The following is a 144,179-nucleotide window of genomic DNA, read 5'->3' as shown; positions in this document are numbered from 1 at the left end:
AACAAATGTGAGACATCCATGGAAATGGATGGCTGTTGTGTTTTCATTCAAAGCTGGGCTACCTTTCACCTGTCTTATTGGAGTTAGGATCATTAAGAACACCATCTTGTTCTCGTAGCTTCTTCTCTGCCTTTGGTCTTGCTAGGAATTTGGCTTTGGTTGTGAGCCAACATGAGTTAGAAGTGGAAAATGGAAGAACGTTTGCAGCTGTTCTTGAGTCAGAGAATGTTTTAATATTTTAGATCAGTTAGTGAAAAGGCATCTTCAAAAAAAAAAGAGAAAAGGAGAATCTCACAAGGGCTAGTTTGTGAATTAAATAGGCTCATTTGCAAATCATAAAGTTTATTCAGAAATAATGTATTATTACAAAATACGTGCCAGCCCTGGAAAGCTCCATGGACTCCTGAACCTTATTTGGCCACACAAGGTGGCAAATTTCTTATACAGCAATGGATCAGGGTTAAAGCTTCCTGCCTTCAAATAGGACAAAATAAACTAGGCTGCCTGGATTTCTGAAATAATTAGGAATAATTGCAAATAATTTCTGAATCATTAAGACAGACAGGCAGGATTTGCAGAGTAAAAGATTCATGGCAAGGCTGTGACTTTTTGGAACATTTAGAAGGGATAGTTTAATTATACAATCTACTCATCCTATACTGGATGGTTATAAGAAATCCCTTGGAAGGGACCTTGGAGGTCTTCTAGTCCAACCCCCTTCTTAGGCAGGAAACCCTACACCACTTCAGACAAATGGTTATTCAACTTTTTAAAAAACTTCCAGTGTTAGAACATTCACAACTTCTGAAGACAGTTTTTCTAATTGTCAGGAAATTTCTCCTTAGTTGTAAGTTGCTTCTCTCCTTGATTAGTTTCCACCCTTTGCTTCTTGTCCCCTGAAATCTTACTGCCCAGGTGGTTCAAATAATAGGTGTGAAGCCGGTTTAAGAAGTTAAAACCCACCCTTCTCCTAGAAAAATGAAATATCCTGAGAAATATTGAAAAGGCAGAATATAATATTTCCCTGGATAAGAAATGGAGAAAGATTTTTTTAGGCAGGAAACAGTTATTAGCCAGTGTAAAGTCCTCGACTTGTGACTGGTCAGAAAGTCTTCAACTTACAACAAGCCGCAGGTCCTCGAGCTTGACATGGCACAAGCCTACCAGCAGCTCCCGGTGGATGACTAGTCTGCGGAAGTGCAGACTATCGTCACCTGCTGGGGCACTTTCCGCTGTAGGCGACTCCAATTTGGGTCTCTGTGGCCCCTGGCATCTTTCAGAGCCTTACGGAGCGGCTGCTCCATGGGCTCCCGGGGGTCGTTCCTTATTTCAATGATGTTCTGATCGCTGCTGGCAGCTGATCAGAATTCATCGAAATGTTACGAACTGTCCTCTCTCTTTTCTGAGAGGCTGGCCTCAAATTAAAAAAGAGTAAGTGCCACATTGGGGTACCTCAGGTGGAGTTCTTGGGCTATCTAGTAGATGCCCAAGGGCTTCACCCCACCCCCTTCAAGATAGCAGCCGTCAGGAATGCCCCACTTCGTCAAACAAGATAGAGCTGCAGGCGTTCCTGGGCCTGCTTAATTTTTACGCCTCCTTCCCCACAAGGCCTCGCTAGCCAAGCCCTTGAATAGATTGCTTGACAACTCAGCAATCTGGCATTGTGGCAGCCGTGAAGCGCATGAGTCGACGGATGTCAAATCCATGCTGACGTCAGTGGCCATGCTGGTTCAATATAGTGTCCAGCTGCCACTGACCCTAGCATGCGACACCTCCCCTTTTGGCATTGGGGTGGTCCTCAAGGCCCCCACTGCCTTTTTCTCCCACACTCCAAGCCCGAAAGAAACTACAGCCAGATTGACAAGGAGGCTCTGGCTGTAGTTTCTGGTGTGAAGCGTTTCCACGACTTCCTGTACAGGAGACCCTTCACCCTTATAACCAACCATAAGCCTCTCCTTGGGCTTATGGACGGCGACAGTCCAATGTTGCGGTGGACTGAATTCCTGGCTGCCTACAATTACCACCTGATCTACAGGCCAGGAAAACAGCTTGGGCATGTGGACATGCTAAGCCATTGTCCATTGCCCACCTGACCCCGCCCCCTCCTTCCCTGTCCTCGCCATCGAGGAACTCCACTTTCCCACATCTGCTATTGATATTGCCCAACACTCGAGGACTGACCCTGTCATCGCCCAAGTCTTGGACTGGGTGTGCAATGGGTGGCCACTAGGCAGAGTGGCTGCCAAGTTCCAGCCATATAAGCAGAGACAGCTTGAACTGTCAGTCCTGCAGGGCTGCCTATTCTGGGGAGACCAGGTGATGATACCCCCCATTCTTTGTACCCAGATCCTTGACTTACTGCACATGGGCCACCCAAGCATAACTCGGATGAAGGCACTTGCCCGCATCTATGTCTGGTGCCCAAGCTGGACAATGCAGTTGCCTCCTGGGTAGGAAATTGCAACCCATGCTAGGAGTCCCCTCCAGCGCCTCCAGCCACCCCTGGCAGGGACTGGAAGTTACCCCATGGGTCGTGGACGAGAGTCCATGTGGACTTCGCCGGTCCCTTCCATGGCCAAATATTCCTGGTGATGGTGGATGCCTTCTCTAGGTGGGTGGAATTAATGATCATGGCTTTCACCACCACCGAGGCCACTATCCAGGGGTTGCAAAAGATTTTTGCAACCCATGGCCTTCCGGACACACTCAGGTCTGATAACTAGCTGTAGTTCATGGCGGCCGGATTCCAGGCCTTCCTGGCCAGTGAGGGAATCTGCCACATGTTAACTGTACCATATCACCCTTCACCTTCCAGCAGAATGGGTAGTCCGCTCGGCCAAGGAAGCCCTGGGTAGGAAGGGTTAGGGTAGCTGGCATGACAAGGTAGCCAGCTACTTGCTTGCTCAACACGCTACACCTTGCCCAATCTCAAATAAAAGCCCAGTGGAGCTGCTGATGGGTAGGCAGCTCTGTACAATTTTAGACAGGCTGCATCCCAATTATGCAGCCGAACTATCCATCAGAGGAGGGACAGACACAGAACAATTCAAAGTAGAGGACCGGATCTACGCACAAAATTATTCCAGGGAGCTGAGGTGTGTGCCCACCAGAATAACAATCACTGCTGTCCAACTGCTCTTACAGGGTCCTCCTTCAAGATGGCCAACAATGGTTGCGCCATATAAGCCAGCTACGGTGCCATGAAGCAAGTGTCATTGACCACCAGTCAGGTCTCGTCTTCTCGACTCTCCAGCCAGACGCCACCTACTGGCTGTCCAGCCTACTGACTCAACCTGCAGCGATCTCATCGGAGGCCTTACCTGATGAGCTGGGACTGCCTCCGAGGGTGAAGCTCAGTGACGGAGTCCAGCCCCCTCTCCAGACTGGGAAGGAACAAGGGCTGGTGAGTCCTATCTCTCCGGCTGCCCCTGGACTGAGATGCTCGGGGCAGAGCCGACGTCGCCCTGCCTATCTCACCGACTACACCTGTGCCATCTGAGAGGAGAAGATGGGTCAGAAAGTCATCAACTTACAACTGGCCACAAGTCCTCGGCTTATGACCAGGTGGCCAGCAACAGTTGGACAGCAGCAATTGGCTAAGGGGCACCTGGTTTAAAGTGGAACTTTTGCAGTTTGCCTATTGGTTGCTCTGCTTGACAGCTCCTGTATAAATAACTGTCAAACAGAGTGTGGTGCTGAAGTTGTTGTTCTGTTCTTAGCATTGCTGTTAGTTAATAAAAGTTGGTTTTTGCGGTTACCTCATGGAGTCCTCACTTCTGTTGACCAGATTATAATAGCCCCCAAGATTGTCAATGGGCCATTAAAATGCTTGACTCAATCTATTTTACATAACACCCCCCTTCAGCTTCAGGGTGATGGGATTAAGGCATAATAGTATTAGCCCTTTACCCATCTCACAACAGGGCACCTAGGAAGAAGCAATGCTCAACCAAACTTGGACTCAAAACACAGTCTAGAGCAGTGATGGCGAACCTGTCGCACGCGGAGCCATTTGTCAAGGCATACGAGGCGCTGCCGTGTCAGCTGGCCAGCGCGCATGCACGCTCTGGCCAGCTGAGTTTACCCTTTTTAAAAGCCATTTTTCACCCTCCCCAGGCTCCAGAGGCTTTATAGGAGCCTGGAGAGGGCGAAAAGAGCCCCCCATCCCCCCTGAGGCCCTCCGAAGGCTTCATGAGCTTCCCTGAAACCTCCGGAGCGCAAAAAGAAGGGCAAACCAGAAGTTTGAGTGACTTCCGGTTTGCTTGGAGGGTTGTTTTGAGCGCTCTGAAGGCTTCAGGGACCTTCAATCGGCTTCCCTGAAGCCTTCAGAGCGCTCAAAACGACCCTCCGAGCAAACAGGAAGTGACTTCCGGTTTGCTTGGAGGGTCTTTTTGAGCGCTCCGAAGGCTTCAGGGAAGCCTCCTGAAGGTCCCTGAAGCCTCCGGAGGGCTTCTGGGGGGGCAGGGGAGGCTGTTTCCACCCTCCCCATGCTCCTATAAAGCCTCTGGAGCCTGGGGAGGGCGAAAAAAGCATGCAAAAATGGGGGGGTCACACCTGTAGTGCGTGCATAATGCGCATTCCATTATGGGTGTGGCATGCCTGCACACGACTCCCCTGCGCTCCCTCCACTTATGGCATGCGAGCCAAAAAAGGTTTGCCATCACTGGCCTAGAGAGTTGCCTCTGCATGGCCCCATGGGAGTCTGACAACCAATCAGAATACAAGATCAAGATCAAAGGCGAGAGAGGGCATAAAGCCAGGGACTTTCAGCATCTCTGCCCTTTTTCTCCTTCACCCACCATCTTGAAGCATGGGATCACTTTTTCCCCCAGGATCTCAAACCATGTGGTCCTGTTCCCCATTAACCATCTTTCCAAGCAGCCTCCAAATTTCCAGTGTCTCTTTTTCCTCACTTGGAACTGAACGCAGAAGGACATTTCTTCCAACACCAGTTAACATTTCATAGCCAAATCCATCTCGCAGGATGGAGGAGGTTGGAAGGGCATGTAAAATGTGCTTCCGTGTTTTGTTGGGATTACAGAAGAATATAAATAACCTATACTTCTAGATTATGGCCAATTGTCCCAGTGAAATTCAAGGTGAAAAATCTATGAAACTGTCTTCTGCTTGTCCCTAGTACACTGCCAAGACAAACTCTAACCATCTTTTCCTTCTACATATCAAATGTTACATTACAACTGTTGTGGCAGTTGAAATACCGATGTTGGGTTCACCTGGTATGTTACAGAAAGGCAAACATTTCTACTCCAGATGATTATTAGATGCTGTGGCTGTGTGCCTCCTTCTTAAAAATTACTGATCATTTGCCCTCCAGAGCCGTTTCTTTCCTCCTTTTTTCAGGTTCACCAATAAAACAGCAAAATGTTGATCTTATTAAAACAACCCACAAGTTAACTTGTTTTAATGTACCTGTCTTTCAGTTATTAAAAGCTTGTTGTTGAAACCATTGGGCAGTGTGGTGGTCTACTGGTCTTGCCTCCTACTTGGAAGGTTGAGAGTTCAATGCTAGATAATGGGAGATGTTTCTCTCCAAAGAAAAAAAATCTGCAAACTCCAAGTGGCATCAGGAAGGGCATCTGACCAATAACATTCAGCTCCATCTAGTTGCCCCAATTCTACTCTGGATTAAGGGATTACAGGGTCATAAAAGGGGAATTAAAAAGGAAAGGAAGGACATATATATATGTATTTTTATTTAACCAACTAAAATTGGCCAGAGTTCTGCCATTCCCATTTTAGCCCAAATGGTAGGAAAATCGGTAAAACATCTATTTTTCTTTTTATAGTTCAGGAGCCATGGTAAAAAAAAAAAAAGAAAGCAGCAGAAAACATGTAGAACAGAACAGAACAGAAATACAGATTTGAAGGAACCTTGGAGATCTCCTAGTCTAACTCCCTGCGCAGGCAGGAAACTCTACCATTTCTCTTCTTAAAACTTGGAGCATTCACAACTTCTAGACGTAAGTTGTTCCACTGATTAAATGTTCTAGTGGGAAAACTCCATCTAGACAGTCCATTAGGTCATCACCATGGCCAAAGCAGAGAAGGGGACTGAAAAAGATGGTTATGCAAAATATGGGAAATCTCTATAGCTTTTAACAATGTTTGCTAATCAATTACCTACTCACTGATTACCAGGCAAGCCTCCATAGCAGCCAGTGATATCTGCGGTCTCAATCTGTTAAATAGCAGATGTCCCATGCCCTCCCCCCACCCCATCTCAGACTCCTTGGGAAGTTGAGGACTTCTCAGGGCCTCTACCCAGGACCACACAGAAATTCTGCTCCTGCTATACTTCCAAATCATATTTCCCATATATATGTGAGGCATCATCTATTAACTGCCTGCCCAAATGGTAGCCAGTGTGGCTGCTGCTCTGGGATAGCCTAAGTTCTTCATACACTGACTTGGAGAGCTTAGACAGAAATAACAGTGGTTGCAAGTTGCAGAAAGTTTTACTTGTTCTCTGTACAGGAAGGAAGAGGTAAGAAAGCAGCAATAACTCCCCGTATTAGGATGATCAAGGTGACTTCTGCAAGACATCTTGCTAAGGACTTCCACCCCCAATCTTGCACCTGCCTCTACAATCTGGTATTTATGCACCTGTGTCCCTCTCTGTGAAATTTATTTAGGGCTTGTAGTATTTAAATTATGAGTGTTAATTTAACTGAAATCCTTAGTAGTAAAGCTGAGAGCTGAAGGAGGGGTCACAATTTCATGGAGGGCTACTTTAATTTTGTGGCTTATGAATATTACTCATCATGTTCATGATAGCTTGGTTGTATATTTCTTCCAAACTTCCAAATTGTTGTACGTAAAATAATCATTTCATAGGCAAAGGTAAAGGTTCCCCTCGCACATATGTGCTAGTTGTTCCCAACTCTAGGGAATGGTGCTCATCTCCCTTTCAAAGCCGAAGAGCCAGCACTGTCCGAAGACGTCGCCTTGGTCATGTGGCTGGCATGACTAAACGCCGAAGGCACACAGAATGCTGTTACCTTCCCACCAAAAGTGGTGCCTATTTTTCTACTTGTATTTTTACATGCTTTCAAACTGCTAGGATGGCAGTAGCTGGGAAAAAAAACGGGAGCTCACTCTTATGTGGCACTAGAGATTCAAACCACCAACCTTTCTGATCGACAAGCTCAGCTTCTTAGCCACTGAGCTACCACATCCCATTCCTCTCATTTCATATTATCCATTATATTTCTGTTTCATCCCTCCTCTAAGCAGTTCAGAAACCAGTCATGTATTCAAACAGCAATCCTATTGATAGGGCAAGAAAAGGAAATGGCTAGAATAGTGTTTCCAGACCTTGACAGTTTTCATATGTGTGGACTCCAATTCCCAGAATTCCCCAGCAGGCCCTGCAATAGAATCCACCTATCTGAAACCTGCCAAGCTGCCAGGGCTGAGAAATACTGTGACAGAGTAAGATAAATTAGGTAATAAAAGATAGATTTTTAAATTAAGCTCATTGGTTCTCAATGATTCTCAAAGTTAAGAATGTGAAACTGATTAATAGAGAGGAAATGAGGTGACACTTGCATTCTAAACATAGAACTATGAAACAGTTCTTCCTGGTTCCATTTCTAGATGAAAGAATACATTACAGAGCTGAATATCAACTACAGGTGAAACTCGAAAAATTAGAATATCGTGCAAAAGTTCATTTATTTCAGTAATGCAACTTAAAAGATGAAACTAATATATGAGATAAGACTCATTACATGCAAAGCAAGATAGTTCAAGCCGTGGTTTGTCATAATTGTGATGATTATGGCTTACAGCTCATAAAAACCCCAAATCCACCATCTCACAAAATTAGAATATTACATGCAATCAATAAAACAAGGATTGTACATAGAACAATATCAGACCTCTGAAAAGTATAAGCATGCATATATGTACTCAGTACTTGGTTTGGGCCCCTTTTGCAGCAATTACTGCCTCAATGCGGCGTGGCATGGAAGCTATCAGCCTGTGGCACTGCTGAGGTGTTATGGAAGACCAGGATGCTTCAATAGCGGCCTTCAACTCTTCTGCATTGTTCGGTCTCATGTCTCTCAACTTTCTCTTGGCAATGCCCCATAGATTCTCTATGGGGTTCAAGTCAGACAAGTTTGCTGGCCAATCAAGCACAGTAATCTCACAGTCATTGAACCAGGTTTTGGTGCTTTTGGCAGTGTGGGCAGCTGGAAAATGAAGTCAGCATCCCCATAAATCTCATCTGCAGAAGGAAGCATGAAGTGCTCCAAAATCTCCTGGTAGACGGCTGCGTTGACCCTGGTCTTAATGAAGCACAGTGGTCCAAAGTCCTCTTTTCTGATGAGAGCAACTTTTGCATCTCATTTGGAAACCAAGGACCCAGAGTATGGAGGAAGAATGGAGAGGCCAATCAAGCACAGTCATCCTATGGTCATTGAATGAGTTTTTGGTGCTTTTGGCAAAAGTTGCTCTCATTACAGGTTAAGAAGAAACTTTTCTAATTTTCAAGAAGCTTTAAGACTTTTGAGTAGATCACTATCTGTAAAACATTTAAGTAACCAGTTAGAGCAGTGGTTCTCAACCTTCCCAATGCCACGACCCTTTAATACAGTTCCTCATGTTGTGGTGACTCCTAACCATAAAATTGGTGTCTCGGTTCCTAACACCATCGAAAATATGTGTTTTCCGATGGTCTTAGGTGACCCCTGTGAAAGGGTTGTTCGACTCCCAAAGGAGTCCCGACCCACAGGTTGAGAACCACTGAGTTAAGAGTAATTAATTAAAATTTTTAAATATTTTAAAATAGCATTTGGCCTTTCTCAATCTTCTATCTTCTATATCAGGGGTCCTTAATTCCTGGTTTGTGGATTGGTACCTGGCCGCGGCCTATTGGGAACCTGACAGCGCAAGCAGCAGGCAAGCCCGTGAAGCTCCACTTATGGGATTAGGTTGGGTACCAGAAGTGGGTTTCACATAAGTTTATTTCCAGCTTGCTGCACACTGACAATGTGTGAGTGCACATGTGAACACTCGCTTCATGAGCATGTGTACCTTCCGTGCATGTGCATGGCCTACTGCACATTTGTTTTTCTCATGTACACGGCTTGCACATATGCACAACGCTTAGAAAATGTGGCTAAATAGGACAGCATAGAGTCGGGGCAGGTGGGCATGGCTGGCGCACCCACAGGTTGCCACTATCAGTTCACCCAAACCGGTCCGAACCGTCGGAATACCACCATTTTGGGTACATAAAACCATCTCATCCCTCTACTGCCGATCAACCGAGCTGGAAAGTTTGAAGGCTGTTGTTCCATACAATGAACAAAATTTCCTGCAGCTTCCATTCACCATGTCCATTGTGTTAACTATTGACAAGTAACTATTTCTTCTTTCTCTGTTTATAAATAAGAACAGTGGGTGATAATAATTAACTACAACAATGGAGTCAATACATTCCTTGTAGAATTCTCAATCTGTAGCTTTGCAGCAGATTTGAAAGGAATAAAAAGTCTTCAAGTCAACCTCTGATGTCTTCAGGTACGTCTGAGAGCAGTGGATTAATTTGGCATAAGGCAGCGTTCTGTGTTGCTAACTCACAGAATGACTTATCCATTTTTGAGAAAAAATATATAAAATAATAAATTGCATTTGTCTGAATGGTATTCAAAAAACAAATTTCACTCTACATCAGAAGTAGGAAGTCTGTGCTGAGCAATGCCCAATGCCAAGGGATGCTAAGAGGTGAAATTAAGCAACATCTGGAAAAGCATAAATTGTTCACTTTTGTTTTACCTACTAGCATTTTATTAACCTTTCTGGAATTTAGAGGATGTGTCTCCTAACCTTTTATGGATTTCATTTTATGCAAAGACAGGTGCCCCTTGATAAAGATTCATTCTTGATTAATAATCTCAACCATTATATGCAGTGGTGGGATTTGCTTACCTTCCCTACTGCAAATGCGAGCGCATCCGCACACATGCTCCCTTCAGTGGCACACACCACCTTCTGCGCATGCGCACTGCCTTCTGCACATGCGCAGAAGGTTGCACATTATGTCGGGGCAGGTGGGTGGAGCCTTCCGCAGCCGCCGCTAATGGTTCACCTGAACTGAGAGGACCAGCTGAATACCAACTCTGATTATATGGAAAAACACTTTTCTATAGGTTCCAGCCTGGCACTTTCCAGTGTATTGTATTGTATTGTATTGTATTGTATTGTATTGTATTGTGTGGAATTTGTATTGTATTGTATTGTATTGTGTAGTATGGTATGGTATGGTATGGTATAACTGTAGTGTAGTGTAGTGTAGTGTAGTGTAGTGTAGTGTAGTGTAGTGTAGTGTAGTATAGTATAGTATAGTATAGTATAGTATAGTATAGTATAGTATAGTATAGTATAGTATAGTGTTCTGACTCCCCTCCGTCCAGTAATGAATGCCAACACAGGCTTAGCTGAATGCCACACTTTAATAACAGGAATCTTGGTGGCTGAAAGCCCAAACACGAACTCACAGATAAGAACATGTTTTCTTTCCTGACAATATTTATGCAATGAGGGTATTCGTGATACTTCTATGTAAAATTAATCAAATGCAAAGTTAGAATTGTATGCAAATAGGAGTTTGCACGAGAAAAGCTCATTGCCATTTGGTGTGAAATCTGCCTTGTCTATGGTATCTTGTTTCTACTTGTTATTTTTTTTAGATCTGTTTGTTATCTTGCTTATGTTACTGTTGTTTATTCAGAATCAATCATAAAGGATAGAACTCGTCATCAAGATTGGAAGTCCACAATATATTTCCTTGAAACGAATCAGGACACCATTTGTTTCCCTTATCTCAATCCACATTGATAATAAACAACACCAGTTCGATTGGAAAGGAACAAAAATCATTCAACATGCTAAGAAGACATGGGTCCTCCAGGGTAGCTGGGTGTCTGGAAAAAGCATGAGGAACGTGAGGAACGAACTGAAAATGCAGCCGATGGGAGGAGGCGCCCGGAGAAGCCGCAGAGAGGCCGTCTGCGTTTGGAGCCGATTGAAGGAGAGGCAGACGGCCTCGAAATGGCGGACGGAGTGTGCGGAGGCGTACCGATACCAGCGACGCCGAATTTGGACTTTAGGTTGGAGGCTGGCGACCTAGGACCATCTGGGTCCGTGGATTGAGGTGGCGAAGGCTGGAAGCGCCGGACGCCAAATCCCTCGGCTTGCAGCTTGCTGTGAGAGGTAGCTGTGGGAGCTATGGGAGGTTTGAAAAGGCTTAAAAACCATGTTGGCCGAATTTGCGAGGATTGGAGACCGGCCGGGACCTTTGAGGCCGGCAAAGACTGGATGGGTAGGCCGAGAAGGAAGCTGGAGGCCGATGGGAGGCCGGTGGGAGCTGCGTTGGGGCCTGGAATGGGGGTTTGGGGGCCAAATTCGGAGCTGCAGGCCAAGGCAGGATTAAAAGCCTAGGACCTGGTAGGAATAGGACTACGACTATGATTCAGGAGGCTGTATAGAGACTGGGGGGGGGGAGCTTTGTTGGTGGATTGCCAGGAGGCCCTTGTCATCGTGCACTTGACTGCACCCCCCCTACCCCCCCTTGCTGACTATTTATTAACAACTGCCCCGGATTCCATCTGCGTGAGCCCTAGAGGACTTCTTCCTACCCTATATGATTCACTGCTGATTGACCATCTGCCCCCTGCCTATTCCAACTACAGTCCAACTACCCCTTGCCATTTGCCACCTACCACCCACCGCCCCCACCTCTTGATTGTCATCTAACCAACCTATTACCATCACCCCCCCATCTAAGTCTAATGACTGGACTATTCTGTTTTGCTGCAACCATGCTCTTCAAATTTTTACTGGATTATGACATCTTCAGCACAGACCCTAAGCCCCGACGACGAACTCTTTTAACACTTTATGTATTTAAGGTCAGACCTGATCCTACTGCGAGAGTCCCCCCTCTCGCAGGTGTGGCCCTCCGCCCTTTCGAGGGCCCACCTTGATGACGGATTTATTAATCCCGAGAGGTGGAGGAAGCGGAGACTCAGGGGGTTTTTAGTTAGTTGTTTTTTAAAAATTTGTAGGGGTGGGGTCTCAGGGGTTGTGGGGCGGGTGGGTCAGATCAGGAGCGATGTGAGAGCCGGGCCCCCAGGTGTGGTCGCGAGCAGAAGGGGCGGAAGGGAGGAGGAGGGGGAGGACACCATTCCTATACAAGGCTCTTTAATTCCAACGGTCGCAGGGAGGGGCAGATACGAGGACAGTTTAAGAACTTATAGTCGGTTGGGAGACCGTGGTTGCTGGTTACACCCGGTCGCTTGTACCAACCCCCGCGTTCTAGGTGGTCAAGAGTTACAGACCCAAGGCCTGAGGCTGTTGTTATGCAATGCGAGGTCCGTTGTTAACAAGGCCCCCCTCATTCACGATCTAATTTTAGAGGGGGAGCCGGACCTCGCGGGAATAACGGAGACCTGGTTGGGCCACGAGGGAGGTCTTCCCCTCGTGGAAATGTGCCCAGCAGGCTACCGAGCATTTCACCAGCCCCGGGCCCAGGGAAGGGGCGGCGGGGTGGCAGCAATTATTCGGGAGGACTTAGAGCCGAGGGAGTCTACTGTGCCACAGACGTCCGGATGTGAATCCCTTGTTGTGAAATGGGGGCCTGGGAGACAGTTGGGCCTGCTGATAGTATACCTGGCTCCTCGCTATACATCAGCGGCCCTGCCCGAACTCCTCGAGCTGATCGCATCGGTGGCGGTTGAGACCCCCAAACTTTTAGTGATGGGGGATTTTAACCTGCCATCGATGGGAGAAGCATCAGAGGGGGTTCGGGAGTTCATGGCTTCCATGACAGCCATGGACCTGACTCAAATGATTCAGGGCCCAACACACGAGGGAGGATACACTCTGGACCTTGTTTTTGTCTCTGGCCAGTGGCTGAGTGATCTGGGAGGAGGGGACTTAACCATCACTCCCCTGTCATGGTCAGATCACTCACTCCTTCGTCTTGACTTCCCTGGTGCTACCTCCCGCTGCGGGGAGGCGGAACCGGAAAGTTCCAGATGGTTCCGCCCCAGGCGCCTGATGGAACCTGATAGGTTCCAGACGGAGCTTGGGCCACCTCCTGTAACCTTGACCCGCCCCCGGGTAGAGGACCTGGTAGTTGCGTGGAATAATGCAACTACCGGGGCCTTGAACCGGGTGGCGCCTTTGCGGCCTCTCCGGCGGCAACGATCCACCCTAGCCCCTTGGTTTACCGAGGGGCTAAGGGTGATGAAATGCCGCAAGAGACGTCTAGAGAGTCGTTGGAGATCCTCTCGCTCCGAATTTGATCAAACACAGGCACGAGCCCATTTAAGGACGTACCTTGTGGCATTGAGAGTGGCCAAACGCCAATATTGTGCCACTCTCATTGCATCCGCGGAGAACCGCCCTGCTGCCCTGTTTCGGGTGTCCCGCTCCCTCTTGTTTCAGAGGCCGTGGGAGGCCCCTCTACAGGGCAGGGCAGAGGAATTTGGTAAATATCTGCAGGATAAAATCGCTCAAATCCGGAGAGATTGGGTTCCTGTCAGTGATCCAATGGAGACGTCCATGGCGAGTCTTGAGGAATCGATCTGGGAGGAGTTTGACTTGGTTGCCATCGAGGATTTGGACAGATTGCATGGACGACTGCGACCCACCACTTGTTTATTGGACCCGTGCCCCTCCTGGCTTGTACTGGCATCCTGGGAGGTTACACGAGACTGGCTCCTGGGCCTAGTGAATGCTTCGCTGAGCGAGGGGTCTCTCCCGGCCGCCTTGAAAGAGGCGGTGGTGAGACCCTTGCTCAAGAAGCCTTCCCTGGACCCTTTGGAGCTGGCCAATTATCGTCCTGTCTCCAACCTTCCCTTTTTGGCGAAGGTTGTAGAGAGTGTGGTGGCCTACCAGTTTCCACGACATCTGGAGGAAAATGATTATCTAGACCGTCTTGGAGGGGTTGAAACTGAGATGGCAATACTAATAGCACTTAGATGTATATACCGCTTTACAGTGCTTTTACAGCCCTCTCTAAGTGGTTTACAGAGTCAGCATATTGCCCCCAACAAATTGGGTCCTCATTTTACCACCTTGGAAGGATGATAGGCTGGGTCAACCTTGAGCCTGGTGAGATTTGAAGTGCCTGATTGCAGTCACCCAGCAGTCAGCAGAAGTAGCCTGCACTACTGCACTAATCACTGTGCCACCGTGACTCATGATGTAAAATATAAGACTTTAGGCATTTCTAACCTTGGTCCAAACTCTATGTACATCTTAGGCAATTTTCCTCCAGGAGAGCTGCCTGAGTGTTGTGGAATAATACACCCTAAGTTCTGTCTACAGACTCATGACAGGTAGAGGGTTCACCTGTTTGAGAATTCCATTTGAGAATTCAGTCTTGTAAACTTCAATATACATTGCTCCAGAGGTGGGTTCCTACCGATTTGGACTGGTTTGGCCGAAGCGGTAGTAATTTGGTGACCTGAGTCGCTGGAACCAGCAGCGAGCCAGGCCTGCCACGCCCGCGAACCGGTTCTACAATGGCGTCATCTTGATTTTCAATTCTGCACATGCGCAGAACAATTTTCATTGCAGAAATGTATTTTATTTCCTTTTTAAATGTTTTGCGCATGCACAGACCTTTCTAGGTGCAAATGCGAATGCACGAGGAGTGTGCATTTGTCGTGTACGTGCAAAAGTTTTTGCACGACGAATCGGCAGTAATACCGGCAACAACCCACTCTTGCATTGCTCCCATCTCAACCCTCGTTCCCACCTAAAATTACATTAAATTTGCATAAACATGTTTATTAAAAGAGATGCATATTTATATATAGCATATTTTAATCGTGAAACATTTCACCTTTATTGGGAACCTAATGTCTTTGTCTGCCTTCTTAATGTACAGGTCAGTATAAACTGTGAATCAGAATCAGGCCTGTAAAGATAAGAATCGCATCATCTCTTTTCCCCTGGTGCTTCCACTTTTAAACAGGCTAGTATGGCTAACTGTTCTAATAAAGGATAATGTCAAAGAAAAAGAATGCCTCTTGATATCATCTCATATAGAGGACATGACCAGGTTTTCCTGGTCTGGCTTCTTCCGTATGATTTTAAAGCACTCTGATTTGTAATTGTTCTGAAGATTTTAACGTTCAAGGTTTTGAGACCCTTCTGTGGATGCCAAGGACTGAATGTGTGATCTTGTGAATTGAAAGCGTAATCTTTGCCACTGGGGCTGAACTTATAACTTATAAGCTCTTCCAGCCCTCTGCAAAGTGTCCTGGTTTTCAAAATAATATTCGGTGTCATTTCTGTTATCCTTAAGGCCCAGGAAAGCAATCTGACCTCTAGACGCCCCTTCCAGTTTTTTATAATTGCCAGTAGTAAGGGGATATGAGACTTGTACACAAGTGGGACAGAGGTGTGTTCCTACCAGTTCGGACTGGTTTGGCCAAACCAGTTCGGACTAGTTACCGGTAGTAACTTGGTAGCTTGGGTCGCTGGAACTGGCAGTGACCCAGGCCTGCCACTCCCCCAAACCGGTTTTCTCGGCGGCATCATAGGCGGCACCATCTTGTTTTTCCCTTCTGTGCTTGCGCAGAGCAATTTTTGTTGCACTGTGCATGCATGCGGAGTGTGTCCCTGAGCAAACTGGCAGTAGCGGCAGCCAGAACCCACCCCTGAAGTGGGATACCACCGCAGTGAGGCTTTGTTAAACTAGATCAGTGGTTCTCAACCTGTGGGTCGGGACCCCTTTGGGGGTCGAATGACCCTTTCACAGGGGTCTCCTAAGACCATCAGAAAACACATATTTTTGATGGTCTTAGGAACCGAGACACCAATTTTATGGTTGGGGGTCACCACAACATGAGGAACTGTATTAAAGGGTCGTGGCATTGGGAAAGTTGAGAACCACCGAACTAGATAATAACAGCAGGAGTCATAGTGCAGGAATTTCACTATTACTATTCTGACCAGAAGTAGATTTCTTTTATTCCTAAACTAATACTTTCACTTCATATGTTGAACAAAAAATCTCAAGCATCTCTCCACTTGTGAAATTACTTGGCCTATTTGTGGCCATGTCAGCAGAAATCTATCCAGTTTTCTGTGAGAGCCAAGGATCTGGCAAAGAGGAGAGGAGAATCTTATTTTAAAAGCTTATTATAACTTTTATAGAAATATCTAATTAGGGGAGAGCAGTACAGTGTATGTTCTCTGAATAATGGACATGCTTTTAAAATTATTATTTCAAGGAGTGAAGCCCATGCAAATGTCCTATCTTACCAGGCTCAATTTTCATATTTTATGTGTGATTTTGACAGCTTTATTTTGACAGCCTTCCACAAGCATAAGATTTCACCTGATGAAATTACAAGGAGGATCAAGAACACATTCTCCATACATTCTTAGTCCAGCTCTGTGCTAATTTTTTCCAGCAAATTTCCCCTTGAAGATTTTCATGGATAACAGCTGATGTTTTAGCTGTCATATCTTCTACAAAACAATGTGATTTCAGTTTTAAAAGTTTTGAATGGTAACAAATAGTAGTGGTGACTTTTACTAGTTAAAAGCAACTACCTAGCCCTTCTAAACTGACAGGACAAGCTACTATATATAAATAAGCAGCAAAACACACACTCCTTCGTACTGATGTTACCCCGTTAGGTAATGAAAAGTCTGCAAGCAAACAATCAGTATGCCTTCCATTGATTTTTCTGATCCCCAGAAAAATAATTTTCCTGGCCCATATACTTATCAAGGGGTTGATAGTCTCAGTATTTAACTTTTAGAATATAGAATAATAGAGTTGGAAGGGACCCTGGAGGTTTTCTAGTCCAACACCCTGCTTAGGCAGGAAACCCTATACCACTTCAGACAAATGGTTATTCAATCTCTTTTTAAAAACTTCCAGTGTTGGAGTATTCACAACTTCTGGAGGCAAGTTATTTCAGTGATTAATTGCTTTTCTCCTTGATTAGTTTCCACCAGGGGTGGGATTCAAATATTTAACAATCGGTTCTCTGCTCTAACGACCAGCTGGGTAGGCGTGGCTCAATGGTCATGTGACTGGGTGGGCGTGGCCAACTGAACATCACTCAGGTTGATGGGTGCTTCGCCTTAGCTGTTACAATGTCATAAGGGTTAACTGGAGAGTTTCAATAAGCAGGGGAATAAAGATGAGGCTAGAAACAACACCAGAATGTTTCCTTCCTGCCTTCCTTACAGGATTAGCCCTGTAAAGTGGAAAAAAACAAAAGGAGATTTCTTCCAACAACCAGTTCTCTGAACTGCTTAGAAAGTTAACAACCGGTTCTCCCGAATAGATGCGAGCTGGCTGAATCCCACCACTGGTTTCCACCCATTGCTTCTTGTTTCAACCTCAGGTGCTTTGGAGAATAGCTTGACTCCCTCTTCTTTGTGGCAACCCCTGAGATATTGGAACACTGCTATCATGTCTCCCCTAGTCCTTCTTTTCATTAAACTAGACATACCCAATTCCTGCAACCGTTCTTTATATGTTTTAGCCTCCAGGCCCCTAATCATCTTTGTTGCTCTTCTCTACTCTTTGTAATCACATCTTCTGTCATCTAATCACTAAGCCATTTGTCATCAGCAAAATTGTACCATTAACATTTTATAGATGTTATTATTTCTGCCCCCAAAGTCTTTCCTCTCCTTTTTACTTTACAACTTCAAGCTCTCTCTATAGTTTACAAACTCTCTGAAGACATATGGGGAAATAACACTATTCCCCAGAAGTGGGACATTTCTAACTCTAGAACAGCCTTGTGATGAACAAAGTTGTGCAATGTGCAACAGATGCGATCAAGATAAATAGCTGTCTGAGATATTTAATTTTTATTCATAGCAAGGCGACATAATAATTTGTGATCCACAAAACCTATTCAGAATTAAGGCAAATGTGATGTAGGTGCTCCTGACTTTTATTAAAACAGAACAGTTTTAGTTTATTTGCACTGTGGAAAGTAATAGATTCAGTACTTAGCATCGCTTGGGAACAGGAGCCTTCAATCATGCAGTTGCGGGCAACATCTTGACTTTTTTCAACCCACCCTTATGGGTTCCCCTGCTTGGATCAATGGGTTAATCGTTTTGTATTTCTGAAGAACTAAGACAGTACTAAATGAACGAACTGTATGATACTGAATTAGGCAGTTACTTATATTCACAGCTGTGCATTCTTTTCTATACATCCAGGTTTCCATAAATCCATTTGGCAAAGAACTAAAAATTAATGCCTTAGATCCTGTAACAAGATTATATCCTCTTTTTCCTTTAAACATCTCATGAGAAGTAGAATCTGTAGCAATTTAAATATTTTGCTTTCATTCTCCTCTTTATCTCCTGAAATCCCCATGCAGGGCAGGCCAGGCCAGTAGATTATCATACAGTACAGTATGGTATACCCTAGTATAGGTAATCCTTGAGCCTGCCAATTATAGTTGTAAATTGTGATGGTTGTAAATTAGGGAACCCACATGACTGACCCAAATTTGTGACTTTTATCGTAGCAGTCATTAAGCAAATGTTGCTGTTGTAAAATGTTGGTGACGTAGAAAAGCAGACGCAGACAGGAGTAAGGTTGATGGGAAAAGGCACCCAGAGCATTGTTCGGGGCTCCCTTTTATTGTAAAAGCTCTGAATAACTTGTACTGTTGGCAGAAGCTAATTGGATTACAAAGGCATGGTATCCTTGTGATATGCTCGTGGACAGCTCATGCTATAGATCTGCTAGTTAATCTTCTGCTGCATGCAATGTGTCTATGTGTAAATTCCATCGTACCTTCTTGTAAGCAAAGGATTAAGAGGAAGAAATGTGGACTTTGATTGATCCTAAGTGTGGTTTGCCAGCTACTGAGTAACCAATTAACTCCACATAAAATGAGCCAATTTTTTGTTATTGGGGTGTTTTTGCCAAAAACCATAAGTAAAGATCAGTTTTTGACAAAAGCACCGTAAATTGCACTTACATGACAACAGGATACTGCAAACAGTTGTAAATCTGGGCTGTTTGCTGAGTGACCAAAATATGTTCATGTGCCCATGGGAGGACAGCTATTGGAGCTTTAGAATAGGTTGTCCTGGGGATCTCTGTCGTAACTTCAAACCATCACTAAGCAACCAGTCATAAGTCAAGGACTACCTATATGTAAGATTGATTATGGTTATAAGCCAGCAGCAGCACCTGCAGAGGGATAAAACCAAATCAACTCGGTGACTGTGATTACATGATTGAAGCCCCTCCCCCCTTTTAAATGTTCATCTTGATTATGTAACACACATTAAAAAGGGACAGGTCCTAGTTTGCCTGTGGTCCAGTGGTGGGTTCCTACTGGTTCGGACTGGTTAGGCTGAACTGATAGTGATTTGGCGGCCTGGGTCGCTGGAACTAGCAGCGACCAGGCCTGCCATGCCCCTGAATTGGTTCTCCAGGTGGCGCCATAGGTGTCCCCATCTTGTTTTTCGCTTCTGTGAATGCGCAGAACAATGTTTATTGTACTGTGCATGCGCCCGCCCACAGAGTGCCCACAAACAAATCAGCAGTAGTGGCTGCCGGACCCCACCTATGCTGTGATCATAATCCCCATCTTGATTTTCTTTTACAACCCCTCCTTTGATATTTTGTATCATACTGTAAAATGAAAATAGAATGCAATGTACAAAAATTCACAACTAAAGGCTAACCGATACACCACTTCATAAACATATGGCACAGTATAGGAGAACAAACTCATCAAGACAAGTTTCAGAGGTCCACCTGAATTTGAAAGACAAAGGCCACTCTTTTGAGGACTGCAAAGTCCACATTTTGGACAGAGAGAACCTCTGGTTTGAAAGAGGGGTCAAAAAAAGGCCATGTATGTCAAACCTGAACAGACCTCTCTCTCAACAGAGGGGGAGGGGATACAACTTCATCTGTCTCCAATCTATAACACAGTCCTTTCAATAGTTCCAAGAATGCTCCACACCCATCTGTATCCTCAGGTGACCCTGAGGATACAGATAAACCTCTAGATGGCCTTAATGTCTCGCTAAAAGGATGCAAAAGACCTGCTGTCTGCAATATAAATGGAATATAAATCCTTCCATTCCCCAACACCCAGTCAGAGCTGAAGAAGCTCCTTGGATGAGAAATGAGATGTCTTCAAAGAAAAGCCAGAAAGTCCACTTGAAAAAGCACCTTTGGGGACAACCATAACCTGGATGACTGAGAATCTCCATAGAAATTTAACAGATAGAGCTTTTCGAAGGAACAGAAGGAGTTCATATTTAATTGGCAAAGGTGATGATTCAAAATTGTCAATTCTCATACTGTGAAAGCAATAGCACAGAACGCAGTTACCTTTCTGGATGGCTCTGTGTGTTTGTATGCCAAAAGGAATAGCACTCTCTTTTGACCTGAATTGCCAAGCAGTTTAATAGATGGGGGAGGGGGGGTATTAGATCAGAAGGCTGGCCTGTGCAGATAGGGAAGTGAAATAAAACAAATCATAACCATCTCAGTATCTCTTTGCTACCAGGAGCATGTTCAGTCCTGATCTGGGATGCCATACCTCCCTTTCAATAACCTGGAAGATGAGGTATTTAATGTGGCCAATAGGTCTATGTATTTCATTTATTTATTTTATTACATTTATATGCCATCTATCTTGCTATTTGGGGAAATTCTGGATGGCTTAGAAAATAATAAAAGCCATTAGAAATATGAAAATATTAAAAATACAAAAAAACGCATCACCTTTCATCAGTAAATGGAATGATATCTTGAAGCATCCTAGGATTTCAACTTTGTTGAGGCAAAATACAAAGAAAGACTTTTGCAAATAGATAACATTATAATGTTTCAGTTCCATGTTTGATCCAGGAATTGGAGAAAGAGAAAAAGCAAGGCTAACGATTGTAACAGCAGGGTGGGTTGCCATGGAAGGGAAGGAAAAGAAGGGGAAGGGGAAGGGGAAGGGGAAGAGGAAGAAGAAGGGGAAGGGGAAAGGAAAGAGAAACACTGATGAGAGCAGGTAAGTTGGTCAGATATACCAATCCAAGTACAGTAATAGGTAAGATGCTAGAAACATTAATGAACAAGCTGGTCCAGAGATCCTGAAGAGGAAGAGGAGAAGAGGTGAGGTGAGTTGTATCAGCTTTGACTTACTTGCCAATAAAATCATTCTTGATTTTTGTCTTCGTTAAAATGTCCTTCATTTTCTTTTGGGATCAAATCCTGGAACAGTCTGGCCAAACCTCCAAGCGACAATGTGTTTGTTTCATGCACGAAACAAAACATGTTTACCAGCTCATGTGCACCTAATTTAAATGTTAACCTTAGTTTCAATCACTTAATAAAATAGCCTAATGAAAAAGTTAAAGTATCCTTAAACCTGATCATCCAGGAAGAATTTTTGCCTACTTTAGGAGTAACCATACAATAGTCCCATAACTAAAGATATCCAGTACCATTAAATAATTAAATGTAATTAAATACTTGTTCTGGACCATATATTGAAAATGTAGCAGTTGAATTTCTTTTATGTGTTTGCTGAATAGGTAGAGTTGCTGACAATTAGGATTATATTTCCTGGGTGTTAACAAATACTTGAAAATATTCCTAATCAGAAGACTGAACATAACACTGCTTGGGCCATGGACACAGATCCACCACATATGCAAATACATTTAATAACTGTATAAAAAGGTAAGGGTTCCCCTCATACATATGTGCTAGTTGTTCCCGACTTTAGGGGGAGGTGCTCATCTCCGTTTCAACACCAAAGAGCCAGCTCTGTCCAAAGACATCTCCATGGTCATGTGGCCAGCATGACTAAATGTTGTAAATGTTGTAAATGTACAAAGTGCTGTTATCTTCCCACTAAGGTGGTCCCTATTATTCTACTTGCTGTTTTACATGCTTTCAAACTGCTAGGTTGGCAGAAGCTGGGACAAGTAACAGGAACTCACTCCATTACACAGCACTAGGGATTCGAACTGATGAATTGCCGACCTTTCTGATTGATAAGCTCAGCGTCCCTTTAATAACTGTATATCTAATGGTAAATAGAAACATTCTAGGTTAGGTTAAGTTTTTGTTACAAAAGCTCCAGGAATAAGATTGATATATTTGAAATCTATCTTTTATTTTCCTGTTTAAAACTGCTTTCCTCTTAAACAAAAAGCAAAGATGGCTTTAAAAAATGGAAAAGAATATAAAATTTCCTCACCACATTCATTTTTAACAGGTATTCTGAAGTGATGTCATCATCAGTAAATATTTTCCCCAGGATTTCATTTTAATAAGAAAATTGCTGTGGCAATTACCGCATTTCAAGGCTTCACATTGCTATACAATCTTCATTGTGAATTCAAAATGCCTCTTATTTAATTACATTAGTTGAAAATGGTACAAACAATTAAAAATGTCATTTCTATACAACATTTTCAGCTATGTTAATTATGTGGGAGAAAGGAAAGGTAAATAAGAATTTAAAGATAGGGAAGAATAATGTCAAGAAAAGAACAGGTATAAAATACATTAACATCTTGGCACTTTAAAAATGGACTTACTCAAAATATTATGATCGGAGATTTGCCATCCTGTGAAGCTGATTTTTAAAAATTAATGTGTTTATGGAATTTGTTTCACAATATGTTTTATATTATGAATGGAGTGCTACAAATGAATATGGATAAATTTGTGCAGGACAATTGTTCAAGGATTACTGGTCTTTAAAATTCAGTGTTATTTCTGGTTGGAAGTATGTGCAGTTTAGCAGGAAGACATAAAATGATTCGGACAGAGGGCAAGCAGTGGGATGAATATAGGATGACCCAATAGGAAGATCTAGCAAAATTAGGAAATGCTATGAAATGAGGGGTTTTTGTCTTAGGCAAATAATATTCCTGACCTCACCTTATTAGCGATTGTGAGAATTCATTCTTGACTAGAATGGATCTTGGCCTAATGCAATGGAACTATTCCTTTTCTTCTTCTTATAAATTCTACCCTAGGAATATTTGTATGTATTTTATTTGGAAACATGGCCTGGCTCAATTCAGTTTTGCTGGCTTAGGTAGAACAAAGTTAAGATGTATTCATACAAAGTGCTTACCCTGGTATACAAAATTATTCCCGGTTTCTAAGATTAATTGATTAAACTTGAACTATAAACCTTACATGGAATCATGATCGAGTGAAGTAGGTTTGTACCACAGACTAAACCATAAAAAAACTAACCAAAGTTAAGTGTTAGTAAACTTTATTTAAGCATATTGTGTGAACAAGAATTTATGCCAATGTGTCTCCATCGCATGGTGAACTGAGCCACCTGAGCCATGGCTATCATTTCCAATGCACATATTTCTGTCATAGGTATTCAAAGGGAGATATCGAGAAAAGTAAGAATGGTACTTTTCAAGCCATCTCTCTTTTTACATACATTGCCCATAGGACACACTTTGAAAAGGAATTGAATTTTAACCATTTATGTCAAGCTCCAAAATCCAAGAAAGACACATAGAGATTCTTCTAAGCAGTTTTCTTAATTTTTTCTCTCCTATAGACAGAAATCTTGCCAAACTAAAGCAAACTACTTGCACCATAAAATAGACACACTGGGAACTATTAGGGATGAGCTGTCTTCATCCTCTAACTCTTAAACAAAATATCTAAACTGCATTGTCTCTTATTGCTTTGGAACACATTATCTCCTCTAAACAAATAATTCCCTCACCACTAAGGGAATTCACTAAGGCTGCACTACTATTACTATCAGTCTTCTCATCGTTCCTATCACCCATCTATGACTGCATGACTGTGACTTTGTTGCTTGTATCCTTACAATTTACATTGATATTGATTGTTTCCTGATTGCTTGTTTGTACCCTATGACTATCATTAAGTGTTGTGCCTTATGATTATTGATGAATGTATTTTGTATATTTATGTACATTGAGAAAATATGCACCAAAAACAAATTTCTTGTATTTCCCATCACACTTTGCCAATAAAGAATTCTATTCTATTCTATTCTATTATATTTTTCGTGGAAATCTGGACAACGTTGATTCAGAATTAGTTTCATATCTAACTTCCTTTTTAAAAATAGCTGACATCCCAGAATAACTTGAGTTTCAGGATTATATTTGTTGCAAACTTTAACTATCTCATACTAGGGGAGTTGTTTCTGGAGCTAAAGAAAGTTTTAGATGGATTTATGTTTTGTTTTAGAACAAGCACATTTAGCTGTATTTTTAAGAAATAAACCATTGTAACACTAATTGCAGTAATCTTATTGCAATTTGATAAACTTAAGGTTACAGCATGAATCTCGTGTTTGCCAACTATTCTTTAATAATGTTACTGGCCTTATTATATTTTAAAGTACAACAATTCTCCTAAGAACATTCTGTATTTAAACTATTGTTTTAGAGTTTTTTAATTTAAGGACAGTTTTCTGTCAACACTCCCATAGGACCGTTGCTGGCTTTTTTCAATACTGTGACATCCATAGTTCGCTTTTCTTTTCCAAAGATGGAATAAAGAGGCTGTTGGTGTTTGGTGTGTGGATGGATCATCAACAAATGGTGGGAACCCTGAGATGGGATGATGAAGCAGGAGGTTCTACCTATTCTACTCTGCTACATGAACTTTCTGGAATGACCAGATCTCCATGGCTGAAGAATTCATTCATTGATAAAATTTATGCTCGCCCAACTCATTCTCAATGTCTCTGAATAACTCCAGGCATGCAATGGGTTGAAATAGATTCATTTTATGTGGGCTTTGAAAGGGGTCTTAGAACTGTCAGGTGGATTATAACATGTTTTAATGAGTCCTTGTAGCTACTCCCTCCAGGAGTATTATTTATTTATTTAACCAATTTATGTGGCAGGTCAACTCACAAATTGCTGCATGACTAATATAGGATTGAAGCCAATACGAGAATAGTTCCTAGAACAAAAACATGACACATTCAAGGCCAGCCCATAATCATGCCTCATAAAATAATTTTCAGATGTTTTAGCAAGATTTTTAGTAATAGTGATGCTGCTTTATGACTCTCCTTCCTTACCATTTTTTTTCCAGGGAGGCCCTCTGATGAATTTATGGAAAATTCTGACTATCCAGCATTAAAAAATGCTGGCATTATTTCCCTCTTACTTTCTGCAAAAACCTCTTTGGAATTCAGAGCATTATGACTGCATCCATAGAAAAGGAAGCTTAGGTTTTTCTTCCTACGCACTTAATTTTATAATGGAAGAATTAGATTATCTCAGAATATGATAATGCTGGCAGGTGAGGGTTGTTTTTTTTCTGTTCATCTTAAATTCAGCCTTTCAAATGAATGCACTATTGGATGGAACATACATACAAATGAATTCTTGTATATTTTGAATGCAAGTCTAATTTAATGCTAAGGCCTGATGTTCAGTACTCAATATATCAATTTTAGAAATGACTGGTAATTGAGCGAACTAATATTTTGCTTTGAAATCCACATAAGCAATTCATGATCCACTGGTTTGATATCATATGTAATAATATAAATAAATGTCATTCAGTATAACTTTAATCTTTCTGTGGCATTTTAGAAATAGACCAGTTTAAATACAGAACCGATCAGGGATTTGCAATTTAGCCTATCACTACCTTTATTTGATATTCTAAATCAAAAATTCCTCACCTATATTTGTTTTAAGCAATATATTCTGTGGAAAGAAAGTTTTTTTTAAAAAAAAATGCAGGGATGAACTGCTACTGTTTGTCCTTATTAATATGAAGAACTTGCATGAAGGGTTACAATCATCATTCCAAATGTTTTTAGGGTCTTTGATATTTTTATTAGAGTATTTGCATTATTTTGATAATTCTGTATTTTGCAGAAAAGTAGAAGGTTCTGGTGTACTTTCCATCTGAAAACAAAGCTTTGCACTTGGTTTTCAGAAATTTTTGTGATGCCAGCTAATTTAGAATTTGTAGGAAAGATACCAAAGTAGCAAGATACACACACACACACACACACACACATTTCCCTCCTTTATTATTTTTATAAATAATTCAACTGAACATAGCTAATATTCCTAACTTGTCCTATTTTCTCCACAACAGTTCTGTGAAATGAATTGGACGGAGAAAGGGGGAATGGCCAAAAGTCAGACAGGTTTCATCTTTAAGCTGGGACTAGAACTCATTGTCTACTGGTTTCTAGGCCACTATCTTAACCACTACACCAAACTGGATCTTTAGAGAACAGGTGACACTCTTGACCAGGGCTGTTTTCGAGATACAATTTAAGGTGCTGGCTATACATTTAAAGCTCTACATTGTACAGGGCCAGATTTCCTGCACTTCTCCCAAAGGGCATCTGCCTATCTTATTAGGATAGATAAGGTGACTCTGCTCCAGGTCTCTCTACTATCCCACCCTCCTGCGAATGCTGCCAATTGATGGGACTTTGGAGATGAGCCTTCTCAGTGTTTTGGAAAAACTTTCCACCTGAAATCAGTACTTTTGTACGCTACCAAAGGGCTGTGAAGACCTAGCATTAGGCTAGGATGGAGGATAAGCTAAGAGGATGTTTAGTCTGGTGCCTGAGGAAGAGATACTTTTGTCTTTGGTTATTTTTATGAATTGTTGTGAATCACCTAGACTAGGGGTGTCCAAACTTGGGAACTTTAAGACTTGTGGACATGCTGGCTGGGGAATTCTGGGAGTTGAAGCCCACAAGTCTTAAAGTTCCCAAGTTTGGACACCCCTGGTCTAGGTGATTCACAACAATTCATAAAAATAACCAAAGACATGCTGGCTGGGGAATTCTGGGAGTTGAAGTCCACAAGTCTTAAAGTTCCCAAGTTTGGACACCCCTGGTCTAGGTGATTCACAACAATTCATAAAAATAATCAAAGGCATGCTGGCTGGGGAATTCTGGGAGTTGAAGTCCACAAGTCTTAAAGTTCCCAAGTTTGGACACCCCTGACCTAGACTCACAATATATGAATTGTGTCCAATGGGCGGCCATATAAGTCCTGTAAATACATAAAATAAGGGAAGTACCAGGACTGAAATAAACTGGATGATATTTATTAAAATCGCATCCACTCTTACAGCACCAGAGGTCTTTTCCAAGTCCTCTGGAACTGTCCTCTGGAAATTCAATTTGCAAAGAAGTTGCTTTTGTTGGGCAAGCCATGCAACATCTCGCCCCCACTCCAACTTGATTAGCAAGGGGGTTACATATTGTTGAGGATTAGATGTCCAGCAGATATTGGGTACCTGCTGAGACAAAACAAGGAAATAATTGCCTACTTGGAGTTAGAGCAGAAAGTTTGTTATTTCACAGCTTGCAATAGTAAACAGGAAGATGTAGCTTGGCTAAGCAGTCTCTCTTCAAGGTGTTAATTAAAAAATACGAGTCAATCATAGACATCACTGAATTCTGATTTGGTTTTGCTGATGGTATCATTTTGTAATGTAATAATAATCACAACTTTCCGAAAAAGAAATCTCAGGTAAAACTATAAGCAACTTACTCCGTTAGATAAAATATTTGAAGAACATATTTATGGGATACTAAAATCGCACAACAGTCAAAATTGCAGTTTTGTGTGTGTCAGGATAACAGAATTTGAAGGGACCAAGCAAAAAATTCTATAATATTTTAATGTCCAATTTCTTAAGCGTTGGAACATCCACAACTTCTGGAATCAAGTTATTCCACTGAATAATTGTTCCAACTGTTAGGAAATTTCTCCTTAGGTCTAGGTTGGTTCTCTCCTTGATTAGTTTCCATCCATTGCTTCTTGTCCTGCCTTCAGGTGATTTGTTTAATAGATTGATCACCCTCTTCTTTGTGGCAATATCTGAGATATTGGAACACTGCTCTCATGTCACCCCTAGTCCTTCTTTTCATTAAACTACAATCTGGGTGGGTTTTTTGGGGCAGCTGTGCTTCTTCTGCTTTTTGGTAAAACTACAAGAGACCAGCATGAGTTAACTTTTTACATTTATAGAATTTATACCTTTCCAAATATACACTTTTTCTCATTCTACTTTATTACCAACACAGAGAATGAACTATATAGATGACAAGAGAGTGAACTCCAGTTCTTTCTATATTCTAAAACATCAGAAAAGATTAGGCCAGAATATTTCCTATTCTTGTAAGTAAATGAATTGCTCCTTTAAGGAAATTCTGCTTTTTTCAGGACTGATCATATACTGCATTTTCTACAGCCTATTGGAGGAACACGAGCAGTCTATAATTTACCATTGTCTCTTACTGTTCATGAAATGAGTTGTTTCATCTCAGTAGTTGAACTATAGCAACAGTTTCCAAATAAAAGAATTAGCAGGTCTGCAGTATTGTTTTCAAGGTTTTTGTACCATTTGCATAAAAAGCTTTTTTGCTGGAGGAATTATTGGGGCTTAGTATTTGTGTAAGCTGAATGAACACATCTCTGGGTAATATTATTTATGGGTTAATGTATAGAGTTAATGTCTACTCCCCATTAAAGTAGGAAGGAAGCAAAAATATAATTTAGCCTATGGAAAAATATTAACTTTTATCATTTCTTGAAATTACTGCAGTGTAAAAATTAATCTCATTCTTATTGTAAATTATTTTTACTTCCTGCCTTCTTAGGAAGAGAAAGAAAACTGGCAGTGAAAATATGAGAAGAAAGTTTCAAAGTCTATCAGTTTGCAAGAAATAACATTGTATTAATAATAAAGGCAAAGATAAAGGGTCCCCCTACCCACTCTCGGGGGAAGTGTTCATCTCTGTTTCTTAGCCAAGGAAACTGGTGTTGTCCAAAGTCATTTCTGTGGTCATGTGGCCAATATGACCAAGGTACACAGAATATTGTTACTTTCCCCTGAAGCGGTACCTATTTGTCCAGTCATATTTGCATGCTTTCAAACTGCTAGGTTGGGAAAAGCTGGAACAGGAACTCACCCCATCACATAGCGCTTGGTTTTGAACCTGGACTGTCAGATTGCCAGCTGACAAATTCAATGTCTTTAACCGCTGACCCATTCCATCCCCCTCTAATATTCTACTAATAATATCCTGCAAGATGATCAAACCGGTCAGTCCTAGAGGAAATCAATCCTGGCTGTTCTTTAGAAGGCCAGATTCTGAAGATGAAACTCAAATATTTTGGCCACCTAATGAGAAGGAAGGACTCACTGGAGAAGAACCTAATGCTGGGAAAGATTGAGAGCAAAAGCAAAAGGGGACAATAGGGAATGAGGTGACTGGATGGAGTCACCAAAGCAATAGGCGTGAGCTTAAATAGACTCCAAAAGATGGTAGAGGACAGGAATGCCTGGAGCAACATTGTCCATGGGGTTGCGATGGGTCAGACACAACTTTGCAGCTAACAGAAACAAATAATACCCACCTGACTTTAAATCCAAACCTACCATGACTTTAAACAGATTATTTTAATTGTTTGATATCAATGTTGACTTTTACCAATTCTGTAGAATTTTTCCAGGATGTTCTCTCCCCATTCTGATCCTTTAAGTCAGGGGTGTCCAAAGTTGGGAACTTTAAGACTTGTGGACTTCAACTCCCAGAATTCCCCAGCCAGCCATGCTGGCTGGGGAATTCTGGGAGTTGAAGTCCACAAGTCTTAAAGTTCCCAACTTTGGACACCCCTGACTTAAGTCTTCCAATGGTGCACCCATTGCCTCTGTATTCTGAACTGACATTATTTTAGTTTGTATTTATTTTGGTCTTTGAACATTTTAAAAACCTTTCTTATACAAAAAAGAATAAATTTATAAATACATTTAAACCCTTTAAATAAAGGATTTATTGTAATTGTAAATTCTTCTGAGGGCTAGTTATCTGTGGATTGCCATCATAGTGTTTATTACTTTATTTGTATATCTGTTTGGCTTCCCTTATGATTCAACTTCAGCCAAAGTTGCTCCTCTTGAAACTGATGATAGTTGGCTCCCTTCCTATAGAATATCCATAAATAGAATAGATAACTCCAATACATACAAAAATATGCAAGATATATTTATTTATTTCTGGAAAAAAATTATATAGCTGCTCATTTTAAGCAACTCTAGGCGGCACACAACAGTAACAATTATAAGCTACATGATATTGATATCTTTCTCTGATTTGTTAAATGACTTAGAATAACTTTATTGTCACTTTGAATGTACACTAATCGGCATAGATTGAAATGAAATTTCATTGCATACAACTCTTAAAGGGTCACCACTTCCAATATATACTACAGAATCCCCACAAAACTATAAATTAACAAGCAAATAAAAAATAAATACAAAATTATGCATATAGTCACATATACTATATGACACAGAGAAAAAACACAGTCTAGTCCAGTTGTATACACATACATGGCAAGAAAACTGAATCTTGCAAGTTTTCCAGAGGGATAGCATAGGGAACAAATCTGTTACAGAAATGTTGTAGTCCTTACCTTAACTTTGATCGCTCCATAGGATCATTAAACACATTTCAAATGGATAAAGCTATTAACAGCCATTAGTTATTATGCTATCTTTAACGATGCTATTATTCCTGGAAATATAATGGAAGAGAACCATTGTATTCATACCCTATTTCTCATCGGCATCTGGTTAGTCACCAAGAGTAACGGGATGCTGGAATTCGGCAAGCATTTCATTTGACCTGGCATGCTGCCCATATTTTAGAATTCCATTGTATTAAATTACTTCCTGGGAATATTTTCCTTTTCCTTCATTTTGGATTGTCTACAGCTTTATGACAATGCAAATCTAAGTCAACTCTGATTCCATTTATTTTATGTTTTAATTTTAGCCTTCTGAATTTCTCTTTTATTGCACCTAGACTATTTGAATTTATTTGATAAATGCATATATAATGCATATATAATATGGCACACCTATCAGAAATCAGGACAATCTTAAATTACATACACGAGGAAAATAGATGAGTGTTGGCTGATCCATATAAGGAATGTGCTTTAATGATTAGCAATAGGTTTTTTTTTGGCCAACTATTCCATTTCACACCATCAGTTGATGTTTTATAACAGTTTTTTTGTTTCTTAACAATATTAAGAGATCATCCTCAAATGGCAGATATTACCAAGAACTTGATTTGTTTTTCTTAGTTTTTAATAGTATCTCATTATATCCTTGGTGTGTTGCTAGGTGATGCTCTTTTCAGACTTAACTGAGATTTGTTTCCTTTAATTTTAACGTATCCATAGTTTTAAAGCAACCTTCCCAAGAATCTCTGATTGAAAAGTCAAATAGGAAGTGTGTTAATTGTGTGGTGTTGCTCTGTCCCCCCCCCCCCGCAATAGATTTTAGAAGATAAATTCAAAGAGAAATGTTGACCTTACTTGGTTGCATTATGCCTACATATGTTTTGGCATTCAGGTACCCCAAATAACCACCCTCATTATTGTAAAACCCCATTTAATGCCATATCATTGGGAGGGAAAACCATTGGATACAACCAAAGGTGGGTTGCTGCTGGTTTGCCCAGATTGGGCAAACCAATAGTGGCAGTGGCAGGAGGCTCCGCCTACCCACTCAGATGCTTCTGTGCATGCACAGAAGCATCATGTGAGCGTGCGCACATGAGCAAACCAGTAGTAAAATAAATAGGAACCCACCACTGGATACAACCTTTTTGAATAAATAAACTTAAAGGAGAAATGTCTTGAAATGGAATAAAAGAGATTGGTATATAGCAAGGGTGTCAGGTTGTCATGGCGGATCATGTGACATATTGGTACTTTTCTCCCCTTCATTAAACTCGGCATGGGCATGGCCGGCGTGTGACACATCCAGCCTGTGCGCCGGGATTTTGGCAGTATATGGTGTCTTAGAAATAACATCTTAGACTCTCCTTCTATAATACTGGATCTCTCAGGATACATGGTGGTAGACATAATAATCCAGTAACTTTTGCTATACAATGCCTGCCAGGCAATTCTCTGGGTCAGCAAGATTTATGTATCTATGAATTATAAGATATCTTGGAGAACAAGCAATGGAAAGCAGAAGATTGCAAGATGTTATGGTGCCAAATGCCAATTAGAGATATCTGTATTTGCCAAAAAAGTACTCTAACTACATTGCTGTTGGTTCAACCGCTGTACTGCTGCTTGCAATATTTTAAAACAAACTGAGCAAAACAGCAGTTTTTCTTTTAAAATATTGTGCATGATTAATGTATTTATTCCAATTTAATCTAGAGGAAGGGGAAAAAATCAGAATGTCTGATTTTGGAAACATAGTAAAACATTTTAAGGAAATCCAAGGTTTCTCAGAACACTTTGTTTTGAATACCTTCTGGTTTAAATGACCCCTAAGGACTTTGTGCATTAAAAGTATATGCTACAATTGTGGGAACATTAAAAAAACTACTTAGACAAATAACAACTGTTAGAGACATTTTGTCTAATTTATTTATTTATTGGATTTATCTCAAATGCAACTGGAATCCTGTCAGTGGTATAGAGCACATCCAGAAACGTACAATAAAATGTCCCACAGTATAAAAATAAATGAGTAATAAAAATAAAACAAGTAAACCAATCTGTAATACACAAATCTATAACCAATGGCTTTAATTCATATTTGGAAGTCTCTCCAAAGTAGTTTTTGAAAGTTAACAATATGAGAGTTGATGAAACTTGGCATTGGAATAAGGAAGTCATTCTCAGATAGAAACCTGGTACAGAAAAAAGTAATTTCAGACCTTTAACTTCTCACTTCACATAAATTTAGAATGCCCAAATTGGTGGGGGTGCATATGTATTTTGGATTTATTAGTTTGTCTAACATGTACATAACAGGTATAAATATAAACTTGGATATGAACTAAAGAAATGAATGGGAACAGTAGGACAGGGACATTAGGCACGCTGGTGCGCTTATGCACACCCTCTTTACGGACCTCTTAGGAGTCGGGTGAGGTCCACGGAAGACAGTTCAAGTTTGAGGATGTGACAATGGAGTTAGGTAGAGCATTCCAGGCGTTGACCACTCTGTTGCTGAAGTGGTATTTTCTGAAATCGAGTTTGGAGCGATTTACTTTGAGTTTGTATTTATTGTTTAGATTTAGATTGGTAGGTGGGAGGTTGTCAAAACTGATTAGAGAACCAGTCCTACAAGTCCCAAAGGTGCTTTTCAAAAGGCAACTGAGCTTTCTTGGATTTTTTGTTTGAAAACATTTCACCTCATCCAATAAGCTGTTTCAGTTCTGATGAAAAGTTGGGGAATGGAACCCATTCCAAGCTCCACCATCAATTAGAACTTCCATTCCGCATCATTCGCTGAAGAACTGAAGAAGCAAGAAAGTCCAGTCACCTTCTGAAAAACACCTTTGGGACAGAGGTGGTATTCAGCAGGTTCTGACCAGTTTTGGAGAACCGGTAGTGGAAATTTTGAATAGTTCAAAGAACTGGTAAATACTACTGACTGGCTTCGCCTCTATCTATTCTCTGCTTCCTGAGTCCCAGCTGATCAGGAGGAAATGGGGATTTTGCAGTAGCCTTCCCCTGCCATGCCCACCAAGTGATGTCACGCCCACCAACCATGCCAGGCCCACCATGACACGCCCACAGAACCGGTAATATTTTTTTTAATCCCATCACTCACTGCTTTGGGACAACCACGACCTGGATAGTTGAGCATCTCCATGAACAGTCCTGGAAGTCATTTTCTGATGGTAGCTTTATTTAGTCACCTGTTCTATCAATCATTGCATTTAGTAAAAAAAACTTATTTAAAATAATTTTTACTGATACCAACTTCCTTGGTCTTAATAGAGCTGGTACAGGAAGAGTTTTGAAAATGAGTTTGTTAGATTGGGTAATGGATAGGGACACAGGCTTAACGGTAACAACAGCTCTTTATTAAGTACAAGTGAAAACAATCCAGCGAAGGTTGAGTCTGACAGCAGCCCTTTTATAGGGAGCTGTCAGACCCTTCGACCAATAGGATCAAAACTCTGTTCCCGCCGGAACAGAGGACCTTGGTGGAAACCACTGTAGTTAGAACAAGTATCTAACACCCCTTCCCTCTTGGATGGAACAATCCTACTTGTTACGTAGTTACGCAGGTAGGCGGGCTTTTGGGTAGCTCTGCCTGACCTGCGCAGTTCAGTAGAAGGGGTTTCCTTGGACAGGTCGGACGGAGCTGTTTGCTCTGCAGCTCTGCTTGGTGGAAGCTCCTGGAACCTTTCACAGGCCGTGGCTGTAGCTTCTAGAGCTGGTTTGCTCAGAGCTCGCTGCAGGCCTGCAACAAAAACCGGTAAGTTTCCCGGTACACTTGGGCTTGAGTTGGCCAGGGAAGGAGTGAGTGTTTGCTCCATTTGGGTAGGGCTTTGGCTAACTCGTGCAGGAGTTACCTCTGGTTGTCTAAGAGTGGAGTTGGAGAGGCGGCCACTGGTCAATATGCCTTCTCCAATTCCTACTGTCCTTGAGCTCTAGGAGATAAGAGCGAGGGCCAGTGATGCCTATCACTGTGGCAGGAATCCACAGAGTTCCCCGTGTAGTTGTGGGCGTATACCGAATCCCCTACGCTAAATGTCCAAATCTTGCTTGTGGAGTCTGGGGGTGATGAGGTAGAATAATTGGGGGTGTAGCCGGTCTAGGTGGGACCTTAGCCGGTGACCCCTGAGAAGCTCGGAGGGGCTTCTCCCTGTAGTGGCACTGGGTGTGATGTGCTGAATTAGCAAATAGTGGTCAACCCGTGTTTGCCAATCCCCCGGGCCCATCCTAGAGAGGGCCTCTTTTGCAGATCTCACCATTCTCTCTGCCTGACCATTGGAGGCCGGATGGAATGGCATGACCAGGCCATGCCTGATTCCCTGAGCTGCTAGGAAGGTCTCAAATTGCATGGCTGTGAATAGGGGCCCATTGTCCGAGACCAAGACATCGGGCAGGCCGTGCATGGAGAAAAGTCTCCATAGCAACTTGATGACCACTTCTGCCATAGTGGAGGTCATCAGGACTACCTTTAACCATTTTGAGTAGGCATCCACAACTACGAGAAATGTCTGGCAATGAAATGGGCCAGGAAAGTCAATGTGCACTCTAGACCATGGTGCTTGAGGTTGCTCCCACTCCTTAGCGGGTGCCTCTGAGGGAGCTAGTCTGGACTCCTGGCATGGTGTGCAGGTAGCCACCCATTCTTCGATCTCCCTGTCCATGTTAGGCCACCACACGTAACTCCTAGCCAAAGACTTCATCCTGACAATTCCAGGATGCCCTACGTGTAAAGCCTCTAATACTGTAATGCACAGTTTGGGTGGAACAACAACCTGGTCCTCCCACAGTAAACAGCCATTTACAACCGATAACTCATCGCGTTTGGCAAAATACATTTTGAAATCAGCCTCAACAGGCCCCTTGGGCCACCCACTCCACACCCAGTTCAAAATTTGTTTGATGGTGGAGTCCTTTGCAACGTGATGGCAACATCACTGGATGAGACAGGCCCAGTCTCAAGGCAGTCAATGAGGAGGACTGGTGTCTCGGGGGTAGGGTCAGTGAGAAGTTCAGGCAGCGGGCAGCGGCTGAGAGCATCAGTGTGCCCCAAAGTGGACCCTGGTCAGTGGATGAGATGGTAGGAGTAGACAGCTAGGAAGATGGTCCATCTGATCATGCGGGGTGATAATGACACTGGGGTAGGTTGGTCCCCAGACAGTAAGCCCAACAATGGCTTATGGTCCGTAACCAGTTCGAAGTCCCGGCCATATAGATACTCATGGAACCTCTTTACTCCGGCCACTGCAGCCAAAGCCTCACGGTCCAGCTGGCTGTAGGTCCGCTCTGCGGCAGACAAGGTCCTGGAGTAAAATGAAATAGGGGCTTTGGTTCCATTGGGCATGCGGTGGCTGAGGACTGTGCCGATGCAGAACGAGGAAGCACCAACGGCAGGGTCTGGCTGTACTGTACCAGGAAGGAATCCGCTGACAGGAGTCATTTTACCACAGCAAATGCGGCTGCCTCGGCTTTTCCCCAGGACCGCTTTGCATTCTTAGCCAGGAGACGGTGTAAGGGCTCGACAACGGTGGCTTTCTGTTTAAGAAAGATGCTGTAGAAATTAAGGAGCCCAAGGAATGCCTGCAGCTCGGTTTGATTGTGATGTGTGGGGGAGTAATGAATTGCTTTGATTTTTTGTGTGGTCGGGTGAATCCCAGAGCCATTGATTAAGTACCCTAAGAATTCAACCCTTGGCATGTTAATTTGGCATTTCTCTTTTTTTAGATGGAGGCCTTTGTCTCTAATTCGAGCCAAAACTGTTTGTACACGTTTTAAAAGTTGCGCCTAATTTGAAGCCGATACCAAGATGTCGTCAAAATAGGGGATGACTCCTGGAATCCCCTGCAAAAACCATTCCATGACGCTTTGGAACTGTCCAGGGGCGATACTAATGCCGAATTGCAGGCGGTGACATATGAATGCACCCCTGCATTCAAATTCAAACCACAATGGTTTGGGCGTCTGCCATAGTGCCATCTACAGGCAATTGTTGGTATGCCTGCACCATGTCCAATTTAGCGAAAAATTTTCCGGAGCCTAATGAATGAAAGAGGTGCTGTACAATGGGTACAGGGTAGGCGCTTTGTTGTAGCACTTCATTTATTGTGCACTTGTAGTCCACGCAGATGTGGACAGACCCATCAGATTTGACAGGTGTCACTATAGGAGTCTCCCAGAGTGTGTGTTAGACCGGCTCTAGGATTCGCTGGCCTACGAGCCTGTCAATTTCCCTGTCAATTTTGGGGCGGAGAGCAAAAGGTACTCTCCTGGGTTTTAGCCTTATTGGGGCTATGTTAGGGTCCAAACTAAAGGAAATTGGAGTCCCCACATACTTACCGAGACTGGTGCCAAAGATGTCCTCGAACTCCTTAAAGATGGCTTCAGCGCCGTCGTCTTTCAAGGCTTTGATACCGGTCACCTCTAGGCCCAGGGCTTGGAGGTTTCACCTAGTTGCCTTCCAATCCCATCCTCGTCACCAGTGTTAGATTGGGTAATGGATAGGCACACACAGGCTTAACAGTAACAACAGTTCTTTATTAAGTACAACAAGTGAGAACAATCCAGCGAAGGTTGAGTCTGACAGCAGCCCTTTTATAGAGCTGTCAGACCCTTCGACCAATAGGATTAAACCTCTGTTCCCGTCAGAACAGAGGACCTTGATGGAAACCACTATAGTTAGAGCAAGTATCTAACAGAGTTCTTGGACCATTTCTACAGAAGAATGCAATTTGTTCTTTCTAAGAGTCCACCAGCCACAAGTGGCAGAGGGCATAGTTCCTCTTCCATAAAAGCAGAATATATCCATGTAATAAAGTCAGCAGAACACAGGCACTGTTACCACACATACACAGAGCCTAAAGCATTTTCACCAAGACCAAACAGAAATAAAAACAGGATGTGGGAGACACGTCTTATTTAGTTCAAACATTGCTGCCCCTTGGAGTAGTTTTTTAACTTCCAGGAAAGAGGTCTGGGAAGCATCTCTTGCACATATGGGGACATTTTGTGACATCTGTTTTGCAAGTCTAGGATAATAAATTTTCCATTTAAAGGTGCTGGGCTAGCTAACATTAAATATCACACACACACGCACACACACACGCACGCACACGCCAATATGGAGACTACTATTGCCAATGTCTAAGAGGATATTCTTCCTCTTTGAAGAATAGGCCTTTGTTGGACCTTAGTGTAGACTGTAGTAATGAACTCTGCCATACCCACATCTGCCCCATTTGCAAGTTATCTCTGACAATTTGACATCCAGTCTATGATTCCCCACATCATTTGCAAATCTCCAACACAATTGAGATGTGGAGCAAACTAGTAAAGCTGCATTTGAAGACTTTTCCTAGAGCTGGGTTAAATTAAAAGGACCTTTGGAGGTCCATGGTTTGGTGTGGTGGCAAACCATCTTGTCAGAGCATGCCCTATTTATAGGATAACACTTAGACTTATATACCACTTTAGAATGCTTCACAGCCCTCTCTAAGTGTTTTACAGAGTCAACCTATTGCCCCCAACAATCTGGCTCCTCATTTTATCCACCTCAGTAGGATGGACGACTGAGCCTGATGAGATTTGAACTGCCAAATTGCAGGCAGCTGGCAGTGAGCAGAAGTAGCTTGCAGTACTGCACTCTAGCCACTGCGCCACCACAGCTCAGAACAAACACCATGGATATTATTTTCTGTTTATTACAACCATAATAAAAAAGTGGGATGCAAAGAATTTTGTAAAAATAAAAACAACTAATATCATAGTGATTATTGACAATACTATTTTAAATTTAATTCTATAATGGATCTTTTCCCTTAACCACTCCAAAAAAGCTTATAGCAAAGTAATTATATACCATAAACTTCATTTCCCACACATAATGAATAGAGTTTTTTATAGATCACAACTAACTCCTTTTTTATGATCTTTATTATGTTTTGAATGAACTATTTTGAGATCTTTTTAACTATCAAGACTTTTTTATTGGTTTGCTCATTTACACGGCCCAGAAATGGGCAGATTAGAGCAATCTGTAAAAGCTGTGAAAATAGTAATGGCCAATTGTAGTAGGGATGATAGGTAGGCATGAAGTTACAGGTTCATATGTAGCTTGGATGGTGCTACATCTAAGATATAAAATGGTTGGTGCTGTCTCAGTTACTGCAAATTTCTATTTATTCTGTTGCTAATTTGTTTAAAATGCTATATTAAAATCTATGTTCTTACATTGGTTGCATCGTCATATGTAATATTTTTTCTAGTTTTTACTAGCTATTCAACAAATTGTAATGATGCTGAGCTTGTCGATTAGAAAGGTTGGTGGTCCGAATCCCTAGTGCCGCGTAATGGCGTGATCTCCTATTACTTGTCCCAGATTCTGCCAACCTAGCAGTTTGAAAGCATTTAAAAATGCAAAAAGAAAAAATAGGAAGCACCCTTGGTGGGACGGTAACAGCGTTCCGTTCACCTTTGGCATTTAGTCATGCCAGCCACATGGCCACAGAAACATCTTCGGACAGCGCTGGCTCTTCGGCTTTGAAACGGGGATGAGCACCACCCCCTAGAGTCAGGAACAACTAGCACATATGTGCGAGGGGAACCTTAACCTTTTACCTTTTTTTAAAAAACAAAGTTTTATTGGTTTTTAAAAAATAATAGGGAAAAAGGTAGAGGAATGGTTACAAATTTTGGCAGTTGCGATGTGCGGTAGGTGCCCGCTCCCTCCATACACATAAAATACATTTACACAAAATTCATTACTAAATAGTAATATATAGTCAGCATATGAGTTCAATTAATAATTTCGAACCATTTATGTCAAACAGATTTTCTTATTCATTTTTGTGATCTGAGTTTTCTCGGTATTGCCCCATCTCCCGCCGCCGCCAGAGCTCCGGCCCCTCCCGTGTCCTGTATGTCTGTTGTAGAATCATCTGGTTTTTCTAGGAAGGCTTTATTTTTTTCCATAAAGGCCTGTGCCTCTATGGGTGTATTAATTCTAATTCTTGTGTCCTCCCAGAATATTAGCATACCTTCAGGCATCAGCCATCTGAACCAGACCCCCTTCTGGTATAGTTTCTTTGCCAATTGCGAATAGCTTTTTCTTTTCTCCCTCACTTTCTTGGGGATCTGTTTCAGGATGGTTATTTCCCTATCTTGGTATTTCAAAGCTTGCCCCCTTTGTGCACTCAGAATTTCATCTCTTGTACTTTTTCTGAGAAATTTGATGTGTACTTCCCTGGGTACGTTGTGTGTTCTAGCATAAGCTGAGTTCACTCTATAAACCAGATCTAGTTCCCACCTCATCTGTTGTTTCTCTTTCTGAATGTATTCAGCCAAAATACTTGTCATAATGTCCCTTATATCTTCATCATCTGTCTCCACCACATTTTGAAATCTAAGGTAAAAGGACATTCTCTCAAATTCTATTTTCATTTGTTGGGTGTCAAGTTCTTTGTTCCCCTTCTGCATCTTTTCCATCCCCTCCCTCATCTCAGCCGTCCCACCCTCCAAAAGATCCAGTCTCTGTGAGTTTTTGTTAATTTGGGCCTGGTTCTCTTTAATTTCTTCTTTCATCTCTTTTAATTGTCTTTTTATTTCCTCTTGTCCCTGTAGAAGTTGTTGGAACATTTGTTGAAATTCAGTCTCTGTGGTTCTAGGTTGCATCAAAGCTGTTATCGTTGATTGTGTACTAGGACTGGATGTTGTAGATGTTGGGGCAGAGGCAGCAAAGCCAGGCTTCCCAGAAGGTAACTTTTTACTTACTTTTTTACTTTTATTTAGATTTTTATACCGCCGCCTCTCCCCAAAGGGACCTTAACCTTTTACCTTTAATGATGTGGCCTAATCAAACATTCAAAGTGTTGGTACTTCTTGACTTACAAAAGTTTGTTTAATGATCTTTTGAAGTTAAACGACACTGAAAAAAGAGACTATTTTTCACATTCATAACTGTTGCAGTTTCCTCATAGTCATATGATAAAAATTGGAATGCTTGGTAGTTGACTCATATTTAGGAGGGTTCCCTTGTCCTGTGGTCATGTGATCATCTTTTGCCAATTTCTGATAAGCAAAGTCAATGGGGATACCAGATTCACTTAACAACTCTGCTGCTAACATAACAATTGCAGTGGTTCACTTCACTACTGTGGAAAGAAGGATCATAAAATGGAGCAAAAATAACATAACTATAGAACATTAATTTCTGGCTCAGTTATGATCATAATCAAAGACTATTTGCATAATAATGAAAGAGCAGTTTTAGGAGATGTTTCTATCAAAACCAAAAGAATTTAGAATTCTTTGAATGTTTTCCATCTTCACCCCAACCATTCCTTCACTCGGACCAACATTTAGCTTCTGTACAGCCTCTAAATATTTTAAAAAAAATTCTAGCCAACTGCAGAATCCAGGAAAAGTCCTTTCAAGATAAATGATTAACAATAAACAAGAGCTTCTAACCAATTTAAATAAATTGTTGCAGTTCAGATCAAGATTTAAGATGCCAAGTCAAATATAAACTGAAAGACATTAAAAAGTATATTCCATTCAATGGCTAGATTTTGCACCTGTAATACTCTCAAGAATATTTAATCTTTGAAGAAGAAGCCAATCTGATTTTCAAATAATGAATATCTGTTTTGTTACATAAAAAAACTTTTCAGGAATATCGTATCCGTAATATACTTTTCAACAAATCAGATATTCTTGTGTATATCTCATTATATTATTCCTGTTGAGCGATGGCAGTGGAATAACTGAATAATCTTGTTAATTTAGCCATTAAATTTCAGTTTGGTAGAAATTGAGACAAGAAATCGGGAATCTGTTAGCATCTTTGCTGATTAATGCATTTTATTGAAATGCCCATAAGCTAATGAAAATAATAATATATTTTTTTAAATTGATAAAAGTTATTACTTGGAAAATATACTACCAGAATCTGTATTTTTGTCCCTATAGTCCCAAAATGTACTCTCTTCCTACAAAGTTACATGGGAACTAAGATATTTTTTCTTCTACATTACTTGTAATTACATTACATTTATTAAAGTAAAAACAATAATATTGTCTTATGAAAATCCACATGTATTTCTAAGGAAAAGGAGTTGAAGTTAAAAAGCAATTCACCAATTACTTAGCAGCACTCCAGCTTCACTGAACAGGATAGACAAAAGATGTAAAAGTAAAATTCTTAGTTAACATTGCAGGTGACTCTTTATGAATACCCTGATAAAATTTCTTGAGAAGCAAGCTTAGTCATATATATTTCATCATATAAACTCTTTTATTTGCATGTGATTAAAAAGTCAAATGGTAATGCCTATCTCTCTTTTAAAATATTATTTACTATATAGTAGTACTTTTATTATCCAATGGTATTACGTCCAAGGAATGCCCTTTGTGAAAGGCAAAGGGCACTAACCTTGCTAGAAGGGAGACAAATACTGCAACTGCATTAAAGCAACTAAATGAAAACTTCTATGTGTAATGGTAGCCTCAATGTTGTGATGTGTACTTGGTAAAAACTGGACAATAAAGGATGTCTCATAAACTGTATGTTTCTGATATAAGGCAGAATGTATAATGCTTTATACAGTCAATTCAAGTTCTGTGCTATTATTCAGCAGTGGCATTATTGAAGTGAATTGTAACTTTAATAATGTATTTATTGTTGTCTGTATCTTCTTTCATTTCCCTCTGATACCATCATCTCCCCCCACAATTGTTCAGTTAGGGGATGTAATATACTGTGCCTCTAACAAAACATTGTTGATAATCATAAGCTCTTATAACCTAATTATTGTGTTAGTTTTTAACATGCCACAGTTTTTATTGAACATCTTTTGATTTCTCCTGCACAGCTCAAGAATAAACTAGCATTTGATCTTTGCTGTTAGTGTACTTGGATATTATCTTGATAGATATTGAAAAGCCTTTGGCTCTGTCAATCATGCTAAAATATTTTGACCTTAAGAGAACTTCCAAACTCACTGCGGATTTGAACAAAATTCAGTGACTAAGAAAGCTCTTAAATTCACACCTCATTTTTATTAGGTTTTCTCTTGAAAAGGTAATTCTATGCATTTCAGAACCACACACTGTCAGAATTCCAAATATCATCCAAAATTAAATAAAGAGTTCAAGGCAGAACTTTCCTTAAAGTTCCAATTTATTAAGAGAGACATGTTGGCACATCTGAGGAAAACCTGAATCTGAAAGCTTCCTGGGTTTTCTCACCCAGTTGAAAGTTCATGATCTTGCCCCGTACCCACAAGTCCATCACCTGGTCCAATCTTCCACTGCGACGCTGGCAGTTCCACCCATCCAGTTCCGGTCAGGCTCAGAGGTGCAGAGACAAAAGATGACCTTGGGCTTCTAGAAAGGATTTTTTTTTTATTTCGACAACAACACATTCTACTCCTTACGATTCCCTCTCCCAATTCCCTACTAATGAAACAGACTAGTATAAAAGAATATTAGTGTGGCAGGCCAAAGATCCTAAAAAGCCTGACACACAGATTATTTTGGCTGTCCTTGGTTATCTTGCTGGGAGAGCATGGATAAAAATCTGGGTATATGAATGAATGCAATTCTCTGGCCATATCTTCTAATATGAAAAAACTATAAGAAAAAAATATGAAAAGCTCATGAAAAGCACAATTATTCTTTTTCCGATTAGCAACTGCTGAACTAAATTTTGTATCAAAACTGCCAAGTGAAAATGACATAATTCATGAAATAATTAAATACACAGAAATATATTTAAATAACATTAAGAGCTTAGCTCAAAGTAAACCTAGGAAATCAAGTAAAGCCAAGAAACCAAAAGCAATATTGATTCTCCATTTTCAAATAAAATTATAGAAATAGCACTTAGGCTTATATACTTTTTACAGTGCTTTACAACCCTCTCTAAGTAGTTTACAGAGTCAGCATATTGCCCCTCCCCCAACAACCTGGATCCTCATTTTACCCACTTCGGAGGGATGGAAGGCTGAGTCAGCCTTGAGCCTGGTGAGATTTGAACTGCCAAATTGCAGTCAGACAGCAGTCAGCAGAAGTAGCCTGCAGTACTGCACTCAAACCACTGCGCCACCGTGGCTCATTATTCTGGCTGCAAATATGAACCTCACGTTTAATGGTTTCCCCTCCTTTTCCCCCTCTTTGTCCCTTCCCAGGATTCCTGTGGTTTTTAATAACTATGTGAAAGTAGAAATTAAAAACAGACAGACATTCTTACTCTAGAAATGGGTTTCCTCCAGATATTTGGACAACTCCCATTGGACTATTTAATATGGCCATAGCAACAAACTGTGGAAATTATACACCAAAATATCTGGATCAAATGTATCCCTGATGTACATTTTCAAAAATAAAAAAGGCACATAGGTTTATAAAAATACATACAAAGTCTTTGAAAACAAAATTATCTAGAAATATAGCATCATCCAGTTGTCTGTGATTTCCTGTTTTGTCCACAATAACCAGTTGTGGTTTACTTGTCATATTTGAAAGAAAATGTGGTAAAGTTTTCAATGAAGTCCACCAATATTTTTTCCTTAGAGAAGCGCTTGAGCCTTTTAAGTTAACATCAGTAAAAATTTCAGCAAATTTTCCTGTTATGGTCTACACAGATTTGAAAAAAAGCTTTACCTGCTGAATGTATTTATCATGTAACTTGATATTTCCTGACGTAATACTGTGTTTCCCTGAAAAAAAGACAGGGTCTTATTTTTTTTGACCCCTGAAATAAGCACTTGGCCTTATTTTCGGGAGGACTTATTATTTTTCAGGTGCAGGAGGCGGTGAGTGTGGTCACCTCATGGCTACTGCTGTTTTGCAATATTTTTGGGAGGGCTTATTTTTTTGGGAGGACTTATTTTAGTGCATGCACTCAAAAGTCCGATTGGGCTTATTATCCGGGGAGGGCTTATTTTCAGGGAAATAGGGTAGTTATTAGATGTGTTAGATTTCAATTGAGCCAACATTGGATAAAGTCTGAGTTAGCAAACTCACACTGCCTCTGGTGAAAACTTTATTTATTAAATTTATATGCCACTGCAATTAAGTACAACCCATGACAATTTATAAGAGATATAACCAAAATATCCATGGTAAACCTGATTTAGAATCATTGAAATCAATACAATATCCAGGCTAACATAATGGACCCAAAACATGTGCTATTATCTTGAATATATGTACCAATGTCTGTCTGTGTATGTGTTTTTGTGTACACACTATACACAGAGAATTAATTCTAGTTCATAAACATTGCATGAAAGAGGTCAGCTTTAACATTTCCTTAAATGGAATTGAGGAGGGCAGTGAGATTCCCTTGTATATTCAGAAGTTGAAGAGCTTGACTAGACTGAGACTCAGCTGGAGGAGAGAAATCTGAGGAGGCACAGGTACAGGCTGGGTTAGCTGACCTAGAGACTAGGCAAGGTCCCAGGATCCAGAAACATATGGCAAATTTACAAAGGAAAGAGCAAAACAAGCCAAGCCATCTACTTGAAAGAAAAAAAATGTGACTCAGTCAATTAATCAAGCTCTATAAGAGATGGTCCATTTTTGTTCTTCCTAGCATTTCCCCACAAGTGCAGGGTTCATCCCCCCACCATCAACTGGTATTGTCGATTGGTTGCAACAGGAAAGGAATGACTAGCTGGCTGCCTGATGTTGTAACTGAAAGAAAATGGCTGACCCAGCCACCCAGTTGGCTTTCATGATTAGGATGGTAGCACAACTCATGGTTCCTAGCCTGATGCCTTCACTGCTAGACCAAAGTTTGTCTGTCTGTCTCCCCTTTCCCTCCCTCTCTCCACCTCTCCCTCCCTCCCTCCCCCCCTCTCTCTCTCTTCAGAAAATCTTGGCAGCACCAAAATGTTCAACTGTAATTTTGCAGCTTATTCCCAAACTCCATATTAAGCTTGTAACAGGATGCAAATTCCCTGGCTTTTTTAAACAACAGCCAACATATTTTTAAATTAGTATTTCTTTATCATCCTGCCTGATGAAGTTAAAACCTGGCATGCTTACAGTATTGTCTGACCTCTGAGTTGGCTTAATAAACATTTTGCCTAAATATGGCATTTTTGAATTATTCTTATTGTCAATAAAGGCTTATTGCTTTTTGGATTGATCCGACTCCTGATATTCCTTTTTCTTTTTTCCAGTGGGAAAAATGTATAACTCTGGTGGGTTTATTTAGTGTGCCTTGCTCACCTGCAATCTCTGTTTTCAACTGTTCTATATGGCAATGTAAGTCCACTAGTTTTCGATGGCAAAAACATAAAAGCATACCGAGAGCATAAACAGGAAACTTGTGTTTAGGTGGGAGTTCCCAGGAATTCTGTTCTGCTGACCACAAAGGCCATGGGAGAAAGGAAGTAGGAAAAACACTGTAAATACCTGGGTGACTAATAACTTTGTGCTGCTCATCTGGCCTTTTTGGGACATGTAACTCTCTGCTCTTTCTGAACAAAAGGAGGGCAGCAGCTCTCTATTACCACCAAGACTGTTCAAATTATTACAAGTTTTACTTCTCTGCAATGGTGGATTTAGTTATTAGATTTTTCCCCCCTCTCTGCTCAACTGTTGGATGCTTAGTTTTTTTTCTTAAAGTACAAACCTATTGCAATTGGCTCAGAAATATAAACTCTTCTCTATTCAAGAAGTTTTAACTGCAGAAGACTCTATAAACCATTGCAAGCATAATCAAGAACGTAATGTATTCTTGATATAGAGTTAAAGCTATAATGTAAGACTTTCTCCATTATCCATTTAAAGCAGGATCTTTGCAAGTTTCAATGTGCTGCATTGGGTGACTTGGGAGTGCTTACTTATTTGTTCATGCTATACTCTATTCCTCCTCCAAGAGCTAAGGAGGCTTCCCTTCATTTTATGCCTATAACAGCAATCCAGATTGGGTTGAGAGAAACTGACTAGCCCACTGCTAGCAATAAATTTCTGTGGCTAAGGGTGGATTGCTTGCACCACCTTATCATTGCCAGAATAAGGGAAAAACAACTCTAGTTGCGGGAAAGTCCATGGTTACTCTATGTAAGAAATATAACATCTTAAAGTAGATGAAGCTCCTTAAGCAGAAGTCTACTTTTGCAGTGTAACTAGTAAACGGGGACACTAGCTTTGTTAGCATTGGCATCAGCATTTAAATCTGTACATGTGAAACCATTTGAAAGGTTAGGATCATAATTTCTATGTGTACCACTTTAGTATGAGTTGCAGAGCAAATTAGAAGGAGAAGGAGGAGAAAAGCAGAACCATTGTTTCTGGGAAGGACTGGATACCTTTTCCATCATGCTTCCTGAGTTGAGTTCATCCCAGCAAGTTGTAATAAATGTGGTTTTAAGTAGTAGTTCATGAACCTATTTATTATTTAAAATATTTATATAATCAATTCAAGATGGTGTATGTTTTGGTCTAATTCAGTGTTTTCCAACTTTTTTTTGGCCCTGCTACACCTAAGCATCTCTAAAATCCTGATAACCCCCCCCCCCCCATATAATTCTTACTTTACTCAAAAAGTGAACTCTACTCACGCGGAGGAAGCCTAAAAGGCCATTAACTTGGTTTAAACAAGGTTCAAATTGCCCCCATTAAAAATCAAATTGCTCCCCTGTGGTCCATGGGCCCCATGTTGGGAACCTCTGGTCTAATTGTAGTTGTATTGGTGTCAATTTTTAATCTGGTTTTATATATAAATCATATTTTAAATACATCAACTTTCCTTCTTCTCCCCTTTCAAATTATAAGTCTCGGGGTAGGAGCAGTCTTGCAAGTTACTCTGCAAACTTTTTGGTTTTACAAAATAGAACAGAGAGGACCTTTAATCTACAATACATAATAAATGGATTGTTCTTGAAAGAAATACTGAACATAATATCTAAAGGAAAAAAATAAAGAAATATGTCAATTTTGTTTTTTTTAAATGGGTCATGAAGGTCTATCAATGCCTCCCTAAATGAAAATTTAAAACTTTTGCAAATATTATAAAAACAAAGAAGAATGAAATAAAATTATCAGACTTATTCAAATAGGACAAGGACTTTAAGTACATAAAGACTCTAAACACTCTTAGAATCTTTTTGCATTTCATCACTTTTGGGCTGCTGAGTGAGAGTGAGGTCATGCCATTTCTTCTGGCATCTTCTTTAATTGCTCTATGCCAGACAAATGCTCCATGCTGAAATTTGCTATATCCCAATGAATTTGTCCAGTGCAGTTAGAGGAGATTTTGGCTTGCTTTGATGAACATTCACGTATTTGTAAATTAAAGGAATGAAAAAAATGTGAAACAGAGAAAAGGAGTCTGAGAACACAAGGCTTACTGCTTAATTAATCTATACGTGGGTAGAGAGAGGTCTGGTTGATCTGTTGAATGTAAACCCAAGAGCTAAAACTGGAGACATATGCTGATGTCTGAAGACCATAGAATGCAAGATAGAAGAATCATCATTTTGAATCAACATTCGGCAACATTTGTTTTCTTCTATTAATCAAGCAGATTTTACAGGGTTCAGAATGCAGACTGCCAAAGCCCTGTTCAATATCATGAAAGGGAAAAATGCCTTTAGCTCTCTCTCGGCACTTAGAAAATCTGAAGAGGGCCATCCCATTTGTTAGTTGTTATTATTATGGTTCATCGCACAGTCAGCCAGATGTTTGAACTGGATTTGGAATTTTTTAGCCATCTATCAAATCCTTCCCAAGGACATGGGATAGGCGGACGTTGCTTGATGGTGATAAAAATTTTGCTGAAGGATGTAAGCTATTCAGAGTATAGCTGCCTTTTTAAATTGACTAATGGTGGTTTTATCAATGCCAATGATGCTCAAGTGCTGCTCCAGTTGTTTTGGGATAGCACCCGAGGCACCTTTTAATATTGGTATCATGTCTGCTTTCTTATGCCAACAGTTGTTCTGTTTATATTTGCAGGTTTTTTGCATTTTTAAAAAAAAATTCTCCAGTTTTTTTTCCTCTTTTCGTCTCCTATTTCCAGATAATGGCACAGGGCACCATCCATGCTTTTTTTTTCTTTTTTCTTGCTCAACAATTGTTAAATCTGGGGTATTATGTGCTTGTCTGTTTGAATTCTAAAGTCCTAGAGCATTTTATCTTCTACATTTTCTATGACTTTGTCTCCTTTTTGGTCACCTCAATTCTTGCCTGCAAGCAAATGTCATTTATAGCTGATATTATTATTACATTTATGCATGAATTTTAATCTATGTTTTAAAGTGTAGACTGAATCTGCCTTGAATCTTTGCTTAATAGGAAGGAGGAATCTTGATCGAATAACTAAAGAGGACAAACAACAATGCCAACTCTTGCACAGTACGGTCAGATCTGGTAGAAACGGAGAGAGAGCCAGAGAGAGAGAGAGAGAGAGAGAGAGATGGCAGGCTTTTTGACCAATGAAAATTATTTATATTTATGGATTATATACCCCTGCAATAAGTTGTTTCCAACACAGTCATCAAAGGAGTTATAGCATTTCTGAAACATGGAGTGAGTGTCCAAAAAACAACAACCAGATCTTCACCCCCTTGCCTTGTGCTGAAACAGCAGCTGGAGATGGGAGTCGTGTATCTCTTTCTAAGAGGTTTCCTCATTAGATTCCCCCAAGGATTTCCATTATTACTGAAAAAGGGGCCTTCAGGGGAAAGGTTTTTCTTTCATTATTCTCTGGCTACAAGCACAGCTTGGAAGATGTTTTGTCTTTTAAACTGATCAGCAGCCACTTTCCTTTTTGGGGTGGGGGTGGGGAGGCTGATCTGCATCTTGCTTGTGTTAAGGTGGGGAAGGACTAGGTTTCAAATGGAGAGCCATCTGTGCTGACCTAACCTGGCAGATCCAGGCTGGGGTGGTTTTCCTACGAATCTAGAGGTCTGCCTGGCTGAAACAAATACATCTGGCCAACTTAATTTTGCATGCAAGGTCTAATTGCACTGGAAAACCTAGGCCATTTGCTGCCTAGATAAAGTCCAGATTGGCAACACTGGTCTTATTGTTACAGAACTGCATTTCACTAATGAGGAAATTTGCCTCCCTTGGGATATCACATCAACACTGAAGTCATAGCACAGATCGTCTTAAAAACAGGAGAAGAGGAGGAGGAGGTTCTCTTCCATTTTCTGAACAAGCAATGATAGTGCCATCCACTACATTTTTTACCCATCCAGGAAAGGGAAGTATAGACTCAGGGAAATTAGCTTCCTGTCGCTACCTAGCTGGTGCTCATAACAGATGCTCTTCATTTACTTTTGTGCGTGTGCCTGACAACTAGTAGCTGGTCTTAACAAATTTATAGTTGCAGTTCAGTTGAAACATTGCAGCCTATTCTTTCTGGGCTTATTATTTGGAAGTATGACTCTTATATTATTGGGTCTTTATTGATGTACACTTTCCAAGCATGGTTCAAACTGCCAGTGGTCTCTTCTGAACAATTTAAGGCCAACGTATTAAGCTTACCTTTGTACAGGTGACTCTTCCAATTTTGTCCTTTGTGAATTAGTGCTAGTTAAATCACATTTGACAGGAAAATGAACAGGGCCTTTCTTGTAGAACCTCCATGTTAAATGTTTAATTCTTTTAACTAATATTCTGCTGTGCCAAAAATATAATTTACCTTATGGCACTTTGAGTGGGATCTGATGGGTTGGTAAATTCATTCTCAAGTTGTGCTAGAGTTTTATTGTTTTGGTGGAGTCTTTCTTATGTAACTGAGCTTGATGTCATAACTAATGTGATGGTTATTAGCCATATTTACAGCTTATTTGGTGGGTTGAAAATCGAGTTACACATATTTTAATATAGAAATAGAGTATGGGCTAAATATAAATCTAGAAATTTCTGCAATAAAGGAGGGTTAGTGGTGAATCATTTGCATGGCAACTAAACCTGGTGATAAGCTCAACAAAAGAAGGGTCTCCAGTGCCAGACTATGCTGAAAGAGAAATGAGTCATGGTGGTGCAGTGGTTAGAGTGCAGTACTGCAGTTACTTCTGCTGACTGCTGCCTGCCTGCAATTTGGCAGTTCAAATCTCACTAGGCCCAAGGTGACTCATCCTTCCATCCTTCCGAGGTGGGTAAAATGAGGACCCAGATTGTTGGGAGCAATATGCTGACTCTGTAAACCGCTTAGAGAGGGCTGTAAAGCACTGTAAAGTGGTATATAAGTCTAAGTGCTCTTGCTATTACTATACTGAATGTAATTTTCTATTTATTACAATAAAAATATTGCATATGTTTATATCATTACAATGTATGGAACTGAGATCATCAAAAAGAGTATGGTGAGAAAGTTCAAAACAAAAGATAGTATCTCAAAGCAATGTATGGATGCAATAGACCAATGGTAGTTTTGCAAAAATGGAAATTTATAGAAAGATATAGTGTAAATTATATATAGTTCTATTTCCTTTTTTTTCTTTAGTTCATGACTGATTTACAATTTGGTACTCCTTTTTGTGTTTAGCATCAGCACTTACCCTGAAGGGAAATAGTATGAGGCCTGTACTATATAACAATTTTCCTCATCCTTTAATATTCCTTTTTGAACAAAATTGGATTGATCTATTAATTATATGGATTAAGATACCTTAATAGGATAACAAAAGGAAATATAGATAAGTCTTAGTCATTAAACATTTTTCCTGTTTAACTTTCACTTTTCAGTAATTAGAAGAAATTAACCATAGTTATATCCTGATAAAGGACTATATGATCAGGCTCAATTAACCTTTTAAAGAGGCAATTTAATTGATGTGCATAAGAAAGTCACAACCTCCTTGCCTGCTTATTATACTTAGATTTTTTCTTCTTCTTCTTTCCACAAGGCAAGGCTGCATTAGATTCCCTTTTCTAGACTGGAGAGGAAGAAGCAGGCGGTTGATTGGGATCAGTCTTTCTGATTAAAGTCACCTAAGAAGGTTTAGCTTTGTCTACTGAGGATTCATCCAACCAACTTGATCTTGAGTAGATTCATTGCAGAAACTCTCCGCTGTTGTAAGATCCTATTCTCCCTAGTGGTGGAGGCAGCATCCAAACTGGGTTAACCTTCATCCAATCATATTGAGGACTGGGTCTTGTAACAAATTTTAAACTCGGCCCCTTGTTGCTAGGTAGACCCAGCTTTTGATTCAGTCCATTCGAGAGGACAGTTGCGTTATCGCTTTGATCCGTGTTAAAATCAACATCTACACCTGTCAAAAGCTAAATTGGTAAAAATTGGTCTGCTGCACCTGCTTGGCTGAGCGGAACGACCGGGCTAAAGGTCCTTGCGACCGGGCTGTATGGTCAGAGCCTCTAAGCCCTGTCAGGGCGTGTAAGCTGACAGCTGTCAAAGGGGACTGAATTGCTGACAGGATCCTGGCTCCCCTATAACTCCGTGGAAACTGCAAGGTTTGTGGAAGCCCTTCCTTTTCGTCCCAAAGGCTGTGCGTCAAGCTGAGACTGTAACTTTAAAGCCAGCCTTCGTAAAAAAAAAACGGGAAACGCTCCGCCGCTCCTTTAACAGTTGAGCGGCGAACCGCGGCTATCTTTAGCTTCCTAATTGACTTTGAAGACTTTAAATCGGCCGCGGGGTGACCCGGGGGACCAAAAGAAGTTAGACAGCTTAAATGGTGCTTAAACAGTAAAAGAAAGCCGCTCGTAAGCCTGTTACCAGGCAGAAGACATGGGAGATCGCAGCAGTTTTAAAAAGAGCGCGAAGCACCATTTTCGAATAGCTGTCAGTGAATTCAAAATGGCTACCATCAGTTTGCAACCGCTCATTTTGACAGCAGACGCTACAGCTGAACCTCAGGCTTCACTGACAGGAGAAACATCTTCTAAACCCAATTCTCCTCCTCAGCCTGTCACTGTTGGAGACAAGGGTTCTAGCACTGGGAACAAAAAGAAGTCTATTAAGACAGACAATATTAAAAAATCAAAAAAGCCAGCCAGCAATGAGAAACAAAAAGAAAGGAAAACCAATAAAAAGAATTCCTCTCCCAAGGCTTTTGACAAGCCAATCCAGAATCAGGGTCAATTATCTCTCCTGCTCTCCCCTGGGGACAGACTGTATAGGGACAACCCTGTTAACCCCATATTCCCCATAGATGTTTCTAACATTTGGGGATCCGCTCAATCACCACTAACTCCCATGGCTGGCAGTGGCGTTGAATTACCACCGATGGTACAGAAGATGGATTCTTTACCCTCCACCTCCAATCCTTTAAACCAGCCCCAAGGGGGTATGCTCCCATGCTCTTGCCAAACTTTCAAGAGATTATTGCCTCTGCTATTTCTCAAGGCATCTCGGCCAGCTTCCAGCAGCAACAGAACTTTGCGCTCAGGCAAACACCCACCTCCTCCACTATTCCACCTGTTCCAGCCCAGGCTCCTCTCTCTACTGAGGCTGTGGCGTCTGATTTGGAGGGCATGGACCAATCCTCAGAGTCTGAGGATGGTGAACTACGGGAGGCAGAGTTATCTGAAGATGAGGGCAGGGAACCTGATCAGAAATCCTTCTCTGGCCTTTTCCCTCCTGCCTTGTTCCCTTCTCTACTCTACAAAACCAAGGCAGCCTCCAAGATAGGTCCTCAACCCGCAGTGACCGCGCCTCGACTTACGACCGTGTCTGCAGAGTCCTTGTATGCTGAACAAGCGCCCCCGACTGACACCATTCCAATGCCTAAAGTTTTCGTGGACACGATCCAGAAACAGTGGGCTACTCCTACCTCAGGGCCTAACCCATGGGCCACTGATAGGAAATTCTTTAATGTTGCCAACGAGCTAGCCCAGTTCCTTGCTGTTTCTCCTATTGACGCTCCGGTGATCGCCCTATACACTCCGGCACACATGCCAGGGGCTCTGGAAGACGTCCTCAAACCAGAGGAGAAGAAAGCAGACCTGACCCTACAAAGGGGTCATCAGGCGGCTGCCTGGGCGGTAAAGGCTGCCACTACAGCTTCCTTCTTTACCCGCCCTTGTCTACTGTGGCTCCAAGAACTGCAGCAGCACATCCCTGTCTCTGATGTCAGGGCCCACCAGGATGTTGCCAAGCTGGTGGCTGCAATTCAATTTGCGTCTGATGCTACCCTAACCTCCGCCAGGTTCGCAGCCAGGGCCATGGCCTCATCTGTGGCTTCCAGGAGATTGCTGTGGCGTCGTCAGTGGCAGGCCAATGCTCGCCACAAGTGGAAGCTGGCTTCTGCCCCCTTCAAGGGGGGGTCTCTTTTCGGGGACGCCTTGGATCCCTTCCTGATCGAAAATAAAGAAAAAAGGAAGGTCCTTCCCTCTGCCCCGAAGAAGGGCTTCAACCGCCAGTCACATTATTCCAGGCGCTCCTCTTTCGGAGCCAGGAACCCGGTTCGTCATTTAGGAACCAGGAATATGGTTCCTCCTTTTGGGGGGCAGACTATGGGACCCAAGGGTATAGGGGAGGCTATGCCCCCAGGCAGAGGTCTCAACCTGACCGTTTCCAACGGGGTAAATCTGTCAGGCGGCCCTTTCGAGGAGGGGGGGTCGCTACTATCGTAGAACCTAGACCCCCCGCATCCAGTTATCCCATCGGAGGTAGGTTAGCCAGGTTTGCCCACGTTTGGGAAGCTACTACCTCTGACGAATGGGTCAAAACCACAGTTAGGCAAGGGCTTGTCCTTGAGTTTATCTCCAACCCCCCCCAGTTCCTACAGGGCCTGCCCAGTTTCCTCCAACCCAGCTCGCAGGCGTCTCATGTTGGAGGCCATCCAACATCTACTTGACATTTCGGCCATACAACCGGTTCCAACCGATGAATGCGGGTTGGGGTTTTATTCCATCCTCTTTGTCATTCCAAAGGCCTCGGGGGGCTGGAGAGCTATTTTGGATTTTAAAAGATTAAACCGGTTTATTTGTTACAAGCGTTTTAAAATGCATTCCTTACATACTATTCTGAACTCCATCAGACAGGGAGACTTGTTGTGTTCCATTGACTTAACAGAGGCCTACCTCCATGTCCCTATTTTACCACAGCATAGGCAGTTCCTTCGTTTTGAGTATTCAGGTCATCATTTTCAATACACTGCCCTCCCCTTTGGTCTATCTTCAGCTCCTCGGGTCTTTACAAAGATCCTGGCTGCCTTGATTGTGGCTCTCAGGGAAGTGCCTATTCGCCTCCAGGCCTACCTGGATGATATACTTATCCAGTCTTCATCCCCACGTCAGGCACGAAGGGACCTTGCGTCCACTATGCAGGCACTTCAGGAACACGGTTTTTCCATCAATGTACCCAAGAGTAATCTACATCCTTCCACCAGGTTGGTGCACTTGGGAGCGTTGATTGATACAGAGGTATGCCAGGTGTACTTATCTCGTGAGAGGCAGGACAACATTAGAGCCTTAGCAAGCCAGGCGGCCATAGCACACAGGTGCTCCTTGGCTTCTCTATCTAAATTGCTGGGCACCATGGTGTCGGCCATTGGAATTGTCCCGTGGGCTTGGTTACACTCACGACGCCTACAATGGTTCCTCTCGCCGTTTCAGAGGAAACTCGTGAGCTGCTCCCTGGCCAAGGTCCTGGTCCCGGCGCAAGTAAAGCGTTCGCTCAGTTGGTGGACGTCTCCAGCACTCTCAAAGGGTCTTCTTTTCAAGGATCAGGACTTCCTAACTGTTATTACGGATGCCAGCCTCTTCGGCTGGGATGCTACCTTTCAAACGCAGGTAGCGCAGGGCCAGTGGGACCAGGAAGCCAGAACACACAATATCAACTGGCTAGAGTTGAGGGCGGTCCATCTGGCCCTCCGTCAGTTCCTTCCAGGGGTGACGGGCAGACATGTGTTGGTGCTCATGGACAACGTATCAGCAAAGGCTCACATAAACCGTCAAGGGGGCACCAAATCTCAAGCTCTCATGGACGAAGCCATGAGACTGGGCCTTTGGGCGGAAAAACACTTGTTGTCCCTCACCGCGGAACACATCTCTGGGGTAGAGAATGTACCGGCAGACTGGCTCAGTCGCGAGACTCTGGACAATGCCGAGTGGCAACTCCACCCCTCAATTTTCCAGGACATTGTGGACAGGTTTGGTATGCCTGTGATAGACCTTTTTGCCACCTCACAGAACAGCCACCTTCCCAGGTTTTTCTCCCGGTACCCGGCGTATCGGTCAGAGGGGGTGGATGCCCTGAGGTGCTCATGGCCTACAGGCCTCCTATATGCCTTCCCACCTCTACCCCTTTTGCCCAGGGTCATTCAGAAGGTTCTGAGGGAGAAGGCCGAGGTGGTGTTGGTAGCTCCATACTGGCCTCGCAGGACTTGGTTCACCGATCCGCGAACTCTTTCAGTGGACAGGCCCTGGAGAATACCTCGGGACAGGATATCACTCCGTCAGGGGTCGCTGGAACATCCAGACCCACAGTGGTTCCAGTTGACCGCCTGGCGTTTGAGCGGGACATCCTGAAGGGTGACAATTTCTCTCCCAAGGTTATTGCAACTATTCAGGCTGCCAGGCACCCGTCCACGGATAGAATATACAATGCCACCTGGAGAATTTTCTGTTCTTGGTGTGCGGGTAAGACCTTGGACCCAATCAGGGTCATGATACCACAGCTATTAGAGTTCCTACAGGAAGGGTTGGATAAGGGGCTGGCACCAAACACCATCCGAAGACAAGGGCAGCCATTTCATGAGTTTTCGCTTGCAAGGGGTCCCCTTCCCTGGCTCAGCTGCCCATGGTACGTAGTTTTCTCAGGGGGGCGTCCTATCTTAAGCCCCCTGCAGTCCATAGATACCCTTCCTGGGATTTGACCAAGGTCCTTGAAGCCTTGACCGAGGCTCCCTTTGAACCTCTGCAGGAGGTGTCACTCAGGTTTCTATCTCTAAAGGTATCCTTTCTGGTGGCCATAACCTCAGCACGTCGCATTTCGGAGTTGCAGGCTCTTTCGTCCAGGAAAGAGCTGTGCATTTTCCATACAGACCGGGTGGTCTTGCGCCTGGACCCCTCCTTCATCCCAAAGGTGTGCTCCTGCTTCCATAGGATTCAGGAGGTTGTTCTCCCCAACTTCTGTCCCCATCCGACCCATCCTCTGGAACACAAGTGGCACACCTTGGACATCAGGAGGGCCCTTGAGGGCTACTTACAACGTACAGCTGCAACTCAGAAATCCATTGCTCTGTTTGTCTCCTTTCAGTCCACTTCACTGGGCAACAAGGTCTTGGCCCCTACCATAGGCAGGTGGTTAAAGGCCTGCATCTCCACGGCCTACCAGTCTCAATCTCTTCCAGCACCTGCCAGGGTCACAGCGCATTCTACCAGAAGCGCTTCAACATCAGCAGCATGGGCGGCTCAGGCGTCACTGCAGGAAATCTGTAGGGCGGCCACCTGGGCTACACCCAATGCATTTATCAAACATTATAAAATGGATTCCTTTGCATCAGCGGAGGCGGCATTTGGTCGCAGGGTACTGCAATCGGTGATTGGGGCTGATGCTTCTTTGCCACAATCTTAGGTCCACCCTGGGACACCTAGGCTTTGGTACGTCCCAGTCTGGATGCTGCCTCCACCACTAGGGAGAAAGGGCGTTGGTACTTACCTGAGACGCCTCTTCTCCTAGGGTGGAGGCAGCATCCAGCCCCTCCCTGGTGGGAATGTGTGGTCTCTAACCTTTGCCTTACGTATTGTTATTTGTTTCTGGTTGTTACATGTTGAATTAAAAAAAAAGTCATGTTCGTTCTGTCAGGGAATGGGTGTACCCTATGGAGTCGGCAAGTCAAAATGGAAAGGGTACTGGTATGTTCTATTTAACGGCGATAACGCACTGGGTCTACTACATTTCTTCGTCAAAAGCTGGATCTACCTAGCAACAAGGGGCGGAGTTTAAAATTTGTTACAAGACCCAGTCCTCAATATGATTGGATGAAGGTTAACCCAGTCTGTATGCTGCCTCCACCCTAGGAGAAGAGGCGTCTCAGGTAAGTACCAACGCCCTTTCTCTTCAACTGCTTTGAAAACACCTTTAAAATATCACTGACAGTGGTGATCCATGTTCAATATATTTATTGTTAACTTGATTTTATGTCACCCCCACCCCACAAAACACCAGCAAAGCAAATAAAATAAATCATTAAAAGTGAAGACTATCAGCAGTATTTTAGAGCACAATTTGTTTAACAACTTCAATAATAGATTGATGTTTTCCACTTCCAATTTGTGCTGAAGTTAAGAAGATATGAGGTAGCCAGGAATGGACCTCTGCATGAACGAACTGTGAACTCAGTTCCATTTTGCTGATTAAAAATATTTCCTAAGCTCAACATGCATTCAGAAGATTTTTTTTATTCAGCATGCTCCTTTCCCCTCTGTTCTGTAAAGTTTGTTATGATAAATTTTTAAACATTGAATATGATAAACCCAAAATCTACTCAACTCTATAAATCATGCTATATTTCTTTTCAATATCCACTAAATTTGAAATCCAATTATTTTAAAAATACATTTACAACTGGGTAGCTAGATCAGGGTGTCAAACTCACTTCATCATGGCGGCATCACATGACATATTGGGATCCTCCCCCCTTCGCTAAACTGAGCACAGGCATGGCCAGTGCGTGATGCATCTGGCCTGCGGGCTGCGAGTTTGACAGCCCTGAACTAGATATTGTATGTGCTTCACAACTTTTCATATACTATCAGGTAGTCTAGGTAGACACGGCTGACTATAGTTTTGCCACCAATATCCTGCTGTAAAACTACAGGACAAGAAGCATTCAATATAGTGCATTGCAAAATAATTTGCCAAATTATTTAGAGACCAGCTATGCTTGATGAGTTGCATAGTGCCTAATCACTAGCAATTATAACACATATAAAATCTATATACCCCCCCCCATCTTAAGGTGGGGAGGTGTGTTTCCTCTAACTGAAGACATTTAAGAACAATAATTCTAGTATGAGGGTAAACAAGGGAAGAAGGACTCAAACTTAATACACTGTACAGTAATCTAATGTCAAGTCCCGTGAGTTCAAATCATGGTAAAGGGGACTGAACATATAGGCTAAGTGTGCCTAATAAGTCTATAACAAAACTAGTTGTTGTGATTAGCCTGTTGCTGGGATTTTGGCTTGATTGGAGTCTAGTTTGCAATAAACTCTATCAGTTACAATTTTTCATATCCAGATTTTTTTCATGCTCTACATTGAATTATGTTTTTCAACGGCAGGAATTGATATTTGGAAAATTGTCTCCCACTCTGAAGCTTTGGTATGTCCTAAAAATCTGTTCTAGAAACTTGGCGAGTCTCTCGGTTTGGGTTAGGGCAGGGATGTCAAAATCGATTTGAGGGCCCATCAGGGTTGTGTTTGACCCCAGGGGCATGCTAAGGCAGGACTTCCCTCAGATCCTCCCTCAGACCCTCCCTCCCTCTCATTATCATCTCCTTCCTTCCTTCTTTCCTTCCTTTTTCTTCTTTTTCCTTCCCTCTTCATTTTTCTTTTGTCTTCCTTTCCCTCTTTACTTCTTTTTCCTTCCTTGCTCTCTTCCCATCTTCCATTCTTTTTCTTCCCCCTTTTTTTTCTCCTTTCCTGTCCTTCTCAGATGCTCAAATGCAAAAGGGAAACATTTCTCGATGCCTCCTTGCCTTGTGATCAAATTCACTTTTGCTAGTAGTCTTTGGAGACTAGTAGAGTTGGGGGTGGGCGTCTGGCCGTTCCAAGCGTTGTTTTTGCTGGCAGAGGTACCACAGGTAGTCCTTCACTGTTTCCAGGTGTCCCCGCAGGCAGATCTAAGCACTCCATCTGGCCCATGGGCCTTGAGTTTGATACCCCTAGGTTAAGGGAAGGATTGAAGAAGGCTAACTATGGAGAAAGGAGAAATCAGAAAAATCACCGTCCTCTCATGTCACACTTAAATAACTAATTGGATAAAGGGACACCAGTTGGTGGTCCCCAATATTATAATATATACAACTGGGAAGCAATTTATTTATTATTCAATATTTTTTATACGCTTCTGACCTATTTATTGTGAAAGGATTATAGAACATATTCACTTTAATACCTATTCAGAAATTTGCTGAATTCAAGGCAGTACCTTTAGCTTCCACTCATTATGCAGAAGTATTTTAGGATTTTAGCTTAGAAAAAGATTGTTCCCCCGGTGAGAAACACTCCTTCAACCCCAATTTCTGGTCTCATTTAGAATACAATATAAAATGGCATGCAGATTTAATGCATGTATGCACTATATGCAAGTAATGGACAAAAAGTTCTATCAATCAATCTTTAACATAGTCTATCATTATTCACTTCCTAAAGGGCAAAATAAAAGAAAAAAAATCACAAAAACATCTACCAGATTATAAAATACTTCAGCTTTTCTTCAATATATAATATGATACTGAGTTGGTGAATGTTGATATAGACACATGTCTCTTTTTCTTCTCTGGAATATTTTCTGTTTGGAAACTCTGTGCTGGCCTTGTTCTCCCATGGCACAGCCATATTTGAATGTAAAAGTCTTAGTTTTCATTGTAGAAATTATTTGTCTTCTGATGAACTTATTCTTAGCTATTTTCCCCTCTAATCAATATTGTCTATTCCTTCTAAAGTAAAGTTACATACATATTGGAAAATTAAGGCATTTTTGGTTTAGTTTAACTGTCACTATGATTTTAGAAGCATTATGGAAAATGCATTATATCTCAAAGGGATGAAATTTGGAATAATAATTTGTAATAATTTAGAAAATTGCTGAGCATATTTGGCTTCACCAGGATGAATTAGCAACTAATGGATGGGTTCATTCAACATACTAAGTCAAACCCCAGTATACTTCATTATGACTCTCAGTTCTATATGATCCAAATTATTATATATCTCTTTTCCTCTAACATTATCAATCCTATGGTAGCTCTGGTCAATGGCAGAACTTTAAGTGTTAGCTTGATAATCAGCACGTTTGAAATAAGAAAGTCAGACAGTGTAGGAAGAAAATCTAGCACTATTGTTATGGTCTAGAAAACAGCATTAAAATAACAATAAATTATACTTTATTCATTAAACATGAAACCTAGTCAACTGAACATTCAAAAATGTATCACAAATACCACTGACTGGTGTTAATGGTTGATACAGGTTGCTGCCAGTGTCCTAGCTATCAACCAAGTACCTTCTTAAAATATATGATGTTCCGAGTAGTGCAGTTTTTTGCAGTTCCGCTGGTGTTATTGCAGGAAGTTGCAATTTGTTGATGTATCTTATAAAATTCTTGGACATGGTACCAAGTGCCCCAATGACAATGGGTATTACTGTTGTATGTTTCATCCACAATCGGGTAGTTTCGATGGCCAGGTTGTGGTATTTCGTGATTTTTTCCAGTTCTTTTTCTTCGACTCTGGCATCTCCTGGTACCGCAATGTCAATAAACTGTATGCTTTGGGCTTCTACAACTGTGATATCTAGCATGTTGTGTTCCAAATGACGATCTGTCTCTATTTGAAAGTCCCACAAGATCTTCACCTTCTCATTTTCAGTTACTGTTTCGACTTGTGCTCTTCTGACTTTTTGGATACAGGTAATATTATTATATATACTTTATTCATTAAACATGAAACTCAGCCAACTGAACATTCAAAAATGCATTACAAATACCATTGACTGGTGCTAATGGTTGATACGGTTTGCTGCCAGCGTCCTAGGTATCAACCAAGTACCTTCTTAAAATATAAGATGTTCCAAGTAGTGCAGTTTTTTGCAGTTCCGCTGGTGTTATTGCAGGAAGCTGAAATTTGTTGATGTATCTTGTAAAATTCTTGGATATGGTGCCAAGAACCCCGATGACAATGGGTATCACTGTTACATGCTTCATCCATAGCCGGATAGTTTCGATGGCCAGGTCACCAGATTTCTAGTTCTTTTTCTTCGACTCTGGCATCTCCAGGAACAGCGATATCAATAAACTGTACACTTTGGCCTTCTACAACCATGATTATTATTATTATTATTATTATTATTATTATTATTATTATTATTATTATTATTATTATTAGTAGTAGTAGTAGTAGTAGTAGTACTAGTACTAGTACTACTAGTAGTAATAAAATAAGAGTCATTTGGAAAATGTCCATGCAGAAACAGCTTTCTAGGATTGTTTTGAACAAATAAAACATTTGTTTGAATAGAGCAGGTTCATTACAATAACTTTCATGTTCAACCTGAATCTTGGGACAAGCTGTTCTATTGCAAAACAAGCAAGCAAGCAAACAAACAAACAGTTCAATCCAGGGATTCCAGGCTTTGTGCTCCTCACATACTATGATCAGGACCAGATGTGAAGTTCATTTGAAGAACCAGAGTATGCAACTTTTCCAGTTCCGTTGGAGGGAATGGGTACTTTTGATCAAGATCCTATCTGTTGAGGTCATTCCATGGCCAGCCAATTATGTCCCAATAGGCTGCTTGTTCTCATACTATAGAGCAGAGTTTCTCAACCGTGGCAACTTGAAGATAGGTGGACTTCAACTCCCAGAGTGCCCCAGCCAGCATGGAATTCTGGGAGTTGTTTATCCATCTTGAAGTTGGAAGGTTGAGAAACAACTGCTTTAGAGTAAAGGAATAAGTTAAGAGCTACAAAATATCTTATATGCATTTTTCTTGGAAATCAAATAGGTATTTTTTTTAAGTCAGTTTTTCTGTTTTGCTATGTACAAACAAAACAAAATAAAAGCAAATAAGGCCTAATTTTTTAAGTTGTAAAAAACTTGAGTGCTGTTTTTGTGATGTATGACCCAGTATTTTAATTTGTTGTTGAAAAAAAAGCACATTTATATGATGTTCAGGATTGATGTTAGAATGAGAAAGGGCAGCAGAAAGAACTGAAACTGTAGAAACTAGTATGAGTCATTTTAATTGTATTACTTATTTACAAATCAAATTTATATAGCCGCCCCTCTCACAAAACATAACTCTGGGCAGCATACAACAATAAAATCACAACAAATATTAAAAAAACAGACAATATAAAAATCCAGATTAAAATAAAAAATACAAAACATATACCAACCATTGCCTAGGCCAGGGGTGTCCAAACTTGGGAACTTTAAGACTTGTGGACTTCAACTCCCAGAATTTCCCAGCCAGCTGGGTGGGGAATTCTGGGAATTGAAATCCACAAGTCTTAAAGTTCCCAAGTTTGGACACCCCTGGCCTAGGCGATGGGAAGAGATCTATAGGCACCTAGCAATGAAACTAAATGAGCATGTCTCCAGTTTTCTGGGTGCCCCTGTTCTGATCAGATCAGGCCATCATCAGATCTTCAGGGACTTCTAGAATCTCAAATGGGATGATGGAATTCAATTTTGGAGAAAAGGTTATCCCATAATTGCCTTATCTCTTCTATTTTTTGCTGTGCATGCTAATTGGGATGTGAGAAGATCACTAAATACCAACAACACTGTTTTGTCACATTGCTGGAATCCTAAAGTAAGCATAGAATAGGGAAGAAAATACTCTGAAATATATACTAATGCCTGAACATAAAGCATTGGCAGGATTCACAATTATGCCAAACCATAACGGGGGGTTTGTTGGTTTTGTCTTGCCATAGTCCCGTGATGGCAAACCTATGGCACGCATGCCACAGGTGGTACGTTGAGCCATCTCTGTGGGCACATGAACCGTTGCCCAGGTCAGTTCCACTGCTCATGTGCATGTGCCTCCCGCTGGCCAGCTGATTTTCAGGTCTCTGCTGGGAAAAGCGTGAGAATGCATGAGGGTGGGGAAGTGTCACAAACACATGTAGCGGGGATCATGCACAAATGCACAGCAGGGGGATGCCCGCCCCCATGCCCCATTTTTGGTTCAAGGAGGCTTCAGGGAAACCTCCTAGCGCCAAAATGGGGGTGGGGGGGGTCATGCATGCACGCACGGCAATGAGGCCTGCAGGGCATCATTGAATTATAGGTGTTGGCACACATGCTATCACACACAGGCGCATGCTTTTGGCACCCAAGGGAAAAAAGGTTTGCCATTCCTGCCATAGTCTGTACATCAGATACTGTACTCAATACCTCATACTTTATAGATAAGCCTATGGAGACGTGTTCAACAAAGCAATTGAATTCAAAACAAATTAGCATAATTTGCTTGTCGCAACAACAACCTGTTGTATAGGTTTATTAAGCTGTCCTAGTACATGGTAACTAAGAAGATGAGCCATGCATCACTCTGTGATATGCCAACCATCTTTTCCACACAACTTTGAACAGAACGGCATCTTTCAACTGAAGTGATGAGTTGTGTGGTTGGCCATACATATATTAAGATGGCAACTGTAATCAAACTATTCTAGTTTTGTTCCTATGATCATCTATTTCCCCTTGGCAATTATTCCAACAAAAGATGATTTCATGGTATTTTTTATGGTGCAAACATCATTATTTAATTTTTTTGTCCACTGAATTCCAGTGAATGTAGTCATTATTGATATGATTATCATACATGTTAGCGAGTTTAGTGCAGTGGTTAATGTGCTGGTCAGAAACCATGAGACAGTGAGTTCTAGAGCCACATAGGGCATGAAAGCTGGCTCTGGGCCAGTCATTCCAACTCTGTTATTCTGTTCTGTTCTGTTTTGTTCTGTTCTGTTCTCTTCTGTTCTCTTTCATCCAAATCTACCTCTCATGATTGTTGTTGTTCTGGAGAAAACAGAAGGTAAAAAAGTATTACATACGTTTGTTAAAAGTCTGTAGAGATTCTCAGTCATGGTTGTCCCAAGGTGCTTTTTCAGGAGGCAACTGGACTTTCTTGTTTTTCTTCTTTTGAAGACGTTTCGCTTCTCATCCAAGAAGCTTCTTCAAAAGAGAAAGAACGAGAAAGCCCAGTTGTCTCCTGAAAAAGCACCTTGGGACTACGTATGTTTGTTGGCTTTCTTATAAAGTAACTTATAAAGTTTCTTATAAAGTAACAAAGATGGAACAAAAGTTTAATAGATAAAATAAAACAAATAATTTGTGAGTCAAATATATGACCCATAATGTTCCTATTTCAGAAGTCAACTGATGCAGTTATTCTGATGCAGCAATACATATTTATTAGTTCACAATATTTCTAAATCTCTAGTTTTTAAAACATGACACAATATATATGCCATACCATAAGGCAGGGGTGTCAAACTCAAGGCTTAGACCTGGCTCATGAGGCCGCTGTGGAAACAATGAAGAACTGGCTCATGGTGCCTCTGCCAGTGAAAATGGAATTCAGGGATGCCATGTTTGGCCCGTCTGGGCTCTGTTTTCAGTTATGATAGCCTCCTGCAGTGCAGCCCTATCCAGCAAAAATAGAGTTTGGGGACCACACACATGGTCCCAGAGGTTCTATTTTCACTGGCAGAGGGGGCTGCAGGAGGCCATCATGGCTGAAAATGGACCCCCCGGGCTCCATTTTAGCTGGCAGAGGGCTGCAGGAGGCCATCACAGCTGGAAACAGAGCCTCAACAAGTGATGTTGAGCTGGCCACATCCCTGGCCACTCCACCTCCGGCCATGCCCCATCCAGACCCTCATCCAGCCCCCCTCGCCAAGGTCAAACACAGTCCTGATGCGGCCCTCAGTTAAATCGAGTTGTCATAATGTATTAACAATATTTGCTTTAATAGGTTAGAAACAGCAATAGTGAATCAGAGAATCATGCTTGATAAAAATTGAGAGCATTTCCACCTGTTAATTCAGTAATGGAATCTTTCTATTTATTAATGCAATCACGTATATTACTGCTCAGTTCTGAGTGTGGAGCTTGCCAGGTTTTGCAGTCCAGCAGGGAATGTGATTAGAACCCAAAATGGATACAGTGCAGTTATGACAATGAAAAAGGATGCATAATAACTCCATTATAACAGGGAACTTATATTTTCAGAAAAAAGGCCTTACATTAGGGAAAATTGTAATCAATCAATCAACATGGTATTAGTTGTAAGAGCCTTGTTGGATCATATCAAGTAACAACAAAATCAGTACACCCAGCAAAACATTAGAATAAATGGGAGAAAACGCACCTTTTCCATTGTTGCTTCCCATCTGCTGATATTTAATATCTGTTGCCTGTGATTCAGAATATGGTCTATAGCTGACCAAACTAGTATTCTTGGTGCTCTTATCTAGACTTCTTTTAACATTATCTAAGCCAGTTGCTATTACCAGTACGATGACATTGGCCTCCATAGTTTGACAACTGGGAAAATTTGCATAAAAGAGTATGTCAAGACATATTAATGTGTGGTGAGGATTAGTTGTTTACAAAAATCACCCATGTTAGTCAAACTTTGAATTTAAAATAAAATCCATAAATAATTCTATTTGATGACTGGGGTTATGAAGGTATTGGGTAAACTGAAGTAGATTAACTCTGATTTGCCCATTGTTGGGTTCCTAAGTAAGATTTTTATAGGAACTCCAAATTAAAAAAGAGTATATTGTATTCGTGGACTAGAAGAGGAGTGGATCAATTCAATTTCAATTCAATTCAATTTCAATTTATTTGATTTGTTAGCCGCTCCCTCTCCACAAGGGACTCGGGGCAGCGTACATTAAACACACACACACACACACACACACACACACACACACACACACATATACATACATACATACATACATACATACATACATACATATACACAAACACATACACGAAGGAGGTAACAATCATTAAATACATAATAATAATAAAATTAGCAATTAAAATACCCCAGTTTAAAATTACGGATTTAAAAAGACTGTCAGGAGGAATAAGATGGAACTATGGTTGAGCCAGGCCGGATAATTGAAAAAGGTGGGTCTTGAGTTTTGAACGGAAGGAGCGGAGATTGGAGGTAATCCTAATGTTGAGGGGGAGGTCATTCCAAAGGGCTGGGCCCATCACAGAGAAGGCCCTACTCCTGGGTGTCGCCCTCTGACACTGTTTAGTGGACGGCACCCGGAGAAGTCCCTCTCTGTGCGAGCGGATTGGTCGTAGGGATGTATGGGGCAGGATGTGATCCCGCAGGTAGCTATGTCCTGTGCCATGGAGCGCTTTGAAGATGGTAACCAAAACCTTGAAACGCACCCGATAGACCACAGGAAGCCAATGCAGCTCGTGCAGGAGAGGTGTTACATGGGAGTATCTAGTACTCCTCATAATCACCCGCGCGGCCGCATTCTGGACCAACTGTAGTCTTCGAGTGCATCTCAAGGGAAGCCCCATGTAGAGAGCATTGCAGTAGTCTAGGCGAGACGTCACCAGCGCATGGGTGACTGTGCGTAAGGCATCCCGGTCCAATAGGGGGCGCAATTGGGGCACCAGGCGGACCTGGTGGAACGCCCCACTTGCCACGGCTGTTACATGGTCATCCATGGACAGCCGGGCATCCAGGAGGATGCCCAAATTGCGCGCCCGCTCCATGGGGGCCAGTTGCTCTCCCCCGATGGCCAGAGATGGAAGCAACTGGTTGAACCGGGGGGCCGGAAGCCACAGCCACTCCGTCTTGGAGGGGTTGAGTTTGAGTCTGTTGTCACCCATCCAGACCCGTACGGCTTCCAAACACCGGGACATCATTTCGACGGCCTCGTTGGGGTGGTTTGGGGTGGAAATGTACAGTTGGGTATCATCAGCGTACAGATGATATCCCACCCCAAAACCACGAATGATCTCGCCCAGCGGCTTCATATATGTGTTGAACAGGAGAGGCGAGAGGACCGACCCCTGTGGCACCCCACAAGTGAGGGGGCTCAGGGTCGACCTCTGCTCCCCTGCCAACACACGTTGCATCCGGCCGGAGAGGTAGGAGCCGAACCACCGTAAAACGGTGCCCCTAACCCCCAGCCCCTCCAGCCGGTGCAAAAGGATACCATGGTCGATGGTATCAAAAGCCGCTGAGAGATCTAATAGGACCAGGATAGAGGAACAGCCCCTATCTCTGGCCCTCCAGAGATCATCAACCAATGCGACCAAGGCCATCTCCGTGCTGTGCCCGGGTCGGAAGCCGGACTGGCGCGGGTCTAGATAATCATTTTCCTCCAGGTGACGTGGGAACTGTTGGGCCACCACACTCTCTACAACCTTCGCTAAAAAGGGAAGGTTGGAGACAGGACGATAATTGGCTAGCTCCGTTGGCTCCAGGGAAGGCTTCTTGAGTAAGGGTCTCACAACCGCCTCTTTCAAGGCGGCTGGAAGAGACCCCTCGCCCAACGAAGCATTCACTAGTCCCAGGAGCCAGTCGTGTGTAACCTCCCAGGATGCCAGTACAAGCCAGGAGGGACACGGGTCCAATAAACATGTGGTAGGTCGCAGACGCCCACGTAACCCGTCCAAATCCTCGATGGCAACCGAGTCAAACTCCTCCCAGAGTGGTCTCTCAAGACTCGCCTCGGGCGTCTCCCCTAGCCCACTGAAAGGGACCCATTCCCTCCGGATTTGAGCGATTTTATCCTGCAGATATTTCCCAAATTCCTCTGCCCTGCCCTGTAGAGGGGCTTCCCGCGGCCTCTGTGACAGAAGGGAGTGGGTCACCCGGAACAGGGCGGCAGGGCGGTTATCTGCAGATGCAATAAGAGTGGCACAATGTCGACGTTTGGCCGCTCTTAATGCCACAAGGTATGACCTTAAGTAGGTTCGTACCTGTGCTCGGTCAAGTTCGGAGCGGGAGGATCTCCAACGACTCTCTAGGCGTCTCTTGTGGCGTTTCATCACCCTTAGCTCCTCGGTAAACCAAGGGGCCAGGGTGGTTCGTTGCCACAGGAGAGGCCGCAAAGGCGCCACCCGGTCTAGGGCCCCGGCAGTCGCACTATTCCATGCGGCTACCAGGTCCTCTATCCGGGGGCGGGTCATGTCTACAGGAGGTGGCCCAAGCTCCGTCTGGATCAAAAAAAGTTTTGCAGGAGTGTCATGTTTTTTTTTTAAATCTATACAAATTTGTTTTTAATCTGTAGATTGCAAAATCTAACTCTTTTCTCCATACTTCTTTAAAATGAGGAGCTAAAGATTTTAGAGGTGAAAGAGTCAAATGAGGGAACATAAATCTATTTTTCTAACAGAAATTCCTCAAGTTATTTTAAGGATCATAAATAATCTATACAATTCTTCATTAATGTTCTAGCTAAAGCATCAGATTGCAAAGTATAGACCAAGGTTGTCAACTTTAAGATGTGTGGACTTCAGCTCCCAGAATTCTCCAGCCAAGTATGCTGGATGTTGAAGTTCCCACATCTTAAAATTGCCAACCTTAACAAACACTGGCATAGATAGCTTAATACAGATTGTATTTAAAGAAAGCCTTTTGGGCAAGGCTTACAGTTTCATGTCAGTGTCATCAAATAAATACTAGTTAGAAACAGGTGAACAAGCTTTTTTTTAAATTGGGAAGAAGTTAAATTAGGCATTCTTGAGGCCAGGTTTATGCATGTGGCACATTTTAGCAGTCTGCATCTAAAGCCTAGACAAAGAACGATTTATAGGAAATGTTGACACAACATTAACTGAAGCAATCCTAGCTGACACTTCTACATTTTCAATTTGGGGAATTCTACTGGGAAAATAGAAATGCCAGGGCAGTTTCTTCGAAGCCAAGAATAATAAGAAATCTTTAATCTTCCGCCACACTCCATGAAGACCTATTTCCAAAACCAGGGGTTCACATGAACTTAAGTAACTTATATTCCTATGAGAGCACTACAATTTTATTTCCAAGACTTTGGTTTCAACACTCATTGCTTCCTCTGAAAACCTGTTTCATTTTGAATGATCAAGTATCTACCCAGCATAACTAAGAGTTCTAGATCATTAACAGACGTCTAATTTTAACTAGAGATAGGGAGGCTGTACTATTAGTGAAGATATTTATTTGGTATTGCAAAACTGCTGCCGAAGAGTGAGAGGTGAATTGATGTCTAGCTACAAATGTCCTTTTCTTTCGCTCCACTCTTAAAAGGAAGTTTTTGTTTTTGACATCTTGCTCACATATGGCAAAACTTAGGGCATCTTGGCAGCAATGCAGTATCATTATCCCAGGCTTTGAAGTAGTTGGCATGATTATTTTTCTCACCATTGATCTTATCATCAGCAAAGGGACTCCACTGACATTGCATATTTTTCAAGATTATTTTAATTGCTTTGACTCGGAACAAAGCATAAAGCACTGTCAGAACTAAGCAGGTTGGGAAGTTGCCTGAACATCCCATTGCCAGCCTTCTCCAAGCTGCTCTCCTCCAGACAGGGACGTGCGGTCAGGGGAGGCAGGGGAGGCAGAGCCTCACCACTGTCAATCATGAAAAGGAAAAAAAATGTAAACGGGGAAAAGGCGAGTGCTGAAGTGAGGTTAGCTAGCTCACCGTGAATGACTGCCTCTTTAAAAAAGCCTCTAAAGCTCTGAGCTCTGCCGCTGACTAAAACGCTTCCTTTCGCCCGTGGAAGAGCTCATGCAGGCGAAAGGAAGCGTTTTTAGTCCGTGGGATGCGTGCAAGAGGAGGAGAGAATGCCTGAATATTCTCTCCTCTCGCACGCACCCCGCAGAATAAAACGCTTCCTTTCGCCCGCATGAGCTCTTCCATGGGCGAAAGGAAGCGTTTTTAGTCCGTGGGATGCGTGCAAGAGGAGGAGAGAATGCCTGAATATTCTCTCCTCTCGCACGCACCCCGCGGAATAAAACGCTTCCTTTCGCCCGCATGAGCTCTTCCATGGGCGAAAGGAAGCGTTTTTAGTCCGTGGGGTGCGTGCAAGAGGAGGAGAGAATGCCTGAATATTCTCTCCTCTCGCACGCACCCCGTGGAATAAAACGCTTCCTTTCGCCCGCATGAGCTCTTCCATGGGCGAAAGGAAGCGTTTTTAGTCCGTGGGATGCGTGCAAGAGGAGGAGAGAATGCCTGAATACGAAGGACGAAGGAGGCTTTGGCGCGCTTTAGAGGCGGGTGTGAAAGCAAGGAAAGAGGCAGCGTGATCGGGTGGGGGAAGCAACGAAAGAGGCAGCGAGAGCGGGCACGGGAAAGCAAGGAAAGAGGCAGCGTGAGCGGGTGGGGGAAGCAACGAAAGAGGCAGCGTGATCGGGTGGGGGAAGCAACGAAAGAGGCAGCGAGAGGCAGCGAGAGCGGGCACGGGAAAGCAAGGAAAGAGGCAGCGTGAGCGGGTGGGGGAAGCAACGAAAGAGGCAGCGTGATCGGGTGGGGGAAGCAACGAAAGAGGCAGCGAGAGGCAGCGAGAGCGGGCACGGGAAAGCAAGGAAAGAGGCAGCGTGAGCAAGTGGGGGAAGCAACGAAAGAGGCAGCGAGAGGCAGCGAGAGCGGGCACGGGAAAGCAAGGAAAGAGGCAGCGTGAGCGGGTGGGGGAAGCAACGAAAGAGGCAGCGTGATCGGGTGGGGGAAGCAACGAAAGAGGCAGTGAGAGGCAGCGAGAGCGGGCACGGGAAAGCAAGGAAAGAGGCAGCGTGAGCAAGTGGGGGAAGCAACGAAAGAGGCAGCGAGAGGCAGCGAGAGCGGGCATGGGAAAGCAAGGAAAGAGGCAGCGAGAGCGGGCACGGGAAAGCAAGGAAAGAGGCAGCGTGAGCGGGTGGGGGAAGCAACGAAAGAGGCAGCGAGAGGCAGCGAGAGCGGGCACGGGAAAGCAAGGAAAGAGGCAGCGTGAGCGGGTGGGGGAAGCAACGAAAGAGGCAGCGTGATCGGGTGGGGGAAGCAACGAAAGAGGCAGCGAGAGGCAGCGAGAGCGGGCACGGGAAAGCAAGAAAAGAGGCAGCGTGAGCGGGTGGGGGAAGCAACGAAAGAGGCAGCGTGATCGGGTGGGGGAAGCAACAAAAGAGGCAGCGAGAGGCAGCGAGAGCGGGCACGGGAAAGCAAGGAAAGAGGCAGCGTGAGCGGGTGGGGGAAGCAACGAAAGAGGCAGCGTGATCGGGTGGGGGAAGCAACGAAAGAGGCAGCGAGAGGCAGCGAGAGCGGGCACGGGAAAGCAAGGAAAGAGGCAGCGTGAGCAAGTGGGGGAAGCAACAAAAGAGGCAGCGAGAGGCAGCGAGAGCGGGCACGGGAAAGCAAGGAAAGAGGCAGCGTGAGCGGGTGGGGGAAGCAACGAAAGAGGCAGCGAGAGGCAGCGAGAGCGGGCACGGGAAAGCAAGGAAAGAGGCAGCGTGAGCGGGTGGGGGAAGCAACGAAAGAGGCAGCGTGATCGGGTGGGGGAAGCAACGAAAGAGGCAGCGAGAGGCAGCGAGAGCGGGCACGGGAAAGCAAGGAAAGAGGCAGCGAGAGCGGGCACGGGAAAGCAAGGAAAGAGGCAGCGTGAGCGGGTGGGGGAAGCAACGAAAGAGGCAGCGAGAGCGGGCGGTGGCTGCAGGCGGCAAGGCTTGAGCGGGGTGAAAGCGCAGCCCCTTTCGTTGCTTTCCCATTCACCCCGCTCAAGACTTGCCCGAGAGAGCTGGGGATCGGGCTTTGGGTTGGTAGGAGACCTTGAAGGAGGGGGGGGGAGGGACTGGGGCCGGTGGAGGAAGCAATGCTACAGTGCACTCTGCGGTCCCCTTAATGTTCACTCAGGAAGGCGGGGAATGGGACCACGTGAGCAGGAGGCTGAGGCTCCGCCTTCCTGATGACATCACCAGCCTCACCAGCCATAACCCTCACCGCACGTCACTGCCTCCAGATATGTTTGAATTACATGTTCCAGCATTCCTAGCCATTTAGTAATGGAAAGCAAATGACGGGGAGGGAATATATTAATTATTCTTCAATCATGCAAGTTGAAATCAACATGTATTCATTTTACGGGGTTCTGCTTAAGCACATACCTTGTGCTAATCTAAGCTAAGTGTGCCTATTTGTTGCAGGGATGCAATTAATGCATACATTTTTAATGATCTAAACAATAATTGAAGGAAGTCTGGAAAGATGTTGAGATTAAAGGAATCATTTTCTTCCTACTGTGGAGCCACTTCGAACAATGAGAAGCTATGGCAAATGGAGGTGCCGCCACTTCAAATGCCAATAACATTTCCAAGCCCCCACTTTGTGTGTGTGTGTGTGAGAGAGAGAGAGAGAGAGAGAGAGAGACAGAGACAGAGACAGAGACAGAGACGAAGGGAGAGAGAGGGAGGGAGAGAGAGAGAGAGAGGGAAAGAGAGAGAGAGAGAGAGAGAGAGAGAGAGAGAGAGAGAGAGAGAGAGAGAGAGAGAGAGAGAGAGAGAGAGAGAGAGAGAGATTGGACAAGAAAGAGTTAAAGATTCTTTGCTCTATGCTTATGATCTGAAAGCTGATCAGGTTTCCTTGCAGCTTTTATTAACATCTTTTCCCTTTCTTCTACTTACATAACAACAAAATGTATCTTAATGGCAGTCTCACAATTAACATCATGTTTATGTTGACCCTTAGGTGGAAGCTTAATGGAAATGGGAAACTGATATTGCAAAGTAAAGTCAAATGCACTTTTGAGGTTAGAACTGGCCACTTCTGGGTTTGCCTCTATCGTAACAATTTGCAGCAGAGAAATAGTGGATGTGAGAAGATTTGATTCCTGTTTTGCTTGAATTTTCTAACGAGGGACAGTCCCAGGACAGAAAGCAACAGAAATAATAGCATAGACAGAAATTGAGGGTGCCATTCCCTCTTTCATACTGAGAGTTTTATTTGCCATCTCTTAGCCAAAATTGTGCCTTAGGATGTCTAGAAAGTCTTGAGATTACAGGATAATGTTAGGGAAATGATTGATAAACTGGTAACAACTAGATGTTTTGGGCTTCCTCCCAAATACATCAGCTTTGATCAAAAACAAGAGATTGTGAAAATATATTTATTGATTCATTTCTTGAAAGAAACGCCATGGAGATCTGATCTGGGTGACAGCATGCATGCCAGCAGAGAGAACTCTGCGTGATGCCTCTGGCACATGTGCCATAGATTCCTATTACAGGTAGAGACCTTCATGGCAAAGGACTAGATAATTTGTAGGTCTACTATCTACCATTAACTCTCCCAGCAGATCTGTCAGAGTTGGCTTGCTGTAGATCTTTTCTATCATGCAGTGGTATCTGACCTAGGAAGTATACCTTTTCTGTTATGGTGTCCTCTCTGTGGAACATCTTGGCCCCTTGAGATTTAGAATTTCCCAGCCCTGTTAGCCTTGTGCAAGGCTCTTAAAAACAGACTCTTCCTCCGTGCACAACAGCATAGTGTTGCATGATAGCATCTTGTATTGTTAATGTGTTTGTTTATCCAGTATCCTTACTTCCAAAGTAGTAATCTAAGATGGTTGCTTCCCTCTACATGTTAGTTCTGAAGACTGAAGCCATTTCCTATACTTCTATTTCCTTCCTCAAAAAAAAAAAAAAGAAAACAACAGCAACCAGGAATACATTAACAGGGTAGGAAATTGTAAGGTATGAAGTGGACCTAATATTCCATTAAGTTTGGTTAGTCTTCAATTAAAGGAAAACAGGCTTCCATTCTCAGACTTAGAATGAACTTTTAATGTTATTAAGACAAACATGTTTTCAATTTTTTTTCCTTGTTAAATTCTTGGCCTTGCTCCTAACAATTTTGCTTTTGGCTCAAAAGTATTCAGAATATGTTGCAACTTTGATTAGGAAAAAAATGTGTTTAGGTTTAATGCTAAACTCTTGTAAGATATTATTTTAACGTTTCAAAGATAGTGAATTTCAGCATGTATCTGCCAATGCTAAATGATTGTTCATTTCCTGTGAATTGGCAATAAAGTAATAAAATACATCTGGAAAGCCAGAGGATACTGCTTTAAAAAAAACAAACCACTACACCCAAAAAAGTAACCAGCTCATATTCTTTATCAGCTGGGAAAGACTACTGTATACATTTTTGGAAAAATGTTGAGAATGAAATTTCTGGAAATGTCAGAAATTGATCTTGACGATTCATATAGGTAACTTGCAATAACCAATATACTAAACTAGATAGAATCCTAGATTTAGAATGTGACTTTATTTCCCTTTTAAGTGCCATAGATGTCTTATCTATATTTCTTTTAAAGCCTTCTAAATATCTTGGCTTTGGTTTATTTCACAGCTGAATATTGCGCCAGCGTGTGGCTTAACAGCATTCGCAGCCAAATGGCCGATGTCCAACTCCGCCAGACAATATGTATCATCTCTGGCACATTTGCATCCCACTCCTGTGGAAGGGTTACCAGTACTCAGCAATATCATACTGATCCATATTAGAAGACAAGCTCTCACCCATCTGTGGTCAAAGATGTTGAACAACAAGACCCTTCCTATTTACCAGGGTAATGCACAGCCTTTCACAAGATTGAAATCCCTTAGGCCAGCATGGAAAACAGCTATTCACTTAACATCTAGCCAATTTAACACCGAGAATGCCTGGAGAGAGGAGTGGTTCAGTGAACTTTCTTGTGGCCTGACCATTAGTGATCCCTCTACCAAACCATCTGATTTTGATCTGCCTTGCTCTGTCTGCATGAAATTGAACAGAATTAGGTGTGATACTGGTAGAAATGCCTCTACCCTGTATCAGTGGGGACGGAAAGATTCCCCTTGTTGAGATTGTGGTTAGATATGCAAACAATTAAAGCAATTATGCAATATTGACCATGATGTGCTTTGCCTAGAGATTGACTGGATAGCTGAGGGGTCTGCAACCTTAAACACTCAAAGAGCCATTTGGACCCGTTTCCCACAGAAAAAAAACCACCGGGAACCACAAAACCCTTCCTGAGCCTGACTATTTCCCGAGCAGCCACAAAACTAGTATACTGTAAGTAATTCCATTACATACAGTAATTCAATTTCTTCTGAAACTTTTCTTTTCTTGGATTTAACCACGGTTGGTCTGCTGGGGGTTGAAAACTCAACAAATCATGTTCCAGTGGGTGTCGAACATTGGAGGTTGTGACACATATTTTGAGCAACAGGGAGCCACAGTAGAAGGATGAAAGAGACACATATGGCTCTAGAGCCGCAGGTTGCTGACCCTTGGGACAACTGAACAGGATATGCAGTTATGAGGTCATTGCTATTACTTGTAGACATTTTACTTATAAGTACATGGACTGTGTATGTATGTCTACTTCTCTTCTGTCATGCTCTCATCATACACTAAAAATCTTCTACTACTACTACTACTACTACTACTACTACTACTGCTGCTGCTGCTGCTGCTGCTACTACTACCTTGATGTGGTTGTGTGTGCTCTCAGGAAGATGAGAGCTATGCCAGAGGTTCAACTCTACTGGACAGGCAGGGGTGGGTTCCTTCCAGTTCTACCCTCTTCTATAGAAGAGGTTCCACAAATCTACCGTGCAATTTAGAACCGGTTCCAGCTCCCTGCCCCCACCCGTACGCACCACACTTGTCCTGCCCACTGCCCACCGCTCACTGATTGGCTGGCTCACCAATTGCCCTGCCTACCTCTAAGAGTCCTATCTAAACCTTAAAGTCTCAAAGCTGTCAAGTTTGAACATCCCTGGGGTTTTTTTCTAAAGGGTTAGGGGTGCAAGGGTCTTGTAACTCGACAGCTTTAAGACTTGCACACTTCAATGCCAGAGTTCCTGAGCAAACATGATTGGAGGAGGAATTTTGGAAGTTGGCATCCACAAGTCTTAAAGCTGTCAAGTTTGAACACCCCTGGGGTTTTTTTTCTAAAGGGTTAGGGGTGCACTTGACAGCTTTAAAACTTGCGTGCTTCAAATGCCAGAGTTTCTGAGCCAGCATTTTGGTTGCTAAGCAAGAGCGTTGTTAAGTGAGTTTCACCACATTTTACAAGTTGGCCACGCCCACCCAGTCATATGACTGCCAAGTCACTCCCACTCAGTCACATGGCTGGCAAGCCACTCCTACCCAGTCACATGGATGGCAAGCCACTCCCACAAATCAGGCCACACCTACAGAAGAGGTTCTAAAAAAATTTGAAATCCACCACTGTGGACAGGTCTCATCAGAGGACAGACCATGAGTGTCTTTCCCATCAAAAATATGGTGAGATGTAAATTTCAGAAAGCCATACTGGCTCGGATGTCACCTGGGTTAACAAGGTCCATGCTAGATGTTGGTGTTCATAGGATTCAGGATTGTTGGCTGAGCAACCAGGGTCAACAACTGCAGAATTACTAATTAATATGTTTACCCATTGCAAATGTAGAGATTGAAAACAAGGAAGTAGTGATCTTTATTACAGATCAAGTCCAACAAGAAAAGGATTTTTGAAATGAATGCACCAGTTCTGGAAAAAACAACATCCAGAATCAGAAATAACAGAGCAGAAGCTAACTTTGATTTATAATGCAAAATAAAGTATTCATAGAAGCAGAATTGGAAAAACTGCAAAGGTTTACACAGGACAAAAAAATCAAAGACTTGCCAGAAATAATTCAGAATATAGAGGCAAACCAGGGGAAATTGGTAGTAGAGGAACCCAGCAGAGACATACAATTGTTTTCATTCGGAAACCAGGCACCTATTCCACTGCCTCAGGGAGAACAAAGCCCTCTAACTAAATAAGTAAAATAATTGAAACAAGGCATCTAGAACAGCACAAAAACTTCAGAATAAAGCTGCCTGCATTGTAACTTGTTCCAAAGAAACAGCTAGCACAAGTGTTGAAAAATGCAAATACTGCAATGTCAAGTATAAGCACCAATGCACTGCACAAACCAACTAATGTACAACTGCAGCTATAACTGAATACCTGGGATGCAAAAAAAGCCAGCAGTGCACCACAAAAATGGAAGATTAGACTGGAAAATAAGATCAACAAATTGATCACATGCAAGCAAGCTAGAACAGATGGAAGAAAAGAAGCTGAAGAACAAAATGATCGAAGGATACCCAATCAAGAAATACCACTTAGAAACAAGTGCTGTATTTTTCAGAGTATAAGATGCACCTTTTTCCCTTAAAAAAGAGGCTGAAAATCTGGGTGCGTTGTATACACTGAATACAGCATTTTTTGCCTTCTGAAATTCTGCGCCTTCACCAAAACGGCCGTGCAGAGCCTCTAGGAAGCTTTTAGAGAGCTCCTGGGGACTGGGGAGGGCAGAAATGAGCAAAATGTGGCCCACTTTTTGCTCAATTTTAACCCCCCCCCCCAGTCCCCAGGAGCACTCTATAGGCTTCCTAAAGGCTATCCATGCCCTTTTTAAAATGGAAAATGGGCCCATTTTTGCTTGCATTTTTTGCTCATTCCCCCCCCCCTCCTTCAGGAGCACTCTGCAAGCCCCATAAAGGCTATTCATGCTTTATTCATTTTATTCATTTGGGGGGGGGGGAACGGGCCCATTTCCGCAAAAAAAAACGGGCCATTTTTGGGAGTTTTGCAGAGTGCAAAAACTTAAAAAAAAAATTCCTCTTCAAAACCTTGGTGCATCTTATACTCCGGTGCATCTTATATTTCGAAAAATATGGTAAGATGAAAGAAGCACTGGAAATAATAAAGCAGAAAATAACAGCTAAAGCCAAGAAGATTAGCTACGAAGCTCAATTTGCAAGCCATAGGCAGTACATCCAATTTCAATCCAATCAGAAATGTTTCTACCAATCCATCAATGCAGAAAGTGCAATGCATTGGTCAGTACCTGACAAGGAAGAAACCATGCAATTCTGAGTGCAGATATGAAATAACCCAAATAAATACAATGATGCAACTTGGTTAAAAGAGGTGGATAAGAATACAAAAGAAGTTGAAATGAAAGAACTACTAATAACAGCAGAAATGATAAAGAAAAGAGCGAGGAAGATCAAAAATTGGTCAGCATCAAGTGAAGATGAACTGCATGGATTTTGGTAGAAACATCTATGTGGTCTACACCCACTTGTTGCCAAGCAGTTTAAGAACATAACACAAGGAGTGTTTTTTAAATCAGGGCAATCTGGTTTACCCAAATATAGGATGACACTGTTCCCTTTCACTTTACAGCCCCAATCCAGGAGTCTTCGCAGGCAGCTGCTTTCGCGATAAACTTTTTCTGTGTTAAATTTTATATTTACCAACAAAGAAATAAAGGGAGACTAGTATAGATCTATTTCAAGCTATTTAAGTCTCGTCAGCTAACCATACCCTTCTGGGATTCAAACCCGGGCTGTTTACATATTAGGAAGAACTCTGGGTTTGTTAAAATCAGCTCTTTTAAAATTTAAGACACTAGTTGAATTATATTCTATTGCTTATGTTTGCATTATATTGAACTCCAATATGGTATGGTCACTCTTGCCAAGTTTCTGGTAATTTCAATTCCCTCTATCACTTCTCTATTAATAAGAATTAGATGCAGTGTAGTTTTTCCTCTAATTCCTTCCTCTACCTTTTGGATGACAAAGTTGTCAGCTAAATTGGTTAGGAATCTGTTCAATCTTCCACCTGCTGCAAAGTTTGTGACCCAGTTGATATCAGAGTAATTAAAGTCTCGCAGTACTACTACTACTAGGTTTCCTACATACATTTGTTAATTGATTAGCAAAGAGGTCATCTATTTCTTCTGCTTGGTTGGGTGATCTCTAGTATTTGTCTATGGCAAACCTATGGCATAGGTAAGCCATTTGTCAGAGCATTCGAGGCGTTGCCCTGTCGACTGACCAGCATGCATGCACGCTCTGGCCAGCTGGGTTCAGCCTTTTTTAAAGACATTTTTCACCCTCCCCAGGCTCTAGAGGCTTTATAGGAGCCTGGGGAGGGTGAAAAGAGCTCCCCTGCCCTCCCGGAGGCCCTCCGGAGGCTTCAAGAGCTTCCCTGAAGCCTCCGGAGCGCAAAAAACGGCCCTATGGGCAAACTGGAAGTTCGGGAAGGGATTTCTGGTTTGCTCATAGGGTCGGTTTAAGTCTTCCGGAGGCTTCAAGGACCTTCAGGAGGCTTCCCTGAAGCATCCGGAGGATTAAAAACTACCCTACGAACAAACCGGAAGTCACTTCTGGTTTGCTTGGAGGGTCCTTTTTAGTCCTCGGAAGGCTTCAGGGAAGCCTTCTGAAGGTCCCTGAAGCCTCCAGAGGGCCTCCAGGGGGGCGGGGAGGCTCTTCTTACCCTCTCCAGGCTCCTATAAAGCCTCTGGAGCCTGGGAAGGGCAAAAAAAGCATGGAAAAATGGGGGAGAACAACTCTCATGCACGCATGCGCACTGGGGGGTGGCATGTTGCATTATGGGTGCGGCACACCCACGCATGACCCCCCTGCGCTCCCCCCTTATGACAACCGAACCAAAAAAGGTTCACCATCCCTGGTCTTATAGCAATATCATTTTTTCCCTTTTATATTGGTCCATATGGATTCTAGGAGGTTTTCATCCTTGCTTTGTGGATTTCTGTAGTGATATTTTATATATAATGCAACTCCACCTTCTCTTTTGTTAGGTTTGTATCTTTTGAATAGTTTGTATCCTTCCATCAGTATATTCAGTCATGACTTTCATCCCACCACGTTTCAGTAATGGCAATTATATCATAGCCACCTTCATGTACTAATACTTCCTGTTCACCCTGTTTGTTCCCTAAACTTTGATAGTTAGTGTATATTTGAGTCCTTTATGGCTCTTGAGTATGTTTGTTATATCTCCTAATTTGTAACTGCAATTTCCATATTTTCCATAATTCTCTACTTCATTATATTGTTCTCACCTCCTTTCCTCCTTATGTGATTAGTTATCTAGTGGTTTTTGCTTGGAATTAGGTTCTAAAAGTCATGAAGATTGGCCAATTTCAGTTTAAACCCCTTTTGATAAGATGATCCAGTTGTTTTCTGGATATATTGTTTTCAGTTTTTGTGAGGTGCAGTCTATCCCTTCATCTAGGTAATGCAGACCATGGTCAAGGAAGCTGAAGGTCTGTTGAAGACACCAGTTTTTAAGCCAGTGGTTCATTTCTAAAACCTTTTGTTCCCTTATTAGATGTTGGTCTTTGTTGGAAATATAGATAAAAACACCACTTGTACTCCTAATTCTTTAACTTTCTTTCCTAGCTGTTCGTAATCTATTGTTATTGTTTTCAGATTCTTTGTTGTGTCATTGGTCCCCATGTGTAAGAGAAGAAAGGGGTAGCAATCTTTGAGATTGATTATTTTAGTAAGATACTCAGTTACATCTTTGATTTTTGCTGCAAGGAGACTATATACTTCCCTAGATTGACTGCCTGGTCTGCAGGCTATAATTTCTGTTTCCCTAAGAATTGAATCTTCTATCACCAATATTCACCTTTTTTCCCTATGGAAGTCTGGAATACTTTTCATCCTGTTATAGGAATGTTGGGTTGCTACAAACACCTGGATATCCTTCAAGCTGACAATATCAAGCACACTGAAGTCAAGGAAAATATTAGAGATGAATGCATCAAGAGAGTGAAAAAAATCTTAAAGTCCAAACTCAACGGATGAAATACCATCAAAGCTATTAACACCTGGGCAACTCTGGTCATTAGATACACAGCAGAAATAGTGGACTGAACTGTTTTAAATGTAATTCCAGTGCTTTTGGAATAGCACCCAGTGTGCTGATTATTATTATTATTATTATTATTATTATTATTATTATTATTATTATTATTATTATTATTATCATCGTCATTGTCATCGTCGTCATCGTTGTTATTGTTAATAATAATAATAATAATAATAATAATAATAATAATAATAATAATAATAATAATAATAATAATAATCGGCACACTGGGTGCTATTCCAAAAGCACTGGAATTACATTTAAAACAGTTAAAAATTGACAAAATCACCATCAGTCAAATGCAAAAGGCCGCACTGCTTGGATCTGCACGTATATTACAAAAATACGTTAAGGACGTCCTAGGCCCTGGGTGGGGCCCGACTAGTAATTAATGCCAAATCCAGCGAAACAACTGGCCGCTGTGATACAATCGTATAATAATAATAATAATAATAATAATAATAATAATAATAATAATAATAATAATAATAAAAGAAACATGGAAAAGTTGAAGAGTCAATGCAAAAGGAATACACCAGGAGGGTCTGCAAAATATTAAAATCAAAGCTGAATGCTGGAAACATAATTAAAGCCATTAATACATGGGCAGTTCCAGCGATACACTACTCAGCTGGAATAATCAACTGGACTCTGGCTGAACTGGAAAACTTGGACCGGAAAACACGCAAACTTTTGAATATGTACCATGCTTTACATCCACGAAGTGACATCGACAGGTTGTACCTGCCAAGAAAAATAGGGGGCAGGGGGCTATTGCAAATCCATTGAACTGTAGAAGAAGAAAAATGAAGTATGAATGATTATGTGAACCAAAGTACAGAAAAATTGCTGCAGGTTGTGAAAACGGAAAACAGCATAAAAACAACAGAAACAAAGGCAGAATATAAGGAAAAACAGCCTGGATGACAGATTAAATAGATGTAAAACCAAAGCTTTGCATGGACAGCACTTGAAAACCATTGAAGGAAAATGTGATGACAACTTGACATGGACATGGCTTAAGATGGGAACCATCAAGAAAGAAACGGAAGGTTTAATACTGGCTGCTCAAGAACAAGCACGACAAACTAATGCCATGAAAGCGAAGATACAAAAATCCACTGACAAGCCAAACTGCCGACTTTGTAATAACAAAGTCAAAACTGTTTCATATTTAATATGTGAATGCAGCAAAATTGCACAAACTGATTACAAAGCTAGACATGACCGAGTTGCTAAATTAATCCACTGGTCATTATGTAAAAAATATGGTTTACCTTTATCCAGAAAGTCATGGGAACATAAAGGGGAAAAAGTTATCTAAAATGAGAAGGTGAAGATCTTGTGGGTCTTTCGAATACAAACGGATCATCATTTGGAGCACAACACACCAGATATCACGGTTGTAGAGGGCCGAAGTGTACAGTTTATTGATATTGCTGTTCCTGGAGATGCCAGAGTCGAAGAAAAAGAACTAGAAAAAATCATGAAATATCGTGACCTGGCCATCAAAACTACCCGGCTATGGATGAAGCATGTGACAATGATATCCATTGTCATTGGGGCACTTGGCACCATGTCCAAGAATTTTACAAGATACATCGACAAATTGCAGCTTCCTGCAGTAATACCAGCGGAACTGCAAAAGGCTGTGCTACTCGGAACATCTTATATTTTAAGAAGGTACTTGGTTGATACCTAGGACACTGGCAGCAACCCGTATCAACCATTAGCACCAGTCAATGGTACTTGTAATGCATTTTTGAATGTTCAGTTGGCTGAGTTTCACGTTTAATAAATAAAGTATATAATAATAATAATAATAATAAAGATAAAGATAAATAATAACTAAAGATAAAGAACAAGGAAGCACTGAAGAACAAACACCAACAGATAGTGCTGAATTAGCTGAGAAAATAAAGCATCAAATGGAAGATGCTGAAAGAACACGCTTGCCAGAGCTGAACCAAGTGAACTGGAAAGAATTGAGAAATGTACTAAAAAAAATCAATGAGGCTGTGCAAACCATTCAAACCACTACATTAGCTGAAAGAAACCAGCTGATGTATGCAGCAGCCTTCATAACCACCAAAGAATTGGGTTTGAAAATACAAAAGAACCAAAGAGGCAAGAAGGGGAAATCTAAGTGGAAAATTCAGTTGGAATTGAAGATCAAAAAAATTTGTGGAGACTTGAACAACTTGAAGAACCTAAGGCAAGATCAGCTAAAGAGCAAGCAGGTCAAAAGCAGCCTGGAAGCAAGATACAATTTGGAGAATAAGGAGATTGTGGTAGTAATTGAAGAGCTGAAGCAGAGGGTTGTTGTCATTGCTGAAATGTTTAAACGGTATGAAAACCAAGTAACTCAGTTCAAGGAAAACTCACAGTTCAGAGCAAATCAGCACTAGTTTTATAAGAGCGTAGAAAGTGGAGATGGAGTAACAACAAATGAAAAGTCTGATAAAGAGAAAGCTCTGAAATTCTGGAAGAATTTATGGGAAAACAACAAGAAGCACAACATAAATGAAAAATGGATCAAGCAGGTTGAGGATTCTATCAAAGTGCATAAAATGGAAGATGTGAAAATAACAAAAGAAATGGTGCAAAAGCAGTAAAGAAAAGTGAAGAATTGGAGTGCACCTGGGCCAGATGAGCTACATGGTTTCTGGCTAAAGGCACTTACAAGTGTGCACAAAAGATTGGCAGCCCAAATGAACCAGATCTTAAAAACACCTGACAATGATGAATGGATGACAACTGGAAGGGCATTTTTGATCCAAAAAGGTAAAGAAAAAGGAAAGGACCCTGGAAACTATAGGCCAATCACCTGTTTGCCAACAACATACAAGCTCCTTACTGGTCTCATTGCAAACCAAATTTACGGATACTTGGAAAGAAATGACTTGCTTCCTGTAGAGCAGAAAGGATGCTGCAAAAATTCAAGAGGAACAAAGGACCAACTGCTGTTTGACAAGCTAATCCTAAAGAATTCAAAGAAAAGACAAACCAAGCCGTTCATAGCTTGGATAGACTATAAGAAAGCGTTTGATTCGGTTCCCCACAGCTGGATCCAGAAATGCCTGAAAATCTTTGGCATTAGCAGCAACATACAAAAATTCATGGAAACTTCAATGAACCTCTGGAAAACGAAGCTTATGGCTAATGGAGAAGAACTGGGTGAAGTTGAAATTAAACAAGGCATTTTCCAGGGTGATTCCCTTTCACCCCTACTTTTTATACTCTCAATGCTACCACTGACAACCATTTTGAAGAAAGTAAACTGTGGATACGAACTTGCAAAGAAAGGGCTGAAAATTTCACACTTGGTGTACATGGATGATTTGAAGCTGTTTGGTAAAACAAAAGCTGAACTGAACTTATTAATTGAAAGCACAAAAGAATTTAGCCAAGACATTGATATGCAGTTTGGAATTGACAAATGTGCAACAATGGCAACCAAGGTAGGCAAGGTCTTAGAAGATGATGGAATACAACTTGAGAATTAGAATCACAAGATATTAAAGTCCAAACTGAGTGGAGGAAACATCACAAAAGCCATAAATACCTGGGCTATACCTGTAATTTGATACTCTGCAGTATCTGCAATAATTGACTGGACCCAGATGGAGTTGGACAATTTGGACAGAAAAACAAGGAAGCTTATGACAATGAATCATGCTTTGCACCCTAAAAGTGATGTTGACCGATTGTATCTACCAAGAGCAGAGGGTGGTCAAGGATTCCTACAAGTAAAGCAGACTAAGAAGAAAGACACAGCTTGAATGATTACATCCAGAAAAGTGAAGAACCAATGATTAAGGAGGTAAATAAAGGAGGCCTTTTGAAGACAACTAAGTTAAAAGCTGAATATAAGAAAAAAGTAATTGAGAAGCGAGCCGAAAATTGGAAAAGTAAAGCTATGCATGGCCAATACTTGAAAGGTGTAGAAGGCAAAGCTGACCAAAAACTAATTTGGAACTGGTTAAGATCAGGAGTACTGAAAAAAGAAACAGAAGGCTTTATTTTGGCAGCTCAAGAACAAGCCTTACCCACAAATTACATGAAAGCAAAAATTCAGCATGTTACCACCAATAGCAAATGTCGCCTCTGTAATGAGAAAGATGAGACAGTCAACCATTTGATTAGAGGGTGCAGCAAAATTTCACAAACTGACCACCTACAATGCCATGACCGAGTTGCTAAGGTCATTCACTGGAAATTGTGCCAGACGTTTGGATTTGAGTACAGCAAAAACCACTGGGAACGTCAGGTTGAGAAGGTTCTAGGGAATGAAAAAATCAAGATGTTATGAGATTTCAGAATTCAGACAGACAGGCACTTGGACTACAACACACCTGACATAACAATAGTTGAAAAGAAAAAAAGTTTGGTTCATTGATATTGCAATACCTGGTGATGCGCGAATTGAAGATAAGCAGCAAGAAAAAAATCACAAAGTACCGAGACTTACAAATTGAAGTTGAGTGACTGTGGAAAAAGAAATCATGTGTTGTCCCAATTGTAATTGAAGCCCTTGGAGCAATACCTAAAGGGCTACCTCGCTATTTGGAAATTCTAAATTTATAGGACTTGAACATTCTGACTCTACAAAAAACTACCCTATTTGGAACAGCTTATTTCCTCCAACGTTACATTAACAGTTCCTAGGTCCTTGGTTAGGACTCGAGCTGTTGAGCTACCAACCAGCCCCAAAGGCTGTGAATCTCACCAAAAATTAACCACATAATAATGTCTTTCAGTTTAACCTGCTTCAGAGATATTCTAGGATTCAAACAGATTACATCCTGACATTCCTAGAAGAGCAGCGTACAAATATATGTAAAGAAAATTACATTAGAGAATATTATAAAAATATTCTCCACTTAGCATGTCTATTTGGTTAATGACTAGTTTGTGCCCCTTTGCTGTGAAGTGTGAAGCTAACAGAAACTCTTACCTTATTTCTCTCAAAGTCTGAGTACGAGAGAAAAAGGCAAACTGTAGAGATATGTCATTGCCTCAAAAGATTATAACTTGACAGGTTTGACACTTTGAAAAAAATGGAGGGGATGGAAGTGATGCAGGCTTAAAAGGGCAGAGATCAGGCCCGCATGTGCTGAATATAATTCAGAGCAGAAAAGTAGATTCAGTTCATTCCTGATATTTTTTATTAGGAAAGGTATAGGACGGACTGTTATGAAAACCTATTGGGTAAATACAGTGACTTGCCTTTTTCTTCCTTTCCAGCATTTCCTTTTTAATAGCTACTGCTTGGTGCAAAACCTTCTCTCCTGACAGCAGAGGTTCACCAGTGAATTATTATCCAAATGAAAAGAAAAACCTAAGAAGCTTCAAGAAAATAAGATAGCACTTAATCCATAGATGCAATGTAAGAATAAAGCTATTCTAAATTTCATGGGAAAGAGAAGGAATACAGTCATACTGACAAAAGACACATGGTGTCCATGAGTGGGAACTTTTTTTAGTTCCAGATTATTTCTGGTCTCTTGGGACCTGTGAGGGACCACTGGTAAAAATGAAACAATAAATCTTCTTTCATAGCTTCAGTCAATTGCTGTCCTGACTCAGCTGTAAACAAGGAGTGAGCTACAGGTCACATAAAAACCTTATGGGGCACTAGTTTTCTATCATACCCATAAAGGTATTGTTTGGAATTTATAGATAATCCTTGATTTATGACTACAATAGGGATGGGGAAATCTATTTTTAAGCAGTGTGTTCATTGAATGAAGCATCATGTGACTGCATCCAATTTTACAAGCTTTTTTGCCACAGTCATTAAGCTAGAGGTGGGATTCAGCCAGTTCGGACCAGTTTCGGTGAACCAGTTGTTAAATTTTTATGCAGTTTGGAGAACTGGCTAATCGCACACTGACTGGCCCTGCCCACAGCATCCTACCCACCTTGCCACTCCAAGTCACCCCTTATCTCGCCTCGCCAGCCTTAGCCATTGTATAGCAGTTGCTGCTCTCTGGCTCACTCACTAGCTTGCTTGCCTCCACCACGTGCCCCCAGGGCCCAGCCCACTTGCCTACCTTCGCACCATGCAGCCCAGCTCCCTTCTGCCATTGTCCTCTGCCATTCTCCTTCTGCCATTCTCCTCTGGCTCCCATGTGGCCCATCTCCCTGCCTGCCTGGTAAGCTTTCCTTTGCCTCTTTGCTGGCGTGAGGCTCCAGCCATCACCACCGCTGCTTCAGCCCACCTACACACCCCCTCCCCCATCTTGCCGTGAGTGACATCGAGTTGGCCATGCCCACTCAGTCACATGACACCCCCCCCCAATTCACACTCATCTGGTCATTAGGAAGAACCAATTTTTAAATTACTTGAGTCCCACCACTGCATTAAGGAAATCATTAAATGAGGCAACCCTACTACTTCTCCATTGAAAGTTACCTGTAAAGTTCCAAATGATGATCACATGTCAAAAGGACACTGCAACCATTACAAATATACAATGGTTATCAAGCACACAAATAATGGATGTAAGTCACTTTTTTCCACTGCTGTCGTAACTTCAAATGATTGATTTTTAGTCAAAGAGTATCTCTGGTGGCACAAGAGCAGATTTTTTTTTCCAATTTGGAATCTTTAAACGTGTATTACAAGTCCCAGAATGCATGGTGGATAGGGAATTCTGGGAGTTGAGGTCCACATATCTTAAAATTGCGAAGAAACATTGCTTTTGGGTTTGAACCGAGAAACTCATTGATTTGACAGCCATGTTCAGAGGGGGTTTTCTCCCGGTTCGGCCAAATTCAGGCCTGGGTCACAGAACCGGCAGTGACCCAGGCCTGTCATACCCCTGAACTAGTTTCCTCGCCGCCACCACCATTTTGGTTTTTAGTGACTGTATGTGCGCAGTTCACTGTAAATTGTTCTGTCCATGCGTGAAGAGCAATTTACATTGAACAGCATATGTGTGTGCAGTGGGTTGTAAAACCGGCAGCAACACCCCCCTGACCATGTTATAGTTCAACATTTTTGAAGCTCTTTTATGAATGTTTCTACCTGCTACCTGGTAGTTTCTTATCTGCAGCTGAGCCTGTCGCTAGGATTTTACCCACAGCAAAGTTCTGTCTGGGTTTAGAAAAACACTGAAGGGAGCCGAATAAACAAACGTTGTGTGATTTCACCTGTTTTTTATTCCACACTCTTATGAGAGGTATTTGCTTCAGGTCATTCCAAGAGAAACTACATAAACTGAGACACTCAGGAGCGCTGGCTGGATTTTGAAAAATAATCCTCTAGAGAACAAAGTGTTGGGCACCTAAGTCCTGAGCTGAGGTAGGGGGCTCACTTCATTTCAAGCACCCCATCTCATAAAAATATACAGTTTATTCCTGACCTGAACTCAGACAGTATAATGAATTCCCATAGCCAGAATCTCCTCCATCAATATGGCAAGCAGACTTCCGGGTGAGTAAAGACAGTGATAACTCCTGCAACTGTTGCTGTTTTACAGTGGTTTGCAACTGAAAAGTTGGTGGGCTGTAAGAGGCAGGAAAAGGTCGCCAGAGGACAGAACCCCTTCTCAGCATCAGATTTCAGATAAAGCGGTTGTAGGGGTGGGGAGAGGAACATTTGGACTTAATTATAGCACTAATTTGGCAAATAAGGAACAGTTGTTTGCTGAAGATAGTGAATGATATACAGAAGGATTTTCTTTCTTTCTTTCTGCCTCATTGAAACATCACTTTGTAGTTTTCTGTTGCTTTGAACAAGAGAAAAAGACCCTGGTGCTATACAATTATTATGGGCCTCGTGGGTATACAGCCTAACTCCTCTGAAGCAACAGCTGTCACACAATATTGGGGTAGATGTGCACGGCTGCATATGGGGTATTCCTTAATGAGAACCCTATGAATACAAATGGCAACAAATCTGATTTCCAGAATAACGTATTTTCAAATTTGTGTGTGCAACTTAACGTTGCTAAGCAGGAGTCAAATCTGTTTCTTCTCCTGCATTTTTTTAAATTAAAAAAAAAATGAATTTTTTAAAAAATCAGCAGTCCAGGTTTCTTGAATTCTCTGGTTTTTTTTGTTTTTTAGAAACAGTTATGTTACATTTTATTGGTCCCTTGAGCCATTCGGAGAAATGAAATGATTCAGCAATTCTGCTTCAAAATTCATATTACATACTGACAGGAGTTTTATTTATCTGTTTGGTTTTGGTCAGGATGGGGAAGAGATATTGCAATAAAACCAGAACAAGTGTGCATCTTTAACAAGAACCCATACACCCACTTTACGGTTTGTTTCTGTTGCTCCCTTCTGGGAGGAGGTTTTCGAAGTATTTGTCGTAGGACTACATGATTCTGTAACAGCTTTGTTCCCTATGCCATCCCTCTGGTAAACTCGCAAGATTTGTTTTTCTTGTCATGTACATTTATACATCCAAACTAGACTGCGTTGTTTATCTGTGTCATATAATATATGTGGTTGTGCAAGTATATGCATACTTTTATTTATTTATTTATAATTTTCTCATGTTTACATAGTACATATTGGAGGTGGTGACCCTTTGAGAACTGTATGCAACAAAAATTCATTCTAATGTATGCCAATTAGTGTAGATTCAAAGTGACAATGAAGTTATGTTAAGTCCAAGTTCTATCCAAATGCATGCTCCACAACCCTAATGTTGTCAAATCTGTGACTCTGTTTTTCATTGGCAAAATATCCAAGAGATATAACAAAATAAAATAAGGGGCTGGGGAACGTTCAGTCCATAGAAGAGAAAAAAACACCTAAGTTATTTGAGGAAAGTCAAAATGAAATCACAAATGAAACTCTGAGCAAGGTGACAGGATGACCCCTTAAATTGCAAAATAAATAAGAAAGAAAATGTAATTCAAAATTGCAAATGTGTATTAAAGTACTGATTAAAAAGAAAAGCCAAGAGTTAAAAGCTAAAACAGCAGTATATATTTTACAAATAAATAAACCAAAAATCTATCAGAAAGAGAAATATGGAAATAATTTTAAAAGTTCTGATATCCCTTTAGAGATAATCTGAAACTGTGAAACTTCTCAGTAAAATATACGGTGCTATTTTATATTTATGTAAAATACAACAAAATTCAGTTGAGTTGTTCCCTAGTACTTCTGCCAACCTAGCAGTTCGAAAGCATGTAAAAATGCAAGTAGAAAAATAGAGATCACTTTGGTGGGAAGGTAACAGTGTTCTGTGTGCCTTCAGCTTTTAGTCATACCGGCCACATGACCATGGAGACGTCTTCGGACAGCGCTGGCTCTTCGGCTTTGAAACAGAGATGAGCACCACCCCCTAGAGTCAGGAATGACTAGCACATATGTGCGAGGGGAACCTTTACCTATTTCCTAGCTAGTCTAAGTGTAACAACAACTACAACCACAACAACCACAACAATAATAATAATAGTGAAAATACAATCAAGGCCATAAATACCTGGGCAATATCAGTTATAAGATACACAGCTGGTATAGTTAACTGGACACAAGCTGATTTGGACATTTTGGACCGAAAAACCAGGAAACTAATGACAATGCACTACAGTTTACATCCACGCGGTGACATTGATAGACTATACCTGCCCCGAAAATCAGGTGGCAGAGGATTATTACAAGTGAAGCAAATAGTTGAAGAAGAAAAACATGCACTGGCTGATTATTTAAAAGAAAGTCAAGAACATCTATTAATCGAAGTAAAGAACAAAAATCTACTGAAGGCCCAACAGACGAAACAAGAATACAGAAAAGATGTGATAAAATCAAGAATGGAGAGTTGGCAGAACAAAGCATTGCATGGTCAATTTCTGGAAAAAATAAAAGATAAAGTGGACAGTGAAAAAACTTGGTTATGGTTAACAGCAGGTACATTAAAGAAAGAAACAGAGTCACTAATCCTGACTGCGCAAGAACAAGCTATCCGAACAAATGCCATTAAGGCCAAAATCGAAAAATCCTCTGATGATGCCAAATGCAGACTCTGCAAAGAAGTTGATGAAACTGTTGACCACATAATCATCTGCTGTAAAAAAATCGCGCAGACTGATTATAAATTGCGGCACAATTCAGTAGCACAAATGATCCACTGGAATTTGTGCTAAAATTATAATATTAAAACAACAACAAACTGGTGGGAACATAAGCCTGAAGAAGTCACCGAAAACCAGATGGTCAAGATTCTATGGGATTTTCATATACAAACAGACAAAATACTAGCGCATAACACACCAGACATTACGCTGGTTGAGAAAAATAAGGTTACAATCATAGACATCGCAATACCAGGTGATAGCAGGGTCGACGAGAAGGAACATGAAAAAATCGCGAAATACCAGGACTTAAAAATTGAAATTCAACTATTATAGCACAAACCAGCAATGGTAATTCCAGTGGTAATCGGCACACTGGGTGCTATTTCAAAACCACTGGAATTACATTTAAAACAGTTAAAACTTGACAAAATCACGATCAGTCAAATGCAAAAAGCTGCACTGCTTGGATCTGCACGTATATTACGAAAATACGTTACAACGTCCTAGGCCCCTGGGTGGGGCCCGACTAGTAATCAATGCCAAATCCGGCAAAACAACTGGCCACTGTGATACAATTGTATAATAAATAATAATAATAATAGAACACTTACAAAATGCATTGTGTATTTTAGCAGTTTGAGTTATTCCGAGCTACAAAATTGCATTCTTATTGGGCAGGTCAGACTGAGGGTCTTGTGTTAGGGCATGTCAAATTTTTGAACGTTCAAATTCCAAACTTTAGGGGTGCTCAAAAGTTGTGACATTGCCTTGGGAATTGTAAAGATATTTTGGTTACTTTAACATAATTTAGATGTGCTTGGTAAGTAACCTACATAAATATCATAACTTTTCAACATTTTGTTTGTTTTATTTGATGTTATTTGGGATAAGTCCAAGCCTTAAGGCAGTGGTGGCGAACCTATGGCACGCATGCCAGATGTGGCACGCAAAGCCCTCTCTGTGGGCACGCGCGCCATCGCCCCAGCTCTATTTTGGGTCTCTACTGTGCATACGTGTGCGACTCCTGCTGGCCAGCTGGCCTTTGGGTCTCTGCTGCCCTTGTGTGAGGTGCGCTCGTGCGGCCATGCGCAGGTGTGCATGTAGCCATGCCTTGCAGTTTGGGCAGGGCATGGGTGATGCCCAGGGTGCGCATGCATGCACAGAGTACGCACACGCATGCATCCACGACTTGCAATTTGGGCATGTGTGCGCACTTTGGGCACTCGGTGCCTAAACAAACAGGATCCTCAGAGCTATAAATGTGGCCTGCGTTTCAGATCTGTTCTCTTCCTAGTCAGTCAAAGGAGGGAACACATGGGTGGATCCTTGCAGTAGGAAATGCCTTGTTGAGACACAGAGAGGTTTTACTTTGCTCTGATTTAGTTTTGTGATGACTGATTCATTATCTAGCGGCCTTTTAGTATTACTTCATCCATATAGTATTCTTCATTATTTCATTTTGAACAGCATCAGACCAGCCAGAGTCCTCTTCACATACTATATACAGAAAGAAAGAAAAAAGTAGCTATGATGATAAAGGCTTTTATGAAAAATTACTTTTGCCCCAGAAATAGTCAGTGAAAATTTGAAAGGGTTTAGTTTTGGAAGAATTGTTTTTGCATTTGCGACCACAATGGTAAAATGTGCTGCAATGGGTTGTATAGTGTAACTATGGGAAAGATTGAGAACGTTTTAACTTGGAATGATCTCACCATTATATGCATTACCACAGGGAACAGCTGCAAGAAAGAAAAAGCCAAATCACCATAAGTGACTTACATTCACATATAGCTAATGGTGCTGTTTTGTTCTCATGTATGCCACTAAACTGGTTATATTCACTCTGGTTCCTTTGGGAATTGTAAAGGATATATTAGTTTTGGTCAAATTACTGCTGAATGGCTATGGCTGCTTTCCACTGTTGGACGTTGCCATGGGGTGATGGGAACTGCAGTGCAACACAAAGGAAGGGCATAAGGTTGTAGGTGCCTGGTTTATAGAATGTTATGCATACAATGCTAATATTACTACAATTCAAGGACAGACAAATCTAACTTAAAATAAAGCTTCTGTAATCTTGAAAAGCCACCTAGAAAAATAATCTGTAATTATTGTCCTTTTAGGCTACAATACCATAGATTATTCTCCTATGTAGCTTCAAATAATGGCAATTTTATTCTAAGAAGGGCTATGAATCGAGAGGACTCTGTTGATGTGGTCAGGATATTTATGGCTTAGAAATGGTAATCTTAATTCTAAGTCTTTTCGAACAAGATTTCCTTTTTCTTTTAGATCAAAGGCAAATTTTAGGTATATTGAGTCTTCTTTTTTATAGATATAACTCCCCCAAAGAAAAATACTTTTCATTAAATTAGAATTGTTATCCTGTTTTATTTATGAAATATATATTTAAAGCCCTGAATATGAAATCAGATTAGAGATGTTAAGAATCTGTAGCCCATTCCTGTACCATTCATTAGTGTTAGTAGCCGCCATCAGGAGATAAAAGTGTCAAGATGGCAGCCACAACTATGCAATTAAAGCCGCACCCCTTTTTGTATTTCATATTTATGATCTCTCCCTCACATTGCTTTTCATAGGTTTTGTGACAGCAATCTCTCAGGTTTTTTAAAAAATAAAGATCTTGTGTGTTCCAAAATCCCACAAATACATGGTAAAACATTGTTGATGAAGGTCTCTATAAAGAATGTATTCAAAATGCTATCCTCAAAGCATTTCAGGCTTTTCAAGGGACTATTCCTATATATTAATTGAAGAAATTATACAAAGTAACAAAGCTTACAGATAATTCAGCAGCATCAAGATTGCACTTTTCAAGGTATTTTTAAGGAGGAAATATGTTAAAATGATATAAGTAACTCTAGTAACTTGTTTTATGAATTATATTCCTCAAAGCTTCTTTGAAAAACTCTTGGTGACTCAAGATATATTGGAATTATTTTCTTTCATTTTTGAACTTAAAGTCATGATGATGATGTTTTGAAGTTTTAAAATGTAGCGCTAGTTTATTGTTTTCTAATACCTCTATAACAGCCAAGAGTCTATGAAGACTGAAGCACTATATAGCAAACATGAAGTATATATATAGTATAATATTGCCACAGCTCAGGGAGAGATGACTTGGTATCCTTAGGTTCAGTACTTACCAAATTTTCTATTCACCTGACTTTCATTTTAAAAAATATTTTTCTATTTTAAAAAATGGAAAGTAAAATGCCAACTCCAGTACAAAGTTTATTTTGAAAAAATACCTCATGAAACACTAGTTTCATGACAATTCTTAGAAAGTATAATTTTTAAAATAATGAGGCCCACAAAACATTGTGGCCCAATGTTTGGGCACATGCCTGACCACTTTCCCAGAAAAAAGACAAATATCCATACCTCTAATGTCTCTGTTAACTAATCCTTCTCTAGACAGCTTGTAACTAATCTGAGGTCTCCATTTTAATGGACTTGAAATACCATGAAATAGAACAGACATAAAAACAATACAATTACCAGGCAGTGCCTGTCATGTATTATATATATATAGTCAGTGGTGGAATTCCAAATCTTTTCCTACCGATTCTATGAGAGAGCACTTTGCGCATGCACTCAAAGACCGCCGTCGGTGTCAGCGCTGGTTAGCTGAGCTGTTTTTTAGCTCAGCTGAGCGGCGGCAATCTGCTCTGCCACACGAATCAGCCGAGTTAAAAAACAAGGAAATATAGGACAGGGAACAATGAGGGCAGGAGGGCTGGCCCAACCAGAGGTGGACTGTTCCAGTTCTCTGAATTACTCAAAATGTCTGTTACCAGTTCGCCTGAACCAGTCTGAATCGGCTAAATACTACCTATGTATTGTAGTGTATAGTTGTCAGTTGAAGTTCTCATTCTGGTCCTCTGTGGGAGCAGGAAAATAATCTCCTGGTTGGTTGGTTGGCTGAGCAGTTCCCTATAAAAGGAGCTGTGTCAGCCAGGGAATTCAGGTGCCTCACAGGCAGTATTGAATAAAGAGCTGTTAGAAATCAATCTCGCCGCACCTCCATTCTTCGCCCAGAACCTAACAGTGCCTACCCTCTTTTCCTTATTTAGACTCTGATTTTTTGCCTTTTCTCGGCTGATCACTCAAAGACTGTAAAGAACATCACCCAGCCTCAGCTAATATGCTTAGCTTAGATAGCCCCACTGTGTATCTTGTGCCATTCATATTTTTATTTTAATAGTATTTTAATAGTTGACTTTTTAATATTTTTTATAATGGTTGTTTTTATGTTTTATTTAATTGCACACCACCCAGATTGCTTTTTGTGAGATGGCTGGCTGTGTACATTTGATTTAATAAAATAAATATTAAAAATTACCTTTGTGTTTCTTAGCACATGCATTTGCCTGTATTAGTCTGGGGAAGTGATTTCTGCAATTGGAAGTTATTCAAGAAAAAGCTGATTGTAAAAAAAAAATAAAAGGAAGATTTCCTACAAAATCTTCCCAGGCAGCAAGCCACTGTTCTCCTTTGTTGCCTTTAGTGCCTTGGTGACTTCAGAGGATAAACAACAGCATGTGGAGATTTTTATAGCTATGAGCTTTCCCTGAAAGTTATGGTTATGGTTGCATATTTATTGTTTTTGGAGGAATGGAGAAAATTTAAGTTCTGAATAATGCATTTGAAAATATGTGCTTATATTACTACAAAGCAAAAGATGATGGCCATGCTTTTTCTGCTAAATTTCAACCAAATACCTGCAAATAGTACCCCCCCCCCCTCCAACGTATGGGAGCGAAGGTAATCTAACTTGAAGCAAGGCAAAACATAATTCAATAAACAAGGAAAATAAATAAAAAGGGTAAAATAAAGTATCAAATGTACTAATGCATAATGCTTATGCAAATGCACTAATCAAGTGCAAGTACCATTCTAGGAGGGTAAACATGAATTTATTCCTAAAGCAAATATACCTTTGAAGATAGATTTTTTTTCATATTTGGCTTCTTTTGAAAAAAAAGACAGAACATGAAAAAATAATGTTGGATCAAATAAAAGCTATCATTAAATTTAAATATATGAGTGTAAGACAGAGACATTTTTGCAAAAAGATTTATCAGTGATTTCATCGTATGTCACACATAACGCTTTGCCATTTCATTTTTCATTGAAGTAGGGTAACCATGCTATCCTACAACACTGGGATTTGATTATTAAAAATATTAATAGCTACATACTGCAGCCTGAACATAAACATATTTAAATGGACCAGAGTCTCCTGGAAAAATTAATAGCCCCAAAGGAAGTGTCTAAAGATGGAGGAGATAACTTTGTATAATGTGAGATATAGGCATTACTTGCAGTTTAAAGTAATTAATTGTCAGAGTAATAAAGCAATTACTATTACAATTAATTGCTAGGTAATAAAAAAGTAGTTCTAGATCTATTTCTAAGTCCATTTCCTCTTCATCTTTGCCAAGTATACATACTATATGATAAACCTGACATGTAATATTACACATAAAATTTCTAAAAGCAGAAAAATACTGTATGTGATTTGTGAAGAGGACTTAACCAAAAGCAGGATGGTAAAGACTTCTAAAAAATTATTTCCTAAAAATTGGGATAATCATTATGGAATTATATAGTTGTACACTGATTTTATTCTCTAAGGAAAATAAACAATTCTCTTTAACAATTTACATTTTATTAAAGAGTATAGAAAATTAGAGTGGATCAATTTCTCCTAGACACCCACATTTTATCTGAAATATGTAACCAAGAAAGAGTTTAATATTGAAGAGGGCTATCTGCAGTTTTAACACATGAAACATGGACACATTCAGAAGCAACCTCCATTCAACTGCACAGAAATACAGATGTGTCAGATGTTGATGAAATAGGAGTAAACTATTTTTTTTAAAAAATCATGCCAAGTGCTAGGAATCTACTTTCAAAAGACAATTTGATTCTTATTTACCAAGCTATATTTCTAGTAGTAAAGGGCCCATTGCAATCTTTTTTAGAACTGAATTTGGGGATTTTTTTTCACTCAAAATAATCTAGAAAAGAATTCTCAAACTATTCATATGTGCCCTTATTATTCAATCCTAGACCAGACTCTTAAAAAGGGCTCTCTTTGTCAAAAGACTGCTGACTACTTATTCCCCCCAAATAAAGACTCATTGAAAAGTCATAAGATAGGAGAACAGAGCATACAGAAATGTTAATTGGGGAATAATACACTTATTATGTTATATTGCTTTTGACTATTTTTTAACAGCTCTATATACTGACAAGGCCATTTTGATTTCTCCATCTGCAACATTTGGAAATATTCTTTTGAGAACAGTCCAGGGTCTGCTATCTACTAATAGAAATAACAGAGTTGCCCACAAAAATTCCACATGAATTTGCTGCTGGCAAAAGTGTTGCTTCTTTGTTGAGGTTGATTCTATTCCAGTTTATCTGGAAAGTTCATATACATCACTGAGGACTGCAGAAAGTTTTAACCTATTCTGTTCTCAGAACTAGGCACCTTTTAACTTACAGACACTATTTCAGACTAAACACATCCAAAGAAGCAATTTTGTGTGACATTCACTCAGATTTACAGAAAATACAATATAAACTGTAGTTATAATTTATATTTGTGCACAGCTTCTTTACCTACAACATTTGAATAGAGTGACACAGAAACATGCAAATGATACTTTGAACATATTCCATAAAAATCTCATAGCACTTTTTTCTATATAACTGATTTTGATTGAAAGATGTAAGAGTTTGAGGGCTTTAATAAAATTCTATACTCAGGAAAGATGCTATCAGATTTGTGATTCTTTGCCAACCTAGACTAATGCATGTTGAGAATATCTTTTATCAGTTGTACAATCAGCAAGATATAAAATGATTTTTTGCTGATTTGGGACAGGACCAAAAGCAACCAAATTGCCTTTAAGAAACCTTAACCATTATCCCTGGAAGGGAATAATGAAGATCATCTCTTTTGCCTTGCTCTTCCAACCCAGGAAACATTCTTCCATGCGATGTGGCTTCTGAATGTCATAGTTCCTAAGAGTTATGAGAATAAGGATAAGCAGACATAAAGTTAAGAAGAAAAAATACCCAAGAATAGAAACCGTTAGATGCGTTTCTTGGAACCAAGCAAAACCCCCACCTTTCTTTAGTCTGCAACAGCATTAGATTATTAGGCAAACGATTAAAGAAAAAGCAAAACAAATCAAGAGAGAGACTAATTGTTACTTAAACATCTTTATTTTTTTACAAGGTTTTTCAGCTCCCTGTTCAAATCTTTTCCAGAACAGGGATCCTAAGCATGCAATTTTATCCGTACTTACCTGGGAATAAATCCCTTTGGCTGAATTCTGAGTGAACCCACCTAAGACTGCACTGGTGAGAGCGATTTAGCGGATTAGCTCTGAGAACTACCTTCGACTTTTCCCTCTTTTTAAAAATTATGTGATAGACCTGCCATCTCACGCCTGTCTCTTCGGATGAATTAAGAGTTCAAGGAACCATAATTCCTGTTCAGCACAGCATCATGGGAGTTGAAGCGTTCAATATGCCGGGGCCAGTCTGCGGAGAAGGGGCGGGGCTAAAGTAATTCCGACCTCATCCGGCCACCTGCTCCGGCCCCCACCTTCATGGGGCCGCAACAACAAGCCACGCCTTCCCCGAACGTGCGATGCGAGAGAAAGGACAACGAGTCAACCCCGCCCTCAGTTCCGAACGTGACATCAGCCAAGACTCTCGCGCAGGACGGCTTTGGCTTAGGACCGCGTGATGCCTGTGACGTCTTCCAGGCGTGACGCAGCGGGGCAGAAGGTTGAGAGGAACGTCTCTTTTTCGTTTCTTTCGTCGCCTCTAAATCTACGTCAAGCCTATTAGCTCCTCCTGACTGGTCGCATGCAGGCACGCACGGAATACTAATTTGGAAGCCTAACGGTTTCTCCCCTCCCCTCCCCTCTGTCAGCCGGACCTCAAAAACGCGGATTGGTAGCTTTAAGGTTCAGTCTGGTCTGTGCTGCTTCCGCGACGTACCTCATCCCCAGGTGGCGGTTCGTTGCCCGCTAGGGGAGGGGGAAAAGGTTGTGGCGGTTTGTTCGGCGGGCATTTTGTGCTGTTCTTTGTCTTGTTCTTCAGCTAGACAGTTCAAGAATCCCAGAGCTCGCCTGTATTTCAGAGGATGACTTCTAAATTCCGTGTAAACCCATCCCCCCCAAAACAGGACTTCCATCTCTTTCTTGCCTGGATTATTGCTTTTTTATTTACCTCACAAATCTAGTCAATAAGTAACGTTAAATTATCTTACGTGTATATCGGAAGAAGGTCCCACTGCTCTAAAGAGAGGTTATTTTTCAACATTTGTGCCAAAATTGTGCAGGCTAATAAATTAGACTGAAAAGTTGTCGCCTCCAAAATAGTACTGCCTATTTACATGGCGAGCTTTCATTTCCCACATGGTCAATTACTGGGGTTCTGCCTGAAAATTCTGGGATTTGTATTATACTCACTCATCTGGAAGTAGCAATTTGGGGAAATTGTCACTTAGATAATAAGTGAGAAAAAGGGAGCTGTCTTATAACTATTAGAACATTCAGAAGATAAGAGACAAAGAATCTGAGGAATCGAATCTAGTCATAAATGATTAAATCAGAGACCTGTCAGGTTTATTTTTGAAATGCCATTAGGTTTCTTTGGTTTCTGATATCCTATATTAAATAAAATGAAATCATTTGGCTCAAATTAATATTTCTGTCTCAGCCCAGCAGAAATAGGTGGATTAAATTCACAACAGAATTTCATTTGCTGGAGTTGTAAAATGATAGGAATAGATTTAAGGTGTTCCTCATTGTTTTCACATGCAGAAAATTCCCTGTATAAGAATATTTATGAAGGCAGGAAAAATATAATTACACCCATTTTTAATTTTTGTTCAAAAATTGACCTGATGGAGCAGGTGTTAATTATGGTAAATCTAGAATCAAAAGAATTGCAAACAAAGGAATCTATGAAATCTATTTTGAATCTATTTTTGTACCATAAAATGCTACTTGCATTCCATATATCATAGCACTATAATAGATTAGTTAATTTAGGGTGAAGTAATACTACTTTGCATTCACTTAATGACCATTCAAAGTTACAGTGGTAATAAAAAGTGACATTACTGTTTTTCATATAATTCTTGCAGCATCCCTATGGTGACATGATCAAAATTCTAGGTATGAATTAATCTGAATGATAAATCAATAAATCTGAATAATCTGAAGTGCCAATTTTAAGGTATGCAAGTGTCAATATTTTAGATTATTTCAGTGCTCGTCTGAGCAATCAGCTTTCTGTATTCTCCAAAGAGAATAACAATGTTACATTAAGTTTATGGAAGCTCTGTGAAATAAAATAAAACCTTGCCTCTGAAATTTGAAAAGAACTGTCTTACAATATCTGGTTTTTTTTTTTAAAGTCTAATAATCCATTCAATTTTTATAGTTATTTATAATTGCCTTCTTTGGGGTTATTTCAATGTCTTCCTCTAGTGACTAGAGTCTAGTCCATGGATGTCCAACTTGTGGCGTCAAGTTGCCATCACATGATGTTTTGTGATGTTTTTCCCCTTTGTGGAGCTGGGGTCCGTGTGGCTTGTGCATGATGCATCTGGTCCCAGTTTGAAACCCCTGCGCTAGTCTCTGCTTAGCTTTTTAAAATCTGCCAAGTTAGCTGTGTTGGAATTTGAACTTCTTTGCTTTGAAATTCCATTCATAATTAAAATAAAGCATATTGTGAGTGTGCTTGTTTTATTTGAAATAGTTATAATTCGTCAGACTAAAATCAACTATGTAGTTAAATAAATAGGAAACTTTTTAAATTTTATTGGTTTTCTATCTTAATATTTATTTATTTATTTATTTATTTATTTATTTATTTATTTATTTAGATTTCTAGACCGCCCCCTCTCCCCGAAGGGACTCGGGGCAGTGTACAGGTATAAATTTAAAAAACCATACAAACAATAGTACACATAGCTAAAATTAGATTAAATAGCCCCTGTACGAATTTATAAAAATTTAAAACTTAGACCATAAAACCAATCATAAAAATTTAAAAATAAAACTGAGGTGGGAAAGCTGGAATTAGGCCAGGCCGCCTAGCTGAAACAGGTGGGTTTTGAGTTTCTGACGGAAGGAGCGGAGGTCCGTAGTCATTCTAATGTCAGGGGGAAGGTCATTCCAGAGGGTCGGGCCCATCACAGAGAAGGCCCTTCCCCTAGGCGTCGCCCGCTGGCACAGCCTAGTGGACGGCACCCGGAGGAGTCCCTCTCTGTGTGAGCGAATCGGCCAAAGGGATGTATGGGGCAGGATACGATCCCGCAAATAACTAGGTCCTGTGCCATGGAGCGCCATGAAGATGATGGTCAACACCTTGAAACGCACCCGAAAAGCCACAGGCAGCCAGTGTAGCCCGCGCAGGAGAGGTGTTACATCAGAGTAGCTAAAGACTCCCGAGATTGCCCGCGCGGCCGCATTCTGAACCAGCTGCAGCCTTCGGGTGCATCTCAAGGGGAGCCCCATGTAGAGAGCATTGCAGTAGTCTAGCCGGGACGTCACAAGCGCATGAGTGACTGTGCGAAGGGCGCTCCGGTCCAATAGGGGACGCAATTGGCGCACCAGGCGAACCTGGTGGAACGCCCCCCTGGCCACAGCTGTCACATGGTCGTCCATGGACAGCCGGGCATCCAGAAGGATGCCCAAATTGCGTACCCGATCCACGGGGGCCAGATGTTCGCCCCCAATGGCCAGTGATGGAATAAGCTGGTTGAACCGGGGCGCCGGTAGCCACAGCCACTCAGTCTTGGACAGGTTGAGCTTGAGTCTGTTACTTCCCATCCAGATCCGTACGGCTTCCAGACACCGGGACATCACTTCGATAGCATCGTTGGGGTGGTTTGGGGTAGAGATGTACAGCTGGGTACCCCAAACCCACGAATGATCTCGCCCAGCGGCTTCATATATGCATTGAACAGGAGAGGCGAGAGGACTGACCCCTGTGGCACCCCACAAGTGAGCTGCCTCGAGGTCGACCTCTGCCCCCCTGCCAATACAAATTGCGCTCGGCCAGAGAGGTAGGAGGAGAACCACCTCAAAACGGTGCCACTCACCCCCAACCCCTCCAGTCGATGCAATAGGATACCATGGTCGATGGTATCGAAAGCCGCCGAGAGGTCTAATAGGACCAGGATGGAGGAGCAGCCCCCATCTCTGGCCCTCCAGAGATCATCCACCAACGCGACCAATGCCGTCTCCGTGCTGTGGCCGGGCTGGAAACCGGACTGGCGCGTGTCCAGATAATCAGTTCCTCCAAGTGGCGTGGAAACTGTTGTGCCACCACACTCTCTACAACCTTCGCCAAAAAGCAAAGGTTGGAGACGGGACGGTAGTTGGCTAGTAAAGCTGGGTCCAGGGAAGGCTTCTTGAGGAGGGGCCTCACCACCGCCTCTTTCAGGGCGGCCGGCAGGAACCCTTCACTCAAAGAAGCGTTGACTAACTCCTGGAGCCAGCCTCGTGTGACCTCCCAGGATGCCAGTACAAGCCAGGAGGGACACGGGTCCAATAAACATGTGGTGGCTCGCAGTCGCCTACGCAGCCTGTCCATATCGTCGGAAGTAACAGAGTCAAACTCCTCCCAGAATGGAACCTCAAGACCCGCCTCCGATGTCCCTTCCAGACCACTAGCAGGGACCAACTCGCTTCGAATCTCAGCGATTTTGTCCTGCAGATACTCCCCAAATTCCTCTGCTCTGTCCTGCAGAGGGGCTTCCCGCGGCCTCTGTTGGAGGAGGGAGCGGGTCACCCCAAACAGGGCGGCAGGGCAGTTATCTGCAGACGCATTAAGAGTGGCACAATACTGACGCTTGGCCACTCTTAACGCCACTTTGTTTGGGTACCCACAAAGTCCGTAAATGGGCTCTCACCTGAGTTCGGTCAGATTCAGAGCGTGATGATCTCCATCTGCTCTCTAGGCGTCTCTTGTGGTGCTTCATCACCCTTAGCTCCTTGGTGAACCAAGGGGCCTGGGTGGTTCGCTGCCGCAAGAGAGGCCGCGAAGGCGCCACCCGGTCCAAGGCCCCAGCGGCCGCACTGTTCCATGCGGCCACTAGGTCCTCCAACCAGGTGTGGGTCAGGGCTACAGGAAATGGCCCGAGCTCCATCTGGAACCTGTCAGGTTCCATCAGGCGCCTGGGGCGGAACCATCTTGGACAATCCGGTTCCGCCTCCCCGCGGTGGGGAGTAGCGGCTGGAAAGTCGAGCCGGAGAAGTGAGTGATCAGACCATGACAGGGGGGTGATAGCTAAATCCCCTACTCCCAGATCACTCCTCCATTGGCCAGAGACAAAAATAAGATCCAGTGTGTGTCCCCCCTCATGTGTGGGGCCCTGAGTTATTTGGGTCAGGTCCATGGCGGTCATGGAAGCCATGAACTCCCGAGCTACTTCGGATGTCTCCCCTACCGATGGCAAGTTAAAATCACCCATGACCAACAGTCTGGGGGTTTCAACTGCCATCTCGGCGATCACCTCAAGGAGCTCGGGCAGGGCTGCTGATGCATAGCGAGGAGCCAGGTATACAATCAGCACGCCCAACTGCTTCCCTGGGCCCCACTTCACGCACAGGGACTCACAACCGGCTATCTGTGGCACAATGGTGTGTCTCGGCTCAAGACCTTCCGTCACAATGACCGCTACCCCACCACCCCTGCCTAGTGCCCGTGACTGATGAAATGCGCGATAACCTTGCGGGTACATTTCCACGAGAGGGAGACCTCCCTCGTGGCCCAGCCAGGTCTCCGTAATTCCTGCCAGTTCCGGCTCCCCCTCCGACAACAAGTCGTTAATGAGGGGGGCTTTGTTGACAACGGACCTGGCATTGCAAAGCGTCAGCCTCAGGCCCTGGCTCTGTAGGTCCTGACCACCTAGATTGTGGGGGTTGGGGCATATGACCGGCCGTACCCAACGACCGCGGTCTCCCAACTGGTGATGAGATCTCTGTCTACCCTCGCACCTGCCCCTCCCCACGACCGTTGGAATGAAAAGACCCTCTTCTGGAGTATCACTACTCCCCCCCCTTCATGGCTCCGCTCACTTTCTTACTAACTCCACCCGCCGGCTTGGCACTGGTCCCTCCCTCAGCCTGGCTTACCCCTCCCCCCACCCTAGAACCCCCTAAAAAACGAATCAGAAATTTAGCTAAAAACCCCCTGAGGTCACTGAAGATTTTTTAAAAAGGAAATATACTTAATATATTGAATGTTGATCAGTAAATTAAACCAGAAATGAAACCAGAAGTTTTCCTGTTAGAACTATTGGAAAATAGGTTGAAAAGCTTGAAAAAATATGGAACTTTGTTATATGTTGAATGCAATGAGAATTTTATATACTCAAAAATGGAACGATATCAATTCCCACAATGGAAAAATAGTTGGGAAAAAAATAGAGATAACAAAATTAACTGTTTTAATTAAGAATGTGTCCAGTTTTGTTTCTATTTTGAAACTACTTCAGAACTTTATTCTCCAACTAAAAAAAATGAATGCTTGATCTTGGTTTTGATGATCAGATTAGTTTATTGTTATGGAAATGGCCAGTATTTCCTAAATATGTAGAGTAAAAAGTTGAGGTTGTAATTTTATATTTTACCGTACTAAAAATGTTGGAAGTCATTGGTTTTTTCCCCTTTCCCTTACCTTGCACTTCCTTCCCTCTCTTCCGTTCCCCTATTATCTTTTATATTATAGCAAACTTCAATAAATGTTTAAAACATTAAGTTAGAAAAATCAGATATAGTTTGTGTTGAGTTAATACAAATGAAAAAGTTCTTTTGAAATTAAAATCAATTCTTTAAGAACCTATCTAAAGCAAGTATTGTGACGATGAGCGATCTTGTTTAATTTCTTCTACTTTATCTGAAATGATCTTTATGTTGATTACTCTTCCCTTTTCTTGAAATGAATAATGTTATTTTAGTAGAATAGTTAGAATTGGGGATGTTCTTCTTTATGCACATAACTTCTGTTGAAGTAGAGTTGTAGCTGCAACTTCTGCAAAACAAATGATACAGAATATAAATTGCCTTCATAAATCCTGAAATTTCTTGGCAATTCTTTCCAGGAGGAAAAGGTAGCAAAATCTAAGGGATTGCCTTTTTCCAAAAGTCTCTCTTCATCCAATCAGATCAAACAGAATGGGCACGCTGCAGATCCCATCAGCCAAAGAGGTTTGACTGATTAGTTCCATGAGAAAAGCTTATTCTGCAGTGCCTCCTGCTCTATGGAGCATTCTCCCTTCAGAGAGTAGAGTATTTTCTGTTAGCCTTTTGTAAGGGCCTAAAAACTTGGCTATATTCTCCATCCTAGGTGCTGAATATGTTAAGGAGCGCATTGCCTGGTTGTATTGCTAACTGCCATATATGTGTTGTGTGTAGTATATGTATATATCTAATTTGGATGTTGCAACTGTTTTTAATTGTTTCTAATGTTTTAAAATGTTTTTAGTATTTTAATTGTGATATTTATTTATTTTTTAAAAGAATTTTATTGATTTTTAAACATTTATGGGAAAGGGTAAGTAGATATACAAAAATTTTGGCAGCTCCATCGTGCTAGAGGTAGAAATCTCTCCAAATCTCACAACTTTTACAGAAAAGAAAAAACAAAAGATAAAAGATAAGCAGAAACAGCGTCTTGTTATACATTGTGTCAACCATGTGTTCAATCATCTCTTTTGACACTTTCTAATATATCAACAATTACAATGATATTTCAAATACATTTATTTTTGTGACCTGAGTCTTTTCGATATTGCTCCCTTCCCCCTGTCTTCGGGCGGAGCCGCAGCCCCTCCCTCCTTCATATCTTGTGTATTGTCACCTTTTTCACTAGCTCTTATATTTTCGTCTTCTAGGAGGGCACTATGTTTTTTAATGAAGGCCTCTGCCTCCACAACTGAGTTAATTCTAATTCTGTTTCCCTCCCAGAAGATCAACATTCCTTCTGGCAATAACCATCTAAACCAAACTCCTTTATTATATAATTTCTTTGATAAGGAGGAATGCTTCCTCCTCTTATCTCTTATTTTTTTGGAATTTGCTTAAGAATGGTAATTTCTTTGTCCTTATATTTTAGTGGTCCCCCCCTTTGGGCCCCTAGCACCTCATCCCTCGTGGTCTTCCTAAGAAATTTAACATGTACTTCCCTTGGAACATTATGTGTTCTGGCATATGCTGAGTTGATCCTGTAAACCAGATCCATATTTCACCACAACTGTTCTTTATTTCTCTTAATATATTCTGCTAAGATTGTACTCATAATATCCTCAAGATCTTCATCTTCTGTCTCTGGTAGGTTCTGGAATCTGAGAAAAAAGACATTCTTTCAAGTTCTATCTTTACCATAAAAATTTACAATTCTCTATTCCCTTTCTGGACTGCCTTAACCTTGTCCCCCAGCCTGACCGCCTCCAGCACACCGATTCTTTGTTTATTTTCTGTTGTTTGCTGCTGTACACCTCTGAGCTCTTCTTTAAAATCTGCCACCTCTTTTTTCAACTCATTTTGTCCCTTCATAAGAGCCTGGAACATTTGGATAACAGATAAATCTTTTGAACTCCCTCCAGTCCCTTCTTGTAAAAATGATGGAATTTTTTCTGTTGAGTTATTGGGCTGGATGTAGAGGAGGTAGGTGCCGAGGCTGTCTTGCCTGAAAATGGTTTTCTGGGCCCCATTTGTCTGAGTTCAGAGATAACTGTAAATCTTTTGCAAAAGAAATGGCGTCTGTGGAGCGTGCAGCTGGGTGAGTCTGAGAGGACAGGCAAGTCCAAAAGTGAAAGTTAATCCTCAATCACAGTTCCAAGCCAAAAAAAAAAAAAAAAAAAAAAATCAAATAATCCAAATCCAGAAAGACCACATAACAGGAGGAGCTCCAGGAGTCCTTCAGGGGGGAGTAGTAATATAAAGCCAGGAATTTCTTCAAAGGTAGTTTCAAAAGACAAATTTCATTTATAAGTGCGAAGAAGAAGACAGAAGCAGGCCATCTTGGCTCCCCCTTTCACAGGGAACCAGGGAGCAGAACATCAAAAGTTTCCATAAAGTTTTTCAAACAGCTCACAACTCTTGCAGTTGTGATATACATCTTTCTCATATAGTTAGTGCAAATGACTAGTTCAACTTTTGCTCTCTCTCTCACCATTCCGAGATTGAGAGATAGTCCAAATGCCGCTTTACCTGAGGGGGGTGAAAGAACACCCCTCCAATCTTCCAACTTCAAATAGATTGAATCCATAACTTACAAAAAGCTGCTGTTCATCAGTTAAAGAGGGTTAGAGAGATTGGAGTGAACTTCTCACCTCCAGCACCTCAGCCGCTACTTCTGATTAATTGCTTCCTTCCGAAGTCCATTCAGCGAAGGTGCAGGCAGCCGACTGCTGCGCTATGCACCCCCCTTGCTCCCCAGCTCCTGAGGCGAGGCTGGAAACTCCCCACAGCTGCCGCCGATTCTGGGGGTTCCAGCAAACTGCCCTACGGCAGGTGGTCCTTCCGAGACCGCCTGTGCTCCTAAAAGGAGCCCACCGGAGAAGCGAACAGCGGACGCCCAGCATCCGTCGCCTTCGGAAACCGGAAGCTGAATGTGATATTTATTTTTGAATTATAATTATCTAACTCTTCTTTCTCATTTTCTTTTCTTCCTAAACTTGGGATATTTATTTCTGGAAATCAGATTTCAGAATCCTTAAACTCACCAACTTCAAAACACAAATAAGAGAAAAAATATAATCAAGAAGTTGTTAACGCTTGATTAAAGTAATTTTAGAAATCAATTCTTAGTTTCTACAAAATAGCTATAGAAACTATTGACCTCTCTTCCAAGTCACATGGCTGTTGAAATGAGATCTGTGATCTTAATTATAAAACCTTAAATGTTCTGCATATTATGAAAGGAAAAGGCATCTATTCTAAATATTTTTTAAAAAAATAAGTTATATTTTATGTATGACTTTCTCTGTTCTTTGTTCCTCAGTTATTGTAACTGTAATTTAGCAGAAGAACAATTTAGTCTTGAACGTTTGGGAGAACATTAAAGGGTTACTATCCATACTTCCTGTGCAATTTCTTCTGATCTTGTTGAGCTGCAATTATTTTCTTGAGGTTAAACATTCCCAGGCTCCTGTAACCTTCTAGACTATTTACTCTGGCCAAGTTTGTCCCAGGTGAACATGTGGGCGATATTCTTGGTTTTATAGAAAAGGAAATCTCTTTCCGTTGTAAGATAGCTTTCCTTTGCAGTCCCAGAAGAAATCCTTTGTAAAAACAATAATGTAAAAAAAATAGCCTTTTCAAGTTTAGAATGCTGGAAATTATTTATATTGAGCATGCTTCTTTATGTAACAGTGTGTAACTGAGAAAATATCCATGTTTGTGATATGAAGTCACTTTTCCTTAGCTCCAGTCAACATTATTAGCTACTATCAGTGTGTTGTGTGTGTGTGTGTGTTTGTTTGTTTGTAGAAAGCATGATAAGGGGAGGAGTAGGAATTGAAACCCAGGATTTATCACTGTATTTCCAAATGAAATATATATGGATAACTTTAACATTTCAAATATAGATTTGCATGTTTCCGTTTCATTTAAAGTTTGGGCCTTCAAATGAAGCAGTTATTATCAGTGCTGGGTGGCCCTTCTACTGAACTCCATATCAGATGTAGCAAACAAAAAATGCTAGATGATACAGTTCCTCAACATTTATAATCCATCCATGCTTCATTTTTATTCAATATATAACAAGAAAAAAAATGAGAGTAGGCTTAAGGAGACATTTGGAAATCTTCCTGGATTACCTAAAAAGAACTAAAGTGACTCGCTATGGGACATAAAGAAGTATAATTACTGTATTCCCTGAGGAGCAATGTCAGGATTGAGTAAACAGTTTCCAGATTGACTTTCTGAAGTCAAAGGTAATTGAGATTCTGGGACAGTTATAGACCATTGACAGACTACTGAGCTGTATTTGGACTTGTCAAAAGAAGGCAAGATGTTTCAGCAGGGGGAAATAAGTGGGTTGCAAAAATAAATGGTGTCGATGTTTCAAAGCATTTATGATGTTTTAAGAAATTACAGGGAGATAAAGGATTTAATATATAACATAAATGGGAAGGTAGAAAGTGTTCTACATTTAACAAATGTAGCAACTTAGAATCGAGGAGAAATTTGCTGACAATCTAGTATCCACCACCAATGTGGTACTTTCCATTCAGTCCCCAGGCAAATTAACAGAGCCAAGTCTTCAGGCTGTTGTGGAAGGACAGGAAGGTTGGGGCAAATTTTACTGTGGGGCATACGATTTTCCAAAGATTGGGTGCTAGGCCAGAGAAGGCTCTTTGTCTGGATCTTGATAGCTGAAGTTCTTTGACCAGATCTGCAGTAGGCTCTCCCTTCCAGTACGAATGGGCTGACCTAGCAGGAAGAGATGGTTTGTCAGGTAGTCTGGATCCATACTCTTAAAGGTTTTAAACGTAATAACCAACACCTTGCACTCATAAACAGATTGGCAGCCAGTGCTATTTGCAGAGGAGGGCTGTAATATGGGTCATTTCCTAGGTGCTGCTCTGGAGATTCCAAACATGGGTTAAATACAGCCAATCTGCCCAGGACTGAATTGAAACTTTAAGACACGCCTCTGGTGCTGATTAATCTTCATATTTTTTAAATTCAGCTAAGCCAAGGGAACGCGCTTCCAGTTTCTCTTCATTCCTAATTCATTGTTTGGACTCTCTATTTTTCTATTTACTACAAAAATATTCTATTCTATTTCCTGATTATTGGAGCTGGCTTGGTGAGTCTCCCTTTAATTTAATTTCCTGGTTCTCACCAATTTCAGCTTCTCCAGTGTCCTGGGTTTGCTCAGGCGCCGTGAGGCTGCAGGCAGCTGTGGGGGAAGGCACATGGGTTGGAGTGCTGATGCCAGCACGATCGCAGTGATCCCGCTGCGATTGTAGCCCCGCTGAGCCCTCCATTGTTGCTGACCGTGCTTCTGAGTGAGCCGGCTGTTGGCGCGGAGCCTTAGAGCTCTCCGGTGTATGCGGGTGGCCATTTTAGGTGGGTCGCATGTGGCAGTGGCCATTTTGAGAGCGTCTCACATGGCGATGGCCATTTTGAGAGCGTCTCACCTAGCAGTGGCCATTTTGAGAGGGTCGCACATGGCGGTGGCCATTTTGAGAAGGTAAAAGTTCTGGCCACCATTTTGTTGACCTACTTTTGCCACGAAAAGCAGCTACAGCCACCTCATTGCCTGTCTCTTGCAGGTCACCGCTAGAAGTCTTCCTGTCCGGACTTCTGGCAGGTTTGTCTACTCACAGCTCCACCATTACAGCAGAGGGCGGCAGCGGAGGTTGGTGGCCCACGTGGTCACCACATTAATTGACCTGCGTGAGTGCTGGGAGCTTTGAGTTTGCACCATTCTCCTTCAGAATCAAAGAACTGCTGAGCTTTGCTTGCTCTTGTCTTCGGTGCCTCTGCACCAGAGCGCTAAGGCTGTTTGTCTGAGGTAGTGAATGAGGGAAAGTTTCATTTCAGGCCTTACATCCCCATATTTAATCATGGTAGACGGGGCCCCTGAGGAGCAGCAGGTTGGTTGTTCCACTAGTAGGGCCTGTACCAGACAGGCTCGCAAGGCAGTCAGGGAGGCCATCAGAGCAAGCAAGCCTTCTCTAAGCAGGGGACTAAGCAGAGTTCGGGCCTAGACAGAGATGCCATCAGATGCCAGAAGGCTTTAGAGAAGCATTTTTCTAGGGCTCAACTACAGGCCTGTTTCTCCTGGGGATCACTCGCCCAGGGTTCAACCTGGTCAGCATCTTCCAATGTTAGAGAGTGAGGATGAAGGCCAGGGATTCTCCTCTGCTGATTCCATTGCAATGGCAGGCTCCCCTGGGCCTTCTATGGCCAATCGAGAAGACCTATTTGCATATCCTTCTGATCTGGAAGAGGAGCCGGTCGCAGTGGGGACCCTTGCACCCCAACAACTGGCTATTCAGCCCCCACCCGGAGCACGCCCACTGGAAGATAGGAGACCTGATTTTTCCATAGAAATGCAGGATGTCATTGCCAGAGCCATTTCCCAAGGGATAGAGGCTGGCATGTTGCAATGGGCCAAACACCCATGCAAATCATGCCCACTCCTGACACCAGGACCTTCGCAAGAAGTGGTTCAGGCTCAGCCCCCTCAGTCATCGCATTCTTCCTTGGCCAGTGGGGATTCTGACTGGGAGGAAGACCTTGGTCCAGGGGTAGAACCAGAATTCTCAGGGGATGAGGCTGCTGTTCCCAACAAGCCGGCCTTTTCTGGCTTGTTCAAGTATACTAATTTCAAAACTATTTTGAACAAGGCCAAAGCCTCGACCCGCTTGGGCACTAGCATCCCAGCTCCGACTGCTCCTGCACCAGAGGACCTCAGCGAGGGACTCTTTGAGAAGCCAGAATCTATTCAAGAAATTGTGCCAGTTCCAAAGTGATTTCTTAATGTGGTGCAAAAGCAATGGGTGCAGCCAGGCACTCTTGCCACCCCTAGTAGTAATGACAAGAAATTGTACACGGTTGACCCAAGTCTAGATGACTTACTGAAATTGTCTCCCATGGACGTGCCTGTGGCGGCGCTCACTTCCAACTCAGTGCTCTCCCCTGAACTATTAGAAGGGCTCAAGGCAGAGAACAAAAGGGCCGAGAACGCCTGCCACAAGACTCATCAGGCGGCAGCTTGGGCCATTAAAACTTCCGCTTCTGCGTCCCTCCTGTCCAGGATGGCGCTACACTGACAGACAGCTTCTCGCCAAGCTTCCCGCTGGGGATACCAAATTAAGACAGGATGTTAACAAAATTATCGCAGTGACAGAGTACACTGCTGATGCTACCCTGAACGCTCCCAAATTTGCTTCTAGATCCCTGGCTTCTAATGTCTCCACCAGGCGCCTCTTATGGCTCAGATATGGGAACGTAGCTATGCGATCCAAGTGAAAGATTGCCTCGGCTTCCTTTAAGGGTGGCAAGCTTTTTGGGGAGGCCCTAGGCCCCGTCCAGGCTTGAAAACAAGGACAAAAAGAAGGTTATGCCTTCAGTCAACAAAAAATCTGACTAAGGGTTCACAAACTTATAGGAGGCAGCCCTTTTGGAACTCGGAACTCGGAGCCGTCTACCTCCAGTTCCTTCCAATGTCCATACTCTCGGGGCACGGATAGGTCCCAGGACCGTCAGCGCTTTTGTGACAGGAACCGTCAACAGTCCTTTTCCAAACGTCCCTATCGCGGAGGATCCAATTCCAGACCCTTCAGACACTATAAGTGACCACCAGCGGATGGCACCCATGCCCAATGGAAGTGGATCACATCGGACCAGTGGGTCCTTCAGATGATACGCATAGGTCTAACATTAGAGTTTATTTCTCCCCCTCCCCAACACTTCTTTCGATGTCCAACCCCCTCCTGTCCGGTCAAGAAGGTTCTCATGGAACAGGAGATCCTTCACCTCAGAAACATAAACGCCATAGAACCGGTTCCACCAGGTCAGGAAAGGACAGGGTTTTATACAATACTCTTCCTTGTCCCAAAGAACTCCGGGGGGTGGAGGGGCATCCTCGACCTAAAAAAGCTAAATCATCATATAGCATACTGGAGGTTCAAGATGCAGTCGCTTCAGTCAATTCTGGGTTGCATCAGGCCGGGAGATCTCCTAACATTCATAGATCTCAAGGAGGCCTACCTCCACATCCCCATTCGCTCACCACAGGTTCCTGAGATTGTTTTGTTTTGTTTTGTTTGTTTTTATTGGATTTATATGCCGCCCTTCTCCCAAAGGACTCAGGGTGGCGTACAACATTAAAAAACACACATCCCAAAAGTTAAAAAGAAATTAAATATATATCCCAAAAAAAACAAATTGAATTTATGGAACAATACATTTTAAAAATGAGTTAAAATTAACAGGCTAGGCTGGCTTGCTGGAAAAGCCAACTTTTTAGGGCGCGTCGGAAGGACCGGAGGTCAGGGATTATGCGAAGCTCCGGGGGCAGCTCATTCCAGAGGGAAGGCGCTCCCACAGAGAAGGCTCTCCCCCTGGGGGTCACCAGCCGACACTGTCTGGCCGATGGCACCCTGAGGAGGCCAACTCTGTGGGATCGTACTGGATGGTGGGAGGCTACTGGTGGCAGTAGGTGGTCTCGCAGGTACCCTGGGCCTAAGCCAGGTAGCGCTTTAAAGATCATAATTAATACCTTGAATCGCACCCGGAAAACAACCGGTAACCAGTGCAGGCCGCCTAAAAGGGGTGTAACATGGGAGCACCTAGGTACCCCCATGACAACCTGCGCGGCCGCATTCTGGACCAGCTGAAGCCTCCGGGTGCTCTTCAAGGGCAGCCCCATGTAGAGAGCATTGCAGTAGTCCAGGCGAGAAAGGACGAGGGCATGAGTGACTGTGCACACAGCATCCCGATTGAGGAAGGGGCGCAACTGACGTACCAGGCGAACCTGGTAAGAGGCCCCCCTGGTCACGGCCGTCAGGTGTTCTTCTAAACTAAGCTGCGTATCCAGGAAGACTCCCAGATTGTGAGCCTTCTCTGAGGGGGCTAAAATTTCTCCCCCTATCACCAAAGATGGAACAAGGTGTACAAATCGGGATGACGGAAACCACAGCCACTCAGTCTTGGAGGGATTGAGCTTGAGCCTGTTCCTACCCCATCCAGATCCGCACAGCCTCCAGGCATCGGGACATCACGTCAAGGGCATCGTTTGGGTGGTTTGGGGTAGAGATGAAAAGTTGGGTATCATCAGCATATTGATGATATCGTACCCCAAAATCAAGGATGATCTCGCCCAGCGGTTTCATATATATGTTGAACAAGAGGGGTGAGAGAACCGACCCCTGGGGCACCCCACAAGTGACGCGCCTGGGGGGTCAATCTCTGCCCTCCAGTCAACACAAACTGTGACCAATCTGACAGGTAGGAGGAGAACCACCGTAAAACGGTGCCCCCCACTCCCAACCCCCCAAGTCGTCGCAGTAGGATACCATGGTCGATGGTATCGATCCTATTATGCAGGCCACCACTACCAGTACAGGGCTCTGCCATTCGGTCTGTCCTCAGCACCTCGAACCTTTACAAAGATCCTAGCCACAGTGGCGGCTTTCCTGAGATCTCGCCCAGTGCACCTGCATTGCTACCTGGACAACGTCCTCATCCAATCATCGTCACAGCAACAAGCGGTGCAAGACCGGCAGCACATACTGTGAACCCTCCAACATCACAGGTTCTCCATCAACAAGGAAAAGAGTCATCTGCATCCGATCACCAGGCTGCAGCACCTGGGCGCCATCATCGCCACCACCAGCTGCCAGGTCTCCCTGTCTCTGGAGTGCTTGGCAAGCATCAGAATCCAGGTGTTGCAGGTACTACTCTGGTCACAGGCATTAGTGGTGCAGTTGTCACAACTCCTCGGCAAGATGATTTCGTGCCTGTCAATAGTTCCTTGGGCACGCCTTCATTCTCGACACCTACAATGGCTGCTCCTGCCCTACCAGAGGGCCAACATGAGCAACTCTCAACAGCTGGTTCGAGTCTCATCAAAAGTAAGTCTGTCCCTCCACTGGTAGTTGTCCCCTGTGCTGGTGAAGGGCACCCTCTTCAAAGAGCCAGACTGTCTCACCATCACGACGGACACCAGTCTATTCAGCTGGGGCGCTCATCTCCACACCCAGATTGCGCAGGGCAGATGGTCATTGCCCGAAGCAGTATCATGGTTGGAATTGAGAGCTGTGCGGCTCGCACTCATTCACTTTCGAGACCACATCAAGAGGCATCATGTGAGAATCCTAACGGACCGTGTGGCCACAAAGGCACACATAAACCGCCAAGGGGGCACCCGCTCCAGGTCCCTAATGGAGGAATCAGAGCGCCTGGGAAGGTGGGCAGAAAGATACATGTGCTCGATCCAAGCGGAGCACATTTCCAGGGTCCACAACATCCAGGCAGACTCTCTGAACAGGACCATGGTCAATCATTCGGAGTGGCGCCTATACCCTGACCTGTTCCACCAGTTATCTCAGAGGCTCGGCTATCCTCCGGTCAACCTGTTCACAACCCCGGAGAACACACACCTCCTCAGGTTCTTCTCTGGGTTCCACATACCGCAAGCTGAGGGGGTCAACGCTCTCCACTCTCCATGGCCACCGGGTCTGATGTACACCTTCCCCCCGTTGCCTCTTCTTCCCAGGGTGATTTGGAAAATTCTGATTTGGAGGAGGCTCCCTACTGGCCCAGAAGGAACTAGTTCGCCGACCTGGTGAGGCTCTCCATCAATCCTCCTTGGCGGATTCCCCGACATGAGATCTCTCTCAGCCAGGGGGTGCTTCAACATCCAGAGTCCCAGTGGCTACAACTAGCCATCTGGCACTTGAGAGAGACTTCTTAAGTAGGGGTAGCCTTTCCACCAATGTCATTCACACCATTCAGGTGTCCAGGCGACCTTCTACAACCAGAATATACGACGCCACGTGGAAATCCTTCGACAGCTGGTGCAGAGAGCACGAGGCTGAGGCGACTACGGCTACGATTTCCCAGATCTTGGGACTTCTTACAAGAGGGACTTGACCAGGGCCTGGTCCCTAACACTCTAAGATGGCAGGTGGTGGCCTTGTCCATGATTTTGATGGTAGATGAGCACTCTTCCCTTGGTCGTCATCCCATCATCCACAGCTTCCTACAGGGTGCAACCAACCTGAGGCCTCCGGTTGTTCACAGATATCCCTCATGGGATCTCAATGTAGTGTTACGGGCTCTTATTGCCCTGCCCTTTGAGCCCCTCCGTTCAGCCAGCCTCAAACATCTGACATTTAAGACAGCCTTTTTGATTGCCATCACGTCTGCAGGATGAATTTCCGAATTGGTAGCACTGTCAATTCGTGAGGACTTGTGCTTGATTCAACCTAACAGAGTGATCCTCCATTTGGACCCAGCATTTATACCCAAGATCAACTTTTGGTTTCACCAGGCCCAGGAAGTCGTACTTCTGATTTTTATCCACACCTCAAATATCCCAAGGAGAAAAAGTGGCACATGCTCGGTGTTCATAGATCAATACGTAAGTACATCAAACGCACGGCTGCCTTCCGTCGCTCTGAATCACTTTTTGTCGTGTTTCAACTGGCTCCCTGGGCCCCTCGGATATCTCAGACCATCGGCTGCTGGCTACAGGCCTGTATCACCTCGGCCCACATTCAATTTATTCCGGTGCCATGCCATATCACCACACATTCTACAAGAAGAGCCGTCACTGCGGTGGCCTGGGCTACCCAGGCACCGATAGAGGAGATTTGCAAGGCTGCAACGTGGACTTCCTTGTCTCCCTTTGTTCGAAACTACAGACTGGACAAATTGCTTCTGCGGAGGGGGCATTTGGGAGGCGAGTTCATACCAGCGGAGAGACCCTGGATGCTTCCGCTTCCCACCCTAGTGATACTTAGCTTGGGTATATCCCATGCTTGGACTCTCCAGAGCAGCACCCAGGAAAATGACCATTGGCTTACCTGAAGGGTTCTTTCTGGGTGCTGTGAAGGAGAGTCCAACCCTGCCCTGGGGTCTGCTTCGCCAGTTGTCATATGGTTCTGCAGAACTTATGGATACTTATTGACTTTGTTCCTGAACTTCTCAGCGCACATTGTCCACACCTTCATTGAAGAAAATCTGAAGATTAGTCGGCACTAGAGGAGTGGCTTAAAGTTTCAATTCAGTCCTAGGCAGATTGGTTGTATTTAACCCATGCTTGGACTCTCCTTCACAGCACCCAGAAAAGGACCCTTCAGGTAAGCCAATGGTCATTCTGGAGCAGGGGTGTCTAACTGGTTTTCTTTGAGGGCCAAATCAGCATTGTAGTTCTCTGCGGGCTGGCCAGGAGGGAGACAGGATGGACTCCCATGCAGTGCCTCTTGCAGCACTTTGCTGGCCAAAATGGGACCAGGGGACCCCTTATACAACTTTAGAAAATTACCAAAATGAGGAAACATAAAGAGCAACATGAAATGTTATGTAGGAAAAAAAATGGCCTCATAATGTTAACACTATATTTGTAGATAGTATTGCTGATCATGGTTTTGAGTGAAACAGTGTGCTTTAAATCCATTTGCATTGACAGCTTTCTTTAGTTTGCCAATTGATATTTTATTATGAAAAAAGTATTCCAATCTACATAATTAAACCTGAAAAAGTATACTGCAGTTACATCACTTAAGACTAAGCAAATGTGGATGAAAAATTCTTTGAAGTTGTTTCCTCTACAGTTGATAGGCTTAGGGAAATTTGCAATACATGCCAGTAATAGAATAGATCAACTAAACTAATGGACACAATATTGAGAGGGAGGTATGATTTAGGACAGGCGTGTCATACAGGTGGCCCGCACCAGTCACAGACAGGCTACGCCCACCCCAGTTCCGCAAATGGGAAAACATAGCAAAACGTCATGTGATGGCAACATGACATGGTGAATTTGACACCCATGAATTAGGAAATTTATTTCTCGTAACAGTGAAATATGCATTAAGTTTTAATCAGAATAAGTATTTGAAAATCTAAAACTAAAGAAAAAACAAAGATTCTAGATAAAATGTTGCCCTTTAGTAAATATTGCAAACTATATTTTAATATATAACGTATCATGCAAGTACTGTTTACAGTTACTGAACATGTGTTTTTTAAAAAACCTTTCTAATTTGAAAAGTGTTTTGCAATCTAAACTGCAGTTTTCCAAATGGCTATGGGCCAATAACTATATATAATAAATAAATAAGATGGTTAATTGAAGGTAAGTTAATTTACTCAAGACAATATATTCTGTGAAATAGTTACAGGAACCTCAAATTGCTGCTACAGCTTTCCTAATCTGATTCTCCCTGTCCTCCCTAGATGTTGGGGATGCATCTGAGATCTAGGTGTCAAAGTCTTAATATCCCTAGAGAGGACCAGGTTAGAGAAAATAGTGCTACAGTGGCTAATGTTATATAAGGATAAAATATGAATGTGAAACAAATCTATACACAGTTGAAGTTCAATATGACAGAAATGGGATAAGTAAGTACCACATTCAGTACCTCCCTCCAGCTTGATGAAAAAAAAACTAATAATAAGAACAGAACTTGAAGGGACCTTGGAGGTCTTCTAGTCCAATCCCCTGCTCAAGCAGGACACCATTATTCTATGTTAGTTTTTGAATCAAAGCTTTTGCATTGAGCTTTGGCTGGTTCATTTTTACGTTATCCCTTCAGGTAAATTATCTTTCCAGTGTCTCAAAGGTACTACGGTATTATTTTCTGTATTTAAAATTTGGTTCATGGTTGACAGAGAGATGTGGTTGTAGATCTTTTTGCTTCAACTGGTCACTCATATTTCTATCTGTTGCCAGTGAAAATAGCTGAGAGTTAAATATTGTATTATTGGTGATTTTTAAATATGTTTTTCAATACCCTTCATTTTTCTTGGAGAGCCAAGATGCTCTTCCCTTTTTCAGCTCAGTATAAAACCTGGCACAACTTATCAAACTGTTCTGAGATACTAGTTCTAAGAATGAATGTAGGAAACAAGCCTCATATGAAGTCAAGAACCCTGGAGAAAAGGATCAGTATCATTTTAATAAACCTGTTTTGTAAAAAAAGTGTAAAATAAGTGTAAAGTGCCATCAATACAACATGCAATTAATATACATATATGTAATAATATTAATATAGACTTTTAGAAATAAAATTTGAAACCATTTGGGATCTCTTGATTGCTGGATAAAACATTACAATTTGTTTTTATTAGTTGTTCAAAAAGCAATTTAGAGAGGGACCTGAAAAATCATATTTGTCTGTAGCAGGCTTTAGGAGACAGAAGTTCAACTTCAATTAACCAAATGAGTGTATTTCATAGCATCAACTCACACTCTGTGGAAACCCCTGCTGCCTTTCTTGTTATTAACATAAATGCAGGTGCAAATAGCATTTATGTATGTTCATAGGAAGCAGTTGGAGGCATTTCACCGTGGGATGCAACACTTTCGTACTACTTTCATCTGTTCAAATAATGTATTCATGCTTAGTGACATGAACATAAGGAAAGAAACATCTGCCCCAGAGACCATTTCAATAAAGCAGATGTTTAGATCTTTATTTATGCAGATGTTTTGTGTGATGAACTGGGTGAAAATAAAAGCGGAAAAATTGATAAAGACTTCCTGTGTGTTAAGGAAACCAAAACAACAAAAATGTCAATAATCTATATTTCATTTGCAGGTATATAATTTAAGAAGAATTGAAATCAAAATACATTTAGTAGTACACCAGCTAACCAGAGACAGTGATCTTGACTTGACCTTTTGGAGGGACTGTAAATATAAAGCTACAAGTTTGGTTTAAAACTTCAATACAATACAATAGTAGAGTTGGAAGGGACCTTGGAGGTCTTCTAGTCCAACCCACTGCCTAGGCAGGAAACCCTATACCGTTTCAGACAAATGGCTATCCAACATCTTCTTAAAGACTTCCAGTGTTGGGGCATTCACAACTTCTGGATGCAAGCTGTTCCATTGATTAATTGTTCTAACTCTCAGGAAGTTTCTCCTCAGTTCCAAGTTGCTTCTCTCCTTGATTAGTTTCTACCCATTGCTTCTTGTTCTACCCTCAGGTGCCTTGGAGAATAGTTTGACTCCCTCTTCTTTGTGGCAACCACTGAGATATTGGAACATGCTATCATGTCTCCCCCAGTCCTTCTTTCTCTTAAACTAAACATACCCAGTTCCTGCAACCATTCTTCATATGTTTTAGTCTCCAGTCCCCTAATCATCTTTGTTGCTCTTCTCTGCACTCTCTCCAGAGTCTCCACATCTTTTCTACATCATGATGACCAAAACTGAATGCAGTATTCCAAGTGTGGCCTTCCCAAGGCATTATAAAGTGGTATTAACACTTCACGTGATCTTGATTCTATCCCTCTATTTATGCAGCCTAGAACTGTGTTGGCTTTTTTGGCAGCTGCTGCACACTGCTGGCTCATATTTAAATGGTTGTCCACTAGGACTCCAAGATCCCTTTCACAGTTACAACTACTGAGCAAGGTACCATCTACACTGTACCTGTGCATTCCGTTTTTATTGCCTAATGTAGAACCTTACTCTTCACCATTGAATTTCATTTTATTAGATAGTGCCCAATGTTCAAGTTTGTCAAGATCCTTCTGTATCTTTAGCCTATCTTCTGGAGTGTTGGCTATTCCTGCCAGCTTGGTGTCATCTGCAGATTTGATGAGTTCCCCATTTATTCCCTCATCCAAATCATTGATGAAGATGTTGAAGAGTACTGGGCCTAAAACAGAGCCTTGGGGTACTCCACTGCATACTTCCCTCCATGTAGATGCAGTTCCATTGAGGACTACACGTTGAGTGCGGTTGGTCAGCCAGTTACGAATCCATCTGGTGGTGATGCTGTCCAACCCACATTCTTCTACTTTATCTATAGTAGGTTATGGTCTACCTTATCAAATGCCTTACTGAAGTCCAAGTAAACTATATCGACGGCATTCCTCTGGTCCACTAATTTTGTCACATTATCAAAGAATGCAATAAAATTAGTCTGGCATGATCTGTTTTTGACAAACCCATGTTGGCTTTTGGCTATTGCTTTGTTTGCTTCTAGGTGTTCGCAAATACGTTGCTTGATTATTTTTTCCAGAATCTTTCCTGGTATTGAAGTCAGGCTGATAGGTCTGTGGTTTCCTGGATCTATTTTTTTTCCCTTTTTTGAAGATGGGAACCACATCAGCTCTTTTCCAGTCCTCTGGTAGCTCCCCGGTGTTCCAGGATCTCTGAAAGATATAATTCAGTGGTTCTGAGATCTCGTCTGCTAGTTCCTTCAGAACCCTGGGGTGTAATCCATCCGGTCCTGGTGATTTGAACTCGTCTAAGGTAGACAGGTGCTCATCATTTTCTTCCCTATTTCAATTTGTGTTCCTAATCTGATTTTTGTGGTGCTGTTTTTGACAGGTTGGACTGTTTTATCCCTTTGTGTAAAGACAGATGCAAAACATGAGTTAAATAGTTCTGCCTTCTCCCTGTTGCTTGTCACCTTCTTGCCACTTTCTCCTAGCAATGGACCAATTGTTTCCTTAACCTTTTTCTTGTTTTTAACATGTTGGAAGAAGCTTTTTTTGTTAATTTTTACTTTTGTGGCAAGCCTTTCTTCATTGTGAGCCTTAGCTTTCCTCACTTCATCTTTACAGGCTCGGGCTATTTGCTGATATTCTGCCTTTGTTATGTCCCCTTCTTTCCACTTTTTATACTTTTTTGTCTTTCAGTTTGTCAAAGAGTTCTTTATGCAGCCATGCTGGTTTCTTTTGGGAGCTGTTATTTTTCTTCTTCATTGGTATTGTGCTAGATTGGGCTTTTGTAATCTCATTTTTCAAAATTTCCCAAGCTTCTTGAGTTGTTTTCCCCTTGAGGATTCTCATCCATGGAATTTTTCCAAAGCTCTCTCTAAGTTTATTGAAATTAGCTTTCTTAAAGTCCAAGACTCTAGTTTTACTTTGTTCTACTACTTGTGTTTGCATAATGTTGAATTCCAATATTGCATGGTCACTTGCCCCCAGGGTGCCTGTGGTTTCAACACCTTCTATCATTTCCTCTCTTAGTGAGAATTAAGTCCAATATGGCTGATGCCCTTGTTCCCTTCTCTACTTTTTGGAAAACAAAGTTGTCTGCTAGGTTTGTTAGGAACCTGTTGGATCTTCCACTTGGTGCAGAGTTTGTTTCCCAGTTGATGTCAGGGTAGTTAAAATCTCCCATTACTATTGTGGTGTGCTTCCTACATACCTTAGTTAGCTGACTAGCAAAAAGTTCATCTACTTCCTCTGCTTGGTTGGGTGGCCTGTAGTATAGACCTATGGCAATGTCATTTCCCCCCCAACCTTTAATATTGACCCAAATGCATTCAAGATAGTTCTCATCATTGTGCTCTATTTCTGTAGAGAAGTAGTTATTTCTTGTATATAATGCAACTCCACCTCCTCTTTTATTTGGTCTATTTCTTTTAAATAATTTAAATCCTTCTAGCTGTATGTTCCATTTGTCGGTTTCATCCCACCAAGTTTCTGTAATGGCAATAATATCATATCTCCCCTCTTTTACTTGAATTTCTAATTCGCCCTGTTTATTCCTCATACTCTGTGCATTGGTATATAGACATTTGAGTCCATTTTGATTGACCTTGTGTTTACTGTCTACATAACCTGTGTTACGCCTGACTGCCCCTATTTTCTTGCCACTTGTGTGATTCATGCACATGATATGGCAATCACTATTAAATGCTTGGTTTTGCTTGACAGCAGGAGTGATAATCTTACCCACACAAACATCTGTGTTACATGCACTGATAACCCTATGAATTTTAGTTTGCTGGGGACAGAAGTGTTCTGTATCTATTAATTCTCTGTCCCTGCTCTTCAGTTTAAATGTTTATCAAGAAAATATGTGAATTTAATGCCAAGTAACTCAGTCCCTTTCTTGGATGGGTGCAACCCATCTCTTTTGTACAGTTTTTCATTGGACCAGCTACAGGCATCATGACTAATAAAACCAAAGCCTTCCCTTTTACACCACTTCTTTAGCCACACATTAAACTCTGCTACATGCTGGCTCTTCCCTTTTTGTTCCTTATATACTGGTAAAACCTCTGAAAAGATAAGCCTACAACCTATACTATTAAGTTCATACCCCAAGTTCTGGAAATCATTCTGCACAGAAAGTACATCATTCTGGGACAGATCATTCGTGCCAAGATGTATAATAGCATCAACGTCATAGTCCTTACTTACATTCTTGACTATCTTAAGAATACGCCTCTTGTCTCTGCTGGCAGTAGCACCTGGCAGACACTTGACCTCTTTTAAAACCTCCATATCCTCTCCTAAATTTACATCCCTTACGATTGAATCACAAACCAGAAGGTGACTTGTCTTTTTACATATCTTGATCTTCTTCTGCGACTGATGTGTGATACCTGCGACTGATGTGTGGTTGATGATCTCTGGAGGGCCAGAGATAGGGGTTGCTCCTCTATCCTGGTCCTATTAGACCTCTCGGCGGCTTTTGATACCATCGACCATGGTATCCTATTGCGCCGGTTGGAGGGGATGGGAGTCGGAGGCACCGTTTTGCGGTGGTTCGGCTCCTACCTCTCCGACCGGAAGCAATGTGTGTTGACAGGGGGGCAGAGATCGTCCCTGAGGCCACTCACTTGTGGGGTGCCACAGGGGTCGGTCCTCTCGCCTCTCCTGTTCAACGCATATGTGAAGCCGCTGGGTGAGATCATCCGTGGTTTTGGGGTTGAGTACCATCTTTACGCTGATGATACTCAGCTGTATATTTCAACCCCAAACCACCCCAACGAGGCTGTCGAAGTGATGTCCCGGTGTTTGGAAGCCGTCGGGGTCTGGATGGGGGACAACAGACTCAAACTCAACCCCTCCAAGACCGAGTGGCTGTGGTTACCGGCACCTCGGTTCAGCCAGCTGACTCCATCGCTGGCCATAGGGGGCGAACAATTGTCCCCTGTGGAGCGGGCGCGCAATTTGGGCGTCCTCCTTGATGCCCGGCTGTCAATGGAGGACCATGTGGCAGCCGTGGCAAGGGGGGCGTTCCACCAGGTTCGCCTGGTGCGCCAATTGCGCCCCCTACTGGACCGGAGTGCCCTGCGCACGGTCACTCATGCGCTGGTGACGTCTCGCCTGGACTACTGCAATGCTCTCTACATGGGGCTTCCCTTGGGACGCATCCGGAGACTGCAGCTAGTTCAGAACGCAGCCGCGCGGGCTATTATGGGACGTACACGTTACTCCCACGTAACACCTCTCCTGCGCGAGCTGCACTGGCTACCTGTGGCCTTTCGGGTGCGTTTCAAGGTATTGATTACCATCTTTAAAGCGCTCCATGGCAGTGGACCTAGTTACCTGCAGGATCGCATCCTACCACACACGTCCCTGCGACCTATTCGCTCACACAGAGAGGGGCTCCTCCTGGTGCCGTCTGCTGGTCAATGCCAGCGGGCGACACCTAGGAGTAGATCCTTCTCTGTGATGGGCCCAACCCTCTGGAATGACCTCCCCCCAGACATTCGAACTACCACCGACCTCCGTTCCTTCCGGCAAAAGTTAAAGACTCACCTGTTTCAATCAGCTGGCCTGGCACTTTCTTAGTTGTACCTCCCAGGGATTTATTTTATTTTAGGGTTGGGGTTTTATTTATGATGTTTTAAGATTAGTATTATTTATTTCTTAGCACAGTCTATTTCCTCCTCCAATGTATCTTAAATGCAGTTTAAACGTATTTAATTATTGTGAATGTTTTTATTATTGACTGTACACCGCCCCGAGTCCCTTTTTGGGAGAGGGGCGGTCTAAAAATCTAAGAAATAAAATAAAAAAAATACCTGTTTCCCCATTTCGCCTTACCGAAGAAAGTTCTTCATTTTGGACCATGATCCCCTGCTTATTTGAGTTATCATTATCACAACTACCTTGACCTGTCTCTTTAGTGTCCCCATTAAGGTCAGCAAGGACGCTATATCTGTTATGCTGTGTCACAACAAAAGCTTTGTGTTTATGGTTCACAGCTCTCAACCTGCCAGATCCCACGGTTGTCCAGACTGCTCTTCTCCTGCAAGATTTTTGTGGCAGAGGGGGCTGATAGCATGGCATCTCCATAGAGTGGAATGGCTGAAGTAGACACCTAGTTTCTGCTTGGAGAGCACAGATTAGAGATTCTAGATAGGTAATCTGTCTATGTAGACTAGTAATTTGTTTACAAAGGGGACAGTATCCAAATTTGAAAAGAGTACTGCGAAAGACAGGTGCAAAACAGCTATTACATTGAACTAAGCCGGTCATTTTGAAATAAAATAAAATCACAATCTCAAGCGCACTAATCCAGAATGTATTATTGCTATTTTGGTTTATAGATATATGATTCGCACGGCATTAGGTGTGCAGGCCCCCACCTCAGTCTCTTTGTCTCTCTGACTCACCCCCCTTCTATCCAGTCATAGTTTAGGAAAGTATTAAAAGGATTACTATTTACAATGATGATAGCAGATACATTTGGCTTTGCCATGCTATACTCATACAGATAACTATAGAAAGGTACTTTATAGAATGATCAGATCATTCATATTTTCAATGTTTAGTACAACTTACCTGGAAGAATCTCTCGGATATTAATATGCAGATTTTTCAAGGCATCAGCCATACTACAAAACTATTGCTTGGAGCAATAACAGAATTAAAGTTGATTTCATTTACATTTAAACATAATTGTAATTTTAAAAAATCCACTAATGTATTTAATGTTATTTTCTTATTACATTAAAACTACAACTTTGTAATTGTTGATGGTCTTTGGGAGATATGCTTAAGATTACATATGAAATGACACCTTAGCTGATAAATTTATGCTGTTAAATTGGACAAAGGCATTTCATGTCTCCTTTAAAGTTGCATTTGCCAGCAATGTATCTTAGAAGTCTTAGCAAGCAGTTTTAGCCTCACTGCATATGGATGGGTTTGAATGGTGGATGTTAAAACTGACATTCCACATGGCTGTTGTAATAAATCTAACAGAGGGATACACAATGGCTTTTTAAGGTGATTGGTCACTCTTTTCAATAATATGCCAGCAATCACATTTCAACAAGTGGATCGAGCCAAAAGCAGAACAATAACTATAGTAAGTTTAATTTAAATTAGAACTAAAGTAAATTATAATACAATTATTTTATTTAAAAATAGTTTGGCAACAACTTTTGGAGACTTTCTGAAGGCCATACTTGGTGGGAATCTAGAACCCTAAAGCTCTGTATACCAATCTGTTCTAAATCAATGTGGAGAATATTTTAAAATTATTTTATTATATAAAACTAAAAAGAAAAAGTGTACATATATACAAGAATATTGGGAATCTAACTACAAAAGTAATTAAAATAAAAAGAAGGAAATCCTTTAAGATTATAATAGAAAACTTGAAATTGTCTACATTGCTAAAAATTTCTCATTACTTTTTTGAAAAAGAAAATCCCAGACAAAAACACCATTAATAAACAATTGCTGAAAATCTTGCAGATTTATCCATGCAATATTGTATTCTTTTAGCCAGATACCATATCTTAAAGACCCAGATGCCATCTCTTGATGGGTTGATAAATTTAAATATTGGAAATGTAGCCAAGAAAAAATTATTTGAGCTAAATTCATATTAATAAGTCCGAATTTCACCATTAAATAGGGCATTAATAGGGCATCTCATTAATAGAGCAGGTAAATTAAACAATGCAAGCACTACATGCTAATTAAAACTCTGATCCATATGCCATCCTCCAGGAGTAGCCCCCAGCATCTCTGGCTTTTTTACATTTTCTGGAATGGAACGGTTTATTGAAGTAAGATGGCCAATGGCCAATACAAAACAACCACACAAGAACAGAAATCATACATCTTGAAATATTATTTCTTATTGTGCTTGAGACTAAGTTCTATACCTTGAGTAGAAGTTATAGGTATAATAATATATGTAATTCTTAGTCATGAGACTACATTGCCAATAAGGGGATGACATTTTTTTCATGATTTGCTTTGTTAAAATCTATTTGTTCTAGCATAAATGTGTTGATAAATAAAATGACTTGTTTATATTTGTTCTAAAAAGTTCATGTATAGAGTTACTTTGTTATTTATTTTTCTTGACAGAGCTTCTGAATCTAAATGGTAGATTAATGTGGACGGAAAGACCACTTGAGTATTCCTATTAAGATGGACTTGTAATTAAATGAACCAATGGTCTGATTGTGTATAATGACATCTTTATGTTCATAGAGAAATCCTTCAAATAGTAAGTAAATTCCTCAAATATTTAAAGGGTTGTATGTGTATGCTGGATCTTTTAAGCTGAATTACTGTAATCAAAGATGGAGTATACAGTGTAAGCATTGGTTTTGCATTACAGTGCTGTCTAATATCCATGTATTTTTATCCATGTAGTGTGTCTATAGCACTGTTGGGGAACTTTTTCGGCACTGATTGCCAAAACGCGAGTGTGGGTGTGGGTGTGCCAGAAACCAGAAGAGCAGCTGCCCGGTGTGCATGTGCATGGACACTGGTCAGCTGGTCTTCATGCACGCACGCATGCCAGAAACTGGAAGACCAGGTGGCCGGTGCGCATGAACGTGCCAGAAACTAAAATACCATCTTCCCAGCACACCGGGTAGCTGCTCTTCTGGTTTCTGGCGCCCCCGCATGTGTGAAGACCAGCTGGCATGTCAGAACCTGGAAATGCAGTGGGCGATGGCTCACATGCCTGGAGAGATGGCTCCATGTGCCATTTCCGGCACACGTGCCATAGGTTCGTCATCATAGGCCTATAGTATTATTATTTGTCCTTATTTTCTTTATTCTACCCTTTTATTGGGATGATGATGATAATGATGATGATTCTGCTGCTTTGCATATACACTGAGTGCTTCTATATCAGAGACAAATTCATTGTGTTTTTAATCCCACTTCATCAATAAAGTTCAGTTCAATTCAATTCAGTCAGGTACAGGTTTAATGTCATTTGGTTTGAGCAAGTTACTTGCAGTTGTAAGTGTATTCCTGAGTTTATGTACTTTTTAATCAAAGCAGGTTTTCTATTTCATATTCATGAGATATGTCCATTTGATCTTTAAAGAAAATGTTATCCTTTTAAAATTCTGCCTTAATATTTCATTCTCCTCCAAGACATAGTCAGCATAATCTTTCCAGTGTGGTGGAAAGAGGGTGCTCATTACCATTTTATATTATGTATTATCAGCTCTTTTAATACACTCAAGTATTCATATTAATTCAAAGAGGACATTTACATCTATTTTACAAAGATAACCTGCTGTGAATGGCAATAAACATCTCCCTCTGCTATATAGTGCAATTTGAACCAACATTGCTTTACAATTGCTTCATAAAAGAGGATGAATCAAATGCCTTCATATTATTTATATAGTGCTGCAACAAAAATGTTTTCTTTTCCAAGGTTTCCAGATTTTTGAAAAGCAATAGGCATAAGTCTACTTACATTTCATTCTACTTAGGAAGTTTAAAAGATGAAAGAATCTTCTCAGCATAGTCTTCTCGGTGATGGCCTTTAACTCTGGTGAATCCATATTAAATAGACTTTATTCAAACACAAATATATGGATAATGCAAAAAAGAAAGCGAAATACAGCGAAATACATTTTAGAATGTATTTGGGAAGGTTTTATATCGATGGGGAAAGCTGAATTCGCGTAACAACTACATGAATGACTTAACAACTGTAGTGGCGCACTAGAATACTGCATAAATATTCCAATTTCATTCTGATTTACCGTCTGATTATAAGGCCATGCCACATTTTTCTGGTGGACAAAAATATAAGCCCTTCCCCCCACTTCCATCCAGGCAGAGCGCCGCTCACCAACTTAGCGGTATCCCGAAGGTGCCAAGCCACGGGAACGGGGGGGAGGCAAAGGTGATAGCGTTGCTTGGCGCGTTTGGGATACTGCTTGGTTGGTGAGCCGCGCTGTGCCCAGCTGAAGAGGGGGGTTGCCAGGTGGCTGTTCTCTTGCGAGCGTGCTCCCAAAGAGCACAGCCCCATGGGTGAATGGCTGTGTTGTGCTGTCGCAGCAGCACAACACAGCAGCCATGAAGTGACCACGCTCATGAGCAGCCACCCGGCAAATCCCCTTTCCAGCCGGGCATAGCGCCACTCAGTGACCTAGGGGTATTGCCAAGCCATGTGAGTGCCTGTTCGCCGCTGCCTGGCTCCCGCGACTTGGCACCTTTGAAATGCCAGTGAATGGCACTCTGCACAGCTGGAGAGGGGGTTGCGCGAGTGGCTGTTCCGCTCTCGCCCGAGTGCCTCCCAGCCTCACAATGCCCTGGCCCAGCTCTCTCTGCAGAGCTAGGGCACCTCCGCTGCCTCCGCCCCCACTGCATGGCTTTTGCGGCAGCTTCCAAACTGAGTCTTTCAGCAATGGCCACTCTGGGCATATGCTCTATGGTTGTGGGCCAGCTGCCGGCAGAGCGTACAACCATAGAGCATTCCCCCAGAGCGGCCACTGCCAAAAGATTTGGTTTGGAAGCCGCCACAAAAGCCATGCTGCATGAAAGAGCTGGGCCAGGGCATCGTGAGGCTGGAAGGTGTGCAGGCGAGAGTGGAGCAGCCGCTCGTGCAACCACCCTTTTCAGCCGTGCAGAGCTCAATTCACTGGTATTTCGAAGGCGCCAAGCTGTGAGAGCCGGCCGGCGGTGAACAGGTGCTCATGCGGCTTGGCGATACCCCTAGGTCAGTGAATGGCGCTGTGCCCAGCTGGAAAGGCGGTTTGCTGGGTGGCTGCTCGTGAGTGTGGTCGCTTCATGGCTGCTGTGTTGCACTGCTGCGATAGCGCAACACAGCCATTCTCCTATAAGGCTGTGCCCAGCTCTTTGGGAGCCCACTCGCAAGAGAACAGCCACCCGGCACCCCAAAACAATAAACCCTCCCCTCATAATAAGGCCCAAACCATATTTTGTGGGTAAAAAGAAAATAAGATCCTGTCTTATTTTCGGGGAAACACGGTACTTCATGATATGCATGATGATTGTGATGTAGTTTACAGCTCAAAAACGCATGTAAACATTTGGAATTCATGTAGAGTACACATAATCCTTAACTTGCAACCATAATTGGAATGAGAATTTCTGGTGTCAATGAAGGCAGTTGTTAAGTGAGTTACATCTGATTTTATGAATTTTTGGTTATTAAACAAGCCACAACAGTTGTTAAGTGACTTCTGGTTCTGGCTGCGGATCGCGACGGGCAAGCTTTGCTCGCCCCGCGCACTCCTGGTGGGCTCCCCACTGATCCGGGGGGCACAGGATGCCCTGGAGGGGCTCCTGCCAAGGGGGCGGCGTAGCGGGGGAACCCCTGTGTCGGCGGCAGCCGGGGGCTCCCCGCATCGCCCTAGGTACCGGGAGGCAAGAGGGGAGGCGCTGCGGCATCTTCGCGATGAGGCAGCTGGAAGAAAGCAAGATTTGAAGGATGCAGCTGTTGTGCAGTGAGGTGGAAACTTCCCCACATTCCCTTGTTCGACTGAAGGAAAAAAAATTGCCAGCTCTTTAGAATTAACTTTCAACTTGATTTGGAGAAGTGTGATTGGAGGGAGGGGGATTTCCTCCCCCCTTGGACAAGCGGCTTTAAACGGTTTTGCTCTCTGCCCCCAGAGGAGGAGGAGGTGGGGGAGCCATGCAACGAAATCACGCTCATAGCAAAGGCAGATTTCTGGACTGCAATTGTGTAAATGAGGTGATGATCTGAAAACTTTGAAAACTTTTGGTCTTTGCCTTCTGATCCCAGAGCTGGCAGGGCAAGATGGCACACTTCTGTCGTCCTCATAGACACTGAAACTTGACTCCACCCATAGAAGCTTCAGGCATCTTGTTTTTGTCTCCGTGACACTCAGATAAATCTCTTGCTACATTTTACTCTGCTTGGAACAAAGGACTTTACTGCTTTATTGCCAGGAGCTGAATCCAGAAAAGGTTCCTATCTGCTTGGACTCCCTGCCTTGTAACCTCACTTGGCGGTTTTCCTCCCTAATTGTTTCCTCTCTGTACTGACATTGTTATCTCTTTGCTTATTACAATGCCACCCAAAAGACTATCCCCGGGGAAGCTGGAATTTGCTGTCTCCGCCCCAACATCTTCAGCATCCAGCCCCAGTGGACAACCGACTTTAACTTCATTGCTCCAGCCCAAGCCTTCTGAGGTGGACTTTCAGCAGATGTTCCAACAACTCTTAAAGGGGCAGGAAGTTTTAAAAAACCAACTAAAGGAGATGAATGAGCAGCTTAGAGAGAATCAAGACCGGGCGATTAATAACTCACAGAGACTGGATCTTTTGGAGGAGGGGATGGCTGAGATGAGGGGGGAGGTGAGGGGAGTGCAGAAAGGGAACCAAGAGCTTGAGAACCATCAGATAAAAACGGAATTTGAAAGAATGTCCTTTTTCCTTAGATTTCAAAATGTGGTTGAGGCTGATGATGAAGATCTAAGGGACATTATGACAAACTTATTGGCTGAATACATTAAAAAAGATAAACAACAGATGGGGTGGGACATGGACCTGGTTTATAGAGTAAACTCAGCATATGCCAGAACACACAATGTTCCAAGGGAGGTACATATTAAATTTCTCAGAAAGATCACAAGAGATGAGATTCTGAGTGCACAAAGGGGGCAAGCACTAAAATACCAGAATAGAGAAATAGCCATTCTGAAACAGATCCCTAAGAAAGTGAGAGATAAAAGAAAAAACTATTCGCTATTAGCGAAGAAATTATACCAGAAAGGGGTGTGGTTTAGATGGCTGATGCCTGAAGGTATGCTAATATTCTGGGAGGACACAAGAGTTAGAATCAATACAACCACAGAGGCTCAGGCCTTTATGGAAAAAAATAAAGTCCTCCTAGACAAACCTGATGACACTACACCAGACACACAGGACACGGGAGGGGCCGGAGCTCTGCTGGCAGGGGGAGAAGAGGCAACATCGAGAAAACTCAGATCACAAAAATGAACAAGAAAATCTGTTTGATGCAAAATGATTGAAATTATATGAAGATAAAAGTTTATATGCTGACAAAATACCATTAATTAATAATAATCTAATGTATTAATAAATGGAAAGTATGAGCACGGGGGGAGGGGCCACCTCCTGCATATTGTAACTGCCAAAATTTGTAACCTATTCCACCACCCCTTGTTTATTTTTTAAAAAACCAATAAAATTTTGTTTAAAAAAAAACAGTTGTTAAGTCAGTTATGTAGTCATTAAGTGAATTCAACCTTCCTCATTGATTTGGGGATGCTAACTGAGAAGGTCACATATGGATATTACATGACCACAAAATGCTGTAACTGTTGTAAATATATGCTAGTTACCAAGCACCTGTATTTTGATCATGTGAATGGGAATGTTGCAATGGTTATAAATGTGAGGACTGCCACTTTTTTCAGTGACATTGTAACTTTGGATGGTCACTAAATGAATTATTTTAAGTTGAGAACTAGTTGTACCTGATTAACCTGGTACTTGGTAGAGTTTACAGCTAAGTAAACATACTGCACACAAGTATATGGTGTGAACAAAGCAAAATCATTAAGAATATCTAGAAATCTTTCCCTCTCCTGCCATGCCACAATAACAAAAATGCAAATGGATAACATTTGGAAGAAGAGTGCTCTCCCTTCCTCTCTCTCTGCAGGCCCCGCAGTTCAATGTGGATGTGTTTTATTTTTAAAAGGAGATAATGGGAAAATTTTCAGTTGCTATACCTATGAGCAGAATGAAAGTAGTTAGCATGTTCAGTCTATCTTACAACTCTTCTGCCTCCACCAGTCAGGGCTCCCTCAGCGGGCAATGCAAAAAAACATCCAGAATAGATTGCCAAGAAATGAAAAGTTCAGATAAATTGGTGTTATTGTGCAAAGTGGTAAAATCTGGGAAAAGCTTCCTTAGGTCACTCTGAACAAATGGGGCTACCTGATAGCTTCTAACCTTTGCAATTGTGGAGACATGCAGACCACAACACATATGTATACTTGCTCTTTGTGTCCTGATCAATGTACACTTGACCTTATGGCAGCATAACAATGTAATTAAAGTTGCTAGTTTCTGAGCAAGATCTGTTTAATTTGTAGATATTTAATCTTGTATTTTATATTTTAAATTTTTGTCATGTAGTGTAACTTGTTTTAAGTGTATTTCTGACATGAATAAACAAACAGCATTTGTTACTTGGTCAGTAATATTGGTCAGTCTGGGTCTAGAAATTCAAATTTTGCTTCCTGTGTAGTAAAAGTAAGAAATAGCTGGAATTAACTCCTTTTAGTTTATTTAATGGAATTTGGTTTAGGTAAATTTGGAAAAAAAATGGACTAAATTGGAACGTTCCACAAATGGACATCAGGAATGATACTCAGAGAGAGCAAAGATCTGAGAAAAATGGGAAATGAGCAGCAATTGAGGTATGAAGGAATTCTGAGAAATGTAGGGCTAAATAGATAATATATGTTGCACTGCAGTGAAAGGTGGAAAACTACAACAGAGTTGCCTTACCAACTTGGTGCTATTTGTTATTTGGGTAAACTTTTAATGTAATGAACATTCAACAAAAGTTTGGAACATGATGAGCTCAGAAACTTCCTGGTTCCTTTTCTCCATATTAGATAGAAATATTAGCATTGATTAAATTATATTCAAGATTGAAATTATAGCATCAGTTATCCTGTACGTTTTCTAATATAATTGTGCAGTGTTGTGACATCCTGTTTATTTTGTACTCTTAATTGAATGGCTTTACCTGGAGACTAATTCAGGAAGGAGTAAGAATAAACAGCAAATGAAAAAGAATTCTGAACAAAACTGAGAACAGCAAGCAAATTTACTATGTTGGTAGGCTTTCAGAGCTAAACAATTGGATGCCTTCCAGATGTTTTAGGCTACATTTCTTCCTGTTGGTCATATTGCCTAGGACAAATAACAGCTAAAGTTCAGTTGCTGTCACATTATTATTCACTGCCTACATGGAAACTACCCTCACAGACCTTTTCAGTATCTTAGTATTCCTTGGCTCCTTTGATTGTAAAACAGGCACCTTCAGCTTAGTTATTTTAGATAATTATTTCCCCAAGGAGTCTGCATTGATTGGAAACATGTATTTTATTTCATGCATGAAACAAATCTGATGCAATTCAAAAATTGACCAGCCCCTTCCAGGCAATTCATAGTCTAACTAAACTGAAAATCAGAACAGGTCTCAGTTTATAGAGTTGTTGTTGGGTTAATAGAACCAAGCTAGCCCACACACCCTCTTTCACTCACACACTGGCTGTGTGACCTGTGTTTCAGATTGCCACTGATTTTCTGTGTCCTGCCTTCTTGCCATCACTGCAATGCTTGTTCAAACATGGCACATCCAATTGACATTCCCACATCTCCTCTGATCTTCCCGGGGTCCTCCTCTTCTTTTATTTATTTATTTTTATATATTTATTTTGTCAAGCATATATATAAGATATCAGATAAAAGTATAAACATGGTTTTGAATAAATGAAAAGGATACAAATTAAAAAGGGAGATTAGGACACGGTTGGCACATTGGTGCGCTTATGCACGCCCCTTACAGACCTCTTAGGAATGGGGTGACGTCAACAGTAGCCAATCTAAGGTTAAAGTTTTGGGGGTTACAGGAAGAAACCACAGAGTCAGGTAGTGCATTCCAGGCATTGAACACTCTGTTACTGAAGTCGTATTTTCTGTAATCGAGTTTGGAACAGTTTACCTTAAATTTTTTATCTGTTATTTGCTTGTGTATTGCTGTGGTCGAAGCTGTAGTAGTCATTGAGAGGTAGGACATTGTAGCAGATAATCTTATATACTACACTTAGGTCAGACTGAAGGCGGCATAGTTCTAAATTGTCTAAACCCAAAATTTATATTTTATTTAAATTTTATATTTACACTTCTATACTTGCATCTGAATAATGCATTTTTGATCTAACCTCTCTGGATTTTTCCAGGTTTTTCTTTCTTTTTTCTTTTTACCTCAATTGTTGTTCAGTTGTCTTGCAATTGCCCCACCATGTTCCACCTTGGAGCAGCTATGCCAGAACACATATACTTCCAGATCCACCCTGGACTAAATATTCAGGTTTCAGTTTTGACACACATCATCTGATGCCTCATGATCATATATTACATACTATATGGAATATTTTGCACATCACTACAGATCTATAGGAGAAACACATGTTTCTCTTGAAGACCCTCTGCCTTTTGTTTTTAAACCTTCATCACAACAATCTTTTAAAAAATTGTTCTCTTTGTTTAGTTACAAACTGAACCTCAGTTGAAATTGCCTCTATGTAAGAATTAAGCTTTATCCTTTAGTTATGAAATATACCTCTTATTTCTTACAATTTACTGACTGCACCATACATTTTCTGTAGCTTCTTTATGACTGTATCTGCATCTCTAAAAACTTTAGATTTGTTAGCAGCAGTTAATAAGAGGGAAAAAAACATCAAAGGGCTTTAGAACTCAGGAGGAAATCTTGGTATGACTGCACTTTCCTCAACCAATTCTCCTGTTTTAATTGCCCTCCTTTGTTTCCAGAAGAATTTAATAATTCTTCTTTTGGTCATTTTGCAGATGAAGAGAGGCATCAGGAAGAAATTCTACAGCCTGAAGGGAAACATAGTTTAGCCTCTCCTACTCTTTTGGTTTGTGTTCACAAAATGCTTAGAGACAGGTCTGGCAGTTGCATTTTCTTGGTTAGATTTAAACATGGGTAATTTACAGAATATGTCTGTATACATGGAATATACTTTGCATCTGCTATTTAAAGTCAACAGAAGTTAGTTGTTTTCATGACTTTGTGATTGCTCATTATGTATACAATGATTCTGTTTTACCTAGGAATTTTGGTTCTTTCCTCATTGGCTTCATTTCTTACACTACCTATTTTTCATCCCTGATTGTGATAAAATCTGCACAATTTCAACTATATCTAACTAAATGTTAAATGTAGGGTACTGCATTTAATGATTTCCAAGCTACTGCTTGGAAATCATTGTGGAAATCTCAATACAACATCATTAGTATTTGTGCTTCTAAATTGAGGCTGATCAAATTATTTAGTCTAGCTTCTAGAACATTAATATGCAGCATTAAATAACTTTGATTCCTTCTTCTCTACCTGAACCTTACAAATGTGTTTCCTATCCCTACCTTCCTTTACTTTCTTTTTATTGTATCTGCTTGTTTACATTTGCGTACATATATTTTGTAGTAATAACATGAAAAGATAATAAAAGCTCCTACATTAAAAAAGGATTAGTACTGATTGTTTAACATTAACTTGGAATATATTTTTCAAATATATTTTAGAGCAGTGGCCATTGGGGGCATCAGGAACCAGTTCCATGGAGGGTGATTTTTCTGTAAAATGGGGGGTAGGATTTCATGTTTTGCCTGAATCTTGCACATTTATGCTTGGGATTTCACTCATCTATGTTCCTAGTGAGCCATGGATCAGTGCTGGCCTGTGGACTGGGGATCCCTGTTTTAGAGCAATCATTGGGTCCCATCCAACAAGATGCAGTTCAGTGATGAGAAAAGTAAGGTCTTCACTTAGGCAGGAATAAAACAAATGCATAGAAATAGGAGGTATGTGACTCAACAATAATAACTCTGAGAGAGATCTAAGTGTCCTAGTGGACCACTACTTAAGTATGAGCCAGCACAGAGAAAAGCAACAAAGATGGTAAGGGGTTTCTAGGCTAAAACATATGATGAAGGATTGAAGAATTATACATGTCTAGCCTAGGATTAAGGAGGACATGATAATTATCTTTCACTACTTGTGGGGGTTATCACAGAGATCACAGAGAAGAGGGGATTGACTTATTTTCCTGTGCACCACTTGGAGAGTCCAAGCAATGGGTTGTTTCAGTCTGGTTGCCCTGGGACTGAGAAACTTTTTTTCTTCCTGACCATGCCTCCTGGTGTGGCTACTCCTCCAGAAAAAATTCCAAGTCTGCCCGTTCGGATTAAATTTTGTGAGCTCCAGCTGAATTAACCTTTTGGCTTGGACTCTCCTTTAAATTTCTTCCCATTTTTCTTCCATTACTCTTTTCCTTCTCCTTATTTGGGTTATCTTGCTGAATTGTGTTTTCAACTGCTTCGTCTCCTTAAGAGACCTGGAGGTAAGTGTGCTGGTGTGGGGGGGTGCTCCTCAGCCGTGCCGTTTGAGCTGGCTTCGGAGGCCTGCCGCTTGCCTTTAACAGGCACAGCGCAGAGCGGTGAGCTTTTTGATCCCCTGCGGCCACCTTGTTTGTTATTTTGCCGTAGTTTTTTCGCTGCCCCAGGCCTGCTCATTAACAGCCACTGCGGAGGAGCATATGATCGCCGCAATACACGTGGTCGCCGCTTTGCCTCCTTTCGCCCCCACGCTATTGCGGCCGCCATTTTGGGCATGAAAAATTAACGCCCTTTTCTCTTTCGGCTTTCTGTTCAGCCACGCTACATCAGGAGGCCGCTGGAGGACCAGGGGGTCTAGTCCGGGGCCTCCCGACTAGGCCCTCGGCCTTCCTCATGTTTTTCTGCGGCGGCAATGGTGCCTGGGCCTTTTCATGGTCACTGCACCAGAACAGGGAGGGCCTTACTAATGCGCAGGCCACCATTAATTTAGTTTTTTTTCCTTTTTAAATTTTCTCTTGGACTATTCCTCCCTGATCTCCTGATAGGCCTTGCAGCCACCAACTGCAGACCTTTATCCACCTCCGAGTGACCCATGACTGGCTTCCCTCTGATTTTGGCTACAGTGGATCTGCTAAAGTTGTTTAACTGTTTTTGTTCTACCTTTAACCATGGTCACAAGCACTAATCTTATTCTATTTTTTTCCACTTCCAGCATAGCCAGTCAGCACCTGCGGCCTCAAGACCTCCGGTCAGGTTTGCACCATCTTGCATGGTCATTGACTATGGAGCTGCCCAATCCCACTAGCCCCATAGATGCTAGGCCAGGTCCTTCCCAGGCCCCTAGCAAAGGGCCCACCTCCTCGGGGGGCAGTGGTCTTGACAAGGGCGGGGCGGGAGCCACAGGAAAACATTGACCCAAGGCCCCGTCCGCAGCAGAGGCCAAAGATGCCGAGAGGCGTCAACGGGTGCTTGACAGGCAATTCGAGAAGGCCCAGCGCCAGGCTGGCAGGGAGCTTCCACGGTGTGACACCCCTGGGCCATCCCCAGCTCTCCCACTATCCCAGAGTGATCCCCTGGCTGTAATGTCTGAAGAAGTGGAGTCTCAAGACCTATCCCCCGACAGGTCTTTGGCGGGGCCAGTCTCCCCAGCTCCATCTTGGGGTTACGAGCAGGGTATGATTCCTGAGGTTCCCGACCGGGACGACAGACCAGAGGAGGCCCACCCCCACCTGGAGGTCCTCCTGGCCCTAGACCCTGAGTCCAACCACGAGCCCGAACTTTCGGCCCACATGCAGGCCGTAGTGGCCCGTGCCATTGCCAAGGGCATCGTGGATGGCATGCACAAGCGTGACCAGCCCCCGGTGACCACTAGGGCCTCCCAACCCGATCAGGCCGCTCCCCACCGGCCAAGCGGGTCCATCACCCTTCTCTAGAATCTTCCGTGGTCAGTGAGGCCTCAGCGCTTGAGGACCCTGACCAGGAAGAACAGGAACTGTCGGAGGATGAGGACCTCCCACCTGACGCCCCCGCTTTTGCGGTACTGTTCAAGCCTAGCCTCTTTAAGTCGATATTGTATAAGGCCAAGGCAGCTACCAGGGTAGGGATCAAGCCTAAACCTGCCCAGAACCCGGTGGAGTCGGCTCCTGCCAATCCCAATGCGGCCATGTTCGATGTGCCCACCCCACAGCAGGAGCTGGTGCCGGTCCCTGGCCTTTTCTTGGATCTCATCCAACGCCAGTGGACCCAGCCGGCCACCCTGTCCTCTCCTAGCGGGGCGGACAAGAAATTATATAACATGGAACCTGCTCTGGAGGACCTTCTGGTCCTACCGACGGTGGATCCGCCCATAGCTGCCCTCACCTCCAATTCCTCCCTTCCCGCAGACCTATTGGAGGGCCTTAAGGCGGAGGATAAAAAGGTGGAGAAAGCGTGCCACAAGACCCATCTTGCAGCAGCTTGGGCCATTAAGGCTTCTTCGTCTGCATCATTCTTCAACAGGGCCTCTGTCATTTGGCTGCGCAAGCTGTTATCCAAGCTTCCAGCGGGGGACATGCGCCTCTGCCAGGATGTATCTAAAATCATCGCGGCTTCCCAATATGCCGCTGATGCATCCCTTAATGCCACCAAATTTGCATCAAGGGCCCTGGCATCCAATGACACCTCTCGCTGATTGGTTTGGCTCCGCCATTGGCAGGCGGACCAGAAAAACAAATGGAAGTTGGCTTCTGCCCCCTTCAAGGGATCCAAGTTATTCGGGGAGGTCCTGGACCCTTTCCTCATTGAGTCTAAAAATAAGAGGAAGGTCCTGCCTTCGTTGACCAAGAAGCAGGAGCACAAGGCTGCTCCTTATTCAAGGAGGCAGTCCTTTCATTCATCAGAGCCCTCTACTTCCTCCTTCTCTCCCTCTTCCAAACCCTCCGGTCAATCGGGAGATACAGGACAGACCCGCCTTCAGAGACAGAGGGAGGCCACAGTTCGGGTTCTGCAAGTACAACTGCGGCGTGGCCTCTAACAGGCCCTTCTGCAAATCCAAATGACTGCCCAACTCCTCGCCCATAGGGGGTCGGCTCCAGTTGTTTGCCCCCCTCTGGGCCCAGACCACAGAGGACACATGGGTCCTCCAAATTGTCAGGGAGGGTCTGTCCCTGGAATTCCTGTCCTATCCCCCCCAGAATTTCATTCAGTGCCCCACTCCCTCCTGTCCCATAAAGAGGGAGCGCATGAACCAGGAGATCCTACACCTCCTGGAGATAAATGCAATAGAGCAGGTGCCCCCCGGCCAGGAGGGGAGGGAGTTTTACTCCATCCTCTTCCTGGTGCCTAAAAACTCAGGAGGATGGAGGGCCATCTTGGATCTCAAGAACCTCAACAGGCATATTGCCTATCGGAGGTTCAAGATGCAGTCCCTCCAGTCCATCCTGGTGGGGATCTGCCAGGGAGACCTCCTCACCTCTATCAACCTGAAGGAGGCTTACCTCCACATCCCCATCCGTCCTCAGCACAGGAGGCTCCTGCGCTTCTTCCAATACAGGGCCCTGCCCTTCGGCCTGTCGTCGATTCCCAGGACCTTCACCAAGGTCCTGGCGATGGTAGCGGCCCAACTCAGGCGCAGGCCTACAAGGCTACAATGTTACCTGGACGATATCCTCATCCAGTCTTAGTCCAGGCAACAAGCCTTGCGGGATCTCCGGGTGACCATGAGAACCCTCAGGAACTATGGTTTTTCTTTAAACCTGAAGAAAAGCCACCTCATTCCCGCCACCAGACTCACTCACCTGGGGGCGGTGATAGATACCTCCTTGTGCAGGGTGTTCCTCTCCTAGGACAGGCTAGAAGGGCTGATGTCCATTATCTGCAAGGTGATGCATGCGAAGCGAGCTCCAGTGGTTCTCCTGTCACAGCTATTGGGGAAGATGATATCTTGCATCTCGATTGTCCCCTCGGCCCGTCTCCACTCTAGGGCGCTTCAATGGCTGCTCCTTCCCCACCAGAGATCCTGCAGGAGCAACTCGCCCATGCTAGTGAGCGTCCCCACGACATTGAAGAGGTCCCTCCGATGGTGGACATCATCAGCGCTCCGCAAGGGCCAGCTCTTTAAGGAGCCCGACCAGCTGGTCATCACCACGAATGCAAGCCTTGCCGGCTGGGGGGCACACATAAGTCATCTCGTGGCTCAAGGCAAGTGGTCCCCTACAGAGGCAAACTTCAGCATCAATCTCTTGGAACTGCGGGCCGCAAGGTTGGCCCTACATCACATCAACCGCCAGGGCGGCACCAGATCCAAACAATTGATGAGAGAAGCAGAGACCCTGGGCCACTGGGTGGAGCGTCACCTGGCCTCTCTCTGGTCCGATCACATCTCCAGAGTGGACAACACCCAGGCGGACTGGCTAAGCAGGACCACCATAGACCCTGCAGAGTGGAAGCTGGATCCTGCATTGTTCCGCCAGTTGTCCCGCAAATTTGGCATTCCATTAGTCGACCTCTTTGCCTCCAAGGACAACGCTCAGCTTAACGGTTCTTCGCCCGCTTCCCCACTCCAGGGGCAGAGGGGACGGATGCTCTTTGCTGCAGCTGGCCCCGGGGTCTGCTGTACGTGTTCCCTTCTCTCCCTCTCCTCCCACAGGTCCTCAACAAGATCATAGTGGAACAGGCGGAAGTAATCCTTGTGCCCCCCCCCCCATTGGCCCCGGAGATTGTGGTTCGCAGACCTCGTCAGCCTGTTGGTCTCCCCGCCATGGCGGATTCCCCCGGATCAGCTCTCCCTCAGCCAGGGGGCCGTGGTCCACCCAGAGCCCCAGTGGCTCCAACTGGCCGCCTGGCACTTGAAGGGGACCTGTTGAGAGGCGAGGGATTGTCGGAGCAAATGGTGCACACCATTCAAGCCGCCAGGCACCCCTCAACAACCAGGATTTATGATTCCTCGTGGGCTACATTCGCCAAGTGGTGTGAGGTGTCGCAGCTTGACCTGGTCACGGACCCCGTGTCCCATGTACTGGATTTTCTGCAAGAAGGCCTCAACAAGGGACTTACCCCAAACACGCTTCATCGCCAGGTGGCGGGCCTCTCCACGGTCTGGTCAGGCGATCCTGACCTGCCTCTCAGGAGAATGCCTAGGGTACGCTGGTTTCTCAAGGGCGCCTCCAATCTGCATCCCCCCATGGTCCACCAATATCCCACATGGCAGTTGTCAGTGATACTGCAGGCCCTCACCTCTCCACCTTTTGAGCCCCTCCGTCTGCTTCCCTTCGTCATCTTACCCTGAAGACGGCCTTCCTCATTGCCATGACATCCGCCAGGTGCATCTCAGAACTGGCAGCCCTGTCCGTACATCAGGACCTGTGCATTATACACCCCGACAGGGTGGTTCTGCGACTGGATCCGGCCTTTGTCCCTAAGATCAATACGTGGTTCCACAGGGCGCAGGAAGTCATTTTGCCAGATTTTTGCCCATGTCCCTTGCACCCAAGCGAACGCACCTCGCACACGCTGGATGTCAGAAGGGCGCTGAAGGTCTACGTAGCACGGACCTCCAAGTTCCGTAGGTCCAAGGCCCTCTTCATTTCATTCCAGCCAGGCTCCTTGGGCAAGAAGGTCTCTTCCTCGACAGTAGGCAGGTGGATTCGAGCCTGCATCGCTTCTGCCTACGAAAGTCAGTCCAGGTCGGTGCCTAGTCGCATCACAGCCCACTCCACAAGGAGTGCGGCCACGGCGGCGGCCTGGGCCACCCAGGCCTCAATTGTAGATATCTGCAGAGCGGCTACGTGGTCCTCGCCGTCCCCCTTCATCAAGAACTACAAGCTGGACATGTTTGCTTCGGCTGAGGCGTCCTTCGGTAGGAGGGTGCTCCAGGCAGTTGTGTCTTCGACCGAATCCCGGGACGATACTTCTGCCCGCCCAGATGGACAGTAATTTGGGTATGTCCCATTGCTTGGACTCTTCAAGTGGTGCACAGGAAAAAGACTATTGGCTTACCTGAAGGCTCCTTTTCTGTGCACCGTGGGAGAGTCCAACCCGCCCTGGAGTTCTGTCCAGGGATTCTCAACCGGCATATCAATGGAACTGTGTTCTTGGGCGCTTCCGCTTCATCCTCGCGGTTCCAGATCTTCAAAATTTTTCTGGAGGAGTAGCCACACCAGGAGGCATGGTCAGGAAGAAAAAAAGTTTCTCAGTCCCAGGGCAATCAGACTGAAACAACCCATTGCTTGGATTCTCCCGCGGTGCACAGAAAAGGACCCTTCAGGTAAGCCAATGGTCTTTCTCCAAAGCACCAGAGGATAGGAAATGAAATAATTTGGAAGTTTGTAAAAAGGGTTTCAACCTAGAAGTAAGGAGAAATTTTCTGATAGTCTGATAGTTAATCTGATAATTAATTAGTGGAACAACTTGCCTCCCAGAGTTGTGGGTGCTTCATCATTGGAGGATTTAAAAAATAAACTGGACAACCATTTGACCAGGATGGTGTAAGGTCACCTACCTTAAAGCAAGGGATTGGATTAGAAGATCTCTGACATCCTTTCCAGCCCTATGAATCTATGTTCCTCAATATGGGTATTCTTCTAATGCATGAACTTGAAGAATACTGAATGAACAAGATGGAATACATCTTCAGTTAGGGAAGGATGTTTTAGCTGATTAAATCTGGTTATATTATTCATAAAGTTTCAAATTGTTCCAGAAAACTCTTATTGCTTCTCCTCAATTTAAACATTTTAGAAGAACAAGTATAAGTCTCTCTCTACAATGTATATTTCTCTTATCTTTAATATATATGGGTCTATTACAGTAATACATCAAAAAGACAAAATCGAAGTATAAATTATCTTTAGGTTAAATAATGACTTTCATAGCTTCTGATAAGAGTTGTTAAAAGTCAGAAAGGATCACAATGTACTGCTTTCTTACATTTCTTCTTTCAGAAAGTCAAGCCAAGCAAGTACTTAGTTTAATTTTTTTTATTTGTTTTAATTTACTGCTTTTTTGGCATGGCTGCAATATATCGATTGCCAGCACAGCAGATTTATTTTTTTCATTTCCCCTTAGAAAGTTAATATTTTATGGAAGCACTTGTATTGGCCTTAGGGTTGATTAATATTTTTCAGAGCCCAAATTTGTAGAGAGATTTTACATAGCCATATCAGTGATGGCATATTGTTTGTACAGCAATCCTTTTAATTTCTATTAATTTAAACATTGTTAAAGGTAAAATATATGTTGAATATAAATGTATGTAGACCCACTGTTTCATTTTTGTTTTAAGAGCACAGAAGTCACATTGAAAAATAGGATGTGTAAGTCTGCTCTGGACTTGAGTGTAAATCTGTGCAATATTCATCGCATACATATTTAAATTTCATAAGCGTCCTTGTTGGGAGAAATCTGCTTTGAAACTTCTTTGGTAGAGAATATGCACAAGAACATTTTATACTAGAGAAACAATAGAGAAAGAATTAAACTTCTTTCAATTCTGCTTTACATCTCTGTTCAAAATTCTCTCTCTTGAGAAGTTTTTTCATTTGTAAATATCAAAACTGGATTTTAGTTACAAACTGAACCTTAGCTACCTATTCTTCTTTTAGTCATCCGGATTTGGATTTGAGTTGAAGGGCCAAATAATGTACATATATTCTAGAATTTATCTATTATTCTAATGCCTACATTCTAATACATACATAGTATCATTTTCCATGACCACCTAACCTGATTCTTTTGCATTCCAAATTCTACCTCATGTTTCTAACCA

The 144,179-nt window shown here is 42.4% G+C and overlaps 1 long non-coding RNA gene across 1 annotated transcript; it reads left to right on the top strand.

Annotated features, from left to right (window-relative positions):
- The first annotated feature begins 98,268 nt into the window (after positions 1–98,268).
- On the top strand, positions 98,269–135,601 carry LOC309381322. The gene is made up of 4 exons (XR_014173537.1): positions 98,269–99,108; positions 118,012–118,071; positions 126,868–127,009; positions 135,386–135,601. It is a non-coding gene; the product is annotated as an uncharacterized lncRNA (long non-coding RNA).
- Positions 135,602–144,179: the final 8,578 nt, after the last annotated feature.

Source organism: Natrix helvetica, assembly GCF_964273705.1.
Source record: "Natrix helvetica genome assembly, chromosome: Z".
Classification (NCBI taxonomy): domain Eukaryota; kingdom Metazoa; phylum Chordata; class Lepidosauria; order Squamata; family Natricidae; genus Natrix; species Natrix helvetica.
This window is presented reverse-complemented; position numbering and strand designations above follow the sequence as displayed.